The sequence below is a fragment of the Marmota monax genome, unplaced genomic scaffold (genome assembly GCF_021218885.2).
Source record: "Marmota monax isolate L192 unplaced genomic scaffold, Marmota_monax_Labrador192_F-V1.1 WCK01_AAM20220418_F8-fsc00051, whole genome shotgun sequence".
NCBI classification, from domain to species: domain Eukaryota; kingdom Metazoa; phylum Chordata; class Mammalia; order Rodentia; family Sciuridae; genus Marmota; species Marmota monax.
This window is the reverse complement of record NW_026695202.1, coordinates 10,681,979-10,810,135: the sequence shown is the minus strand read 5'-3', so window position 1 is coordinate 10,810,135 and position 128,157 is coordinate 10,681,979. Positions and strand designations below refer to the sequence as shown.

General features: G+C 51.2%; 3 protein-coding genes and 2 long non-coding RNA genes across 8 annotated transcripts; 3 read left to right on the top strand and 2 right to left on the bottom strand.

Annotated features, from left to right (window-relative positions):
• Nucleotides 1–36,086: 36,086 nt before the first annotated feature.
• LOC124082740 (uncharacterized) lies at nucleotides 36,087–39,931 on the bottom strand. Its single transcript, XR_006848455.2, has 3 exons — nucleotides 39,206–39,931; nucleotides 36,876–36,982; nucleotides 36,087–36,155 (listed from the first exon to the last, which is right to left on the bottom strand). It is a non-coding gene; the product is annotated as an uncharacterized LOC124082740 (long non-coding RNA).
• An 11,832-nt stretch (nucleotides 39,932–51,763) lies between these two features.
• Nucleotides 51,764–62,037, top strand: Cbx6 (chromobox 6). Of its 2 annotated transcripts, none has more exons than XM_046429351.1 (5): nucleotides 51,764–51,926; nucleotides 52,091–52,134; nucleotides 52,274–52,339; nucleotides 52,474–52,540; nucleotides 56,621–62,037. In XM_046429351.1, exons 1-5 carry the CDS (start codon nucleotides 51,858–51,860, stop codon nucleotides 57,560–57,562), a joined length of 1,188 nt encoding a protein of 395 aa, XP_046285307.1. In that variant the 5' UTR covers nucleotides 51,764–51,857; the 3' UTR covers nucleotides 57,563–62,037. The 2 variants fall into 2 exon arrangements, with proteins under 2 accessions (XP_046285307.1, XP_046285306.1); XM_046429350.1 differs by having other exon boundaries at nucleotides 56,567–62,037.
• Nucleotides 62,038–63,510: 1,473 nt separating this feature from the next.
• Nptxr (neuronal pentraxin receptor) lies at nucleotides 63,511–98,343 on the top strand. Its single transcript, XM_046429595.1, has 6 exons — nucleotides 63,511–63,675; nucleotides 78,153–79,022; nucleotides 90,331–90,556; nucleotides 91,510–91,757; nucleotides 93,931–94,110; nucleotides 94,746–98,343. The coding sequence occupies exons 1-6, from the start codon at nucleotides 63,511–63,513 to the stop codon at nucleotides 94,968–94,970; spliced, it is 1,914 nt and encodes a 637-aa protein (XP_046285551.1). The 3' UTR covers nucleotides 94,971–98,343.
• A 2,169-nt stretch (nucleotides 98,344–100,512) lies between these two features.
• LOC124082986 (uncharacterized) lies at nucleotides 100,513–110,742 on the bottom strand. The gene is made up of 2 exons (XR_006848581.2): nucleotides 110,493–110,742; nucleotides 100,513–101,684 (listed from the first exon to the last, which is right to left on the bottom strand). It is a non-coding gene; the product is annotated as an uncharacterized LOC124082986 (long non-coding RNA).
• A 135-nt stretch (nucleotides 110,743–110,877) lies between these two features.
• On the top strand, nucleotides 110,878–122,255 carry Dnal4 (dynein axonemal light chain 4). 3 transcript variants are annotated; one of them, XM_058574275.1, is made up of 6 exons: nucleotides 110,915–110,993; nucleotides 114,324–115,623; nucleotides 118,158–118,355; nucleotides 119,838–119,921; nucleotides 121,181–121,279; nucleotides 121,934–122,255. In XM_058574275.1, the coding sequence occupies exons 3-6, from the start codon at nucleotides 118,287–118,289 to the stop codon at nucleotides 121,940–121,942; spliced, it is 261 nt and encodes an 86-aa protein (XP_058430258.1). In that variant the 5' UTR covers nucleotides 110,915–110,993; nucleotides 114,324–115,623; nucleotides 118,158–118,286; the 3' UTR covers nucleotides 121,943–122,255. The 3 variants fall into 3 exon arrangements, with proteins under 3 accessions (XP_046285697.1, XP_058430258.1, XP_046285698.1); XM_046429742.2 differs by having other exon boundaries at nucleotides 110,925–110,993; nucleotides 121,181–122,255; XM_046429741.2 differs by lacking the exon at nucleotides 114,324–115,623 and having other exon boundaries at nucleotides 110,878–110,993; nucleotides 121,181–122,255.
• The last annotated feature ends 5,902 nt before the right edge of the window (nucleotides 122,256–128,157 follow it).

Genomic DNA, 128,157 nt, shown 5'->3' with positions numbered 1-128,157 from the left:
CTGCTTTAGCTCCTGGTAAAATGCCACCTGCTTATGAGACATGTAGGACAGTGCCCACTTCATTCCTGCAAGTATTAATTGATGAACAAATAATGCTTTTTCTTTCTTTCTTTATTTATTTTTTTTCAATTTGGGAGGCACATAGGATCATAAAAGTTTGCTGTCTGATTTTTTTTTCAAGCTCATATCAACATCAGATGATCTTTGGGTTGCCTAATTTTAATCAACAAAGTACAAACAGCAGTCCCACTATCTTAGGTGTGGGGTGAGGGGGACGCCAAGCAAGTGATTTACACTGCGCTACATTCCAAGTTCACACACTATTTGTTGTCTACGGTAGATTTGAAGGTTTTAGCCTGAATTTTTGGACTTATTCTCTTGATAAAAATAAATCTCTTCAGTTCTCTCCTCTCAGTCCACTGGGTTGAGCTGTAGAATGATGACTTGGGAGGCTGGGACAGGAGGATCGCCAGCCTCAGCAGCTAAGCACGGCTGTGAACAAGTCAGGGAGACCCTGTCTCAAAATAAAGAATAAAAAGGGCTGGGGAAGTGGCTCGGTGGCTAAGTGCCCCTGGGTTCAATCCCCAGTACAAAAAAAAAAAAAAATGAATAAGGACCACAAATTCCAAGTGTAATAACTAAATTCTGTTGCATTATACAACTAGAAAACTGGGGAATTCTGTAAGCTTCCTAGAATAAAGACAGCTGTCTGCTAAATGTCACTGGAAAGAAAGACCCAAGTGGCATTACCTAATCCAAATGACCTGAGACTATTTTATAGTAGATCATCTTTTAAGAGAGAGTTCCTCATACTACACATATTTTAAGTCAAATTAACACTGAGCATCTATAAAATAGGATCATGCATTATTTCCTCTAATAATACAATGTACAAGTGCTTGTGACAGCACTTCAGGTGTAAAAAGTCTCTTATGCAAAAATATTCCAGTTTTGTCATGGTGTGGACATTCCATTGAAAGACATTCAAGAGATTACTGAGGAAAAAAATATTGGTTTATTAGAGATGGATATAAAAGGTCAATTTGTGAGATTTAAAATGTTTTTTCTTTTTTTAAAAATAAAGCCTTTTAAAATTTATTTCTATTTTTATGTGGTGCTGGCAATCGAACACATTTCCTCACACATGCTAGGCAAGCGCTCTACCACTGAGCCACAACCCCAGCCCCATTAAAATATTTTATTTTTAAAAGACATCCAGAATATATAACTTTCTGTATGAGAAAATTAGCAAACTCTTGGGTGGCTAAAGTTGATCATGCTGCATGATTTAGAATGAAATTATTTCTTTGAACAAAAGGTAAATTTTAACCATTCTTTTGACAGCATTAATTTGTGCACCAAATATTATGTTTGTGCATAATATTCAGTTCAGCTGCATTAATGGCACAAGATCTCATTTTCAAAACAATAGCACTGGGGCTGGGGGTGTGGCTCAGTGGTACAGCATCTGCCTAGTATGTGAGAGGCACTGGGTTCAATCCTCAACAACACATAAAAATAAATAAATAAAATAAAGGTATTGTGTCCAACTACAACTAAAAAAAAATACTGAAAAACCAGTAGCACCAATTTTCATTATATGTAACAGCATTCAATTTTAATAGTAATTATATTTTTAGTGAATAAAATGTGTAGCATAGAATGTTTGAATTATATTTATTTTCTACATTATATCCATGATTTCCCAGTTATGGTTTGCAAAAATCTTAATTTACCCACAGAATGATCTTTCTTTCTCTCACCCCATATTTTACTCAAAGATTTTTCCTCCCCCCTTACTTTTTTTAAATAATTATTTTTAAATTTATATATGACAGCAGAATGCATTACAGTTCTTATTACACAGATAGAGCACAATTTTTTTTTATCTCTGGTTGTATACAAAGTATGTTCACACCAATTCGAGTCTTCATACATGTACTTTGGATAATAATGTCCATCATGTTCCATCATCATTTTCCCCCCTTACTTTTTTTTATAACTTTATTTTATTTATTTATGTGTGATGCTGAGGATTGAACCCAGGCCTCCTCTGTGCTAGGTGAGTGCTCTACCACTGAGCCACAACCCCTGCCCCTCTGCCCACTTACTTTTAACCTGGCAGAGCAAGTTTCAGGAAGGTTCTTGGCTATTTTAGATGGAATTCTCAATTTCAAGGAAACATGAAGGAAAATGTAAGAGGAGAAAAAAATTCTTACACCCAGGTATATTACAGTATCCCAGAGGGTCATCGTGGAAGAGATGGGACCTGTCAGGAATCTACAGAACATAGGCATTCCACGGCGTCTGGCAAGATGATTCACCTCTAAGAGTAGGACAGTAGGAAATGTCACTTACTCATACAAGTAGCACTGACTGGGCAAATTCAGGCAGTTTGCAAGATTAGATTCCATTCCTGTAGTCACCAATAGTCAGGTAACTTTAATTGAAAAGTTGTCACTAAATTAAAAAAAGAAAAACAAAACAGAAAATGCAGTTTTGAAAATTAACATGGAAGGAATTATGTTCCTAAGGTATTCTATGTAAAGAGAGATAATGGTTCAAGGGAGTTGGCAACTGAACACAGGAAATCAAATTTTGTGAATGCAGTTTCATAAGATGTATTCCCTACTTGCCATTTGTCAACACTATCTCCCTAGAAATCACCAGCTCCATGGAGTTATGCCTTGCATTAAAACTACTCTTGAGTTTCTAGGGGAAATGGTCACACCAGAAATGTGACTGGTGACAAAATACCAGCTGTGAAAACAGGCAAATGGAGAAAACAGACTCTTTCCCACTAAGACTGGGAACAAGGTAAGGATATCCCCCTTCATCCTCTTTCCCAACATTGTGTTGGAAGTCATAACTTATGCAATAAGACAAGAAAAGAAAGGTACACAGATTGGGAAGGAAGAAATAAAAGTGTTTCATTTGCAGATAAACAATTGCTGTCTTAGTCCATTTAGGCTGCTATAGCAAATATCTTATATTGGGTAATCTATAAACAAGAGCAGTTTATGTCTCACAGTTCTGGAGGATAGGAAGTCCAAGATCAAGATGCTGGAACTTCAGTATCTGGTAAGTGCCCATTCTCATGGATGGCACCCTCTATTTATTCCCTCATAGCGGAGGGATGATCAAGCTCCCCCAAATTTCTTTTATAAAGATGGAGCTCCGAGGACCTTATCACCTTCCATCACGACTGTGTACTATTGCACAGGAGGGGTTAGTTTTCAACATAAGAATTTAGAGGGTCACAAACATCCAGAACATAATGTTCATCAATGCAGAAATTCTGACAGAACTGACACAGGCACCAAAGGACTTTTGGAACTAGTAAATGATTATAACAAAGTTGCAGGATACAAGGTTAATAATCAAAGACCAATAGTTTCCCCACATATCCACAGTGAAAAAACAGAATTTGATATTTAAAACATGATGCCATTTACATTAACACTTAAAAGAATGAAATACTCTGGTATAAACATCACAAAATATATACCAGATCTCCATGAGGAAAACTACAAAACTCTGATGAAAGAACTCAAAGAACTAATAAGCAGAGAGGTAGTCCATGTTCATGGATAAGAATGTTGCCAATGTTGTCAAGGGCTCTCTGCTTCCCAAATTAATCTACGGAGTCAAGAAATCCCAGCAAGTTATTTTGTGGATATCAGCAAACTTTTTTTGAAGATTATATGGAGAGTCTAAAGACACAGACTAGCAACACACTATTGAAGAAGAAGAAAGTTGAAGGGCTGTCAGTGCCTGACTTTAATGCCCACTATAAAGCTGTAGTAATCTAGACAGTGTGGTATTGGTGAAATCATAGACAAAGAGATCAAAAGAGAGAACAGAGAGCCCAGAAATAGATTCACACAGTCAACTGATCTTTGAAAACTGGGCAAAGAATACAATGTAACAAAGATGATCTTTTCAACAAATGGTGCAACAACAATGGGACATTCATTAAAAACAAAACAAACAAACAAACAAAAACCCTAGATACAACCACAACTTTCACAAAAATTGACCCAATGGATCATAGACTTAAATGTAAAAGGGAAAACCATCAAAATCTTAGAAGAGGGCTGGGGTTGTGGCTCAGAGGTAGAGCGCTCTCCTAGCATGTGTGAGGCAATGGGTTCGATCCTCAGCACCATATAAAGTAAAATAAAGACATTGTGTCCACCTATAACTAAAAGATTTTTTAAAAATATTAGAAGATAAAATAGGAGAAAACCCAGATGACTTTGAGTAAGGCAATGACTTTTTAGATAGAATACCAAGGTCGTGATCCCTGAAAGAAATGGTTGATAAGCTGGACTTCATTAAAATTAAAAACTCTTAGCTGGATGCAGTGGTGCATGCCTGTGATCCCAGCCACTTGGGAGACTGAGGCCAGAGAATTCCAAGTTTGAGGCCAGCTTCTGCAAAGTAGTGAGACCCTGTCTCAAAATAAAAAAATAAAAAGGTGTGTGGATACAGCTCAATAGTTGCATGTCTCTGGGTTCAATCCCCAGTTCCAAGAATAGAATCAAAATTAAAACTCCTTCCCTGCAAAAGACTTTGTCAAAGGGATAAAAAGACAAGCATTGGAGTGGGGGAAAATATTTGCCAAAGGCACATCTGATAAAGAAATTTTATCCAAAAGTAAACAAAGAACTCTTAAAACTTAATAATAATAACAAAACAAAAAAATGAACCAAAGATTTTTAAAAAATATTTTTTATCTATGGATGGACACACTATCTATATTTTATTTATTTATTTTATGTGGTGCTGAGAATCGAACCCAATGCCTCACACATACTAGGCAAGTGCTCTATCACTGAGCCCCAGCCCCACCCCCATGAACTAATGATCTTAACAGATGCATCACCCAAGAAGATACTTGATGGTGAGGAAGCACGTGAAAAGATGTTCCACCCCATACATCATTAGGTAAAATTAAATTTAAGTTAAAATGAAATACCACTATACACCCATTAGAATGCCCAAAATTTGGAATACTGACAATACCTAATGCTGGTTGGTAAGCAGAAGCTGTAGTCAATTGCTGGTAGGAATTAACACTTTGGAAGACAGTTGGGCAGTTTCATACAAAATTTAAAATATTCTTTCTATTTACAATCTAGCAATTGCACTCTATGGTTATTTACCCAAAGGAGTTGAAAACATGCCCACACATAAACCCCACACAATTGCATATAGCAGCCTTATTCATAATTGTCAACACTTGGAAGAAGCAGTGCTCCATGGTATACACTTGACTACTCAGGAGGCTAAGGCAGGAGGATTGTAAATTTGAGGCCAGCCTCAGCAAAACCTTGTCTTAAAATGAAAAACAAAAAGGCATGGGAATGTGATAGAGCATCTTTGAGTTCTGTCTCCAGCAGGGAAAAATAAACAAACTGGGAAACAATTAAGTAAATGAATGGATAATTAAACCTGAATTAGGTTTAGATACATCCTAAAATGAAATATTATTCAGCATTAAAAAGAAATGAGCTCTCATATCATAAGAAAGAAAAGGAGGAAACTAAAATGCATATTACTAAGAGAAAGAAGATGATCTGAAAAGGCTTCATACTGCATGATCTCAACTGTAGGATATTTTGGAAAAGGCAAAACTAGGGGTTGGGAGGGATTGATTGAACACAGAGGATTTTAGGACAAGGACAACGTGTGTTTGATACGATAATGGTGACTATGTTTCACTATACATGTGGCCCTTCACCGAGACTGCGGACTCCGGGTACCGAAGGCGCAGTAATTAGGTTCATCAGTGTCAACAAATGTACCAGGGCTGTGAGATTCGGGCCGTGGGGGAGGATGCGTGTGGGGGGTGGGGAATCGCTGTACTTTCCTTTCAATCTTTCTGTGAGCCTAAAACGACTCTTAAAAAAAAAAAAATGAGGCAAATGAGTTGACAAGTTCCTGAAAAGGGCCAATGAAACCATTTGGAAAAATAGTTACAGAAAAATACAAAACTGTCTCAAATCTGAAATTCAAGAATTAAACCTGTGATCTATGAAGCCCGTTTTGGAGAGATGCAAAATTTCTCCATTTTCGCCCGCAGGAGTTGTCGCATCTGTTCCTGCCGTGAAGGGGAAAATGCCGCAGGAGTCACCGTATCTGACTTCTAGAAGCAACTACTACAAAATAGAACCACAGACCGATGTCGAGTGGACAAAAATGTGAATAATGGGGGGTGGGGGAGAATGTCAACCAAAAAGTACAAGGGAGGAGGGACACAGCTAAAATCGACACGTGACTTCCTTTTTTTTTTTTTTTTTTTTTTTTTAGGATTTCAAAGTATCTGGAAAATATGCGAATCGATATGCACGGCGAATTCAGATGCCAGGTCCTCGAGCCCACCTGGGCCCCCTCCGGCGGGTCGCGCGCGGAGCTGGCTTCCTCTCCCGGCCGGGGTCGCGGCGCTGCGCGGCCGGGGAGAGAACCGGCCCCCGTTTTCCGGGCCCCGCGGACGTGCAGGTTTCTGTCCCGGAGAGCTCTGCGTCTTGTACGTGGAGTCACTCCATCTCCCGCCCTCGGTCGCAGAATCTTCCCGGTCCAGTTAGTTCGGTGATGGTGGAGATGGAGCAGATGCGCCCGCGCGTTCGGTCCCGGTTCTCCGACCTCGGCCCCGGGGCCCCCTATGTTCCCTGGGCTCCGGCCGCTCCGTAAGCCCCCTCCCAGCGCACTTGAGGGGTCTGCGGCGCCTCGCTCCTCCCTCCCCTGGGCAATCGCGGGCCTGGGCGCTGGTGTGGCACGTCCCTCGGCTCCATCACGGGATTCGGCGCCGAGCCTGGCTCCTGCTGCAGCTGCAGCTCTGGCGGCCGCCCGATGGGGGCGCCCCAGCCCAGCCCAGCCCCGCCCCTGCCAGCACGACCTCCGCCCGCACCCCTCCCGACACCCGCCTCCAGGTACAGCGACTGGCGCCACGCGCCACTGTTGCGTGACTTGGAGCAGCGCCGCGCACCACAAATCTCCGAATAGTAAATAGATCTTGGTATTTTAATGACCACTGTGGACCTTAGACTCAATGCTAATCTTTAGTTTTGAAAGAATGCAATTAAGAGTATTTTTGCTTGTTAAACGTCCCTACCAATACTGAAAATGTTCCCAATTTGGGGTGTGCTGTTGGCAAAGGGAAAACGAAAGACTGGCAGTTAGCTTAACAAGAGCTTGAAGATACAGCTGATGAGGCTATGAGAGAGGGTCCTGGGGAGTGGAGAGCAGCTTCCCATGTGGGATGCTGCTTGGGACCAGGGGGTGCAGGCTTTCAGGAAGGGAACCTGGCAGATGGGTCAGTGCTCCTTTATGACTTGCGTTCCCACCCGTTTGGATCAGAGAAGGTTAGTGATGGGGTAGGAACCAACGAATCCCAAGACCTCAGTGGCTTTACCCATTATGCCCCATCAACCTTTATAGAAAACATCTATAAAAAGCTATTAAAATTTATAGGACACCTATAAAGCTGCTCGATTTGGGTAGGTGTCATATACATAGGCAGATGGGACACAATGGTTAAATCATTGCAGCCTGTGTGTGTGTGTGTGTGAGTGTGTGTACTCTGGCTCTGGAAGCTTCTACAAGGAAGTGGGGTCACCTTTCCTCACATTTCATTGGCCCGAGCAAATCACATGTTCACACCTCATCTCAGGATGTAAGAAAAATGTGACTCTGCCATGTGTCCAAAGAGGAAGAACAGGAATGTTGTCAAGTGGCCCTGAGGGGCAGCACATCATCCTGTCACCATGCTGGACTTTATGAAGGTCTGAGCTAAGGTAAAGGTAAAGGGAAAGAGGGGAGGGAAGAGGTCTGCCACATTGCCACTATTTCTAGGTCTCTTTTCTATCCTATCTCCACTTAAGCAGAACACAGCCTGTTAGGAGTCTGTGTCAGGGTCACAGCACTGCATGACCAGTTGCCAAGTGTCCTCATCTACCAGTCACCTCCTGGTCAATGAAAAAGCAAAAAGCTTCTAGAGAGACTTCAGAACTGGGGGAATGAGACTTAAGGCAAAGTGTTCAGGGTCTTGAGATATTTTGAGATTCCTGAGATGTTTTTCCAAAGAGTTGCTGTTGTAGCATATACTTCTACTCCTCCTTCCCGCAACAGACACCCCTAGAACTACCATTGGGAAACCTTAGAACACTGGAAGTAAAAATAAAATCTTAGAACCTACCAGTTAGAAGAGTTACATTGCCCAGAAAAGAACAGAAATCAGATTGACACTCCCAAGTTAGTGCTTATGTTTTATGGTGGTTTTGTGTGTGTGTGTGTGTGTGTGTGTGTTGGTCACTATTATATTGCATTAGAGAACTAATTCACAAAAATTGGATCAATGACTCCAAAGATGTTCTTCAAAATGTAAAATAATGAGAATGGTAGCATAAATGCTCCGAAGAGCAATGTAAACATAATGAATAAATAGTTCTCCAGTGGGACCATGGAAGCAAAGCTGCATTTTCTAAGACATACAATCCCGGGCTGGGGATGTGGCTCAAGCGGTAGCGCGCTCGCCTGGCATGCGTGCGGCCCAGGTTCGATCCTCAGCACCACATACAAACAAAGATGTGTCCGCCGAAAACTGAGAAATAAATATTAAAAATTAAAAAAAAAAGTTAAAAAAATAAGACATACAAATCCCTATATATTGACTTTACATGTAACAGTCATAAATTCAAATGGTGAGTGGAAATACAAAGAGGAATACTGGAAATTTTCATTATTTGACCAGCAATGCATTTGTCCCTAGTCTTCAATAAGTTACTGTCAAAATTAAAGCTTTGATAAATAGTAATCTGAGGCCATAAAAATGTTCTATTCTTTGCAAAGAAAAAAAAAAGCAACCAATCCAGTTTTTCCAGAACAAGCACAAAATAATGCTTTCTAATGTAACATTGAATATTCCTGTTTCTAAAGGTGCGGAGGTGGTTAAAGCTACAGAGCCATGAGGGTCAGTTACTGTCCCCCTTCACAAATGCACATAAAAGTGCTTCTTATCGTTGCCAAGATGCTCCTAGACCAGCTGTAAAGGTAAAGATAAAGCCTATGCTTGGGAAGAGAGCCAAGAGGACATTGACAAAGCTCTTTTATCAGATAGCACTGTTGGACATTGCACAATGCTAAGGGCACACAGTGTAGAAGAGCAATTATTAGTGCGTACACATGCGAGCTAATACTTTGCTTTTGAGCCAAAATTGCTCTTGTGCACAGCATAAAGCAGCCCTTGGCACATTTGGGGTTCAAACATGAAGGAAAAATGCTGCCTGGCTTGTCATCTTGTTTTTCCTGCCAAAGTATGATAAGAGGCTTTTCACTTATAGATTATTTGCTTTGTGAGTCATGGGCCAGAAATGGCGCTTTGGGATTCGCGCCAGGTTGAAGCAGCGATGGCTGCGAGAGGAGGGGCCCCGCTCTGCGAAAGCCAGAGGGGGTTCCTCCTGAGGCTTTAATCACCGCAGAGTTCATGGTCAACAAAATGCACCTGGACCTTGATTCGGGGCTAAAGGAAGTAATAATCTGAAAACTGGACGTGGGCTCACCGCAGCCCGGGTCCACGCACACCTTTACAGCAAGCGGCGAAAAAAACCGGGTACGCGCGGCTCAGTGCGTGGACCACGGAGCCCAGCTCCCTCTGGACTGAACGATAAATGGAACTAATTAGGGCATTTGTGATGTCAGGGCTCTGGCTCCGGCTCGCTGCAGGTGCCTTGGCTCGGTCCTCCTCCTCGCGTTGGCTTCTTTTCAGACCAGCGTCTCCGGGCACGGAAGAAAACGGCCCCAGCCGCGCAGAGCCGGATCGCACGCCCCTCCCCGCCGCCCAGACCAAAGGAGAGGCGCGTCCCAGAATTCCCAGAAGTCCGAGCTTCCCTCCGATTGGATCCGCACAGTCACGTGTCCGATTCTGAACGAATCACGGTGCGGCTAAGTGTGATGGCCCCGCCCCTGCCTTCGGGAGCAAGGGAGGGCTGAAGAAGGTCTTCTCGCTGACTCAAAACGATTATTAATGTTGTAAATGACGTTTCCAGCTACAAGGGAGGCTGAGGCAGGAGGATCGTATTTTCGTGGCCACCCTGGGCAACTTTAATCACCGGAGAGTTCATGGAAAACAGAAGAAAATGATGTTTCATCGTTCAAGGTAAACTTATTTGCTGGAACTCTACAGTTTAAAAAACTATAAATTGATGATTTGTGGCTGTGCCGGACATCCTTGAAGTGGTCTGTGGTGCGAACCCATTGAGAAACTGTGCCTTAAGAGGATGGGTTCAGACCCCAAACCTGACCTCTACCCCTTGCATATCCATGTTCTCCTAAGAAGCAAACATTTAAACAATTATTACAAAATAACACCCCCTAATAAAACTCTCCTTCGTCCGCTCCCCTCGTGGAGAATGGTGTCGGCGCTTGGCAGACTGTCCAATGCGGTGTTTCCTGGGGTCAGCCATCCCATCATCCTGACTCTGCTGACCGCACCAGTCAGATGCTATGGGACTGCAATGCAATGCGGTCAGCACCAGCCCCACGTGGTGTAGGAGGGATGATGAAGTAAAGGCACATGTCTCAAACCCTCTGGGAGACACAGTCTAAATGCACTCTGTGAAGACAGGTCATAAGGACACCTGGAGGAGGCCAACCATGGAGCACAGCAGCACCCAGGCAGATCAAGTGGAATTAGGGGAGGCACCGGCCGACTAGGAAACAGCCTCCACCTAGAGAAATGTGAGGAGAGAGCTGGCCTGCACCTCTGGATCCCGTTGGAAGTCTGGGTGGCCGCCAAGCTGATTCATCCAGGAGCCCAAGAAAACCACCTACCTGTGGCCTCCAAGCACAGCACCCGAGCTGTTTCTTGTTCCCCTGCCAGATCTATGGCATCTTTATTGGCTCTCCCAATGACTTCTCCTGTTGTCAGAAGTCATTTATTTCTTTTGCTGGTCTGAAACTTGATCATGAGGGAGGCACTGAAACAAGGAGGAACGCTGAGTGCTGATGGGGTTTCAGCCCCCCACTCCCCCAAGCCCTAGACTGAGCCCCTGGCTCCACACCCTGATCAGCATAGTTATCAGCACAAAGTCCATGTCTAACCTTTAAATGTGACCTCCAGATGCTAACCAAGGTCTTTCGGGATGGCAAGCTGCTTCACCTTTATGGAGTCTGCTTCTCTCTCGCACATAAAGGAAGTGTCCAGAGGGATATAGTAGATGATGAGGAAAACACCACCTTTGGGATCAGCATGACTGGGTTTGAGCCTCAGACTCACCTTGCCTCTCCCTAGGGGGCCTGGGGATGTAAGCCTGGTTCTTGCTTGGGAAAGGTGTGACAAATCTCCCATGGGGATTACATTAAAGAACCTAAGAACAAATGACTGACACATTGTTGGAACTCGCTCATTAGCCTTCCCGCTCTCCTTAGAGTCAGGAATGAAGTTAACCCAACATCCCATCAGTTCGATCAACATCATTGAACACCTACCATATACGCTGACAAAGTGATAGGAATCCAACATGGACCCTGAAGTTCAAGAATGGGCAGTCCTGGGGGCTGAGGCTGTAGCTCAGTGGTAAAGTGCTTGCCTCGCATGTGTGAGGCACTGGATTCAATCCCCACACCACATAAAAATGAATAAAGATAACTGTGTGTTCTTCTACAACTAAATAAATATATATAAAAAAAGTGCAGTCCTGGGTCTTGATACCCCCTAATTTTTTTTTTTTTGGTACCAGGGATTGAACTCAGGGACACTCAACCACTGAGCCCCATCCCCAGTCCTATTTTGTATTTTATTTAGAGACAGGCTCTCACTGAGTTGCTTAGTGCCTCACTGTTGCTGAGGCTGGCTTTGAACTCATGATCCTCCTGCCTCAGCCTCCTGAGATGCTGGGATTACAGATATGTGCCACCACACCCAGCCTTGATCCCTTTCTATGAACTTGTAGAAATGGTGTGGTGGGGGTGATGTGGTTCCCAACTTCTCAGAGGTCTTGGCAACTGTAAAATTTGGTAAATGGCAGCCAAAATAAAAGTCCCGTTTTCTCTCCCTGGAAGTGCCTCAGCAGCAGTATTCTCTGAAGAACTCTGCTTCCCGGTCTCCTAGCCACTCCTCACACCCTTGCTTACTTGATCTCTAGTCCTTGGGGGGGGGGGGGCGGGATGGAGTCCCCCTCAGTGGGAAGTGTAATGACAGTGTCCCGGAAACCAGCAGCGGCAGTTCAGGACCACGAACAGCACCAGGAAGGTCCCTTGTGGTTCCAGGTGGTGGGTCCTGTTAGCCCAGGATCTTGTTGTCCCTGTACCAGAGCCAGTCTGAGGGCAGAGACCCCTGCCTCGCGCAGGCTGGGCTCCAGCTGCCGGAGTGGCTGGATCTTCACCGGAGCTCGAGCTGTGGACTGTTACAACTCCAACCCCAACCTGGACTGGAGGACGAGTCTGAGAACCCAAGTACCCAGGTACACATTCCCTTCTGCCCCACAAGTGGAGAAAGGGAGCGCCAGCTGCGTCCTGGAGACAGCAGACACAAAGGAGTTGGGGTGTGAAGAGCTGCCGAAGCAGTTCCTAAACCCAGCCATAGAGTACGGTCAATGACGTTCAGGCACAGGCGTTGACAGGAGGGGTGCCCTAACAAGGGAAGCCCAGAGCCCTAAGTAGGGCTGACCCTTCTCTGCTGGACTGTCCTCACCACCTGGGACTGTTGGTCCTCCCTCCTCCAGACCCTGCTTTTATAGTGATCACAGCCATTCTCCATGCCAAAGCAAAACTCTTCAACTTTACCATCCCAGATTCCTACTCAAGAACATGATCTCGGAGCTGGGGATGTGGCTCAAGCGGTAGCGCGTTCGCCTGGCATGCGTGCGGTCCGGGTCTATCCTCAGCAGCACATACCAACAAAGATGTTGTGTCCGCCGAAAACTAAAAAAATATATATATATATTAAAAAATTATCTCTCTCTCTCTCTCTTAAAAAAAAGAAAAGAACATGTTCTCTAAGGAGAGAACTTTCCAGACAGCAGGAACGTGAAAGGAGGAGGTCTTCCAGCACCGGATGTGGTGTGTGCTCTGGATCTGCCACCCACGTGTGTTGCTTTCCCTCCCATCAATCAAGGGAGAGAAGACGGGCTGCTCCTCCCACCACGGCGCCCAGAAACCTGATTGCAGAATTTTTACTTCTCATTCCCACTACGCTGAGCTCAGCAGGTTTGGAGGTGGAGTTTCCAAAACAAGAGGGCGCAGCTTCGGCTCCATCGGATCAGATTTGGGGTTGCTGTCAGCCCTTGGGGTCTTCATGCCTTTGATTCAGGGGGGCTAAAAAGGGGGACTGGTCTTGATTACAAGGAGAAATTGAGTCACTACCACTCAGCAGAGGCTGTATATTGGCAGAGCTAGAAGGGGCCATGTATGAACCAGAGAGTGGGCTCTCCCAAGACACAGAGTCTGAGCCCTGATCTTGGGCTTCCCAGCCTCCAGAACAGAAAGCAAGAAATTTCTGCTGTTTTTAAGCTATCCAGTTTATGGTATTTTGTCATAGCAGCTCAAAGAAACTGAAAAAAATAATAAAGTAGAAATTAAAGAGAGAAAAAAATGAACATATCGTAGAGAAGATCTTTGTAGATATCTTTAAAGATATTAAAGACTTGGTAAACTTCCCCCTGAGACTGCTCAAGAGACAGAGGGGTGGTACAAATATGGAATGACACCAAGAATGAAAAAGCAGAGTGACACACTGCAGGTGTTGCAGGTATCAATAAGATAATGAGACACTATGACACATTTACATCAATATGTTTTGTTTTTTTTTTTTTTGTACTAGGGATTGAACCCAGGGGCACTTAACCACTGAGCTACACCCTAAGCCCTTTTTTATATTTTATTTAGAGACAAGAATCTTGCTGATTTGTTTAGGACCTCAATAAATTGCTGAGCTTGGCTTTGAACCCACAATCCTCCTGCCTCAGCCTCCCAAGCCCTGGAATTATGGGTCACTTGCCAATTTTAAAAGGGTACTAAGCCCATTTGTGAGGACTCAGCCTCTATGACCTACTCACCTTCTGAAGGCTACACCTGCTAACACCATCACCATCTGAATTTGGAGCAGGGACACAAACATTCAGACCATAGTGATTACTTGCCCTCTCTTTCTTTGAGTTTGTTTTGCTATAGTTGTTGTTGTTCTTCGTCTTCATCTGTCTTCATCTTCTGCCTCTCCCTCTCTGTGTTCACTTCTTGAGATGGTTGGTTCATTATTTTTAGTCTTACTTTCCACTTTTGCTGAGGCTGGCTTTGAACTCGAGATCCTCCTGCCTCAGCCTCCCAAGCCGCTGGGATTACAGGCATTCACCACCACTCTTGGCTTGTTTTTCAATATTATATCTTTATTTATAAATTTTATTACTCATTTTTAAAGAACTAACTTTCAGTTTTGTTGATCTTTCTCAATTGTCTGTTTTCTATTTCTGTAACTCCATTCTTCTCTTGATGATTTTCTTCCTTCTACATGTCTTGGGTTTAATTTGCTCTTCTTCTATATAATTAAAATGGAAGCTTAGAGTATTTGTAGTCAACCTTTTCCCTTTTCTAATAACAACATTTTTAAGCTATAAAATTTTATGTAAGTATTGCTTTAACTGCATCCCACAAATGTTGACAAAACTAAAAGGAAAATAGAAAAAAAATGTACACTTAGAATTGGAGATTTGAGGGGCTGGGGCTGTGGCTTGCCTGGCACCTGCAGGGCGCTGGGTTCGATCCTCAGCACCAGAAAAATAAATAAATAAAATAAAGGTATCGTGTCCAACTACAACTAAAAGAAAATTTAAAAAAAAAAAGAATTGGAGATTTGAACAATTTACTTTCAGTAATTGTTATAACCATAAGACAAAAAAATCCGTAAGAACGTAGTAGATTTGAACAATAAAAATATGAACTAACTCAATTTGATTGACATTTATATAATATTACACCTAAGGGGCTGAGGTTGTAGCTCAGTGGGAGAGCGCTTGCTTAGCATGAGGCCCTGGGTTCGATCCTCAGCACCACATAAACATAAATAAAATAAAGGTCTTGTGTCCAACTACACCTAAAAACTAAATATTAAAAAAAATTTAAGGGGCTGGGGATGTGGCTCAGTGGTAGAGCGCTCGCCTAGCATGTGTGAGGCACTGGGTTTGATTCTCAGCACCACATAAAAATAAAATGAAGATATTGTGTCCACCTAAAACTAAAAAGCAAATATTTTTAAAATTTTTAAAAAGAATATTACACCTAAAAACTATAAGTATGCTTTTTTCAAGGTCACATGAAACATTGCCAAGGTAAACACATATTGGAGCATAAGGCACGTCAATAAATTTAAAATAATTAAGATCAGATGGTGTGTGTCCTCTTATTCAAATGGCATTAAACTAGAAATCGATAAGAAAAGGACACCTAGAAAATATCTAAATTTGGAAATTAAACAACACACTCCTATACTTCTCAGGTCAAAGCAGTTAAAAAAAAATTAGAAAATGTTTTTAACTGAGTGTTTCCCAGAGTCCAGCTTCGTGGATCCCCTGATCAGTGGAAGACCCGCCCACGAGGCGGTGGCTCTGGGGCGAGGCTGTGGCAGCTCTGGCCGCAGGTGAAGGACTCCTTCTCTGTGATCTCTTCATCCGGCTTCCTGGACCCCATTGCGCTTTGCTAGTCCTGTTTTATAAAACGTGTTTTTTATTCTGTTCAGGGTTTCTTTGGCTATTTTTTTTAATACTAGAATAAAAGTCTTTCTTATTTTTGCTCTCCTACATCTTAACCTGATAGTCTCTAAGTTGCTGAGGCTGGCTTTGAATTTGCCATCCTCCTGCCTCAGCCTCCCCAGCCGCTGGGATTACAGGCGTGGGCCATGGCGCCCGGGCTCATCTCTTTTTCTTCAGTTCTGAAAAATGTACTTCTCTTACCTCCTCCAGTGCTTCTTCTCCTTGGCACCCTCTGGTCTTTTTAGAGATGCTGGGAGCCATTAGCCAAGTAGGTATGACAATTTCCTTGCCAGCGTACCCCATGTTGCAGTGACATTGAATGTACGTGACCTTGCTCAAGGACCAAGGCAGATTAGGGTGTTCCCGGTTTTAAGGTAATCGTGTTTAGGGCGTTCCCAGTTTAGGTTCCAGGTTTAAGGTTTAAGATTATTCCTGCTGGGAATAGGGCGTATCCTGCTGCCTGAGTTCCCCTTGAGTTCTCACGGGATTCAGACAGTATATTTTGGAGATAGAAGCCCAGTGGAGGTGGATTTGGGCAGAGAACGTTGGATTTCCCCAGAACGTGATTGTAGACGGCTGGTGTGAGTTCGGGAATAAAGAGTTGCTGTTTGAATCTACAAGCTGTGTGGTGGCTCGTGATTTTGTGCCCAGCCAGACTGCGGCATAGAGACAGAAAGACCTTTCTGTTGCCTCCACATCTCTTAAATTTTCTTCCACATTATGGACACCTTTGTCTTTCTGTGCTTTATTGTGGGGAAACTTCTTCAGACGCAACTCTCAATTCACCAATTCTCTCTGTAGTTATTTCTAATCTACTGCTTAATCCATTCTGTTCCACTGGTATGTTTTTATCTTTTAAAGTCTCATCTGCTTATTTTGTTCAAACACACCTGCTTGTTGCTGCTAGTCTCTTGGTGCTCATCCCTGGTTTTGGTGTTGATGTCTTTTATTTCCTCAAACCCTTTACAACATAGTTTCATCTAGAACCCTAAACTGAGATCACCCCTCAGTTCCCTTACCTACAGTCCCTGCGGTCCACACGTTCTTGTTCTTGCCGTTCTCCAAGCTCTTACTCAGGCTAGCTTGGCTTCTTGTGTGCTTGGTAAGTTCTCTGCTTGACCTTAATTCAGAAATCCTATAGACCAACCTAAGCTTTCACTCTGGGCCACACTGTTGTACTTTATGTCTCACCTGTGCCCACGACAGTCTCCAGACATGTTTAAATGCAACTTAGAAACAGGTCACCCACAAGAGAATAGGGATGGCTGGTTCTCAGCAGCAAACCAGTAGCTATAAGACACCTGCAAAATGATAAAAAGAGAAAAATACTCAACCTGGACTTTAATACCCAGTGACACTATCTTTCAAGATGGAGGCAAAATGAGGACACCTCCCCACAAAAATTAATTCTCATTATAGAACTTCTTCAAAATGCTTATTATAATATCTGTGATCAGCCGGGTGCTGTGGTGCACACCTGTAATCTCAGAGGCTCAGGAGGCTGAGGCAGGAGGATAGTGAATTCAAAGCCAGCCTCAGCATCTTCGCAAGGCACTTAGCAACTCAGCAAGAACTTATCTCTAAATAAAAACTTAAAAAGGAAAAAAGTGGGGGTGCTGGCGATGTGGCTCAGTGGTTAAGCACCCCTGAGTTCAATCTGCAGTACCAAAAAAAAAAATCTGTGATCACTTTAAAATATTTCATCATGGATGGTGTGTCTGTCATGGACTATGGGGGTGGTTGGGATCATATTAGAAGGCAGATCCAAAGGCAGGAACCACCTGGGCTATCCATACCTAGACCACACTTCAGGCTTGCTAATTGGTAAATTGAATGTCAAAAAATGAAATTAACATTAATTGGCATGATGACTCTTAGTAAAAGGCTCTAATGATTACATCAAAGATCTGTCAATTTACTTGAGCAACACTCCCTACCCTTGTATAAACAGGGTAGAGAAATCTAGCAAGTCCTGTAGGCTGCACACTTAGTGATGTGGCTGGATGCCCAAGCCCTGAAAGGTCTCCTGTCTAAACAATGGTGAGGACAGTTGCTGTTTGCTTAATGCCAGCCTCAGGAGCACCAGACTGGTCTGGGGTGGTGTCACAACCACCTTCTCCAACCCTCTGTATAAGATGATGGCTGGAGCACCTAACAGGACAAAGACCTGGGCTCCACTGCATACAGAACCATCTGGTACCTACTTGCTCACAACTGTTTGGTTTTTTGTGGGGGAGGGGTACCAGGGATAGAACTCAGCTTAACCACTGAGTCACATCCCCAGCCCTTTATCTTTTTATTTAGAGACAGGGATTTGCTAAGTTGCTTAGGGCCTCACTAAGTTGCTGAGGCCGACCTTGAACTCAAGATCCTCCTGCTTCAGCCTCCCCAGCTGCTGGGATTATAGGCGAGCACCCCCTTGCCAGCAACTATTTGCTTCTTAAGTGTCTAGTCACATGGCACAAGTTGTGAGCGAAGGAAACAAGTAGCACATCTTTACCCATTTTGAACTTTTAACTGTTACCTGCTGAGCTAAGAGCTGGCTTGGCCTGTTGAGAGGAAGAGACCTACTGAGATTACAGAAACTAGCAGAGAATGAAAAAAGTTCACTTGAGATGATCTTGCAAAGAGCAGGCTGAAGCAGGCTACTCCAGGCCCACCCTGCGGCCTGGGGGAGAGAGGCTGGAAGGACGTGTATCTCAGAGATACAGGGGAGGGGAGGGAGGGTGCGGTATGTGCCCTGCCCGGGCCAGGCCATGAGAACAGTGGAGAAGGAAACTACTATGATGCCGCAGTCCTGCTGGGCCAAATAACCCGGAGGTGACAAGCAACTTGAAGGTTGAAGCGGGAACTGCTTTATTGCGGGGAACTGAGGGGGGGCTCAAGGTAGCGGGAGCCGCTTTATTGCGGAACAGAGGAGGTATATATACCTAACTGGTTACACACAGCTTGACTCAATTAGCATCATCTAGATACAGCACTCAGCCAATAAGGAACCCCCACCATCTTAATGGCTTGGTGGCGTTGCCTCACAAACCACTCCTCCTGGCAAACTGCCAGGCGCCATCTTGACTTGATTTGCGGTCCCCAGCACTATGACAAACTTACAGATGAACTTGAAAGACAAAAGTGGTTTTGTGAGCTGAGTTTGTGAATGGAATGAAATGTGAAGCAAATCCCTAGTAAGAGCTTGTTAAAATTTGTTCCACTTAGAATGACAGTGTAAACTGAACCTGACATTTAAGAAATAATTAGCATGGTGCACGCCTGTAATCCTAGCCACTTGGTGTTGAGAGCCACAGCCGAAGGGGCCCCAGCAAACTTCCAGCTGCCAGCAAACTTCCAGCTGCCGGCTGATGATTGGCTCACAGCGGCCCCAGCAACATCTAGCTGATTGGCTCCTCGGCCCCAGCAACATCTAGCTGATTGGCTCCTCTGCGGTGATGCTCATTGGGCTGTTTCCCTGCCCTTTCAGACCACGGAGCTGCTCATTGGGGGACTTTTTTGGCTCCGCCCACGTGACCCAGCCAATCGGCCTCAAGAGCAGGAGGATTGTGGGAGGTGGAGAGAAGCTTGTGTGGGAGAGAGAGGCTTGTGGAAAGCCGGTGGTGGCAGTTGAGGCTCTGAGGGTTTTTCCTGAGAGGCTGTTTTGTTTGGCGTGTGTGGTTCTAAAAATAAAGTTAGTTTCTTTTGACAAGTGGCTCCTGATTGTGCCCAGCCAGACTGCGGCATTTGGTGGCCCGCACGGGGAGCGACTGAGGGTAAGTGAAACTGCTCGCCCCTGAGGGCAGGGCGAGAGGATGGGTAGCCATTTTAAGATTCCTCTTTTATTTTGCTTCACTTTTGTTTTAAGTTGCCTGTCCCTGGAGATGAGTGAAAAACCGCTCACATCTGAGGAAAAACTATTTACGTCTGAGGAACAGATAGGGAGAAAGGACGGATGCACATGTCAGGAGGATAGAAAGGCCATAATGACTTTTTGTTGTTCCCTTTTTATTTCATTCTGTCTCGGTTTTGTTTGGCGTCATCTTGTTGGGTTGTATTATAGTAGAAGTACGGGATCAGAAATTAGCAAAAAACAAACTGAAAGAGTGTTAAGTAAATTGTTAGAGGAAGGAGGCATCTCAGTAAAATCAAGAACAGTCAGGGCATACGTTGATACAATACAAAAATGTAGCCCATGGCTTTTTAAGGAGGAGTTGTTAAATATATCACAATGGAACCATCATGGTGAAGATTTAAAAAGAATAGAAAAGAAAAGCCCAGGGACTCTGCCAGTTGGCACATTGCCATTGTGGACGTTCATATCTTGTTTGCTTAGTCCAAAGCCTTCAGTTCAGACAATGGTAGAGGAAGGAGAAGACATATTGATTCAAGTAAAAGAGAAGGTCTCTCAAGTTAGTCAGACAGAGGAAATGATTCAAGTAAAAGAGAAGGTCTCTCAAGTTAGTCAGACAGAGGAAAAGATTCAACTAAAAGAGAAGGCCTCTCAAGCTAGTCAGACAGAGAAAGAAAGTGTAAAACAGAAAAAGCCATCAGGGGGAAAGTTACAACAGGAGACTGCTACTAACACCTTTCTATCACCAGAGGACGTAAGTGTCCAACTAACAAGGCCACCTCCATATGCTGGGAGGTCCCCAAGCCCCGCAGTTGATAGTTGGGATCCTGAGACAAGATCTCAAATATTAACATGCCCTGTATTTGAGGCAGGAGGGCAGCGATTTTACCAAGTTTTAAATTTCAAAACAGTGAAGCAGCTAAAAGAGGCTGTAACAACCTATGGTCCTCAAGCACCCTTCACTGTAAGCATGGTCGAATCCATTAACAACTTGAACATGACGCCAGCAGATTGGGCTAATATGTGTAAAGCTGTGCTAAATGGAGGACAATACCTGTTATGCAAGGTTGCCAATGAGGAATTTTGCAAGGAGACGGCTAGGCGAAATGCAGCAGCTGGTTATCCTCAGAGAAATCTAGATATGTTGTTAGGAAAGGGACCTTATGAGGATCAGCAGCAATAAATTGCATATGATCCTGGCGTATACGCACAAATTGCTGCAGATGCAATTAAGGCATGGAAGACTTTACAAGGACATGGAGGTTTACAAGGTCAATTATCTAAGGTAATACAAGGAGCTAATGAACCTTATGCTGAATTTGTAGATAGGCTTATTCAAACAGCTACCAGAGTTTTTGGGAATACAGAACAAGCAATGCCATTACTAAAACACCTGGCTTATGAGCAAGCGAATCGTTGGTGCAGAGATATCATTAGACCATGGAAACATGAAGATTTAAACACATATATTAAATTATGTAGAGACATTAATGAACAAGAGCAAGTCGTGGCAGCTGCAGTAAAACAGGCTTTAGATGCCAGAGACATTAATGAACAAGGGCAAATTGTGGCAGCTGCAGTAAAACAGGCTTTAGATGCCAGGCCAAGAACATGCTACAATTGTGAACAAACAGGACATTTTAAAAGGAATTGCCCCATTGGAGGAGGGTTTAACAAAACTAGGTATCAAAGGAGTAGAATACCAGGTATTTGCCCACGATGCCGTAGAGGGAGACATTGGGCTAATGAATGCCGTTCTCAAACCACCATAGAGGGTACTCCATTATCAAAAAACGAACAAGGACCAGGTGTTTATCCACGATATCGTGGAGAAAGGCATCGGGCTCCATTGCCAAAAAATGGACAGGGGGGCCCAATGCTCCGGGGCCCAAAACCACAAATATACGGAGCACTGGAGGAACCCAGCAACCCCATCAGGGTAGTGCCCAGGACACATTGTCCATCAGATCCCTCATCAGACAAACCAGAGGGAGCGCAGGGTTGGACATCTGCGCCTCCGCCAGAGCAGTACTAACTCCAGAGATGGGAGTTCAAATCATTCCCACAGGGGTGAAAGGACCTCTTCCCAAAGGAACAGTAGGCTTATTATTGGGACACAGCTCTTCTACTCTAAAAGGACTTATGATAAGTCCTGGGGTAATTGATCCCGATTATGAAGGTGAAATAAAAATTATAGCCAGTTCTCCAAAGGGTATATCAGTAATTTCACCAGGAGATAGAATAGCACAGTTACTAATAATACCCAGCCTACATGATAAATTTTCCAGTCATACTGTAGAAAGAGGTTCCAAGGGATTAGGCTCCACAGGTGTAGATTGGGCTATGCTTTCTTTAAATTTAGATTCTCGCCCCATGCTAAAACTAAATATTCAAGGACATGAATTTAATGGGCTACTGGATACAGGTGCAGACCTTAGCATCATCTCTCGTCAAGAATGGCCAAAACATTGGCCATTACAACAAGCCACTCAAACGCTTCGAGGCCTAGGAGTGGCGACTAATCCCCATAGAAGTGCAATGGTATTAGATTGGAAGGATCCTGAAGGATGTGAAGGAACTATACAGCCATATGTATTGGATCATCTTCCCGTAAATTTATGGGGACGAGATGTCCTAGATCAATTAGGTTTGACATTAACAAATAACATCAACCAAAATGCACCCACTATTATGACTAGACAAGGTTTTAGGAAAGGAAAAAGATTAGAAAAACAAGAACAAGGTATAGCAGCACCAATACAAATAGATCAAGGAACAGAAAGACATGGGTTGGATTTTCAGAAAGGGCCACTGAGACAATAAAAATTACTTGGAAATCAGAAAGACCAGTATGGGTTCCTCAGTGGCCCCTGACTAAAGAAAAGATACAAGCAGCCCATGACCTGATCAAACAACAATTAGCGGAAGGACATATACAACCTTCTGTATCTCCCCATAATACTCCCATTTTTGTCATCAAAAAGAAATCTGGTAAATGGAGATTATTGCAAGATTTAAGAGCCATTAATAATGAGATGGTTATTATGGGACCTGCTCAATCAGGGATTCCTCAGTTGTCTGCTTTGCCAAAAACCTGGTATGTTTTAGTTATAGATATTAAAGATTGTTTTTTTTCAATTCCAATTCATCCTGAGGATAGTCCATGTTTTGCATTTACTATCCCTGCACTGAATCATGAAGGTCCTGATCAGAGATATGAATGGAAAGTACTCCCTCAAGGGATGGCTAACAGCCCAACTATGTGTCAAATTTATGTTAACAAAGTAATCCAGCCACTTAGAAATCAAAATCCTGAACTACAAATATTTCACTATATGGATGATGTATTATTAGCACACAAAGATAAAAACACATTGCTAGAATGTTATGCCACACTTACAAACTTATTAAAAAATTATAATCTAGAGATAGCAATAGATAAAGTACAATTAAATTTTCCAATTAATTATTTAGGAGTTCTATTATCCTCAACCATGGTCCGTCCACCAAAAATTCAAATACGAGTAGATCAACTCAAATCACTTAATGACTTTCAAAAGTTATTAGGAGACATAAATTGGATAAGGCCTTATTTAGGTATACCAACAGGAGAGTTGGGACCTTTATTTGATATCCTAAAAGGTCCATCAGATCCAAATTCACCCCGAATGTTAACGCCTGAAGCAAGAAAGGCATTAAAAATCATTGAAACATATGGAAAATATGCATTTGGATAGAATTGATATAAGTTTGCCTTTATTATTTATTGTACTACCAACAAAAAATATTCCTACAGGAGTATTTTGGCAAGAAGGTCCATTATTATGGATACATTTATCTTATTCTCCTAACACTATTCTTACTAGGTATCCTGAGGCTGTAGGACAATTAATACTCAAAGGAATAAAAGCAGCAAAGGGAGTGTTTGGAATTTCTCCCAATAAAATTATTACTCCATATACTATGAATCAAATTGATGAGTTAGCTAATGAGTTAAATACTTGGGCAATAATCATGTGCAAATCTAATGTTTCATTTGATAACCACTTACCATCTAATCCTTTATTGTCTTTTTGGTCATTGCATCCTGTAATTTTTCCAAAAATGACAAGAAAAACACCTATCATGAATGTTCCAAATATATTCACTGATGGGTCAAATAATGGTACAGCAGCAGTAGTTACCCCTGATCAAACTTTTACATTTTTAGTACCCAAACAATCAGCTCAAAAGGTAGAGCTTAATGCAGTTTTACAAGCTTTTGTGATGTTTAAAGATTCTGTATTTAATTTATTTTCTGATAGTCAGTATGTAGTTAATGCTATCGTATCTCTTGAAGATGCTGGTAGGATTTCCCCTTCTTCTACTGTTTTCTCTTTGCTTTCCACTATACAAAGTCTAATCTGGGACAGAAAAGATCCATTCTTTATAGGACATATCAGGGCACATACAGGATTGCCTGGAGCCCTTAGTTTGGGCAATGATTTAGCAGATAAAACTACACATGACATACATATTTTCTCTACACTAGAAGAAGCTATAAATTTTCATAAAAAGTTCCATGTCAATGCTAATACTTTACAAAAGCGTTTTAAAATAACTAAGGAACAAGCTAGACAAATAATAAAACAATGTCAAAATTGTGTGACCTTTTTACCACAAGTTAATCTTGGAGTCAATCCTAGAGGATTGATACCTAACCATATTTGGCAGATGGACGTCACACACTTGCCAGAATTTGGAAAATTAAAATATTTGCATGTTACAGTTGATACTTCTTCTGGATTTTTGATGGGCTCCCTTCATGCCGGAGAAAAAACTAAAGATGTTATAGCTCATTGCTTACAAAATTTTGCCACTGTGGGTGTTCCAAAACAGTTAAAAACAGATAATGCCCCTGGTTATACTTCTACCTCTTTTAAACAATTTTGCTCAACATTTGGCATTACTCATATAACAGGAATCCCATACAATCCACAGGGACAAGGCATAGTTGAAAGAGCTCATCAAACTATTAAAATGTACTTATTAAAGCAAAAAGAAGGAATTGGGAAGGGGTATATATTCCCCAAAGATAAACTTAAAATAACCCTTTTTACTCTAAACTTTTTAAATTTGGATTCATCAGGACTTAGTGCTGCGGAAAGGCATATGTGTCCCAAAAATGTACATAAGCCCAAGGTACTTTGGAAGGATATTCTAACAGGACAATGGAAAGGTCCTGACCCAGTAATTGTCTGGAGTCGGGGGTCTGTTTGTGTGTTTCCACAGGGAGAACAGCAGCCGATTTGGATTCCAGAGAGATTAACCAAGGTCCTGACCCAGTGATTGTCTGGAGTCGGGGGTCTGTTTATGTGTTTCCACAGGGAGAACAGCAGCCGATTTGGATTCCAGAAAGATTAACTAAAGCGATTTCTACAGACCAAAAAGAAGATGATTTGGCTCAAATCCATAACAACTGATATCCAAAACTCCAGTTTGGCTATTCTTACATCTGCAACAGAACCAGGATGCTTTTTTCAATATCTATTTTATTATTGCCCTTTGCCATATCATGAAGTTCTATTTTGTTTTTTGAGCTCATACAGACCTAGGTTAATGTTTTGCTGATCAGTTCTATTTTTTGACTATAGAGTTTTTAAACATTGCAATGGAGATTTCACCTGTAAAAAGTTATAAGGCCTTTACTATAATGTTATGTGTTGTATGTATTATATTATGTGTGCACACTTGTGTTTTGTGTTATATGTTTGAATGTATGTATGTCCATATATCATATATGATGAGCGCTCATGATAAAATGGATCCAAATATTTTTTTTTCACGTGATTTATATGGTTTAATTTAAATTGGGTAAACAACTGTTGAGGATTGTTTTAATATGTAAACAAAAAAGAAGGTTAACAGATCTGTTTGTTTACTTTCACCTTTCCTTTTCATTATATTTAATAATTCTCTTAAAGATAATGTAAATTGTTAAGAAAATTGTTTTCTTTTAGTGCCTTCTGTAATGTTACATAATTTTTTCTTTAGCCATTATTGCCAGAATTCCTATCTTCATCCCAGTGCTGGTGAAGTCAAAGATAAAACCAATCTACAGCTTCTACAATAGCCATCACTGAACTGCTTGCAGAACTTGCCTGGACACATTGTGAGCTCACCTGTATGCATTGTGAACTATCTGTTGGTGCAGCGACTTGTGGTAGTGTTGGGGTATTTTTGCTGATGATGTCATTGGTGGTACAATTTTTCCAAAAGGAGCCGTCAATTGGCTTGGTGTATCTTCCTCCCTTCTGCTTGTCATGATCGTCCAGCTAAAATTTGGGGGCCAACAGAGGTGAGGCAAAGAACCTCACCCCCCCCCCCCCGCTGGTACAAAGACCTCTCCACAGGTGTGGCTGTATACTGGACCGGTAGTCAGTGACGGGTAAGATCCAATTGCAATGGTACCAACCTAAGGACCATATGTACTATTGGACAACCTAAGGCAGGCACGGTCCCTAAGCCACATGCTTGTTGTTTAAACAGAGAGGGGGAGATGTTGAGAGCCACAGCTGAAGGGGCCCCAGCAAACTTCCAGCTGCCAGCAAACTTCCAGCTGCCGGCTGATGATTGGCTCACAGCGGCCCCAGCAACATCTAGCTGATTGGCTCCTCTGCGGTGATGCTCATTGGGCTGTTTCCCTGCCCTTTCAGACCACGGAGCTGCTCATTGGGGGACTTTTTTGGCTCCGCCCACGTGACCCAGCCAATCGGCCTCAAGAGCAGGAGGATTGTGGGAGGTGGAGAGAAGCTTGTGTGGGAGAGAGAGGCTTGTGGAAAGCCGGTGGTGGCAGTTGAGGCTCTGAGGGTTTTTCCTGAGAGGCTGTTTTGTTTGGCGTGTGTGGTTCTAAAAATAAAGTTAGTTTCTTTTGACAAGTGGCTCCTGATTGTGCCCAGCCAGACTGCGGCACTTGGGAAGCTGAGGCAGGATAGAAAGTTCAAGGCCAGCACTCAGCAAGGCCCTTAGCCACTCAGTGAGGCTCTGTCTTTAAATAAAATGTAAAAAAAAAAAAAAAGGTCTGGGATTGCTGCTCAGTGGTTAAGCACTCTGGGTTCAATCCCCTGTAACAGAAAGAAAGAGAGAGAGAGAGAGAGAGAGAATATTAGCATTTAATAAATATGATACAAAAAATAAAAAGAAACCTAGTCTCCCAGTCAGAAATAGAAGCATTTTTTTTAAAGTGGAACATCTGAAAAATCAAAAAATAAATCAAAATGAGTATTTCTCTCCTTAAACTCAGAATATTATAGCCAAAATTAGAGAAAAGCTTATCGAATTTCCAATAAAGAATTCTAGTCTATCAAGAGACATGAATATACACTAAAGTTTAACTTGGATTTGTACACTGAAAACTATAAAACATTGCTAAAAGAAATTGAAGAAAAACTGAAGAAATGGAAAATCCATGTTCATGGGTTGGAATATTTAATATTATTAAGTGGCAATATGACTCACGGTGACCTATGGATTCAATGTTATCCTTATCGAAATTCCAAGGGTCTTCTCTGCAAACACAGAAAAGCTTATTATGAAATTTTAAGAAGCCCCACGTAGCCAAAACATAACCAAAGAGCAAATTTGAAGGACTCACATTTCCTGACTTTGAAACTTATTACAAGCGGGCACGGTGGCACACACCTGAAATCCCAGCGGCTCGGAAGCCTGAAGCAGGAGAATTGTGGGTTCAAAGCCATCCTCAGCAAAAGCGAGGTGCTGAGCAACTCAGTGACCCTGTCTTTAAATAAAATACAATCTAGGGCTGAGGATGTGGCTCAATGACTGAGTGCCTCTGTTCAATCCCCAGTACCAAAACAACAACAACCTTATTACAAAGCTAATAATCAAAAAAGTTGGTAGTGGCTTAACTATAGGTATAGACCAACAAAATAGACTTGAGAGTAATACCCATTTATGTATAGTCAATTAATATAGAATTGAGAGTAATAAACCCATATGTGTATAGTCAATTAATTTTCCAAAAACGTGTCATGACCAGTCAATGGAGGAAATATTAGACTCTTTAACAAGTGGTGCTAGACCAACTGGATATCCACATGCAAAGAAATGAAATCAGACTTCCCAACACCATGTACAAAAATTAACTGAATATTGATCAACAACCTAGATAGAAGTTAAAACCATAAAATTTTTAGAAGAAAACAGGAATAAATCTTGGACCTTGAATTGGGCAAGGGATTTCTATTTACAAAAACAACAAGAAAGTAACAAAATTAAGTCAGGTGTAGTGGCCCTCACCTGTGATCCTAGCAGTTTGGGAGGCTGAGGCAGGAGGGTCACAAGTTCAAAGCCAACCTCAGTGACTTAGAGACTCTGTCTCAAAATGAAAAATAAAAAGGACTGGAGATGTAGCTCAGTGGCAAAGTGCCTGGGTTCAAATCCCAGTGCCCCACGACACATACCAAGGTTAATCTTAAGTAATGCAAATTTCACATCAGTAAAAAAGAAAGGGGTTTGACAAGGTTTGATATAAAAACTAAACTTAAGTTTGAAAATAAATGGAGATACACACAAACACACTGGGAAAATCAGAAGGAGCCACAAATAAAAGCAGACAAAGGCGCTGACAGGGTCCTTTCAACCCTCTTCCCATCTAGTCCTTCACTCAACAACTATTTCCTGAGGGCCTACTGTGCGCCAGGCCCCACTCTCCGAGGTTTCTCCATAGGAGACAGTAATCACTTTATCTGTAAATAATGGCAGTTTTGTTTCTTCTGGTCTGAGAGTATACTGATGATTTTTCCTGGCCCTACTAGACTTTAATGCTGAAATGAGAGGATGGAAGCAGCCATCCTGGCCTTGTCTCTGATCGAAACATTTCAGGGTTTCCTAAGGTTCTCACTCTAGGTCCTGAATGAGGTTAATATTTTCCTTTTTTTTTTTTTTTGGTACTGAGCATCGAACCCAAGGACGCTTTACCACATCCCCAGCACTTTTTTATTTTTTATTTTGAGACAGGGTCTCACTAACAGCCTCCCTAAGTTACTGAGGCTGGCTTTGAACTTGTGGTCCTCCTGCCTCAGCCTCCGGAGCTGCTGGGATTACAGGCAGGTTAAGAGGTTTTCTTTATATCTTAGTTTGCTTAGCTTTCTTTTTCTTTTTGGAAACAGGATCTTGTTATGCTGCCGAGGCTGGTCTTGAACTTAAACAATCCTCCTGCCTAGGCCTCCCAAGCAGCTGGGATGACAGGTGCACACCACTGCATCTGGCTTGGAAACTTTAAACTTTGACTCTTGTCCAACACTTTTTCTGTATCTATTGAGATGATCATATGATTTTCTCTTTTTATCTATTAATGTAGTTGATAACATTACTCGATTTTCTAATGTATTTTAAAATCTCCTATACAACTGGGTCATATGGTGTTATCTTTTCTATTGTTGGATTCTATTTACTGACAGCTTGTTTATGGAAAAGATAACACCACATTTTTCTTCCTTGAGCAGTTTTTGGTTTAGATATCAAGATTTCCCAGCTTCATAAAAACAATGAAGGAGCACTCATATTTTTTTCTACTCTCTGGAAAAGTTTGTGTTCAATTGAGTGAATCATCCCTAAATATTTGGTAAAACTCCCCTGATTAAGGGGAAAAAAATCTTATCCAGGATTTTCTTGGATATGAATTTTTTTTTTTTTGGTATCATGGGTTGTATCCAGGGGCTCTTGACCACTGAGCCATATCCCCAGACCTTTTTATTTTTTTATTTAGAGACAGCATCTCACTAAGTTTCTTAGGGCCCTGCTAAGTTGCTGAGGCTGGCCTTGAACTTGGGATCCTCCTGCCTCAGCCTCCTGAGTTGCTAAGATAACAGGTGTGCACCACCACACCCTGTGGATATAAAGATTTTTGATCACCAATTTAATTTTTTAAATGGCTAAAACATTGTTTACATTTTAAAATTTCTTCTGGGGCCAAATTTCATTATTTTTAAATGTAAAATTTGTGTGTTTGATTTAAATTTTTAAAGTTATCAGCATAAAATTGCTCATAATACCCTATTATATTTTTGTAATATTCATTGTCCAAGGGCATGTTGCCTCTTGATTTCTGTGATAGCCTCTGGCTTCCTTCTGTTCCTTCAATAATCTTGCCAGAGGTTTGCTAGTATTATCAGATATATATTTTAAGCAGAATTGGGCTTGGTTAAGTCATCTGTCTTATCATGGCTACTTTCTATTTCACTTATTTCTGCTCTTTAACATTTCCTTTCTCTACATCTTAAGAGTTTATTCAGCTGTTTTTTTACATTTATTTATTTTTATGTGGTGCTGAGGATCAAACCCAGTGCCTCACATGTACTAGGCAAGTGCTCTGCCACTGAGCCCCAGCCCAGCCCTGTCCTGCTGACTTCTTGTATTAAATGTTGTATTTATTTTCAATCCTTTTCTCCCATGAAAGTGGCTGATATCTTCTGACAGGTGAAGTTTTCTTCCTGGTTTACTTCTAAACACATCTTAAAGCCCATCTCACTTTCTTTTTTGGCTCTTTAATAAAAGAGTCTTTAATTTTTTCTATACTTCTTTGTTATTGATTTCATACCTGGTGGTCATAAAATGTTTTTTGTTCAAGTCAACCTTTTGACATGACAGGAGATAGCTTTTTGAAGCAGGCATGGCGACATGCTGGTAATCCCAGCTACTTGAGAGGCTGAGGCAGGAGGATTGCAAGTTTGAGGTCAGCCTCAGCAACTCAGCAAGACCCTGACTCAAAACAAAAAAGACTAGGAATGTAGCTTAGTGGTAGAGCACCCCTGGGTTTCACCTCCAATGTGCCACACAGGAGCGCACACGTGTGCACACACACACACACACACATACACACACTGCTTTTTTTGGGGGGTGGTATCAGGAATTGAACTCAGGGACCACTGGACTACTGAGCCACATCCCCAGCCCTATTTTGTATTTGACCAGACAGGGTCTCACTGACTTGCTTAGTGCCTTGCCATTGAGGAGGCTGGCTTTGAACTCATGATTCTCCTGTCTCAGCCCCAGAGCCACTGGGATAACAGGCATGTGCCACGGCGCCCAGCTCAGATTACTTTTTTTTTTTATTATTTATGTTTTAGTTTTCGGTGGACACAACATCTTTATTTTATTTTTATGTGGTGCTGAGGATCGAACCCAGTGCCCCGCGCATGCCAGGCGAGTGCGCTACTGCTTGAGCCACATCCCCAGCCCTTAGATTACTTTTTCATGAGAAAAATAGTCAACTTTTTTTTTAACATCTATTTTTTAGATGTGGTGGACACAATACCCTTATTTTATTTTTATGTGGTGCTGAGGATCGAACCCAGTGGCTCACGCGTGCCAGGAGAGAGCTCTACCGCTGTAAACGCTCTAGGTGTTCCTGAAAAGAATGTCACGACTGCAATTCTCGGCAAAATGTTCCAGAAATCCCCATGAAGTGCAGGTTGTGATTGCATAATTCCCATCTCCTCTGCCCCCGCTGTTTGTTTTGGGCTGTTTTCTCCTTTTGTGTTATAGGTGTAGACTGATAGACACAGGAGAGGCAGGTGACAACAGGACCTGCTAAAACTCACGGTAGAGAACCAGTCCGTAAAAGCCAGAAGGCAGAACGGGCTCTAGGACAGTAGCTTAGTCCCTTAAATCCACGCTATGAAATAGGGAGAGCTGTCAATGAAAAGAGATTTACAGGTGTAAGCAGATGGGGGTCCTGCATCCTGACTCTGAAAAACCACATGTAAAGGGGAAAATTGATTTGGGGCTCTCTAGAGCATAGGATCCCCCTTGCCTGGGTCCAGGGGGGCATCCTGGTGCCTTCCCTTTCCAAACAGCCTGTGCTTTGGTCCTGCCAGAGGAAGGTGACATCACTGTCAACCTAGTCCAGTGCTGATAAAAGCTCCACTTCCTCCAATAACAAATGTCAATTCCACCACCAAAGAAGTGTCTGGCGCATGGAGACCTTGAAAATCCTATTGCGAGTGACTTAACCGTGGACTTGAAAAACAGCCTATGGGGCTGGTCTTGCTGAAAAGACATTGCCGAAGTCTGTGGTGCTAAAGTGGCCTCTCCCTGTGCCCAACACTGCCTTCCTGGTCCCACAGGGGTTCTTGACCTCTGAGCCATGTCTCCAGCCCTATTTTGTATTTTATTTAGAGACAGGGTCTCACTGAGTTGCTTAGCGCCTTGCTTTTGCAGAGACTGGCTTTGAACTCTCCATCCTCCTGCCTCAGCCTCCCAAGCCGCTGGGATGACAGGTGCAGGTTGTGATTGCGTAATTCCCATTTCCTCTGCCCTCACCCCGTGCCCTGGTGAGTGCCTGGTTTTGGTCTACTTTTCCTACTATCATGAGGCAGCACCTCAGATCAGAGCCTGCATCTCATTCCTCTGGGCCTCCCCAGGAGAGAGCCTGGGTTGGTGGGTAAATCTAAGAAGTCAGCAGAACACCAAGCCCCACCTCTGTGTTGACACAGCCTCCGTGGGTTCTGTTTGCAGAATTCTGGGCCGAGGCCCATGACCTCCCTCACCCTTTTCAGAAGGGAATACTCAAGCCTGTCGCGGGAGAAAGATGCGTACACGCCTGGCCCAGACCCACAGGAGGGAAGCAGACGCAGAGGTTGCTTTTTCTTTTTTTCTCTTTTTCAGGGAATCAGCCTCGGGTCTCGTGCCTGCCAATCAAGTGCCGCACCACAGAACACTCCCAGCTCTCAGGTGCACAAATTCTTGTGGCCAAATTATTTGCAATGTGCAAACAGGGCAATTTCAGGATTTGGAAAATTCCCTAGCTGAGGGGAGGCCCCGGCCAGTCACCCCAGCAGCAGCCAGCGAGGGTGGCTTCCTCTCAGGTGTGCTGTCCTGAAGACCCAGCAGAATGAGGAGCCGGAAGCCCCTGGGTTTGTAAAGAGCCATGACGGGGCAGCAGTGTCCCCTCCCCCTGAAGTTTGTGATGTTTTTTTGACCTCTGACCACTAGATGGATTCTAAGGAGAGAACTGAGACAGGCACTTCAAGATTGTCATCGTAGCCCGTGTGTGACTTCAAAACACGGGGAGTATGGTGGCCTAGCAGCTTAGGACTGTATAAGTGAACAATGGCACATCAACCAGCGGGTCCCCCGCAGCCACTAACGGGGTGACTTATTGACGTGGAGATGGGGGATGGACAGACAGGTCAAGATAGAGGTATAGTTGATGGGGTACTGGAACCCCAGCTCTGCCTCTGTCTCTGCTTCCCCGTCCACCACGCGATCCCCCTTATACACTGTGGTACCACAGCCTGAGCAGCAGGGCCAAGGCCATGGGCTGGGACCTCTGAAACTGCAAACCAAAACAAACCTTTTTTCTTATAAGTTATTTATCTCAGGTGTTTTGTCACAGCAATGGAGAGCTAACACAGAGAGACAGATAGACACACATACATGCAGGCACAGTCATGGATGTATGTGTGTATCTTTGCATGAAGAGGTATCTAGAAGGTCATTTGCCAAACAGTACCAAAGGTTACCACTGGGTAATGGAAATTAGCATGAATTTTACCCTCTACTTTGGATTTTGTGAAGTGTTTAAATTGTCTCTCTCTCTCTCTCTCTCTCTCTCTATATATATATATATATATATATATATATATATATATATAGCTTTTATAATCAGGAAAAATAAAATCATTCAGATTTTGGGATAAATACAATTTGCTGTTTGCGTTGCAAAATGTCTTACATTATTCAACATGGATATGATTCTCTATTCTAAAAATAATACAATTTTAGCACACTTTCCCCCCTTTTCTCCCTCCCTTCACATAAGTTTCATTAAAATCACCTTGAGAGCTGGGGAAATAGCTTGGTTGGTAGAGAGCTTGCCTTGCATGCACAAAGCCCTGGGTTCAATCCTCAGCACTATAAAAAAAAAATCACCTTGAACTTACATCTGGGTTATTATTATTTTAATTATACCACTTCCATTTTGGGAACCCTTTGTTAACAATTGTGCGTGGGCTCTCTCGTCCAGTGAGGAGGTCCACAGAACAGGGTGGAGGAGAGTGAGGCTGCGGAGTCGCTAATCAAGACCTCCGGAGACCAAGCAGGAAGCAGGTCTGATTTCACAGCGCGGTTACCATGTGTATATACTCAGGCAGCAGCTAAGCAGATTACAGGCAGCCACCAATGCAATGTCTGCTAACTGTCCTTGCAGCCACCAATTGAGGAGTGGGCCGTGGAGCAAGCTCAGGGACTGCCACACATGGCCCCACGCCCAGGGCTGTGCCCACAGGGTAAGTGACCTGCCGCTCACATGCCCAGCACAGGGGAGTGGCCTGCCACTCAGATGCCCTTAACATATGCCATGTAGGCGGTACTCCATGCACTTTCCCCACGCAATTGCATTACACTGTAGAGGTTAAAAGCCAGGTTTTAGAGACAGACAATCATCCACTGGCTCCATGACTCTGGGTAGGTCCTTTACCTGCCCTTTGAGTCACAGTTAGACCCAAGGACAATTGGATGACCGAGGACAAGTACGCCCTGTAGATATCAAAATCCCTGGGTACCCCAGCCTCTCATGTAACATGGCGTAGTATCTCTATGTGCCTATGCACACCCTCACTGGCCCTTGAAATCATTTCTAGGTTATTTGCAATACTTAATACCATGTGAATGATGTTAATAGTGTCTATACTTATTGTTTAGGGAACAATAACAAGAGACAGACCTGTACATATTCAGTACTGTTAGGGTCTGGATGTGAGGTGTCCCCAAAAGCTCCGGTGTGAGACAATGCAAGAAGGTCAGAGGAGAAATGGTTGGGTGGAGACAGCCTTAACCCAATCAGTGGATTAATCCCCTGATGGGATTAAGGGAAGGCAGGTGGGTGTGGCTGGAGGAGGTGGGTCTTGGGGGCGTGGCTACGGGGGTTGTATTTTGTATCTGGTGAGTGTGCACTGGTCTCTCTCTCTCTCTCTCTCTCTCTCTCTCTCTCTCTCTCTCTGATCACCATTGAGCTGCTTCCCTCTGCCACACTCTTCTGCCATGATGTCCTGTCTCACCTTGATCCCCAAGGTATGGAGCCTGCCATATATGGATTGAGACCTCTGAAACTCTGAGCCCCTAAATAAACCTTTCCTGCTCTACAATTGTGCTGGTCGGGTCTTTGAGTCGCAGCAGTGTAAAAGCTGACTATAACAATTTCCCCCCAGTTTTCAGCCTACTGTTGGTTAAATCCACAGATTCGGAACCCAGGGATATGGAGGGCGGACTGTATACATTTTATTATACATCGAATCTAACTCAATAAACTGCTTTGTAGAAAGAATAAGTGGTGGCTGTTGAAGCCACTGAGTTTTGGGGTGGTTTGTTACACTGCAAAAGCTTACTGATGTGTCCCCATTGTTAATGGTTGACTGAAACTTTTGACTGAGATGCAAGGCCGTTTCCAGAGCATAGACGTCAGCTCCTGAGGGCTAACTCGGAGTGGATATCTACCCGGCACTCTGAAGAGCAGACCTCAGGCCAGGTGACTGTGCGAAGTCACAAGGCACAGGTCAGACTGAGCCCCGAGAGAGCCAGGGTTGTCCTAACAGCGATGAGAGTTAAGTGGTTCCATCAATGTTTAAAAAATCGTTGGGGCTGGGGTTGTGGCTCAGTGGTACAGCACTTGCCTCTCACGCATGAGGCACTGAGTTCGATCCTCAGCACCACACAAAAATAAATAAATAAAATGAAGATATTGTGTCCATCTACAATTAAAAAAGAATAAATCGAGGTCCCAGGTAAGAGTAGGGGCTCTGGCCATGTGACCTTGGACAAGTCACCAAATTCTGTGCTTCACTTCTTTTATCTGCAAAAGGGGGGAAGTAGCAGGACCTACCTTAAGTTGATGGAATTGACCGAATGAACAAATGAAGAACTCTGGGAACTCTGCCTGGAACACAGTCGGCCTTAAATAAACACTAGCTGTCACTGTTATGGAGTTCAAAGGTCTTTAGACATTTTTATACTTTAAGAGGCAAAGAAATAAAAAAAATCCAAGCACTGGGTTGGGGTTGTAGCTCAGTAAGACAGTGCTTGCTTCGCACGTTGTGAGGCCCAGGTTCGATCCTCACACCACATCAAAATAAAATAAAGGTATTGGGTCCATGTCCAACTAAAAAAAAATTTTTTTTTAAATAATCCAAGCACTGATGGAGAAACTAAGGTAGAAGTTAACAGGTTCCTATGAACATAAGGAAGAGTTAGGCAACACTCAGAAAGAAACCCGGGTTGAAGACGAAGCTGTCCCCAGGACCCTGAGTGACCCTGAGAAAGTCCTCTGAGAGGAGCATTTATAAACGGCCTCTGACGGGGCCTTCAGGGTCTCTCACAAGAATCCCCACCGACAGCTCCCAAGCCATTCTGCAGCATCAGCAGCTCAAAACTTTTGTGAAGTGACACAATTTTTAGAAACTACTTTTTAGGGCTAGGGATGTGGCTCAAGCGGTAGCGTGCTCACCTGGCATGCGTGCGGCCCGGGTTCGATCCTCAGCACCACATACAAACAAAGATGTTGTGTCCGCCGAAAACTAAAATAAATAAATAAATATTAAAAAAAAAAGAAACTACTTTTTACCTCTAGGGAGATTTGCAGTAAGTACAGACATGCAAAAACCTAAAACTAAAGGGTCGCTGTGTCTGTGAGAAGGAGTCTTTCTGTTTTGAACCCTCACAACTTTGAGAGAACTTGGTTGATTAGAATAGATTGTTTCACGACTCCGATTTTAAATATGTCATTGAGTAATGGCTCTGAGCTTGGGACTGAGCCTTCCACAGAGCTTGCGGCGGCTGATCAAGCTGCAGGGTCGCCATATTTATAACCTAACACAGTGGGTTTGTAAGAATCACTTGAGTGTTTCAGGCTTGTGAGCCAATTATACTTAACAACTTAAGCAGATATAGATCACGCCGTATAAAATGTTTGATAGAGTTGAAGTTCATTAGCGAGGCCATAATTCATCAAAACCTCCTTAATGATTGCTGAAAATTTCCAGACCCATAATTAAACTAATAAGTTATTTAAGGATGAACTAGGCATTTTATGTATAACTTAATCAGTTTAAGATTAATTTTAAGATAATATTATTTAACTATTAAAATAATAAATTGAATACTAATCTTTAAAAACCTAAGCAAAACCCTGAAATACCTTTTCTGCACACAAAAACCATCTTTAAAGGCATCAGTAAAAATTCACCTTACTGTGTATGTGGGGGGGAGGGTGAGCGTATTTGAGACAATCCTGTCACCTTTTATTTCTGTTCATCTCTGGCCAAGATGGGCAAATTCTCAGCAGGCTCCTTGAAACTGGGCTTGGGCCACAATTCCTCCTCTCTACACACTGACGGCACAGGACCTGGAGGACAGATGTTCCCACTCATATCAGGCTGCAGTTGTGGGCCACCCTGTCCCCTAGCGGGATGTCCGATCTCTATGGGAGAGACACTGCTGTGGCTCAGAGCTGCCCCCGCGTCTGAGGATGGGGCACCCCAGGGCTCCCCGAGGCTCCAAGTGTGTCTATCGCGTGCAGTTCCCTCCAGCAAAGTCCCCTGGGCAGCTCAGGGTGAAGGTCTGTACTGGTGAGTCCCCTGAGGTGGAGGCAAGGATGTCCCCAGTCAGTGGAGACACAGGACAAGAGTGACGCTACCCCAGTGTCAGGTCCTCCTCCTCCAGCCAGGATGGCCTGCCTCAGGAGACACTTGTCCCTGCTGTAAGCAGGATCAGGGCCCCAGAGCCAGGATGCTGGGGACAGCAGGTGCAGCCAGCCTTCTGCAGCCCTCACGCTGGTCACTGCAGGGTCCGCGCGCTGCTTGGCTGAGCTGCAGAGGGAACCCCGGGGGGTTGGCCTCCCGGTGCCCAGGCGAGGCTGCCCCAGCATTTCCCTGAAGTGAAGAAGAACCCGGAGAAGCGAGCACCCCCCGCCCCCCGCCCCGGAAAGGTGGCTGGAAAAAAGTCTCCCAGCAAAGCGGGAAGAGCAGGGACAAGGGCACACAGAACTGCAAGACCAAGGCCACAGAGGAGACTGCGCTCTTGGCGCAGCTGTGCGCTCTCTGTAAGAGGAGGTGGGGGGCCAGGGCCAGCAGGAGCCGGGTCCTGGGTTCTCCCGCCCGTGGCCCTGACACCCCTTCAGTCCTGCTGGCCTCACGGGGCCTCCGACCTCCACAGCCCGATGGTGGTGGAGGACGGGAACGGGCTTCTTGGGTCACTGTAGTATTGGGGTGTCTCGGTGCGAGGCTTCACTTTTGCCCTAACTAACCAGCACCTTCCCAGACCACCTCTGTGACAGGCGCCCCAGCCTGGAGTTTTAGGGACAGCTCTTTCCGCGGTTAGGCACAGGCTTCTGCCTCCTGCTGTGCGTGGGGCAGCCCTGGCTGGGCACTCAGAGCCTCGCTGGCAGCCGGGGCTCCCTCTGCCTGAGTGGGCCGTGCCAGCCTCCCTTTCTCTCTCTCTCTCTCCCTCTCTCTCTCTCTCTCTCCCTCTCTGTCTCTCTCTCCCTCTCTCTCTCCCTCTCCCTCTCTCCCTCTCTCTCTCTCTCTCTCTCTCTCCCCCCGACTTCTCTTCCAGAGCCTCCTGACTGCACTTGGAACAAGACCCAAGCTCTCCTCCAGCCGACAAGGCTCTGCACATGGGACTCCTGCCTCCTTTGCCTCCGGTCTCCCGTCCCCTCTGCTCCAGTCCCCGGGCTCCCTTTGGTCCCTCAGAGATGCCAAATGTGTCCTGGCCCCAGGGCTTTCGCATCACCGCTCCTTCTGCTTGGGAAGCTCTTCCCCAAGCCTCTGCAGCCTCTTTCTTTTCCTCTCGGGGGTCTCATCTAAGATGTGGCTCCTCAGAAGGCCGTCCTTGTCCCGCCCAGCTGAGGACCCGACACGTGCACTCTGTTCCTCCACGACACATCCAACCAAAGCCAGCCCCTCCCTGGGTGTCACTGTCTGTTGCTCTCTAAGAATCTGGGCTGGGACTTTGTCTTGCTCTAGGCCATGTCCCCGGAACCTGGGCACCCAGTGTCAGTTGCCTGGCTGCCCACCGTCAGGCCCTGTCCAGGCCACAGGGGGTCCCGGGTCCCTGCCTCAGGAGTTCATGCTTCACAGGAGAAAATGACGACAAGCACGTGGAACTCTGCCCTGTCCCTGGAGCACGGAGAACATCCAAATGGGGCAAGAGACTCCTGGCCAGCTCTGTCCAGGGAACCTGGAGCTATAAGCAGAAGCAGGGCCCCAGAGCCAGATGCTGGGGACAGCAGGTGCTGGGGACAGCAGGTGCTGGGGACAGCAGGTGCTGGGGACAGCAGGTGCTGGGGACAGCAGGTGCTGGGGACAGCAGGTGGAGCAGCATGGGCAGCCAGCCTTCTGCAGCTCCCACGCTGGTCACTGCTCCAGGGCAGGGTCCACACTGCTTGACAGAGCTGCAGAGGGAACCCGGGGCACCCTGGCCTTCCAGCACCCCCTGTGAGGCTCCTCCAACCTTTCCTTAAAGTGAAAAAGAACTCAGAGAAACTAGCACCCCGCTTCCCACCAGCCCACTGAGTAGATTTGAAAGACGCTCCTCTTGGGTGACCAGGGCAAGCCTTTGAGGACCTTACCTGAAATGAGATCCTGTGAGAAGAAGGAGGCAGCTGCAGAGACCTGGGTTTGGCAGGTGTGCTTTTTAAGCAGGGGCCATCAGTGCAAAGGTCCTGAGACAGGGACCATTCAGTAAACAGGTGTCTCAGTGACACCCAAAGAAGGATGTACAGGACAGCCTTCCTCCAGAGGCAGGAGGAGCTACCATCATTATCTTGGCCGCTTTGGTGTTAAAGAGTCTTAAACAGAAGAACAACTGGATCAGAGCCCTCCATCAAAACTGGCATTTCCCGTATGCCTTGCCCAATTATGACCATATTCAGGAATATTTCCAAACAATTCCTCTGCCTTCTTGCTATAAATAGTGAGACTTTCTTTAGAAGCACATAATTTCACAACGCGGTATTTCAGAAGTCGCTACACATTTCTACTGTTTGTGACTTGCATCTGTTACCCAAACTCATGTCTTCAGCTTTTTGTCCACAGTTTCATGGGTCAAATCACAACATGTGGCAGGAGATGAAGGGCTCTAGGTGACTACAGAATTTAGGTTTCAGCTTTTGTTGTTTGTTGAAGGTGCTGGGGATGGAACCCCGGGGTCCTTAACCACTGAGCCATGTCCCCAGCCCTTTCATATTTTATTTAGAGACAGGGTCTTGCTAAGTTGCTGAGGCTGACTTTGAACTGTGATCCTCCTGCCTCAGCCTCCTGAGCTGCTGGGATGACAGGCCACCGTGCCCCGCCCACCTCAGCCCATTTAATTTTTAATTTCCAGACAGGCTCTACGTTGCTGGCGATCCTCCTGCCTCAGCCTTAGAATCTAACTACTGTTCTCCTCTGCGCCTTCCACCCTGGGGTGAGCACAAACCCTGTGTCCTCAACAGTGAGATGGAATCACAACACCTCCCTGCAGGACAGTTTCAAGGACTGAATTAGTTAATGTCACCTGCAAACCACACAGGAATCCTTGGAAGGTCACAGTGTTGCACAAAGTGTTAGCCTTTGATATTTTTCACCAATATAATTTCAATTTCCAGAACTGATCTGAGAACTGACTTTCAATGGAAGAAAATGTGTCTGTCCTGTACGCGGGTGTTCGTCCATCTCTCTGGAGATCCAGCGGGCCTGGGGGGTATGCATGCACCCCTCCACCCCGTGGACCTACTGTGTCCCCGACAGTTCCAGGTGCCTATAATGCTATCGTATGATATGTTATTATGCTCACAATTCTGGAAGATAGGAAGGACTCCAGTTTACACATGAAGAAAGTTAGGGCTCAGAGAGGTGGACAATGAAAAGTTGCCCAGCTCTGATGCAGCTGTTTGCACCCTCAATTCCCATGAACCCCAGGTGCTCAAGGGCAGGAATCTCATCTTTCCTTCTCCTTCTCCTTCTCCTCCTCCTCTTCCTCCTACATCCTCCTTTGTACTGAGGATTGAACTCAGGGGCACTTGACCACTGAGCCACATTCCTAGCTCTATTTTGTATTTTATTTATTTTTTTATTTTTAAATATATTTTACTTGTAGATGAATACAATACCATTATTTTATTTGTTTATTTTTATGTGGTGCCAGGGATGGAACCCAGTGCTTTCCAGGGGCTGACGTATGCTAGGCAAGCACTCTAGCACTGAGCCACATCCCCAGCCCTATTTTGTATTTTATTTAGAGACAGGGTCTCACTGACTGGCTTAGTGCCTCCCTCTTGCTGAGGCTGACTTTGAACTCATGATCCTCCTGCCTCAGCCTCCCAAGCTTCTGGGATTATAGGAGTGTGCCACTGTGGAAGGAGTATCTGGCTCCCAAATCAGGGACCCACTTGTGATATTGTTACCGCTGTTGACCGGTGACGAGTTCTTGCTTCCCCAATGTTGAAGAATAACACCAAAGAAGCACGCCGAGGCAAGGTCAGAGTAGAAATTAGAAGTTTATTAAAGGACAGCAGAAAAGACTTCTCCCGGAGGAAGAAGGGGACCCAAGAGGTGGAATCCATGGAAGGGATGTTGTCTCCCCTTTTTATAGTTCTTTCAGTAATGGAATGTAGGTGGGAAGGACCGAGGGGTGGGACACAGGTGGGCCAAAGAAGTAATCTGGTCAGGAAGGACTGAGTCAGCACCTTTTTGCTGGGGGCTGTTCATTAACATTTCTTTGAGGTGGACTTTGGCCTAGGGCCTTTTCGGACTTCATTAACATTCCTTGAGTTGTCCTGCGTTTCCCGGAATCATTGCCAGCATGGCCTCCATTTTAGATTTCACTCGGTATTAGACCCGATTTACCTAACTACACTGACTACCTAACTTTAAATCTGGCTTCATTCCCCCCTCTAAGTTGGGAACTCCTTACTGCTGTAAGGAAGGGGGGCGAAGAGAATCTCTCTGGCTTCTTCAGGCTGAAAAGGGACGGTGTGGGGCAAGCAGTTTGGAGTCCCCCTTTAAAAATCGGGTCTATCGAGTGGTCCATGATATACATCTGATTGAGAAGTAATAGGCTGGAGGGCCATTTGAGTGATGGATGGTCTATAAGAGAAACAAGAATTCATTAGTACTGGAACCATATCGATGCAGCAGCAATAAATGCCATACCACAGGAATATGCCAATGAGTATGATGGCAAAGACAAAGATTAACAATGTTTTCCACCAGGAAGTACCAAGAACTAGGAGCTAAGATATTGTTTCCATGACAAAGTTGCTGAGGACATGGCTTCTATCTGAGCATGTAAATCTTTAAGGATATTTGTCACATTGCGAGAAATGTCAGGGATGTAAACACAACATTTAACTTTTAGGGTTACAGACGTTCTTTCCCTTAAGATATAGTTTAATAATTTAATGTCATCTGGTCTTGCAAAATCCTTTTACTAGTATGACCTCTGTGTCTAATAGAGAAATCTTTAATTCTGTTACTGAGGGCTGGATAACCATACTTGCAAACACTAAGCCTACCTGTGTAAGTTAGAAATAAAGGCCTTAAACTAAAAACTACTCTGGCAGTTCCTTTTGATAGTTATCAGGCATTCCTGTCTGAGAATCTCTTTTGTAGCCTCCAGATTACTTATTTTTGGAAGTTACATTTAACTATTATTATTATTTAAAATGTCCAGGAACAGCTGTGCTTTGGCTTTGACTGTTTTTGCTAAGTGTTTAAGATGAAGCAAGTCAAACTGACTTTTGTTTTTATCTATTGTTAACAGTCAGCTGAGTTTCCCTGGGAGTCCTCGGGGAACTTCACAGCAGCTTCTCAGTTCTGCTAGTGCCATTGCTCTAGGATGGGTCCAGGCCTTGCTTGACCATGTGGCTTCCCTTGGAAGCATCAGGGATGTCTCCCTTTTGTGATGACCCTCCTCTTCACAGCAAATGCACTGATTGGCTTTCTGTCCTCCACTGGTCTCATTAATCTCCCTGATCGGGAGGTTATGTGGCCTAGAGTTGCAAAGCTCTTTGGAGAAGTCCCCTATTCCCTGATTCAGACTGACTCAGAGGGCAAGAGCCAAATATTGGTTTTCTTGGCCCTTTTAATTTAACTAACTTTAAAACTTAATCTTAAACATCCAGCAAATAAGTTAACAGCCTTATATTAAGAGCACTGGGCTTTAATGTCTATCTCTATCCTGTAGGTGATAACTCCTTATGTTGACTCAGGTTGTGTGTTCTTAAAGCAGTACCTCTTTAAAACATTAACAGGCAATCATAAATCATTTATAAGAAAACTACAAAATAAAATTATCAAGAGTAAAAACATTTAGCTTATATAATAGCTACCTTGAATTCTGGCAGGGTTATACATCATAATTCCCTGTTTGAGATCCTGGTAATCGTGACAAAAACCAACTTTTGGACACAACTTTAACTGTACTGAAATCTGGCCTACTTCTTCCATAGTCACTTTCACATGTAGTGAGATGGGACAGAGCCTTATCTCAAGTAAGGCAGGGCTCTTCATAAATCTTAAGTACTGTAGTTCTGAAACTGATCTTTGCTTTTTAAACATCATTTTACAAAGCCTACATAAATTGTTGTGAACTTGAGCAAACACAACATAATATCACACCTAAAACATGAATTAAAGAAAAGCTGAAAGCTTTTAACCTTTTGTAGAAAAGTAGCAAAGTACTTGTGTTTTGCAATAAAACCTTCACACAGATTAGGCTCTCATTAACTTAAAAATACATTTAAATTGTATCTCAGTGTAAAAAGTAACATAGAACTTTACATATCTTATTGATAATAAGTCCAGTTATAGGACACAAATGATATAAATAAATCTCCAACATGTTTTTCTTTTTAAGCCTAAAATTACCATACAACTTTAGAACACCAGCTTGATATAATGCTCTTTTTAAAACTTCTACCTTATAGACTTGTATACCTGGAAGATATGGACACATTAACACCACAATTACATTGATGTTTTTATATTAACCAAGTTTAGCTTTTAAAGAAATAACATAGCACAATTCTCTAAAACAACAGCACTTGTTTGACCAGCTGTTTAATTTCTTTAAGATTACTTGCTCAAAATCCTACACTTATAAGCAACTTACACAGACCTTTTTTATATCATTTACTTAAACCCTCTTAATTACTTAATCATATACTCTTATCCAGAAACACATTTTCCCTCTATTAAATCCATATCTAGAACCTTCTAGTTTCTTTTATCTGTTAACCTTCTGTTCACATTTTGAATACTTGTAAATTTTTTGAATTTAAGCAGATTTAACATTTTATTAGGGCCTTTTTGAACATCTAGAAAAACTTATAAGCTTAATTTTAAAGACATCTGTACTTTCATCTATTTACCCAATTTAAATTGAACCATTTGAATCACGTGAATCAAAGATATGTGGATCCATTTTTTTTAAATTTTTCATGAGCGCTCCTCATCTGTCAATTGTCATATCACTGCACGATATATGGACATACACACAGACACACCGACATACAACACGTAACACAAGTGTAACACAACACAATAGTAAAGGCCTTGTAGCTTTCTCAGGTGAAATCTCATTGCAATGTTTTAAAAAAAACTCCAGTTGATCAAAAATAGAACTTATCAGAAAAACATTAACTTGTCTGTAGGATCAAAATCATGAGCTCAAAAAAAATACAGAATCTAAGAAAAAAGCAAAAAGTCCTAGAAAAAATTGACCAGCCAGTAATTAGTAAATGCCATACAACTTACTCTTTGGTTTAATCTAGTTTAAGTTCCCATAAAAAGACACTTTACTCTTTTTTCTTGGGCCTCAGATCTGTCTCATACTGAGTGCTCTAGTCTTCTTCTATTTGCATATCAACTTAAGTCCTGGCTGAGGTCTGGAAGGAACTGGGAAAACTGGAATTCTGAGCAGAAACCTCATGCCTAAGGCATTTTAACCATAAGTCACAATTTTCAGGTTTGGATGTTGAAAATTATGATACAAGTTTAAGATACAATTTACAAAATTTCATACCTTTACATTTTCCTACACTAGAAAAACTTGCTCACACAAAACTGAAAATAGGATCTCTACCATCAGAAGAAATTTCTTTAGGATCATTAAGTCACTTCCTTTGTTCTGAAGTTCCTAAAGTAGTATTAAGTTACATTAAATCACCTGAAAAAATCTTAAAAGAGAACCACACACTACCATGTATATCCAAAATTAAGCTTTAAAAATTTAAGACTGTTGCTATTCAATGTTATTTCAATAAGCCAGACCAACGTTCCAATTCAACATTTTTTTCCTAAATCTTACACACTGGAGGGGGAACAGATACCATATCATAATTTACTATCCTTGCCCAAGTTAATGCACTGGTACACCTAGTGAAATCTTCTCAGGCTACCCAGTTCAAAATAAAACTAAATGATTGGGAGTTACTTGCCAACTTGGATTTAAGTTCTCCGGCATGAATTATCTGGAATCACAAACTAAACAATTACCTAACCCCAACTTTTAACTGCAAGATTATGCAATGCTTCAAACTCATTTAGATACCAGATGTTACAATAAAAAAATCATCTTTTAGACACACATTTAGCCAAAATCATCCCCAAGAAACAATCTATAATAACCTTTAAAACAGACCAGATAAGAAAAAAATCTCTCCAGGTTTTGAACTTCCATTTAATTATGACTTCCTATCAGTGGCACCTTAGATTTCCCATGAGTGGACCAGATGTTTTCACAGAGGGTCAACTATAGGTGTAAAATCAAGGGTCTCAGTGTGACTGACTTTACTGCATTCAGTGTCCCTTCTTTTTAAGTGGACAGAGATGGAGCAATCCTTACAGTGCAGGGAAGAATGAGGAAATTCCCCAAAGCGAAAATGGCTCTGGCAGCTGCTGGGAATCCTCAGTTTCCCTTTTACTTACAGGATTAGCTCCTTTGGATAGATCCAATCCCAGGCAATCTGGCATATCTCCTAACTTTCCAGTAGAGTCAGTTTTTATCTGCCTTAGGTCTTGAAGGGGGAAGGGGGGAATGTACTTTGATCGGCCCAAATTTTTCTCTTGATTCTTTTTCCTCAGTGAGTCCCCAAGATTTTTTCTCTTCATGGCAGATATCATAGCTAAGTCTACTTTACACTGTTGGCATAATTTAGGATTTTCCCTTAGAGCAAAGAAAATCTGAACATACAGCACCTCACACCATTTCCTTTTTTGTAAATTTTATCAAACTGTTAAATTGTATTAAAATTGATATTTCCCTCTGGTGGCCAGGTTTCTTCATCAGAGAGTTTGTATTGAGGCCAGGCCAAGAAAATAAGGTGCTTTTTCTTGAGCGTCTGAGGTTCAAATTTATCCCATTTTTTCAATACGCAGGCTAGTGGTGCACCTGGCGTATTGGAGAGGGAGAAGCTCCCGTCTGAGTGAGAAGAACAGGACTCAGGCGCCCACGCTGCACCAGAGAAAATTGTTCTCATTAGGGACGTCTCCCTAAGTTTGAGCTTCCTAAACGGTCCAGAAAACCCGTCTCTCACCTTGCTTTGCCAAGGGGTTTCTGGTCCCCTTTAGCAAAGTGCTAGGGTCTCAGTTTGCCCTGTGCCAGAGACCCTGGGAGGATTCAGACTTAAGGGCATTACTGCTTATCCTCCCGGCCACTAAAAACCCATTGCAAAAGAGAATCCTGTGCTCTTTTGTTGCCTTTGCTCTGTAGACTGAAGGAGCCGCCTAAGTGTTAAGGGATATCTACTGGTTGTAAGGTAGCAGATTACCGGAGGAGTTGATTCTAAAAATGCCGCTCTAGCAGCTTAAGGAACACAACACATTTTAAACATTGGGGCGGTAAAACAGACTAGTTAAAGTTACCTATGCATCTTAGGGAACCTGGGCAGATTTTGCTAATTATCCCATGCCTTTCTCTCAGTCCTACAACCTGAATTGCTAACATTTCTGACCTGCGAAGGAAGGGGAGCATCCAGGAGGAATGGATGCGGGGTTGGGAGTGTTGCATGGCCCATACGGAGGCAAATGTGATTGGGGCTTTCCCTCAGTGCCATTCATCTACCGATCACCCTAGATACCCCTGAGGGCTGTCAGGAGGGGGCTCAAGAGAAAGGAACCTTAGGAATCGTCTGAGTGTAGCCCAGACCGGAATTCCGCAGTTGTTCCAAACTCCTTCCTCCACCTCCACGCATCCGAGGCAGATCGGGATTCGGGACACTGTGTACTCACGCCAATTGCTCTCCAGGCCCAGACAGAAAAGTTGGAAGCGGCTTTGGCAGAACCCAACATGCCTGCTCTGTATTGAACAGGTGATTGAGAGCTGCCTAGGCCGGGAAACCTCTCACCCGAGTCTTGAAGAGTGGCGGCTGCACTAATTGCGTTTAAGTAGCCGTCGGGTGCCCACCTTACCCTCCAGAAAGAAATAGAGAGAAAGATGCACCTCAAACAGACATGGGGTGTGTGCACTTACCTCGGTGTAGAATCTCGGTCTGGGACCTCCAATATGTTACCGCTGTTGACCGGTGACGAGTTCTTGCTTCCCCAATGTTGAAGAATAACACCAAAGAAGCACGCGAGGCAAGGTCAGAGTAGAAATTAGAAGTTTATTAAAGGACAGCAGAAAAGACTTCTCCCGGAGGAAGAAGGGGACCCAAGAGGTGGAATCCATGGAAGGGATGTTGTCTCCCCTTTTTATAGTTCTTTCAGTAATGGAATGTAGGTGGGAAGGACCGAGGGGTGGGACACAGGTGGGCCAAAGAAGTAATCTGGTCAGGAAGGACTGAGTCAGCACCTTTTTGCTGGGGGCTGTTCATTAACATTTCTTTGAGGTGGACTTTGGCCTAGGGCCTTTTCGGACTTCATTAACATTCCTTGAGTTGTCCTGCGTTTCCCAGAATCATTGCCAGCATGGCCTCCATTTTAGATTTCACTCGGTATTAGACCCGATTTACCTAACTACACTGACTACCTAACTTTAAATCTGGCTTCAATATTGTATAATAGACCTAAGCCCCCTTTGCCATGTGACCTTGTCAATCCTTTATCTAGGGGTGGAGTCTACTTCCCATCCCTGAATCTGGGCCATTATTTATTAGTTTTTAAGTGCGTGATGCTGAGTCACCACCACTCAGTGGCTCAGAGCAACAACACCCATGTATTCCCACAGTGTCCATCAGTCAGGAGCAGCTTACCTGGAGACTGCTTGTGGCTCCCAGGCTGTGGCCAAGGTGTCATCCAGGGGCGGCACTCACCTGAAAGCTCAGGGTCCTTCTGTGAGCTCAAAGGTTGTGACAGAAATCAGATCCTTGTGACTGCAGGACTGAGGTGCTCAGCTCTGAGAAGCAACCTACGGCTCCTGCCACATGACCTGCTCCACAGTGTGGCAGTTTGCTTCTTCAAGGACAAAAAAGGAGAGCAATTCTGCTGCCCCAAATCACTGCCCTCAGGGAAGGTCTGGCCCCTCTTTCCCAGAGCCCCCCTCCCCCAGCTGGGTCACACCAGGACAAACTCCCTTTGGTGCAATTCAGAGTCAACTGATTAGGACCTTAATTGCATCCGCAAGAATCTCTTTACATTTTCCATACAACCTAACCATGGTGGGAAAATCCCAGTCTATTCACTGGTGCTGAAGGGGGAGCTCACATAAGACTCGAACACCAGGCAGGACTAGGGCGGGGACCTTGGGAACCTGGAACTAGGCTCCCCACACCTGTGACTTGGGGGAGCACAGCTGTGTAACTTCAAGGCCAGGCCTTCAGAGACCTGTGGCTTTCCACCTTGGATGTGGCTTCTGCAGCTGTCACCAGAGTCCTAGGCTAAAGGCCTGACTCCAGGGTCCACCAAGTCAGGTCCAGGTGCCCGCTGCCAAGCCCACAGGTCCTGCTGAAAACCATGAAAGGAACCTTAGTCAGAGCAGCTGCACCAGGAAGACCAGGGGACCCTGTCCTTGGCCCTGCCTTCCAGGGGCTGACGATGACTCTGAGGGTTTACAGAAAGGGGAACAAGAGCAAGGGTTGGAGGGAGAATCACTTCTTGGTGTTTTGTGCTGTGGGTTTGCTCCGTGGCGAGTGCTGACTGAAATGCCCTCTCTGGGCAGCAACTCACGCAGGGGATGGGATCCATCTTTCCCCCTGTGGCCGTGGACCAAATATCAGAACCACACACAGAGGTGAGGGGACTTCTGTTCGTAGAATAGAGAAGATCTCCATGGCTTCACAGCATAGGGTGTGCTTAGGGGTGGGCACAGACCTCTCAGAAACGGAGTAGCTGGGACAGAACAATTCTCAAAAAAGTCACAGGCCAAACATGTTGTGAGCCACTAAAACTGGCCACTCCGCCTGCTATGCTGTAATTGAAACACGAAGGCGCAGAGAGGGGAAAGGATCTCCACAACCAGAGGGACACAGACCTGAACATCCTCAGCCCCCGTCACCTCATCTGAGCACTCAGCTGAAGAGTCCCTGGTGGCTGCACTGCCGGTGACAAAGTCCAAGCTCAAGCAGCACCCAAGGTCCTTCCCTGTGAGGCCACCCATCCTCCCAGTGTCATTCCTTGCTGCGTCCCCCAGGCCCAAGCCACAGCAGGCTGCGTGTTGGGTCCCCAAAGCAGACATCTTCATGCCTCAAGGTACGTGCCCTGGATGACACCTCTACTTGGGATGCCCTTCCCATTTGTCACTAACAGGCAGATTCCATTCCCCCCCCCCCAGAAGCCCTCCTGGCCCCTCCTCCAGGCCTCCCCCAAGGCGCCCTGTACTTACCTTCTGTGGTAGGCTGAATAATCCCCCCACCCAGGACACCTACATCCTGATCCCCAGAACCCATGAATATGATTCCTAACTCATCATATAAAGGGACTCTGCTGGCATAATTGAGTCAAGGATGCTGAAAGGGAGAGATTGTCCTCAATTATTTGGGTGGACGCAAGGTGACCACAGGGTGCTTGTGAGATGGAGGCAGGAAGTCAGCCAGCAGAAGGCAGAAACAGATTTGAGTGATGAAGCCCTCCATGCACCCAGGAATGCCAACAGGTTCTACAAGCTGAACAAGGCAAAGAACAGATTCTCTATTGCAGCCTTCAAAAGCAAACAGGCAGGAGGATACCTTGACTCAGTGACACTGATTCAGGACCTCTGACCCCCAGAACCCTAGTATAATAAACTTGTGTCATCCAAGCCACTAAGTTTGCTGTATTTTGTTACAGCAGCAACAGGAAACTAATACACCCTTCTTGCAGCACTAGTCACATTGCATGGTAGGTGCCTTTCAACATGAAGGGGCCAGACCTTAGCCTACTGAGCCTAAGGCATCTTTGTTTCCTGATGGTTTAATAAAAACCTGATCCTTAACAAGGGCTCACAAATGCTGGTGAATGAATTGTCCAGTGGATTGATAACTATCTGTGTCATTTGCTGCCTTCTTCTCAGCCTACATGCAAGCGCGCGCGCGCGCACACACACACACACACACACACACACACTCACAAAAATTACACTTCCCGCACCCTGGCTGCCCCTGCCCCCAGAGCACAGCGCTGTTTTAACCTGGATGCTCACTTGGGGCTTGCCAGTGAATAGCTGTTGCTCTGGCGCATTAGGATTTATGGGGGAGGGGTTCTCTCAAGGTAGTACTTGAACACATTTGCAGGGATACAGGGATGAAATGCTAGTTTTTTGATGTGGTTGATTTGAAACAGCAAGCAATGGTAATGCAGCACAGAAATGTAAAAATCTTTCCTGATGAACAAGTCGTGCTAACAAGAGAAAATTCTGACCACCCCCAACCCATCTCAGTTTCCCCCCCACCACTAAAATGATGGCGATATCAGTATTTAAGGTCTAATTGATGTCAGTAAGGGAGAAAAGGCAGATTTCAGAACAGTGTAAACAGTACTACCCTATTTTGTTAAAAATTATACATGCGTACATATACACATATATACCCGCAATGAATATCCATGTGATGTATATATAGTATTCATGTGCTTACATAAGCAGTGAACAGAGGCTGGAAGATTTTTGAAGATGTCAACGGTTTTATGGAGGTTACAGGGTTTTCCCCCCTTGTCTGTATGTTTTTTAAATATTTGTTTTGCAAAGAACAAGACTATTGTCCTAACGAAAAAAAAAAACCCCTTAAATAACTTCAAAACAAAAGGTTTTTGTGTGGCTAGGGCTACTTTCTGTCTATTTGGGGACCGTTCCAGATCCCGCAGCCCCTCCCCAAATGGGAAGTTGGGGTCTGGTGTCCCCGAGAGCAATGGCGGAACCATGAGAGGAACTGCGGGCAGGCCAGTGACGTGGCAAAGCGGCCTGGGATGAGAAAACATTGATATGACTGCGGGGGAGGATTCTGACAAGTGACCCAAGGATGACCCGCTCTGGACCTAATCTGAGGTGCGGGACCTTCTCGCCCTGCAGCTTCTCCCTCCTCCTGCCACAGCCGCATGGTCCTCTCCTCGTCTTCACGGCCCCCTGGGTGAATGAAGGCAGGTGCTGCCCAAGACTGCAGCTCGAGAACGGATGCCCAGGATCACCTCGGCCTCCCTCGACCTGCCTCGGCCGGGTCCACCGCACCCCCTTTCCTGCGGTGGCGTTTTTGTTTTAACTCATCTGAACTGGTTACAAAACCACACACCCACGAATACATAAATAATGGATAACGGAGCGGGTGGGGTGTGGAGTAGAGAAATTCCCGCAAGGCCTGGCAAGGCAACAGCAAATGCATTTCTGCTGTATCATATTTAACTGTTTGCAAACTTCTACAGGAGGATGCGCCGCGGCTGCAGACGCCAAGGCTCACTCGCACTTACAGGTCTGCGGCCTGGCAAGACGTGCAAGGGGGGTTGAATGGAGGGGAGAAGGTGATAGCGACCGAGGCCTGGAAGATGAAGTGGAGGGGAGTGGAAGACTGCACTGCGCCTCACCGGGCTTGTCACAAGCCAAACATCCACTGGTCTCCAGCCCGGGTTCCCGCCGCCAGGCGAGGCCCCTTTAAGAGCCAACACGAGCCCCCGCCTCGCGAGCGCAAACTTTCCCTAGCAACCGCCCCGGGGAGGGGGAGGTCCTGGCAACGGCGCGCTAGCCGGGCGGGTCACGTGACGGCCCGCAGCTGGAACGCGAGCGCGCGCCCCGCCGCGCGCCCGCCCGCCGGGGCCTGTGCGCTGCGGCGCGTGCGCGAGCGGTGCAGCACCGGCCGCGGGAGCAGGGAGTATTATGGGCTGTGGGTGCCGCTGAGCAAGATGGAGCTGTCTGCAGTGGGCGAGCGGGTCTTCGCGGCCGAGTCTATCATCAAACGGCGGATCCGAAAGGTGAGCTTTCGCCCGCCGCCGGCCTCCGCTCCCCGGGGCCGGAGCCCTCGGGGCGAAGCGATCCCGCTAACCCGGCTCCCTCGGCCACCCCCGCGTCGCCGCCTCCCTGCGTCCCCGCATCCTCCCCACCCCCACACCCCTCCTTTTCCCTTTCTGTTTTTCAGGGACGCATCGAGTACCTGGTGAAATGGAAGGGGTGGGCGATCAAGTGAGTGTGGCGGGGCCCGGGGCGTGGGGGAGGGGCGGCAGCGGGCACCCGGCCTTGGGAGGAGGGTGTCGCGGAGCTCCTCGCGGCGTGCCCTGCCTCTGTGGTTTCATTTGGATTTTGTGCATGCGTGACTCGGCAGGTACAGCACTTGGGAGCCCGAGGAGAACATCCTGGACTCGCGGCTCATTGCCGCCTTCGAGCAGAAGTGAGTTGGGAAGCTGGCAGGGGCGGCGGGGCCGAGGCTCGTGGGGCGCCGCGCGGGGAGGCGCGAGAGCCGGGCTGGTCGCGGAGGGGGCCCGCCAAGGGGCTCTTTCTAACAATTGGCGTTTCTCGACGCAGGGAGAGGGAGCGCGAGCTGTATGGACCCAAGAAGAGGGGACCCAAACCTAAAACTTTCCTCCTGAAGGTAACCTGGCCCAGCCCCAGCAGCCCCCGCTCGGGCCCCCAGCCCCGGCACAGCGCGGGGCCGGGAGGGGAGGGACCGATCTGCGACCGCCCAGGCGGGCGGGCCTTTCCTGAGGGGCCCCAGCTGGGCAGGGGGTAGTTGCGAACCCCAGACAAGCCCCTGGCAGCATGCCGGGGTCAGTTCCAGCAAGGGGCCTGGGAGTAGGGATAATCCCAGATGACGAAGCCGGGGTCTGGGGTGCCTGCGGGGCTCCTGGAAGGAACTGGATGTGGCAGGTGGCAGGAGGGGGTGGTAGGGAGGCTATTTTGCCAGAAGATCCCTCACCTCCGCCAGCCTGGGGAGCTTGGGGGAGGTAGAGCCCAGGGGGAGAGTGAGCAGGGGCCACATTCTGGCAGGGCACCTGGAGGGGCACTTTGGAAGCCACCTGCCTACCGCCCCCTCCCCACCTCTCAGGATTTACTTTGCCTCTCTCCCTTCCTCACTTTTGGGCTCGATTTGAACTTGACCTTAAATCACTTGGCTTGAGTGTTATCAAGCTGGGCCACTGACTGGGGTGGGCGAGGTGCTGAACCTCAGATGCCCCCAACCTATTTATTCGGGTTCTTAGAGGATGGGGTGGGGCGTGGTGAAGCCTATCCCGCTGGCCCTGGCAGGGAAGGGATGAACTTCCAGAGGAAGCCTTCCTGGGGATGGGGCTTTTGTATTATTTGGTGAGGAAGAAGAGTCTGGGAGAAGGAGGGTAAGACGACCTGAGGTGGCCAGGTGGCCTGCAGAGCTGCAGGTGGAACCCACCGGGGCACTGCAGTCTCCCTGTGGGGCTGAGGATATCTCAAGGCCTCTTCCCACCTCGGAGCCAGTTATTTTGTGACGTTTGGCACCAAAAGGATAGGGAGGCCTTTTTTCAGAGAAGGGGCTGCAGAATCTCAGAGTCTCCAGTTTGTCCAAAAGGCTCAAAGCCCAGAGAGGGTGGGATGGTCTTGTCCAGCCCACTCCTCCCCCCACGTACGCCCAGCCAAAGGACTGCGTGTGTAAGGGTTTGTTTTGAACTTAAAGCAGAAGTGGAAAAAATGTTGGTTTCCAAAATTCCATATTTCTGTAACCCCCGCCCCCCGCTGCAGCGTATCTTAGGGGATCCCTGGAGCAGCCTTAACCCTGATGCTTCTCGGTGGGAGGGATGGGGCGGAGCAGCTGGAAGACTGGTGGGCTGACAGCCTCTCAGCGCGGTCGGAGCGCCCTCTAGCGGCGAAGCGAGTCATGGCCCTGAGCAGGGTTCACAAAGTGCCTTTTAACTTCAGGTTCTTTTTCCCTGAGCTGCCTATGGGCCTAACAGTGCTGAACCCCGTGCATGAATTGTTTTAATTCTTTCAACAACCTTGTGAAGTGGGGAGTATTTTTATCCGCATTTACAGATGAAAAAGTCAAGGCCCAGAGAGGGGGATCAACCCACCTGAGATCCAAGTAGTCAGCTGGCTGACCTCATCCTTTTCCTTCCTTGAGTACATGTCAGATTAAAGGGAGCAGGCGGACGCACACTGGGTGCAGAGGCAGACAGTAGCACTTTGATCTAGATCTTACAAAACAGGTAGCACAAGAGTGATAAAGATACCTGTGAGGGGCTGTGGAGGCACCTGGAACCGGGCCCATTGCTGGGATGTGCTGAGAGCCTTGGCAGTCATCAGATTACACCCAAATAGCACTTTCTGCCAGGAACCACTGTGTAGGGAGCAGGAGCCTGCAAGGTAGGTTCCATTGTCCCCATTTCATACCTGAGAAGACAGACCGAAGAGGTTAAGTTAAATAACACATTAGAGAGTTTCTAACCCCTCAGCCAGGGCTCCACCCCCCCCCCCCACCCCCCAGGGCCAGAAGCATGTTGGCAGTGGTCACTTTTAACTCACCAGGCAGATAGACTTGTATTCAGTATTTCATAAAGATAGTTAAAAATTATAAAGTAAGAAATGTTTCTGGTAGAAAATTTGGAAAGCATGCATTAGAAGGAGATGCTTGCTCACTGACTCAACACCCATGGACAAATGAATTGAGTGCTTGCTGCATCCAGACCTGTGCCGAGCAGGCGCTATACACCATGAGGTATCCCAGGAGTGCCCCTGGGGTGGGGCCTGTCATGATTGTACAGACAGGAAAAATGAGACTCCGGGGTTCCTCCTGCATCTGCAGTTTACCCATGCTCTGTCACTCCCCTGCGTCACTGCTGGACTCAGGTCTGGGATCAGTCTGGATACAGAGGGAGAAGCACCCGTCCCCTGAGAGTGAGAAAGAGCGGAGATCCCCTAAGCTCCTTGGGGATGTTCTTGCAGCTAAGACCCTGTTTGCCAGCAGAAAGCTTCGCTTTTCTCTGCCTTTGTCTGGGAAGGGGTGTGAGTGGTCGGATCCCTGGGGAGCTCAGCTGGCTGGGAGCAGTGGGAGCTGGTGGCATTGGCCTTGTGTGCTGCCACCTAGTGTCCAGAGGAATTGTTGAGCAGGCAGCCGCAGGAGGCCCCAAATTGGGTGGGGAGACCAGATAGAGCTGAAGTGTACTTCTCCGCCCCGGGGTGTGAGGGTCATGTTCTGAGCCTCCCTTGGTCAGCTGGAAGGTCAGGCAACATCGCTTCTGGGGGTCATGGTTAGTCAAGTCCTGTCAGGACACACGGGTTACCTCCCTGGGAGGCTGGGCCTCCAGCGCCTGGGGAGTGGGAGGTGGCAAGACCCTGGAACACAGCCCCACCTTAGGGTCATCCTGATTGTGGAGATGTGACCTCCCTATCTGCTCCCACCCGGATCCAGGCAGTCATTGCCTAAGTTCTCTGTCCCCATCCATGGCTGCCAGCCCTGGTACACTCTGAATTCTGTCACTCCCTGGAGTGGGCCCACAGCCTCTCTGCCTCTACCCTGTGTCCCTGTCTTCTCGGGCCACCCTCACTGTGGAACTGCCTGGGCACCCTGGGTACTCATTAAGGATCATGGTGCTTTCCTCTTAGGCTTCAGGGCCCGGCTTGATGATACCTCCTTCACGTGGGGGGGGTTGTCTTCTCACCTGCCCTCCCGCTGCCCCACCCCCTGTGCTGCCCTGCCCCCTGCGCTGCCCCGCCCCCTGCCCTCTGCCTGTTGTGCGCCCCATCCTCATTGAGAGGATGCTGCCCCGTTTTTTGTCACTGCAGACCTGAGAAGCTGGCCTTGACTCTTTTTTTCTTTTTTTTTTAATATTTTTTCAGTTATTAATGGACCTTTATTTTATTCATTTATTTATGTGCGGTGTTGAGAACTGAACCCATGCTAGGCAAATGCTCTACCACTGAGCCACGACCCCAGTCCCTGGCCTTGACTCTTTAGTATCTTTCTTAGCAAAGGAAGGACAGGCCACCAGGGACAGCTTATATGGCTTTGGGAGTCCCTTGCTCACTCTCCATTTGGTGTCCTCTGACAGTAGATTGGTTGGACTGAGAGCTGGGTTTCTCAAGGGTCCTATTGGACCTCCCTTGAGGTGGCAGATGAGCCACTGCAGAGCCCTGGGGCTTTTGAGAGATTCCATACCTGGAAGGACAGCTGGGTCCAGGAGCCTGGGAGTTCTCCTGGCTGCCCACAGTCCTCTGCCGCACTCCAGCTCATTCTAAGCCAGGCCTGGGGGGGTGGGGGTGGGGCTGGAGTTGGCCAATCAAAGGCAAGAGAATGGGAACCTGGGGACACTACAAATGCATCAGCAGGACTGAGGTGCCAGGGGAGCAGGGAGGACCTGCCCCTCCTTCATGTCACTGAGAATTGTAAGAACTGCCCCCCAGTGAAGGCTCCTGATTGTTGACAGGGTGGCCCTCAGCTGAGCCATGAAGGCGGGGCCATCAAGACTGTAGGTCACCTTAGGCAAGTGGAGTCCCCTCCTGGACTTGTCTACTGTTCTCAGTAAGGGTCATAAGTACCAGTGTTCTCTTGCCTGCTCTCAGCTGGTTTCCTGAGACCGTGCTCAGGGCTGGCTGTGCAGGGTGTGGGAGGTCAGCGAGCCCTGAGGTCCCATCCACGCCCCTCTGCCCGCAGGCCCGGGCGCAGGCAGAGGCCCTCCGCATCAGTGATGTGCATTTCTCTGTCAAGCCGAGCGCCAGTGCCTCCTCGCCCAAGCTGCACTCCAGCGCAGCAGTGCACCGGCTCAAGAAGGACATCCGCCGCTGCCACCGCATGTCCCGCCGCCCCCTGCCCCGCCCAGACCCCCAAGGAGGCAGCCCTGGCCTGCGCCCACCCATCTCGCCCTTCTCCGAGACCGTGCGGATCATCAATCGCAAGGTGAAGCCCCGCGAGCCCAAACGGAATCGCATCATCCTCAATCTGAAGGTGATCGACAAAGGCCCTGGCGCAGGGGCTGCCACGCAGGGCGCGGGGGCACTTGCCCGTCCCAAAGTCCCATCGAGGAACCGCGTCATCGGCAAGAGTAAGAAGTTCAGCGAGAGCGTCCTGCGCACCCAGATCCGCCACATGAAGTTCAGCACCTTCTCACTGTACAAGCCCCCGCCTGCCCCTCTGTCCCCCCCGCCTGCCGGCAAAGCCGACGTCCCCGCCGCCCCCGGCCAGGGGCTGCTCCTGGCCAACCCTGCTGCCCCCTACGATGCCCGCAGCTCCAGCTCCTCGGGCTGCCCCTCGCCCACACTGCAGTCCTCTGACCCTGATGATACGCCCCCCAAGCTGCTCCCTGAGACCATGAGCTCCCCCGCCCCCACCTGGCCCGAGCCAGAGGTGCTCGACCTGTCCATTCCCCCGGAGTCGGCGGCCACCAGCAAGCGGGCACCTCCTGATGTCACTGCTGCCGCCACCCAGGCACTTCCAGTGGCCCCAGAGCCTTCCAGTGCTGCCTCCGAGCCTGAGGCTGGGGATTGGCGTCCTGAGATGTCACCCTGCTCCAATGTGGTTGTCACCGATGTCACCAGCAACCTCCTGACGGTCACTATCAAGGAATTCTGCAACCCTGAGGATTTCGAGAAGGTGGCTGCTGGGGTAGCAGGCGCTGTGGCCGGAGGTGGCAGCAGTGTGGTGAGCAAGTGAAGGGCTCCCCAAGGAGGAGGGCAGGGGGGCCTCCTGCCTGAAGTCACACCTGTGCTCCTGCCCTGCCCCTGCCCTCAGATCCGTCTGCCTGTGCTTTGCTTGTTTCAAATGGCTCCGTGCTGACCCAGGGATGGGGTTGGGCAGTTGGCCTCCCAGAGGCCAGTGGGCGGGGCAGTCTAGGTTAGGTCAAGTCTGGGACAGGGCACACGCTTGTCTCTTGGTACTGCCCCTACCTGTGTGCAGTGGGCCTGCTGGGCTTCTAGGGAGCCCCAGGCCTGGCCACCTGCCCTATCTACATCCCACTCCATCTCCCCTCTGCTTGCTTCTTGCTCGTGTACAGCGTCTGACCTCGGTGCTAACCCAGCAGCTGCAGGTCCTTAGGAGACCCCCACCCAGGGTGGGCATGGTCCCTTTTCTTCCTGCAGATGCCTAGCAAGAGGGGGCAGGGATGGCTTCCTGCCCATTTGGCAAAGCCCCAGACAGTGAAGGAGGAGACCAGATGGTCTCCTCCCGCTCCACCAGTGAGGGCACAGCAGCTGGGCCAGAGGTCGGGCCTCACTGCCTGCTTCTGGACCAGGCCCAAGCAGACCCCTTGTGCCCCACCGTGTCTGCTTCCGATCCCCGTCTTGAAGGCGGGAGGAGCTGGTAGAGTGCACCCTGCCACAGCCTCCTGGCATCTAAAGGCCCCTTCAGTTCTTGACCAAAGGTGCTACAAGAACCTGCTGTGGAAGCTTCCGGTTGAGTGTGCATCTGCCCGTTGGCGTGTGTGTACGAGGGTCCATGTGGGCATCGGGTGCTGGGCCATGGGCCCTCCCTGCAGCACCCTTTGCAGCTCCTCAGAACAGGGTCCCTGAAGGCCTGGCCCTTCCCTTTCTTCAGGCCTGGAATAGTCGTGTCTGGGCAGTTTATTGTGCCCTTGCCCGGCTTCTCCCTGCCCAGTGTGTTAGGGTCACCGAACCCCCAGACACTTATCTTTGGGGTGGTTAGCCGGGCCTTCACTGCAGACCTGGCATGGTGGGAACTGTGAACGAGCGTGGGGAGCCCCACTTCAGCCTCACCCTCCTCCAGGGTATTGGGGGAGGAGGGGGCAGGCCTGGAGAGCTCCCGAGGGCCTCCAGCTTCTCCCCACCCTCTCGTCTGCTTCTGATGCTGAGGCTTTCTCTCAGCCCAGCCTGCTTGGAGCAGTGGGAGGCCTCGGGGGTCCTAGGCAGCTTCTGTTGCCCCTGCTGCCAGGGAGCCGAGGCACCTATGCCAGTGGCAGAGACCAAAGCCCCAGCTTTAGGCCAGGCACTGGGAGAGTGGGCTGTAGGGACCGGAGACTGCAGAGGAGCCTGTGTTCCGGAGAACAAGGGTATTGTCCCCTGGGGTGAGGCTGGGGGCCCCTGGCAGCCCACTCTTGGCCACTGCCAGGGACGCAGGTGGATGTGGATGGCAATTTCTGCATGTGGCTTAAACTGGGTCCCTATATGTGCCGCCCTTGGTACCTTGCTCGGAAGCAAGATGGCAAGAGGCAGGAGGGGAGCCCGTCAGATACTGAGCAAGCACCTTGGTCCCTTGGGAGGACACTCTTCTTAATCTCCCTGCTGGGGGCTGCAGCATGGCCCCCCCAGCGCACCCTTGGGGTGCCGAACAGGGGCTCCCACAGGGTCTGAGGTGGCAGCACTCCAAGTCTCTCCCCACCCCGCCCTTTGGGCTCTGTGACCGTCCAAGTGCCAATTGGCTTTTCCCCAAAATAAGGGCTGGTATTTCTCCTCTGCCTTTAGAGGTGACTCCCCCAGCCCTTCCCCAGGTGAGCCACCACCTGGGCCAGTTACAGGTGTTTCCAGAGACCATGGAAATGTGTTTTCCTGAGAATCTGTGTAATTCGTGACCTTTTTTGTAAAGAAGTTGTGTTTTCAGAGGTGATTTTATGACAGGAAAGTGAAAGAATTAGTTTTTCAAAAAATGAAGAAAAAAGAAAAAAAAAGAGGAAAAAAAAGAAATAGAAAAAACTATCATGGGGTTCCTAAGGGAGTGGGGTGGGGGGAGAAAGATATTTAAAGAGAACGTAGTGATGCGGCATTGCACAGACGAGGTGGCCATGAGAAGCTGGTGGTCCCTGGGGCTGGCCATCCTCCTCCACCCCAGGAGGGTGAGCCTTTCTGCTGTGGCCCACTTCCACACCCGTCCTTACTAAAGGGAAGGAAGACAGCTGCCCCCAGGGAGCGAGCCAGAAGCCTGGGCCCAGGCTGCCCGGCTGATGGAGACCAGGGCTGCTGAGGTTTTGGAGAGATGGGGTCCTGGTGCTCTGTGGCTGTGGCTCGTTAGCAGTTTTCTCCTGGAAGGCTTGTGGCTTCTCCTCTTCATTCCTTTGCCAGCTTACAGGGCCAGGCAGTTCCTAGTACAACCACCCTGTGGGGACCTTCTTATCACCCCTGAGACCGGAACTTCCTGAGCTCCCCTGGCCAGGAAGAGTCTCTTCCCTGCGAGATGTAGGCAGTGACTATGACAGGGGTAACTGGGGAGATGGGAATGCCCATCTCTTTCCACGGGCAGGCTATTGCCCCAGCTCCAAGCCACGCGCAGCTTGTCCCCACCTCGGGCGTGCCCACACACTGCCTCTGGGAGGGTGCCCTCCAGGGCCTGAGGGGGCATGGGGTCTGAGGCCTCCTTCCCTCTCCCAGGAGGCCCAGTCAGCCTGCCCACTCCTGACCGCACACTTGGACGGATCGGCCTCCCGTGGGCCCCTCCTCCACCCCTTGCTGCTTTTCCATTTGCCTAATTACCTAGCAAAAGTTGCAATCTGGTTTGCTTTATTTTTGTATGTGAAGTAACTCCCAGAGCCCACTGTCCTCTATGTTCACTAGAGGGTGGCCATTGGTCATCTCCTCTTGAATGCACCCCTTCCCTCCTACGCGTCATAGGAAACAGATGAGATCCGGTGTCTGGTTTGAGTTGGACAGTGGGCACCTGTCCCTGTCTCACTTCCCCTCTGACCCTCAGCATGCCCACGTGTGAAAGGCATCTGGGCATAAGGCACTGGTGGTGTGTAAGGACGTGAGGTGCTCATGGCTGCTGGCACTGGGACTTCCAGCCACCCACAGTCCCATTTATTCTCACTCTGCAAAGGGGTCAAGGTCAAAATGAGCTTCCTTCCTGTGATCAAGGAGGAGGTGATGACCAAGTTCCCAGCTGCAGGAGAGGTGGCAGGGTGGGAGGAATCTCCCCATTCCAAAGGAGGCCAAGCTGCTTCGTTGGGGTGGGGAACCCACTCCAGGACAAGGTCCGCGGCTGATCCCAGAGCTGAGTGGTCTTGGGATTACCAGGCCAGTGGACCTGCCCAGAGCTGGAGGATCAGCCTGCGGGAAAAACAGCTAAGGGGGTCTGGGCTGCTGCCAGCCTTTGTGGCCCCTTCTGAGAGGATGCACCCCCCTTCCCCCACTTTTCTGTTTTTGGGGGGGTTGCTTTTTTTTTTTTTTTTTTTTGCACTTCGTCCGTGCTGGACAGTGGAGCCCCACCTGGTCAGCTGGTCAGTTCCACTCCTGGGCTCCCACGCACTAGCCCAAGGTGGCCTCTTTGGGGCTTATATGGTTTGAGGAATCACTTTTTTTTTTTTTAAAGAAAAAAGGAAGAAGTTTAAGCGTTTTAGTTTTTTCTGTCTGCATCTCCTCCCAATTTAGCCCAGTTAAGGACTCAAACTGCAGGAGAGGGGCTCCCTGGCCCCCCCTTGTGGACAGTCCCCAAGATGCAGAAGCAGGGAGACTGTTGGGTGAGGGCCGGGGACCCTTCCTCTCAACCTGCCCGTCCTCTCAAAGCCTCAAAGGAGTCAGTGCTCCAGCAGTGAGTGCCTACTGTATGCAGAGCATCAGTTAGGCGAACGGGAGGGTGGGGGGCCTCCCCCAGAGGCCAGGTGAGAGGAGCGAGGTGCCCCGGCCTGCCCTTGCTGGGCACAGAGAGATGCAGATTGCTTTTCGTTGGTTTTAATTTAAAAACACAAAGGCCTAAATAAATATGTATCTTATAAGTTTTTTAATTTTTGAAAAGCTCATTTAATGAATCGTGCACGAAGGAATTCTATATATATAAAGTATACGTATATAGCTCTATATTTGGGGAGGGGCACTGTCTCTTTTTCTCGCGCTCATTTTTAAAATGAAGTGGTGTTGCCTTGTCTGTGGTCCAACCATCCAGCTCCCAGCTGGCTAAACGTCGCCTCCAGCGGTCAAGACGGGAACGTAGTAGGGCTGGCAGGAGCCGGAAGTCGGGCGGCCCCTGCCCCCTCCTCCCCGCCAGGACTTCCGGCGGGGAAGGGCTGGTTTTCGGTGTGGGTTGGTCTTGTCGTTCCGGTTCCCTGGATTCCGGGCGGGGGAGGGTGGGTTCGGCTGGTGACTGTCGTGTGTGTTTGTTCTGCTGCTCTTCAGTATTGTATCGATGCCAGGAAATGGGAGTGAAAAGCCTCTTTTACCCCCAAATAAATTGTCACATTCCGAAGCCGAGGCCCAGCCCCCGGTGGGTGCGTCTGTCTCTTTCTTTGAAGCAGCGTCGGGCGGTGGGTAGCCCCGCGGGCCGGGCATCCCAAGGCCCCGGCGCCGCCTCTGTCCTGCCTGGGCACGCGGCAGGCCGGTGCCCTCCCTCCCACCATGGCCCCAGCCTCCGAAGGGCCACAGCCGCCTGCCCTTGCAGCCTTGGGGATAGTAGGCGGCACGTGGGAGGGTGGGGTCCTTCACTGGCCCCCCAGGTGCAGTCACAGCACCCAGGAGAGGAAGGGGCCTGCAGAGTGCTAGCCCAGAGCTCAGAGAGGGCATGTCGACCTTGCCAGTGGTCTGCACGGTACGTCCCTGTTTGGTAGCGAGGAGCTGCCCCACGGCTCAGGGAATGGGGGTCCTTTGCACTTGCTCTGGGTGCTGTGTGTCCCCCCGATGACACAGCTCTCTGCTCGGTGTGAGCTCAGAGCAGCAGCCCCAGGCACCCCACTTGCAAACTCCTGAGGTGCATCCCGTGGCTACCTGCTGCCAGGCCCTGCACAGGTGTCACTTTGCCCTCCCTCCTCCCTCCGCCCTCCTCCTGCTCCCAGGTGGTGAAATCCCATGTCTGGCCTCTCCTGGGTCTCCCACCCTGCACCCCGGCAGTCCAGAACCTCCCCTTTGGCAGTGCACCCTGCCAGTCTCCAGTCTTGCCTGCACCTTGCCACGACTTCCACACCAGGCCCCAGAGGCCTAGAGGCCTCCCTCAAACAGGGAGTCCACAGCTCTCAGGATCCCGTGCAAAGTCCTCAGCCTGCAGGGTTCTCCACTCCACCCCCGACCCACACACCCACACGTGCTCTCCTAGGACTGCTCCCATGCCAGGTGCCCTCCCCAGGCTCTGCCCTGGCTTCTTCCTTGTGGTCTGGCCCAGCCCCTGCCACTCCAAGGGCAGAACTGTCTTAGCCCCTCTGCTGTAGTCAGAGCTCAGCACCTGGCACAGAACCTGCCTTTGAGTCATCTCTGTCACTAAACTGGGAGCAGCTGAGAGATAGGTAGGGGACTCTAGCAGCCTGTCCAGCTATCTTGACATGCCAGTAGCCCTGTCCCCAGGCCAGCAAGCCAAATGGAAGCATGTCCCTCCAGAGATTGCTCCCAGATACAGGGGATCACAGAGCAGGGCAGACAGGTGGCAAGGGACTCAGAGGGGTGCTGACAGGGCAGGAGAGAGGAGCAGAGTCCAGCCGTGGTCAGAGCTGGTCCTCCAAGGCACCTGCTCCTCCTTGCCACTACACCTCCTCCTCCAAGCATCTGCTCCCAGGAAGCCCTCCGTGGGGACTTCACCACAAAATACCCTCACACCTCGCACCTTGCAGGTACTGTGAGCCCCTGACTGTCTTAGCACACATTCCTCCCCAGTGCCCAGCCAGCCCATGCGTCATGAACAGAGGTCACAGCTGGAGGAGGGCAGAGAGGCGAAGTGATCGGTTAGTTCCTTTGCCCCAAATGGCCCACCTCTTCACAGTGGGAAAGCCTTGCTCGCTCCATGCTGGTCTGTTTGCCCTGAGCCCCAAGCTCTGGGAGATTGAGGACATAGGACTGTCCCCAGAGGCAGGTACAGCCCAACGTGAGTCACTACTGCGCTATCACAGGTCTTGCCTCTACTCAGCGGTGAGTCTGTTCATTGGTTGAGAGTTAATGAGTGTGTCCATGGCAACTTCTCAGAGGAGCCGGAAGCTGTGATGAGGACCAGCGCCCACTGAGGAGAGCAAGGGGGGAGGTGTAGAGAGCTGGACGCAGCTCCCAGGATGAGGCAGGTGGGCTGTGCACGGGGTGCGCTTGCCAGGCTGTGCCCAACCTGGCCCCACCCTGGCTGTGTCCTCTTCCTGGCCTTGTGCTGGGGTGAGGGTCTGTGATGGGTGGAGCTTAGGTTTGGGGCAAGGTGAAGAGTGGGATCTGGATGAAATGAAGATGACTAATTTTGCAAAATCTACTTTGTCATTCTCTAAAAGCTGAAACATACTGGGTTTTCAGTCCTGATCCAGCTCTCCCTGGAGTGAAGAGGGGTTCAGAGAGGCTGGGACAAAACTCTCCCCTTCCGAGCCACATCATGAGCCGGTTCTGCACCCTCTTTGTTCCAGCTGCTGGCCTCTGAGCAGAGACACTTCAAAAGGCCTTGTAGCACACACAGGCCAGGCACAAGGACATCTGAGCCACAGCGGTTTGCAAAGACAGCCACAAGGGAGAGGCGTGGACCTGGCCTCCTGACTGGCGCTCTGTGCATCTGTAAGCTGTGAGCTTAGGAGAGGCCTAGGGGGAGACAAAGGCTGCTCAGGGCTGAGGTTTGAAATGATCCTAATGAGGGAAATGAGGCCCAGACACTGACAGAGGCAGTGGGGACAACAGGGAATCGTTAGAGTCAAGGGACGTTGGGAAATTTTAGGATTTGGTGATCAATTGCCTGTAGAGTTCTCTAGTTTTCAAACACAGCTGAGTATCAGGTTAGGCAAGGAAGCAGGTGTTGGCACTAATGGATGGGTTCACCTCAGCTGTGAGATGACAGGTCCCCAGCCAGCCAAGAAGGGCCACCAAGGACTTAGATATTGAGCTCTCAAGGCCACTGGGAAACTCTAGGAGCTGATATCCAGCCCCCACATGCCCAAGTCATGGTCTTCATCACACTGAACGGAGGGTAAACTGAGGCAGGGCTAGAGGACAGTTAACCACATCAGACAAGTGAGGACGCAGGGTCTGGGGGATGGGGGATGGGGGATGGAGGCTCAGCCAGGTCTACAGCATGAGGGAGGAACCTTCTGTCATGCTGTGCTATATTAAAGACACCGGATAAAATTAAATGAGCTGAGTTTCCAAGACCATTAAAAAGTACTCCCCAGGGACCACCAACCGACAAGTCAAACCTCAGAGTGACGAACAGATGCTATTCTTTGGGTACCCTGGTGGGTCAGTGGGGAGCATTGGGGTGGGGGTCATAGTAGAGGGAGGGTTTTGGCTTCTGCTGATGTGACCATCTGTGGAGATGGGGACACGGCCAAGGGTCCTCATCAACAGGTTCAGAACCAGGATACCTGGATAAAACTGGACCCGGCCCTGGTGAGAATGCAAAAGGTGGGCAGGGAATCACCCTTTAGCAAAAGGTGATGTCACATAAATTGCCTGTCTCACCTCTGGCTCTGTTGGAAGCATAAAAAAGAATTTTCTTGTGGATGTGTAACCGATGTGATTCTGCAATCTGTATTTGGGGTAAAAATGGGAGTTCATAACCCACTTGAATCTAATGTATGAAATATGATATGTCAAGAGCTTTGTAATGTTTTGAACAACCAATAAAAAAAAAGAATTTTCTTTTGAGGAATTGTAACTCTAGACCTTCCCTGACAAATTTGAAGTGTAGATTTTTATTTTTCAGGTGGTCCCAGAACAACTTAATCTAGAAATTAATATAAAACCAACCTGGAATGGGCTACACTGTACAGTTTCAAGGACCCTACCTCCCAGCCTGCACGCCCACCCATAGCAGGCTACATGGGACTCTCATGGATAAAACCCTAGTAAACATAAGCTCAGAATCCAATATCACAAAGCACCCAAAAAACAAGCCATCAAGACAAACTCAGAAAAACAAACCACGTATATAGGGTTCAGCATCAACACATTATTTCCAAGCATGCATCTAATACTTCCAAAAATTATCATGAATATCATGTAGTAGTACATAAAACAAATCTCAAATGTCAAGAAATTGGCATCACAGATCATGTGTAATTGGATTAAAAAAATTCAGTAGCAATACATTGCTGGTGGGACTGCAAATTGGTGCAACCATTCTGAAAGCACTGTGAAGATTCCTCAGGAAACATGAAACAGAACAACCATTTGACCCAGTTATCCCACTCCTTGGCATATACCCAAAGGACTTACAATTAGCCTAGCATAGTGACACAGCCACATTAATGTTTACAACACCTCGATTCACAATAGCCAAGCTGTGGAACCAACATAGGTGCCTTCAACAGATGAATGGATAAAGAAAGTGAGGTACATATACACGATGAAATATTATTCAGCCATAAAGAAGAATGAAATGATAGCATTTGCCAGCAAACGGACAGAACTGGAGAGTGTCATGCTAAGTGAAATAAGCCAATCCCTGAAAACCAAAGGCTGAATGTTCTCTCTGATATGCGGATGCTAATTCACAGTAAGTGGTGGGGGTGGGGGAGGGAAGAATAGAAGTTCAGTGGATTAGACAAAGGGGAATGAAGGGAAGAGAGGGGGTATGGGAATAGGAAAGACAGTAGAATGAACTGGACATAACTTTCCTATGTTCTTTTATGGATACACGACCAGTGTGAACTCCACCGCACGTACAACCCAACCAACGGGGAAGTTACTGCAGGTATGTGTGATATGTCAAAACACATCCTATGTCATGAAGGACTAAAAAGAAAAAATCTAAAAAATCAATAGCAAGCAATAATCAAAACAATGTTGCTCTGACATAAAGACAGACATCTGGACCAATGGACATGGACAGGGTCCAGAATTTAACTTTCACACACATGTCGAGTGATTTGGGGCAAGGAAGAGTTGCAGGACTATCTGAAGGCAGAAGGACAGTCCACCCATACTGCTGGGAAAACGATATCCATGAGGGAAAGAATGAAGCTGGGTGCTCCTCACCTAGCAGTGGCCCCTTGGGATCCAGGGGGGTTGGCTCCAGCCCGTCGCCAACATTCCACAGCCTCCCGGTGCTCAAGTTCCTTATATAAAGTGACATAGTATTTGCATATAACCTGCACTCACACTTTCATCGTTTGTCACCTCTAGATTATTTATAATACCAAAGGCAACGTAAATGCCGTGTAATACTATCATACTGTGTTGTCTAGGGGATAATAACAAGCGAAATGTCAGCACAGGTGCAGGGTTCGGTTTTTTTTTTTTTTTTTGTGTGTGTGTGTGTTTGTTTGTTTTGTTGGTTTGTTTGGTTTTTGCAGTTCTGTGGATGGAACCCAGGGCCTCTACCACGAGGCCACACCCCCCAGCCCTGTTTTTAGTATTTTTTAAAAAGTATTTTCTTTTTAGTTGTAGATGGACACAATACCTTTATTTATTGATATGCGGTGCTGAGGATGGAACCCAGTGCCTCACACATGCCAGGCAAGCACCCTACCACTGAGCCACAACCCCAGCCCCTGTTTTTAATATTTTTGATCAGTAATTGCATGAATCCGGGGTCACGGAACTCACAGACACTGAAGGCCAACTGGGTCAGAATGAACTCGGAATGGATCAAAGATCCAAATGTAAGACCTAGAACTAAAGACTTAAGACAGTGCAGAAGCTTCATGACATCAGGTTTGGCAATGATTTCTTGATGTAACATCGAAGGTATAGGCCCCCAAAAGAACTAAACAGGAAAAATTGGGCCTGGTGTGGTGGCGCACGTCTGTAATCCCAGAAGCTCAAGAGGCGGAGGCAGGAGGATCAAGAGTTCAAAGCCAGCCTCAGCAACTTAGTGAGACCCTAACAACTCACTGAGACCCTGTCTCTAAATAAAATACCAAAAAAGGGCTGGGGATATGGCTCAGGGGTTGAGTGCTCCTGGGTTCAATCCCCAATCAAAAAAAAACAAAAAAAAACCCAGGCATATTGGGCTGCATGAAAATTTAAAAATTTCCTGCATCCAAGGACATTACCAACCGTAACAGGGCAGAACAGGAAAAAATACTTGCGAGTCATATATCTGTTATATCCAGCGTACGTAGAGAACTCCAAAAGCTCAACAACACCAAAAGACTCAAAAATAGGGAAAGGACTTGATTAGACATTTGTCCAGAGGATACCTAAATGGCGGATAAGCAGAGTGACAGCAGGGGACTGCCGGTGGTGGGGAGGCAGCAAGGGGCGGTGGTGTTTAACTGGTGCAGAGTCTGAGTGCTACAGGATGAGAGTTCTGGAGATGGGGGAGGTGGTGCGGGCAGCAGTGTGCCAATAATGTACATTGAAAAATGGTTAGGGTGGGGGCTGGGGCTGGGGCTGGGGCTCAGCGGTAGAGTGCTGGCCTAGCACGTGCGAGGCCCTGGGTGCGAAGCCCTGGGTTCGATCCTCAGCACCACATAAAAGTAAATACATTAAATAAAGGTATTGTGGGGCTGGGGATGTGGCTCAAGCGGTAGCGCGCTCGCCTGGTGTGCCTGCGGCCCGGGTTCGATCCTCAGCACCACATACAAACAAAGATGTTGTGTCCGCCAAAAACTAAAATAAATAAATAAATATTAAAAAAAAAAATAAATAAATAAAAAATAAATAAATAAAGGTATTGTGTTCAACTACACCTAAAAATAAATATTTTTTAAAAATGGTTAGGGTGGTGAAGTTTATGTTGCATGCTTTACTATAATAAAAAATGGGGGGGGGACAAAACAGAATCAAGAGTAAAAAGATAGCTAGAAAACAAAACTGTCACCCCACTCCCTCTCCTCTGCCATCCCCCTGCATCATGTTCCCTCCCCAAACTTCTGAAAACTCTAGAAGAGTGAGATCCGAGGATGGATGTGAAAATGTGAAACCGTGAGAGGAGAGATACCTGCGGGGCACACCGCCAATCAGAGTTGAGACTGGATAGGGACAGGTCCCCCTCTGGTCCCTGAGACGGGATGTGGCCTTCATTAGAGCAACTTGGTACCAAAGTCTTCCCTGCTGTTTCCAAAGCGGAGTGAGCTCAGAGCATGACAGAGACACGCGTTCCTTTTAAACGGCAGCCATCAGCCTTTGTGAGTAAGCGGGTCTGGGGTTGGAGCAGGCGGCGCAGAGCCAGGAGGAGCCCAGGGAAGCCCAACAAAGCCGGGCTGGGGTGGGGGCGGTTCTGCGGAGCAGACAAGGCCCCGCCGCCGCTGTGTCCACTTTATGCCTCGTGGTCTGCAGACCGCAGGGATCAGCAGGCTCTGGGCTGGGTTTGGGGGCCCTGGAGCCCAAGGCCCAGAGACGCCCTGCGTGAGCAAGGAGACGGGACACACTTTGGAAAAGAGAAGCTGGACCCTGGTCCCCCAAGGCGGCTCGTGAACGTGATCCCCTGGTGATCCCCTCTGGCACCCAGGCCTGGACGCTGGGCAGTGGCCACCCAGCGCTGTCTCCCTGCCTTGAGGTCTCAGAGGTCTTCCCAGAGCTCCTCCTGCCGCCCACACTTGTCCAGGACTCGGGAGGCCTGGTTTGTAGGCCAGGCTTTGGTGCCCCTGTGTCCCATGAAGGAGGACCGGATGCTCCTTACCTAGCAGTGTCATTTGAAAGGAGTGAAGGAGCTGAAGGGGAGGAAGAGGCACCAGCCACAGCTGGGTGTGGCCTGACCACTGCTCTGGCCTCCTGTCGGGTGGTCAGCTCTGCTACCACTCAGTCTTTTTTCCCCCTGTACTGGGAGTTGGACTTAGGGCACTCTGCCACCGAGCTATATCCCTAGCCCTTTTTATTTGTTATTTTGTGACAGGATCTCACTGAGTTGCCTATGCTGACCTCAAACTTGTGATCCTCCTGCCTCAGCCTCCCAAGTACTTGGGACCTACAGTGTGTGCCAGCAGGCCTGGCTCTCTTGCTAACTCTTTCCTTCCTCCCTCCCTCTCTCCCTCCCTGCCTGCCTCTCTCTCTCTCTTTCTGTTTTCTTTTGTACCAGGGATTGGACCCAGGGGTGTTTAACCACTGAGCCACATCCCAGCCCTTTTTATTTTTTATCTTGAGACAGGGTCTACACGAGGTTGCTCATAGCCTTGCTAAGTGGCTGAGGCTGACTTTGACCTTGCCATCCTCCTGTCTCAGCCTCCCAAGCCGCTGAGATTACAGCGTGCACCACCACTCCCAGCTAGATCCAGGGGTTGACCCCTCGCTGTCATGACTGACCACTGCCCTGACATGTTATGTTCATAGCAGTGGGTAAGGGAACAGTGGTAAGCTGGGTCCTGGGCGAATCCCTTACCTGCTCCGAGCTTGGCTTTGCCATCTGTACCAGGGGACAGCAGGGAGCTTTGCAGGCTGGTCCATGAGCCGGGCCCCGAGCTGCCTGTTCAAGCTCCACTTCTCTTGATCCTGCCATGGTGCAGTCAGGGAAACTGAGGGGGAGGCTGAGTCACTCACTCCGGGTGACATTGTTAGCACGGCCCGCAGCTGGGACAGAAACCCACAGGCTCCAACTTCAAGGTCCACCCCTCGGACCGCTCTGCCCTACCTCAACAGGACACCTCATAGCTCCACATCTGAAACACACCTCCTGACTGAAAACCACCGCCCGGCTGCCTGACTCCCCCTCCAGCTTGTGGGAGCCTGTGCCTTGTCCCTGAGTCATTCCTTTCCAGCCAGCCACCAGCGGTGGTGACTAACTGACCCCTGAATGGAAACGCCACTAGATCTATCCCTCCCTCTCCAGCCCTGCAGGTCCCCCCCAGTCCAAAGCTGAGAACAATGGCCCCCATGTCCCCACTTGTCTGGCCCATGGCCCAGCTGTGCCCGGGCAGCAGGAAAGATCGCTGAGAGGCCAAAGAAGACACCTGAAGGCGGCGGGCAAGACGGGGGCTACTGAAAAATGCTCCCGGGAAGTCCCAGGGGCGCCAGGCTGGACAGGAGCGCCTCGGTGCACAAGGTGCCTCCCCAGGACATAACCACTGTCCCCCTCAGTGCTTCGTCCCTCAGTCACCCCGGGTTCTGACATCCTGGGTTCTGCCCCAGTGGTCAAAGGGAGAAGGGTTTATACGTTAGGCCACAGAAGCAGTGACATCATTTGTTGGCTCAGTTTGCTTAGTCCCTCCTGTGACCAGCATCCCAAGGAGCAGCTGTCCTGCTATGTGCAAGGCACCTGCTCCCCCAGAGGACTCCAGCCCCCCATCTGCAGTGGGTGAGAGAGTCAGGGCCCTCTGGGGTGGTGTGTACCTGACCACTCTGGTCTGGCCTCTTCTTACCATTCTCCTACTTGGCTAGATTCTTGGGGATGCCAAGGGGCATACTGGGGTGCTTAAACTCAGGGGTGCTCTACCACTGAGCTACATCGCCAGCCCCTTTCTATTTTTAATTTTGAGGCAGGGTCTAAGTTGCCCAGGCCAGCCTAGAATTTGCCAGTCTCCTGCCCCAGCCCCCAGAGTCCCTGGGATTACAGGCCTCTGTCTCTCAACTGGCTCAGTCCTCCCTTTTTTAAGGAGGACCTCTCAGACCCCCAGGCTCAGACCTGCCAGAAGAGCCTTCCCAGGGCTGGGCCTCCATCTGGAGATATGGTGGGTCCCAGAGGCCGTGGGCTTAAAGGTCTGGGTTTGAATCCCAGCATCTCGACTTCGTCACTGAGTGACCTCAGGCAATTTGCTCCACCTCTCTGTTTCAGCATCACTGCAAGCCACCTGGGTATGGTGACCATGGCACTCTCCACGAGAGAAGACTTCCTGAGGTTTAAGTGTGCTGTCACCTGTCCAGCCGTGCCTGGGAAGCCAGCGCCTCCTCAGCGGGAGGGCTCCTCCTTCTCACGAGCCTCCCCCTAGCTGCACACTCTCGGCCCCCTCACTTCTCACTTTCTATATCTGAAAAATAAATTGTGTGTGGGTACAACCCGCTAGTTACTGCCACCGTTGCTGGTGGCAGGCCGACAAGAGATGAGAGAGACCCAAGCCTGGGCCCATCCCGAGGTGCCCCTAGGGGCTGGCAAGCTCAGGGCGTGGGAGCAAGGAGGGTCCAGCCCGTGGGTCATTTCCCCACGTGCATTGTCCCCTCGCCCAGCCTGAGGGTCTCCCCAGCCTGCTCCCCACTCTTAGGACTCAACCTGGGTACTCTGACCTAGATCAGGAAACAGATGGCATTGGAGGAGTTGCTGCCAGGGACACATGAATAGCCACCCAGGCAAGGTCCCAGCCGGCTCTTGCCATCGGTAGCTCAGTGTTGTGCACACCCATTTTACAGACTAGAAAAGGGCATTTCCCAGAACCCGAAAACTCTAAATGCAGTGGCTTAAGAATCCTGGGGACATTGGAAAACTGCCATTTTTTTGGAGATGTGGCCGTCAACCCCGGGATTCCATTGTGCATGAAGCGGATACACCCTGGACGCTCCCAGGTGCCAATGGCCCTCGAATGAGGAGACAAGGTGGCAGGACTTGGGCAGTCTGTGGACTCGTTGGGGAAATGCGAGCTGCAGACCACTGGGCCGGAGCAGGAAGGGCTGCAGCCGCCAGTGGGGACCAGGGATGAGTACAGGCAGGAGGGACCCTTCCCGGGACACCCTGGTGCCTCCTTTCCGGGTGGGGCCTTTTTTTGTCACCTCTCTGAGGCCTGTGAAGTCTGATAAGTTCTGCCTTCAAAGGCCAGTGTGTCCTCACTGGCTGTGGGACCCTGGGCTGAGGCTGGGCCTCTCTGAATTTCCATTTTCTTATCTGTGAAACGGAGACCACTGCAATATGGAGCTGCCACATTCCATAGGGGAGACCCAGTACAGGACGGGACCAGCCACCAGGGCTGTCACATGCCCTGGGACAGGCAGCCCCCATGCAGCACAGAAAGAGGAGGCAGCCATACTAGCTGGCCACTCTTTCTGGCCTTTCTTCTCTGGGCCTGGACTCTGGCAGGCGCTTCCCAGCCAACACCCAGGCCCCCCACGGGGAGGACACATGTTTCCTCCAGTTCCAGTTCCCTCCTGAGCCTGTGTGGGAGCAGATGTCCTCCTTCCTGCCCAAGCCTGTGAGCCGGGTTGGCTTCCAGGGAGGCAGAACTCTGGATGGCACTCTCTGGGCTTCCCCGAGAGGGAAGCTCTCTCGCCTGGCTCTGGCCTCCTCCCTGGTGTGGACTCCTTGTTCCAGCTCAGGCTAGGAGGGCAAAGGCTTCTGGGTCCCAGCTGAGCCTCTCTCTTGGGAAGCCCCAACCGGGGTGTATGGACTAGAAACATGAATGGGCCTCAGTCTGAACGATCCCCTGACTCTGCTTAGGAAGGGGACCGGAGGGGACCCAAGAAAAGGCTTTGTGGGAGAAGGCGTTGTAGGCGCTGGGAGTTCAAAGCAAAGAAGTAAAACGGGAAATTAATATTTACAAGAACTGGGAGTAAATAAGGAGGGGGCAGCATGTACGGGACACCTACTAAGTGCCAGGGGTAGTGTTGGGCCCCTGGGAGAGTCCACACACCGCCTCTCACCTGGCCTTCTTTAAATCCACCCCACAGATGAGAAGACCAAGGCAGCTCAGGGCCCGAGACCAGACCTCAAGGAGACCAGACCCAGACCTTTGGGATGGAAATGTCCAGAATGGACACGGATGGCTCTATGTGTCCCCAACCCCTGTTCCCCACATCCTGGGGGGGCAGTACCCACCCATTGTGCACCAGCACCGAGGGATGCAGCCGAAAGGCAGGGCCATCTGAAACTGCCATGGTGTGACCCAGTGTCACAGTTTGTCACAGTTTGTCAGGGACTGAGGTTTCCGAGGATGCAGGACTCTCAATGATGAAACTGTTCCAAAGAGCCCAGGCCAACTGGCCCAAGTTGGTCACCTTGAGCGCCATGTTCAAATTCTACCCTTGCTTGTGGCAGAGGTGACCAGTTGTCTAATCGGAAGCTGGTGACTGGCGAGGTGTTACCCAACCTCCATCTTTTAGAAATCACCCGGTGATATTTCCCTGCCCAGTCCTGCTTTCTCCACACCCCACCTTGTTACGATTAATCTCAGTTTAGTGAGCACTAACTAAGCAGATGCCTTCCCACGGATGTGACTGGACCCAGGGAATGAGAGACTATCCTTCCCCCTGTTGGTCAGTGGAGGCCATGGTGGAGGGCAAGACCAGATGGCGGCTGGGGGAGGAAGCAGGCAGGGAGCACTGCTCATGCCAGAGCCCAGAGCAGCAGTGGGAGCTCCGTTCACCCCACTTCCAAGTGTCTCCTCCAGAGCAGGGGCCCCCTGGGACCATGAGGAAATGCTCCCTTCCTCCACATGGAGAAGCAGGTCTTGAGAGTGCAGGGGTAGATGGTGGCCCTGTAGGGGGCGCACTCTGCACTCCCTTCAAGAACACATTTGCTGCTCAGTTGCCTGTGGTGTGGTGAGCAGACACCTCCAACTTCATGATGCACCCCACATTTTGAGCTAAAGCCACGCCCTTCTGGAGCAGTTCACAGCCAATGACTGACTTGGTCCAGGAGCTCACTACTGGGTTGGCCAAGACTTTGCCAGATTTGCATTGAGGTCTGAGGCTCTTCCTGCCTCCTTCTGCCTCTTCCCCTTTTATCCTTCACATAACACCATTGCTATAAGGAAATGCCTGAGGCCCCCAGCTTATAAAGAAAAAAAAAAGGTGTACTTAGCTAATAGTTTGGGAGGTTTCCAAGATCACATTGTGGGAAGGGACATTGGTTTGGCTTCTGGAGAAGGCAGTGGATGGTGGCAAATCATGGGAGGAGTATGGGTAGGAGCAAATGGTCACAACTCAGAACAGAGCAGAGAGAGACCAGAGCCCCACAATCCCCTTGAGGGCATGCCCCCCAGGACAACACTGAAAACTTGATAACACTTAGCACTGGGGACCAACCCTTTACACACAGACCTTGGAGGACACACAGTACCCAAACCAATAAATCACTCGCACATCTAACGCCACCTCGGTGCCTGTTTCTGGAAGACCCAACTGACCAAGGTTATCGCTAAATAAATCTACAGTCCATCCTGATCTTCAGCATCAGGGCTTCAAGGGCCCCAGGGCTCCAACCAATCTCCCTGTTTCCTCTCCCATCCTTTTGTGACCCAGTCTCCACACAAGGATCAAAGGAATTTTTTAAAAACCACAGACCTTGTGATATCACTTCCACACTTGAGTCCCTCCAGTTGGACTTGGAATCAAACCCATTCCCCGCCCCCAGGTGGGAAAGCCCTGGCTCTACCTCCTTCCCCAGCCTCTGCTCTCAGGTGGTACTCACTCTGCCCAGCCCCACTGGCCTTCTTTCTGTTCTAGGAACACACCAAGCTCATTTCTGCCCCAGGGCCTTTGCACTAGTTGCTCCCTCTGCCTAGAACACTCCATCTTTCTCCAGATTTCTGCATGGCTGGTTTCTTAGGTCATTCAGGTCTCAGCGCAAATGCAGGCCTTCTCTGAAAATTATGAATGACGTCCATCTCCCAACTTCCCAAGTCCCAGGCGTCCTATAACTATCACATCACTTTAAAATTTCTCTTTGTAGTTCTCACCACTATTGTAAATTGACTTGCTTATTTAATTATTCATTTGTTTACTGTCCGCCTCCCACTAGAATATGAACTCTGAGATTTCTGGTCCCACCCCACTGCCGGGCATATGCCCTAAGAACGGAATGAAAATAAAGAAACCTAAAACTCAGGAGACAGGAGTTAAGAAGGAAAGTGTGGGAATGATCCCAGCCTTATGGAGGGTTCCCTGAGAATTCTGACCAGGCTTTGAAGAATTCTAGGTTAGGATTGAGGAAGGTCCAACAAAAAGCCCCAGAGAAACAGGCTCCCAGACCTCAGTGTCCTCACTGAGGACACCTCCCCACATTGTCCCCAGCAGCAGCACTGCCTGGGGGGAGCCAGTCCAGCCAGAATTCATCTAGAGGAAATTGGGAGGCTCCAGCTGGGGCTGGAGAAGAATCCAGGAGGTGTGAAATTCCAGGCTGGGGGGGGGGTCACTTGAGCAAAGGCAGGGAGGAGCAGTCTGGTGGCCTGGGGGCATTGACACAGGTGGTATTGCTGCAGGTAGAGGGACTGGAGATGGGCTGGAAGAGGAGGGTGTTCTGATTACCAACCATCTTGCAATCCCAGAAGCTAACACCATAAGATTTTTTTTAATATTTATTTTTTAGTATTGGGAGGACACAACATCTTTGTCTGTATGTGGTGCTGAGGATCCAACCCGGGCCGCATGCATGCCAGGTGAGTGCATGCCAGGCGAGCGCGCTACCGCTTGAGCCACATCCCCAGCCCCCCCATAAGATATTTACCCAAGGCTGCCCTTGGACTCCCATGATTCCCATCTTAGAGATCAAAACACTGAGGCACAGAGAGTGTGTCAAGAACTGGGAAAGGCCTGAGATCTGATCTTACCTGCAAGTTACCGTGGCTGCTGATGCTGGCAGAAGACTGGAGACAACCCTGGGTCAGAGACAAAAGACTTTGTTACTCAGGCAGCATGAATATCCCCAGGGGACACAGGCCACCCTAGGTAGGTGCTGCTCACATCACCAGTCTGAGTCACAGCCAAGCAACCATGGGTTTAGGCATCTCCAATCTTCTATGAGAGGCTGTGAGCTCTTCTGCCCTACTTTTAGCCCAGAGACACGAACTTTATTATTCTGATCAGGGAACATGGTACCTGCTCTCGGGTCCAGAGGGAGATACTTCCTCGGTTTTCCACGGCTGCTCATCAGCCTTGAAATGATGATCCAGAACAAGGATGGAAGCCACTCACAGGTTTTTAAGCAGCAGAGTGACATGTTCCTATCACAAGTTTAAAACCCATGCTAAGGGGTGAACACACAGGTTGAAATAAGATTCACCTCCAGCCCTGAGACCCACTTATCCAATTGCCCCAAACTCTCTCAGGGCAGCTTACGTAAAGGTGGTACCATTTGATGCCCAAGTCACCGTGGCTCTGCTGTTCCTGCAGCGGCTCCCTGTCATGGCCTCCCCTGTCCTTCCCTCAAACTCCCACGACAGTTTCTCCTGGGGATGTTGTCTGTTTGTGTCTGTCTTCACAGGACGCGTGAAGATGCACCCAGGGTCCGAATGCTTCATAAGTCTCCAGGGCTTTAGGGGGCCCTGCCACCTGCCCCTGCCTCCACAGAGCCCAGTCACCTCTGTCTGGAGATGCTACCTCCCAGCTGCGCTGTTGGGCTGGGTTTTCAGGTCACCGCTTCAGTGAGCACCAGCTCACACCCATGCACACTCGGCTCTGGTTCTGGCTGGAGCTAGAGCTTGCCCGAGCCTTGCCCCCAGGTGAAGGCTCAGATCTGGACAAGAGTCTGTGACTCCCAGAGAAGGGGTGGGCAGGGAGGACATCATCCCCATGGCGGGGAGGAGCTAGATGGAGCACATGCCCAAGGACTCCAGAATCCTGCAGGACTGCTGCCTCCTCAGAAATGTTCTGGTGACCCCTCACCCCCAGCACTATGCAGACACCAGTCAAGACTACAATGCAGCCCTGGTGACCCCGCGACCCTGATGTGGGCTTCCCTTCAAGTCGGGAATGCAGGCCTGGAAGGAGTCAGGCCTGGGGCGGGGGAGTGAGCCACAGGCTGCCCCGGAGACTTCCACATCCTTCCCATGCCGCACTGGTCAGGGGAGGATTTGTGCAAAAATGCAGCTGGAGCTGGAGTGAGAAGGATGGTAGGATTTTTTTTTTAAGTTTTTAATTGCAAAGTTAATTTTCTGCAGCATATATTTAGACATTTTGACAGGATGAAGTAAGATGCTTCCCCAGCTCACCTCCCCACACACTGGCTGATCCCATTGCTGCTTGTTCCTTCCCTGCCCCATTCTCCTGCCCTACTGTAGACTGTGATGGGTGCGGGGCACAGGCAGGATTCAGAGGAGGGGGTTTCTGCTATCCCCTGAGATCACAGAAATACTTATTAATGGGGGTGGAGGGAAGTGAACTCCTTTAGGAGATTAGAGGTGGCAGGCCACAAGTAAGTGGCCATGGTACAAACAGTGGTTCGGTCAACACCCCCACCCCACCCAACACTGGCCTCTCTCATCCTCTCCATCTCCCACCCCAGCTTTATACAATAGTCTGGTCCAGTCGGAAGAAACGAGGCACAAATGCTGCTCCAACTCATACTGGCTGTGCGACCTTGGCCAGCGCCTTGACCACAGTGGGCCTCAGTTTCCTCATTTGTATTGTGCACCTGTCCCCAGCGAGACTTAATTGAGACCCGGCTTGTAGGGCGCTCAGCACAGAGCTGCACAGGAGGAAAGCTCGCTGCAAGGTGGCTGTCGGCATTACGGGTACCCGGGTGAGGCCAGAGGGCGCGAGGGGAGGGCTGGGGGTCGCCCAGGATCCCGCCGCGCGACCAAGGGGTCTCCGCCCTCTGCGCCGCGCCGGCGGTGACATAAAAGTCCTGGGCGCGGCCCCGGCCCACGCGGCATCCTCGGGCGACCGCACCTGGGCGCCCGGCACAGAACGGGTGCGGGGCTGGGCCAGGGCCGCCGGGGGAGCGAGTGGGGCGGGGCCGCGGCGCCCGCTCCCTCCCCGCCGCCCGCCGCCTTCTCCGCCTCCCGCCGCTCGGGCTCAGAGCGGCGGCAGCAGCGGCCGCGGCGACAGCTCCGGCTCCCGCTCCCGATCGGCCCTGCGCTCCCGGGCCCCGCGCCCCGACCCCGCCGCCGCGCCTGCCGGGGGCCTCGGGCGCCCCCGCCGCCCGCCTCACGCTGAAGTTCCTGGCCGTGCTGCTGGCCGCGGGCATGCTGGCGTTCCTCGGTGCCGTCATCTGCATCATCGCCAGCGTGCCCCTGGCGGCCAGCCCCGCACGGGCGCTGCCCGGCGGCACCGACAACGCCTCGGCCGCCGCGGGCGCCGCCGCCTCCCCGGGCCCGCAGCGCAGCCTGAGCGCGCTGCACGGCGCGAGCGCCTCGGCCGGGCCCTCGGCGCTGCCCGGGGCGCCGGCGGCCAGCGCCTACCCGCTGCCACCCGGGCCGCTCTTCAGCCGCTTCCTGTGCACGCCGCTGGCGGCCGCCTGCCCGTCGGGGACCGAGCAAGGGGACGCGGCGGGCGCGGCGCCGGGCGAGCGCGAAGAGCTGCTGCTGCTGCAGAGCACGGCGGAGCAGCTGCGCCAGACGGCGCTGCAGCAGGAGGCGCGCATCCGCGCCGACCAGGACACCATCCGCGAGCTCACCGGCAAGCTGGGCCGCTGCGAGAGCGGCCTGCCGCGCGGCCTCCAGGACGCCGGGCCCCGCCGCGACACCATGGCCGATGGGGCCTGGGACTCGCCCGCGCTCATCCTGGAGCTGGAGGAAGCCGTGCGCGCCCTCCGGGACCGCATAGACCGCATCGAGGTGAGCGCCGCGCGCCGTCGGGGAGCCGCTGGGGTGGGAGGGGCCGCCGCCCGCGTGCAAGGGTGCCCGATGCCCGCGCCACACCCGCGGATCTCCGAGCCTCGGGTCTCCTGTCTGTGTAACCGGGAGGATCTTTCCTTGCGGGCGAGGCGGGAGGGTTGCTGTCAGGAGCAAGCAGGTGTCTGGAACGGTGACAGCCGCACCTGGAGCGCGCCAGAAAGGCTCAGTCCTGATCCCTTTTCTCTCCATGCACCTCCCTGAGTCTCAGTTTCCGCGACTGTAAAATGGGTATAACGGCGTCCCCTTGTAGTGGAAATTGAACGTGTGTGGAAATGCTTGGCACATATGAAGATCTCATTAAATGTCCGTTTCCTTCCCCACGAACCCCCAAACAGCTCCAGTCCCACTCCTCGGTCAGGTGAGAAGAGGCACTGTCCAAGACTCAGAGTTCTCCTCGCATGCCAACGAGCCGAGAACAGAGTGCCCATAAGACAAACCTGGGTGCCCCTCACCCCCTCTCACTCTTGAATGGGCTGGGGCTGTGGACCTGGCGGAAGCAGCTCAGAGGCCAGGTCCAGCCTCAGATACTTGGAAGGCCACAGCTATTGGGTGGGGAATGGATGGCGATGGGGGACCCACCCTCCTCCTCCTCCTCCTAACCCTCACCTTTTCTAGATTTTCCCGGCTCAAGTTCTGGGTCAGGCATGGGTGGTCAGAGGCAGCAGCCTGCTTCTGTTGGGTGTGATCCTGGGCCAGTCACTTCTCCTGTGGAGTCCTGCGACCTCCTTCCTTCCTGTAAGAACAAATTTGTGGTCTCCAGAAGTGTAGGTCAGACAATCAAACAGGGCCGAACAAACAGAAGGAAGACCCTGGCCATCCCCAGGCATGGAGGTGGACCACAGGAAGGGGGTAGCCTTGTGGAAAAGGGGGAGAAGGTTACAGCACCTCCTCTTTCCATTCTGAGTGCCACCAGGCCAGGCGAGGACGGAGAGGGGAAGGAAGTAAATGTGGGGCCCCCAAGCTCCTTCAGTGAAATCCCCGGGCAAGCAGCACAGGGGATGCCCACCAGAGGGTTGGCGATGCCCCTGACCAGCAGTCCTCTAGCCGGCTAAGGGCAGTACCCACCCCAGGGTGTCAGAGTCATGGCTCACAGCACTGCAGCCGCCCTCTGATCCCCTTACAGGTGGGAAAACCCAGCTCAAAGACCTCCTCAAGGGAGGAGAAGAGAAGGAGGAAAGCCAGTCCAGTACCTCTCCCCTGACTCACCTGGGCAGTGCAAGGAAATTACCAGGGATAAGCTTAAACTCCAAAGCGAAAGGGAGCCTTGGTTTTTTCACCTGTGAAATGGGCATAACAGTAGCATGTGCCCCACCAGGTGGCGGAGGATTGAGTTAGTCTACCGAATGTGAAAGGACCCAGAACCCTTTCTGGCACAGAGGCACGCTCAGGCAATTTGAGTGATTGCTATTCTGATCATTGTGCTATAATATTATCAATTTAAAAAAAGCAACCAAAAATAAAAATGGAAACAAACTCTTCTTTAAGGAAAACAGATTTTATTCATGTTAAATAATTAATGTCCAGTCAACCTCCTTTGGCCTCTCTTCGCCCCCACCCCCATGCCCAGATGGCACGGGCATCTCCTCCCATGTGTGGGCTGGCAGGCTGGGCTGGCCTGGATCTGTTCCCCAGCACCCGCAGCTCTTGGCAGGGGTGGGCTCCCCTCGGGAGAACCCACTGAGGCCGGGGGATCCTGGCGGCTGGGATCTGGCGGCAGGTTGGCCTTCCAGGCAGGGGGCCCGGCTTCCCCACATACACCTTCTCATTTTTTCTGTGTGGTGGAGAGGAAGAAAGAAAGGCGGGTGGCCGCCTGGCCGCCGGGGCTGTCTTCTGAGCCTGGCGGGGGCCACAGCCAGTCTCGGGGGGCCTTTGGCAGGGGCCGCAGTCTGGAGCCCATGGATATGGGGCCAGGCTCCGGCTCTCAGGTGGGACCATGAAGCCAGCGTCTAATTTCTCACTTCTCTTCCCATTCAGTATCTTCAGGAAGCCCCCAGATTTTTCAGGGTCTACCTCCTCTGCCACCAATGTCCTGAAAGTGCTCTTGCTAATGTCCCCAGAGTTGATAAGCAGCATAGAGACTTTCCTTTTCTTGCTGGGCCTGACATCTGCCTCTCCCCCTGCCCTCTGCCTGCTCTGCCCGGCTCCTGTCTCCTGGCAGGGTCCACCTCCTGTGTGGTGTGTGCCCCTCTTGGCTGGCCTGTCCCTTTCCCTGCGTGAACCCAGCCACATCTGGAAGCTTCCAGCACCCTTTCCACAATGGGCCAAACCAAATCTCAGTTCTGGCCCCAACTTCCTTCCCAGCTCCAGACCCGGGGGTGTGGACACCACCTGAGCTCCTGCCCCTGGCCTCCCCCTCCTGACCGCCCCTGTTCTCCCTGCTCCGAGGGCCTTCTCGCTCTGGACTCATCTCCCGTGCACCTTGCAGCAGCAGCCTCTTTGCTGGTGTCCTACCTCCAGGTCCCCCGTTCTCCAGGCAGCCCCAGGGGTCCCCCTTATGTCGCTAGAGGGGCTCCCCTGGGGTGCAGACTCCAGGCTGCAGTTTGGGGCTCGGCTGTGCTTCCAGCCTTACCTCCAGCTCTTCCTACCTCTGCCTGGGTTACCCCAGCACTTCCTGCTCCCCATCTAAGAGTTCGTCCTGAGGTCACCTCCTCCCGGAGGCCTCCCCAATCATGCCCACTCCACACCATGCCGTCCCTGCCCACCATCACCCATGCCTCTTGGACTCCCTCTCCCCTCCCAGCCACACGCGACTAGAACCTTCTCCCCATAGACCTCAGGTGGCAGCCACATTCGAAAACTCAGGCGAAACCATCTTTTTGTGTATTATGTACACATGTATTTATTTATTGTTGTTCATTGAAAAAAAAAGTCAAAGGTTTGGGGGGATTTTATTTAATTCCATTTTCTCCCCTTCTGCAGCCCCCCTAAGTCCCAAACATGCGCAGTGAGCTGCTGTGCAATTAACATGCTAATGACTGACAGTTCCCTGGGACTCACCTTCCAGTGCTTTCTCTCCTTGGTCACTTGACCGGCTCCTGTTGCTGGGCTGTTGCCATGGGCTGTGTCTACTTGCTTTTCTTCTAGATTCTCATTGTCACATCAACTTGATGCACAGTTGTTTCCTTTTTAAGTCTGTTGAATCATTTCTCTCACTGAATTCCCAGGAGTCGCATTACTGGGTCAGAAGATATCGGCTTTGATCCTGGGGTTGGAACCCAGGACCTCACAGGCGCTAGGCAGGTGCTCACCACTGAGCTACAACCCCAGTCCCTTTCTTTTTTCTTTTTTTCCTTTGTGGGGCTGGGGATTGAACCCAGGGCCTTGTACATGCGAGGCAAGCACTCAACCAACTGACCTATATCCCCAGCCCTGGAGTCAAACTTTCGATCCTCCTGCCTCAGCCTCCAAAGTAGTTTTTCAGCCTCCGATTATAGGTGTGTGATTTTTTTTTTAAATTTTTTTTATGGCTCTGGCCAAGAACTACTTTCTAAGAGAGTTAGACCATTTACGGGGCAACTCACTGTGAATGCATGTCCCAGTATTTAATTTTTATGCTAATTTATGTGCACAATGAAACTTCAAGGCTGATTTAGCGTTTCTTTGACATAAGCCCACCCTTAACCTAGCCTGGCAAGATGATTGCCTTCCCCCATCCTGAAGTAGGAGCCATAGCAAGGAATATCCAGCTGCTGATCATAGGAGACGTTGGATTCAGGGAAGCCACAATTTCTGCTGTATCAAAAATCAGTGCTAGTGCCAGGGGTGATGGTGCACACCTGTAATCCCAGCAAGCTCAGGTGGCTGAGACAGGAGGATCATGAGTTCAAACCCAGCCTCAGAAAAATGAGGCACTAAGCAACTCAGTGAGACCCTGTCTCTACATAAAATACAAAATGGGGCTGGGGATGTGGCTCAGTGGGTGAGTGCCCCTGAGATCAATCCCTGGTACCTGCCAAAAAAACTCAATGATAGCAATTATAAGTCACAGTTACTGAGCACTTACCCTGCATCAGGAACTATGCATTATCTCATTTAATCCTTCTAAAATCTCTATGGGGAAGTACTATTCTATCCTCCTTTTACAAAGAAACAGCTCTTTAGAGAGGTTAAAAAATTTGCCCCAGGTCCCACAGCAGTGGAGCCTGGATTTGATCCATGCAGTGTCTGGCTCCAGAGCCCCAATTCTTTGATTAATGCCAGACTCATCTGCAGGAGTCAGATGCAAGAAAGAAAGACAAGTGAGGGCAGTGCCCATTGCTGGATACTGTGCTAGACCATGTTGGCCTTAGAACACTCAGAACAAGAGAGGGCCAGGCCAGAGCTCAAAGGCACGTCCTCCAGCCGTTGAAATAATCCGGGGCCTCACTGTGCTGTTTATGATAATGGCAACTTAATGAGGCACTTGCAACATACTATTAGCTTGTCCAGTCTTCAGTCCTATGAAATAGGCCACACGCAATCCCATCTTACACAGGGGGCCTGGAGGCTCCGAGTCTGGGGGGCACCTAGCAGGCACGTCCCTGCCCCACACCCACACCGGGGCCAGATGCTCCCTGACCCCCTTCCAGCTCCAGATAACTTCTGCTGTGGGAAGGCTGCTGGGCAGGGCTGAGTCCTTGCTTGTGACTCTCCTTTTCCGGGCCTCCAGTGTCCTTGCCTGTAAGATGAGAGGAGGGGGCTAGGTGAGGCCCACATTGGAGTCCCTGAACCTCCCACTCCAGTTGATGGCGGCCCTTCACTCTAGGAAGAAGCCTGGACTCTAAGTTTCTGCATTTGTTTTTTGTGGTCCTGGGGGTTTAACCCAGGGGAGCTCTACCACTGGGCCACATCCCTGGCCCTTATTTTTTCAAGATTGCATCTCACTAATTGTCCAGGATGGCTTAGAATTTGCCATCCTCCTGCCTCAGCCTCCTGAGCCACTGGGATTACAGGCCACGGCACCTGCTGAAGCCTGGCTTCTTAAATCCCACCTCTCCCACCTGCTTGCTGTGACCTCAGAAAACTCCTTCTCCTCTCTGACCCCCAGTCTCCCATCTGTCAAATGGGAAGGGCCATCCTGTGTCCTTATAGTTCATCCCTGCCAGGCTCTCCTCTGGGAGGGTAAACCCTTCCCTGCTGTTTCAAGCTGGCAGGAACCACTTGGGCAGAAGGCAGAGTGTCCCCTGTGGATATCTTAGATCCAAAACATGGAAAAGCTCGCCCATGGTGCTTACGAAGGACACAAATCCTATGTGGACAGCTCCTGGAGATGGTGCACGGGTACATCCCTGAAAGCACCCCCAGATCAAAGCTAAGACCCCCCCCCCGGCTCCCCAGAAGGCTCCCTCCTGCCCCTCAAAGTCAACACCTCCCCACAGGCCCTTCCTAGTCCTCCCTTTGACCCTGGGGGTCCATTTTGCTTGTACTTGAACTCGGGCCTCCTTTGTGCCTGGGTTTTCCATTCTACATCACACCTGGGACATCAGTCACCAGGCATGTGCCCGGGGCTCGTGGGTGTTCACTGCCGGGTGGTGTCCCGTAGCAAGGACGCGCTTTAATTCACTCACCTCTTCTTCTGCCAGTGGGCATTCAGGTTGTTCCTAATGTCACAAATAAAGCTACTTTGGACATGTTGGTGACATCTTTTGGTGGCTGTCAGCCCTGGTTCTCCTGCATTCATCTATCCCTAGAAGTGGGACGTCTGGGTGGCAGGAGCGGGTATATTTAGCGCCGGGGGTACTGCCAAATGTGTTCCCAAAGTGGCAGTGAGAGTTTACACGCCCACCTGCATTTGAGCCTCGCCAGCCTGGGCCTGGTCATTTTCAGACACCCCTGTCGTGGTGGGCGTGGAGTGGGCCCACGTGGTTCTAATCTGGGTCGTCCTGGTGACTCCTGCTTAGCCGTGCATTGCCCGTGGGAGGTGGGGTGAGGTCAGAGGTCAGTGCTCCTCACCGAGGGAGGCATATGTTGGGGTCTTTCCTGGACAGCCTTGGGTGCACCAGCCCCGTGGAACTCCGGGGACCAGGAGTGAGGTGCTCAACCCAAAGTGGAAGCTTCTGGAGATGGTGTCCCCACAGCCCTGGTTTAACTCCAGGAGAAACTGAGGTTCCCAAAGGCACAGGGACTTGCCAGGGCCACCCAGCGTGGCAGAGGTTGAGCCAGGGCCACCCCAGGTCTGGATGTGGGGTTTGGTCTGGGTCCCAGAAGGTGTGTGGGCAGGCAGGACCTGGGAGGAAGTTCTATCGCCTTCTGGAAGCAATAGCTTGATTTGGAGTCCTTAGAGGGGACAGATGACAGGCTGGGGAGGCTGGGTCCTAACCACACTCTGGGGACTCTGGGCCCACAGGGACACATGCACCCCTTCTGCAGCTCCAGAGAGAGTCTTGTCCCCTTTCTTGTCCTCTTTGCCCATTTGTCTTCTCACGACAGCTCCAAGCTGGCACTGGGGACCAGGATGACAGAACCCAGTCTGGCCCCTGCCCCTGGCTCTCCTGGCTGGGCTGGGGGAGTCAGGAAGCTTCTGGGTATGTTCCTGAGGAGGAAGGTGGGACAGCAGGGTGGGCGCATGGCTCCCACTGGGCTCTTTGAGAGGCTTCCACAGGCCCCGCCCTGGTGCTCGTGGTGCTGTCACCCTGTGCTCTGGCCACACGTGCAACAGCTGCCTCTGTGCCACGGGGCTGTGCCACATGAGCACCCGGGGCAGGCATGGGGTCTTCCTCTCCTTAGGGACACAGCAAGCAGCAGCAGGGATGAGATGCCCCTGTGCCCAAGCCTTCCAGCCACTACTGCCCTCCCTTTCACAGACAGTGACACAAAGGAGGCTCAGAGACATCCAGACGCTTGTCTACTTGTTCTGCTGGCACTTTGATCCATTAACCCAGGTCCAGGACCCAGACTCCTGCCCCTCAATAATAGCAAAGAATAATAAGAATAGTTATGACCATTTGCCAGTCACTTATGTGCCGGGCTGTCCATCTATCCTCTCGTTTTATCATTACTTATGTTCCCAAAGGTAGGTATTGTTAGAACCCACATCTTACAGATGAGGAGACTGAGGGTCAGAGTGTTTGAACAACTTGCCCAAGGTCACAGATCTAGTATCAAGGAGCCTAGAAATAATGCAGACCTGTGTGGTGTCCATAACAGGAACACAGTTGACAGATGGATGAATGAGTGAATAAAATGAATGAGCGTTCTGCAGCTCTGCCAGAGAAGCCCTCAGGGTCGCTTCTCTCCCTTCGGAGCATCTTAGCTCAGGCATCAGGGAAACTGCCATCTGGAGGGGGGCAGGCACTGGGCAGGGTGGGGGGCGGGGAGAGTGTTCTTGGAAGAAGGAACAGCATGTGCGGAGGCCTTAGGAGGGAGCTCAGTTGGGGGAGTTGGGGCAGCTGGGGACTTTGGGTGGGCGTGATAGACAGCCTGCTGGGTATGAGTGTGGTCCTGTAGTGGGGTCAGAGACCAGAGAGGGACTTTATTATGGGGAAGGGGCTACTGAAGGATTTTAGGCAGGAGACCAGCGCGGCTGGACTGAGTTTAGGTGGCGGCCTCTGGCTGCTTTGCGAAGGGACACAGCCACAGCGGGATCCCAGCCCAGGGGACCCGGCCTGCGCTGGAGAGAGACGAAGGGCTGGGCGACGCCGCGGAAGACACCAGACGCGGGGCTGGATTCTGCCATCAGGCGCTCTGCTTCGGGATTTTGTTTTCTGTTTTTTAATCATTGGAGATGATTTCAGATAAGGGGTGTAAGTGTGGCCAGCCCCTGGGGGCCCGGAGCAGAGGTCCCAGAGCCCCCGCGCCAGCCCCGCGCCGGCCCCGCCCCCTGGGGACCCGCCGCCCTGATTGGCTGGTGTCAGCCCCGCCTTTCCAGGCGGCCGCCTCAGTCCCGCGTCCTGGCGGCGCGCTAGGAACAGGTCTGGAGTTGGAGACGGACAGTGGCCCCTGCAAGGGAGAGTTGAGTGGTGTTGGCCAGTAACGGGCCGGCCTTCCTGCAGCCCTTCGGTGCCAGTTGTACCCTACCCTCCTCCAGTCGCCCGTCCAACCGTCACGATGCCATGAGACAGTAGTGTCATTGCGTCCTTTCTGCCTGGGGGAGACTGAGGCCCCGCACCCCCCCACGGCAAGGGCGTTCAGTGGTGGAGCCAGGGCGGATGCCGGGCAGGACTCACATAGGACGTGGGGTGCTTGGTTGGGAAGGTGGGGGAGTGACCCACCCTGCCCTGCTGCCTCCAGAGCCCGCCCTGTTCTCAGCAAGCAGGGGTGGCCTGTGCCTTCAAGGCAGCCGAGGCAACCAGCGCAGTGCCCACTGGGCCAATCAGCCATCTGAGACCCACACCATCAGGGCAGCACTGAGGAGTGGGCACAGTTCCCTGGGTTGTGGAGGCCTTGGCCGAGTGTGTGCTCAGAGCTTCCCTAGAGCAGGACTCGGCATGCCGGGAAGGCGCCCTCTTAGCCTTCCTGGTACCGAGTGCCCAGGAGCCCCGCACACTAGCGGCTGAGCTGGACTCTCCTGGGCTCTGCTCCAGGCCCAGGAAACTTCCCCTAAACTCCACCTGCACTCCCAGCAGGACAGCCACGGCTCCAAGCCCCACTTTCCTGCCTCATCAGGAGCTGAGTGGGGCGGTGGCGTGGTCATCACCCGCTCTCTCCCACACCACCTCAGGCCAGGGGCCCACTTGGCAGCTGGCCGGGAGCCCACGCAGCACAGCGAACACCCGCAGCAGATGGCAAGGGGGGTGGGGGAGTCGTGTTCTGATTCACATGCTGGGGTGGGGAGGGGCTGTGCGTGATGGGGAGCCCACCTCCTCCCTGGAACACGTGGCCACCCCCCAGCTGGCATGCGTCCTGAGGGGGCAGTGGATCAGCATTAGTGTAAATAGTCAGTGTCCCCCCTGTCCTGACACCCAGCTAGAGAGGCATTGGCTCCAGTGGCACCAGGCAATGCAGAAGCACTCCTGCTTCCGTGTCCCCAGCCGTGCAAAGGGGTCCTGAGAGTGCCACCTTCGGTGAAAGCGTGAAGATTTATGAACCGCACGGGAAGTGTCAGGCCTGGCCCGGCCTACTGTCTCCTGGGTGCGCACTCTTTCCAAGTGTGGCACGGAGGCTGGCGGGGAACTGGGAGCAGATCAGAGGGTCAGAGCCGGGGGCGGGGGTCCCTGCCATGGCCTTCTCAGCTCTGAGGAGGAGCACCCCTGTGAACTCGTCACCACGGCCAAGCCGGACATACTGAGAGGCCCACCTGCCCATCCCCACTTCCCCCCAGCCCAGGGACCACGAGGGCATTTGGAAGGGTGGGCAGCTGTGATGGGCTGTGGCGGAGGATAAAGGTGGCTGGGGTCTCCCTGCCCCACTGCTTCATGGGGTCTCCTGGACCTTTTCAGAGGCTGGAACAGGGAGGTCAAGCCTCAGTCCCTCCCCCCACCACCAGATGGAGCGGGGCTGAATTTGCACTGGTACAGACCCCAAGGCCACCTCACCTTTCCCACAGGAACCTCTCAGCAGAACTTGGGGACAGACAGGACAGAGCAGTGGCAGGACAAGTGTCCAGAACAGCCAGGTGACAAATGATGCCTAGTGAAGATAGCGGAGTGGGGCTGCCAGGGGACTCCTCTGCTGCCTGCTCCCGAAGTGACAGTGGGTGACTCTTCCCGGTTTCCCTGCCCACAAAATGGGGACACTGATGGTACCTTCATCACAGACGTGTTACATGGATCAGTGGGTGACTGTTGGCGAGAGGCCTGTTGGGCCTGAGCCAGAGAGACAGCACCGTCCCACCTGGCCCAAGCCGCACGCCATGCCCCAGCACCCACTCTGGCCAGGCTCTGGGTGGGACCCTCCCGGGTGGGACCCTCCCTGCGAGACCCCCCACACACAGGCCATCACTCACCCTGCACAGCCTGCAGCGGGTGTGCCAAGGCCCCATCCTGCAGACAGGAGCAGTGATCCCAGGTAGTCGGCCGCCTGCTCCTGCTCTCTGGGCACAGTGCCAGGGAGCTGGTCCCTCCAGTTCCTTGACATGAGGCCACCCCAGCATTCACGGGGTCAGCTCCCATATCCCCCAGCACTTTGAAACATGGGACACACTTATCCTCCTGCCACGTGGCTAAAAACAGGGACACGCCTGTCACCCAGTAAATGACCAGCAAGGCTGGGGCTGGGCTGATGAGGCTGAGAGGGTCATCTCTGCTTGTCCCAAGCTCCAGAGGCAGCCCCTGGCAGCTCGGGGCACTCACGAGATGGCAGGTCCTGGGCTTTCTGTGTCGCTGTGTCTCTAGCACCCTAAATGAGGGCCCAGTATGTAGCAGGTGCTCAGTGAGTGAACTGTGAGGATTTGATGAACTCAAGTCTGGGTCCCAGGCCTGGGGACAGGGCCATGACCAGGCAGAGCGGGAACTGCCCAGGAGCATGGAGGAGACAGGAAACCCCTGGGAGGGCGGATGTTCAGTTTGCTCCTAGAAGCTGTTAGGAATTACTAATCTCTGACTGATTTCCTGTGGCGTGTCTGCCAGAGACTGTCCCCCAAGAGTCTGAACCCGCAGCCTTACCCATCTCCCTCCACCAGGAGAGGGCAAGGAGAGCTCCTTGCTCCCTGCCCCAGTTCTCCTTCCGGCCGGGACCTTATGGCAGGACAGGAGGGGCTCTGAGCACTCGGTCCCCATCCTGGGCTGGGTGATGTGAGTTCCCCACCCCGAACACCGTGTCCCAGACAGTAATCGCAACAGCAGGCTGCCTGTTGGCATTGGCCCTCAGTGCCCCACAGCCCTGCCAACTGGGTGCCATTGTCTCGGGAGAAAGTAAGTTCAGAGAGCTCGGGATTTCCTAGGGCCACGGGGCAGGCTGCCTCCAAGCTGGACTTCAGTCCGGGGCCATCAAACTCCAGTCTGGGATCTTCTGCCTGCAAAGGCTGTGCCCCAGAGTCCTGTTCCAGAAGACCCTGGCTTATGCCTCTGGGTCTGCCTTGATGGCAGTGCCACGTGCAGAGAGCCAACACCCCTGGGGGCAGTGGACACGGCCCAGCAGGCTGACCCCGACTGGTGCCTGGGTTTGAGCAGTAAGTAGAGGGGGCCCGGCCCCAGCACCTCCCAGGCCTTGGCAGAGCTGTGCCAGCCCCCGTGGCTCTAGTGACAGGCCACCCAGGCCTTGTTAGCTAGAAGGCCGACAGGCCCGCAGAGGCTCGCCCGCTGGCTTCTCTAAGACAGTGGGCGTCCAGGTGCCCGAGGCTTCCCCCTCCCTCCCGCGGCCTCACCTTCCCTCCTTCTCTCCCTCCGAGCAGCAGGAGCTCCCAGCCCACGTGAACCTCTCGGCCGCCCCGGCCCCCGCCCCCGTGGTGCCCACCGCCCTGCACTCCAAGATGGACGAGCTGGAGGGGCAGCTGCTGGCCAAGGTGCTGGCGCTGGAGAAGGAACGCGTGGCCCTCAGTCACAGCAGCCACCGGCAGCGGCAGGAGGTGGAGAAGGAGCTGGACGCCCTGCAGGACCGCGTGGCTGAGCTGGAGCACGGTGGGTCCTGGGCCCCGCGAGGCCCTGAGGTGCCAGGTCCACCCTGAGCTCGTGCTTTCCAGAGGCTAAAGCTGGATGGGATGGTGGGGAGGAGGCTGGGAGTACAGAATAAGTGGGGGACAGTTTCATCAGACCTAAGTTATCATTGACAGTTACCACTTCCTGGTACTACTGAACCCGAGGAGTGGGCTAAGCGCACGACAGGTCAGCTGTCAGTCCTCACAAACTGCACAGGGATTTTCAGAGGTGAGGAAATTGAGGTTCAGAGGTCAAGTGACTTGCCCAAGGTCACACAGCCAAAAAGTGGAGGACTGAGACCTCTGTCCAGTTCTGTTCGACTCCACAGTCATGCATTTAAACACCCACAAATAACACTTGCAGCAACTACCAGTCAGGGTTTTGTCATTTGCTTAACACCCAGGCCTGGCCCTGCTGGGGAGGCAGAGCAGCCTAATAGATGGTGTCAGGTGTGGGCATCAGGAGAGCTCGCTCCAGGCTCCACATCTGTCACTGGCTTGCTCTGTGACCTGGGAAGGTCACTTCTTTCCCCAGGCATGTTTTTCTCATCCAAGAAATGGGGGTTTAGGACTCCTGAGATCTCATGGGCCTTTTAGCCTTGAAACCTTGTGGAAACAAGTTGGGGAGCAGGAGAAACCATTGGCTGAAGGAACTGAGGCCCAGAGAGGCCAAGTTGAACTTGTTGATGGTCTCACAGCCTGGAAATGGCAGAGGGAGGATTTGAACTCAGGACATCTAGGTCCAGACTGGGGGCAGGGGCGGGGGGGGGGGGCTTTCATCACGTATATCGCTTAGCCAGAGGCAGAGTAGAGAAGACTGGGTGGGAATGACCCACTCGACGCCTGTGGGTGGCCGGGCGCCGCTAGCCCTCTTTCTGGAGTGCCTGTGCACCCAGCCCTTGCTGGCTGCTCTGACCCCGCCATGCCACCTCCCAGGGTCCTCGGCCTACAGCCCCCCGGACGCCTTCAAGATCAGCATCCCCATCCGCAACAACTACATGTATGGGCGGGTGCGCAAGGCGCTGCCCGAGCTCTACGCGTTCACCGCCTGCATGTGGCTGCGGTCCAAGTCGGGCGGCACCGGCCAGGGCACCCCCTTCTCCTACTCGGTGCCTGGGCAGGCCAATGAGATCGTGCTGCTGGAGGCTGGCCACGAGCCCATGGAGCTGCTGATCAACGACAAGGTAGGCAGGAGGGACCCTGCAGCGCCGCCTTGCGACGGGTCAGTGCTGGAGCTCTGCTGGGCCGATTCAGCACACATTAAATGCCTCCTGTGTGCCAGGCAGGTGCTGAGAAGGCAAAGGCAATCGAGAGGTGGGCTGGCCAGGCCGGGTCGCTCCCCGTTGTCTAGAGGAGCAGGGGAGGTCACAGACTCGCGGTGACTTCCCCAGTGGCCCAGCTGTGGGGGCGGGGTTGGAGATGCCCATGCCCAGGGCCTGCTCTGTTCTCCCAGAGAGAGAGAAAGAAGGAAGGGAGGCGCATGGACCGGCCTGGGGGGGGGGGGAAGGCTGAGGACCTCCCCCTCTGCCAGTTCCTTTGCCCTCCACTCTGTGGGGGAGACACGGCTGGGGCCATTCTGGGACCCAAGTGCCGGGTGGAAGCAAGTGCATCGCGCCCACTGAGTGAGGTGGCCATTCGCCTGCCTGGGCCTTGATTTCCCACCTGTGAGCAGGGAGGACAATAGTCCCTGCCACTCAGGTTGTCATAGGAAGCAAGTGGCTTAACCTCACATAGAGGGTCTGAGCAGAGCCTGGCATTTAGCACGCCTTGACAATGTGAGCTCCACTGTCACCCAAGGCGCAGCGCTAAAAAGCTCTATCCTGCTGCCACCCCAGCCTGCCCCACAGCCTGGGAGTCAGGTCCCTTCGTCGTCCCCATCCTGCAGGGAGAGCAGCGAGACTCAGAGGGGAAGCCAGGCTTCCTGGCCACAATGCTGGTGGAGGGCGAAGGTGTGATTTGGGGTTTTGGGCTCCAGAAATCACCTTTTACCCCCTCCCGTGTTCTGCCTCCTCACACCCAGGCTCCCGTCCCCATGTCCCTTCCCCCGGCCTGGCTGGAAGACAGGGAAGGAGGAGTGATTGGCGGGGCAGGTGATGGAGGGGCAAGAAGAGGAACCTCTCATCACCCCTGTTCCCGCCAAAGTTCCTCCTCCTGCCTGACACACTGCTTTGGCCTTGCTGGTACAGTGATCCCTTAAGGTCCCCTGGAAATGCAGGCATCACATGTCACACCCACCTTTGACCAGCTCACAGCCACACAGAGTCAGGAGATGCCTCTCCTGGGTGTCCTGGGAGAAAAGGAAGGAGATGGGCCCAGGATATAGTGAATTTCTCTTGTGGCCCCAGAAGCTCAAAGACCAGCCAGGTGGCTGGGCTCCATCTAGACCCTGCCACCTTGCTCCTACCACCACCGGCTGGCTGCCGTCCCTGGCCCTGCCCAGGACAGCCCAGGAGTTCAGCACCCTGGACAAGGCACCAGGCCTCTCACTTTCCTACTGGGCAGTGCGTGGTTTGCCTGGCACAGAGTGGCCAGATACCACTGACCTTCCAGGTGTCCTCTCTTCCCATCTCCCCCTTCCTCTGGCCTTCACAGCCACTGTGTCTCCCTGTGGCCTCTGTACTACTTTGGCAGTGTTGTCCCTGAAGTCCTGCCCTCCTGGGCAGGCACAGCTCACTTGAGGCCATGACCAGACCCATCTCCCCAGTGTCCAGAATCAGGCCTGGCACCAAGTAGGCCCCAGAGAGCGCATGGGATGAGGGAGCCCTTTAGGAGTGCCATGTCCACATACTGCAAGTGCCGTCACCTCACAGGCCAAGCCCAGCCCCTCAGCAGAGGCCCCAGAGCTCGGTGATGAGTCTGAGGCTCGTGGTGAACTAACCGTGCTTCCTGGCTGGAGGGAAAGACAGGGCTGCTGTTTGCCCTCCTTGGCCACTTCGCTTTACAGACAAGGAAACTGAGGTCCAAGGCGGGAAGAACAGCCTCCCTGCTCACGCAGAGCCAGATACTGGCACCTGGCCTCGGGTCCATGGCCTCTTTTTTGCTGCCAGTGCCCCGGCCCTGGCTGTGTGTGGACATGGGGTGCTGCATGCAGGGGGAGCGGGCCATGGGACACTGCCTCCACCCGCATGACCTTGTGGGCCTAGAAGCAGTGGAAGACCCGAACTGGACCGTAACTCGTGACCTGAGGGAAGCTGCTTGGTTAGGCTGTGAGGGAAGGGAGAGGGGTCAGCGGAACCCTGGGACGGGAGGGAGGCAGGTTCAGGACTTGGGCCAGTCTCTGGGTCTCCCAGCCCCACCCCCCTGCTCCAGCTTTGGGCCTGTGGCTCCCCTGACCTGGGTTGGGGGACCTGTGTCCAGGTAGCCCAGCTGCCCCTGAGCCTGAAGGACAACAGCTGGCACCACATCTGCATCGCCTGGACCACAAGGGATGGCCTGTGGTCTGCCTACCAGGACGGGGAGCTGCGAGGCTCTGGGGAGAACCTGGCGGCCTGGCACCCCATCAAGCCCCATGGGATCCTCATCCTGGGCCAGGAGCAGGTAAGGGTTGGACTGGTGTCAGGCTGGAGGCCCAAGAGCCTGCCCAGGGGCCCTGAGGGGAGAGGCAGGCATAGGGGACCTGAGAACACAGCAGTGACCATTCAGGCAGCTCTCCCATTCTACAAATGGGCAGACTGAGGGCCAGAGACAGTAGGGACTGGCCAAAGGGACTGGGACCTTAGGGAGGACTAGAACCTCAAGATGGGGCTATGTCTTTGGAGTGGGGGCTAGAACCTTGGAGGTGGAGGTAGAGCTTGGAGGTAAAGGGAGAACCTGGGGGTGGGGCTGGAATCTGGATGTGGGGCTGGAACCTTGAAGATGGTGCTAGAACCTTAGGGATGGAGCTAGAACCTTGTAAGTGGAGCTAGATCTGGAGGTGGGGCTAGGACCTTAGAGTGGAGCTTGGATGAAGCAGAGCTAGGACCCTGGAGGCGGGGCTAGGACCTAGAGGTGGGGCTAGTACCTGGAGGCGGGGCTAGGACCTAGAGGTGGGGCTAGTACCTGGAGGCGGGGCTAGGACCCGGAGGCGGGGCTAGGACCTTGGGCAGGGCCTCCCGGGGAAGGGGCCTGGCTGCTGTCCTTTCTGCTCCCTCACGCCACACCTCTTTCTTCTCCCTGCTGCTCTCTTGGCCTAGGACACCCTCGGGGGCCGATTTGATGCCACCCAGGCCTTCGTTGGGGACATCGCCCAGTTTAACCTGTGGGACCATGCCCTGACACCTGCCCAGGTCCTGGGCATTGCCAACTGTACTGGGCCACTGCTGGGCAACGTCCTCCCCTGGGAGGACAAGCTGGTTGAGGCCTTCGGGGGTGCAACGAAGTCCTCCTTCGACGTGTGCAAGGGGCGAGCCAAGGCATAGGGGGCCACCTCACCTGCCACCTGGGGGACCCTGGGGCGGTACTTCCCTCCTCAGCCTGCCCACACTCTGGCCTCCTTCCTGCCCCTCCTGGCCATGTCTCCCATCCCTCTCACCTGTACACACACCTCCAGAATCCCTGCCCTTCGATGGGTCCCCTTGACCTCCTGGGTGGGCACAAGCATCTCAAGTCAACAGGCCAAGCCCGGGGACTCCAGGCCCCGCCCACCCTCCTGGCGTTACGCGGGGTGGCCTGGCCTGCCCGCCCTCTCCCATGGAACACACGGATTCCACCCACCTCAGCAGCAACCCCTCGGGTCGTGTATGGCGGTGGCCTTCAGTACCTTTGTCCCCCAGGCTGCAGGTGGCCCCTTTCTCTCGGGCCGCAGCAGGAGGCGGAAGGGGCTGACGCAGGCATTGGAGAGCAGACTGCCTCTCCCTCCTCTCCCGCTGCCCATGGAGGGCGGGGTCTGGACAAGCCGCCAGCCCTTACCCCTCCTCCCTCCTGTGTGTGTGCAGTGGTGTGAATGTCGGTCCCACGCCCAGGCTCACCCACCTCAGTTTCCAGGACATTCCCTGCCCAGCCCCACCTGCAGGGCTGGGGTCCCATGGACCAGAGGCCACAGGACTATGGTCACTTCTTGTGCCCAGGGCTTGGGCCACTTTCTCTGGTCTGGGAGCAGCTTAAAGCAGAAGCGTCATGGCCCAGGACACTCCTTCTGCATGGCCCTGGGGAGGGAGGAAGATGCTGAGAGGGCCCCACCTGCTCTGTGGTCTTCTATAAGTGCCTGCCCTCTCTGGGCCTAGTTTTCTCTTTGTGAGTTGAGGCTGTTGGTTTGGCCATATCCGAGAGCTCTCCAGATGGACAGTGAGATGACGCCCCCACCTGACCAGGTGGACAGTGCAGAGAAAACCTGAGAACCCAGGGGCTCGGTGGGTGCAGGTCCTGGGACTGGGCAGCAGATGGATCAGGCTGGGCATGTGTCTCCAAGGGTCAAGGTTCAGGGTAAGGTTCAAGACAGAACAGACTCACACATGGATCCTAAGTATCAGCTCCTTCTGGGTCCTGCCAGCCTGGCACTCTTGCCTAAAAGTGTCACAAAGACCTTGAGTCCTCACCAGCTCCCCCAAGAGAGTGGAAGAATGTCAGAGCTGAGAAAAGCCATCCAGCCTCACCTCTTGCTGTGAGAAATGGGGAAGAACTCAGAGAGGGCAAGTATCTTGCACAGGATCACACAGCACAATGGGGCAGAGTCAGAACTAGAATCCAGAGCTTTTGACTTCCTTTTCAGTGCTCCTCCCTCCACACCACACTTTCTTTGGGTCCAGTCCACACCTGAGAGGGTGGACATTTGAGAGGGCAGGATGCTTTCTAGATGCCACTGGAACGTCTCCCTTCAGGCAACACCCAGACATCTTGGCACCCCAGGACAGGGAGCATGACCCCTGGGCACTGTGGCAGAAGGGACAGCTAGGGATGCATGTGTCCCTCCCAGGCATCCGAGCAGTGGCACTGGTGCCTCTCACCCCACCTCTTGTTTCCTGCTCCGCTCCCCATGGCCGCTCAGCCTGAGCCGTGACGCGAGAGCCACAGGATGTGGGGCTCAGTGCCCTGGAAGTGTGTCCATGTCCTGGACTTGTGGCCTCCGCCCCCAGGTCCTCGTTTCCATTTTGAGAGCACAGACGATTGCTCAGCACCTCGGTCCCAGGGCCCTGGAAGACGAGCACTCGGGCTTCAGCCAGGACCACTGAGATCTCGGTTGCCCCGGTAACAGCCAATGACATCAGCCCAAGTGCTGGGTCAAGTGTCTCATCGTGATGACACGGGCTGTTGCTGGGGCAATGGCAGGGTTCGGAACTTAGGTGCTGGGGACGTGACCTTGTTGGGTTTCTGCTACTATTTTGAGACCTTAGAAGGATCAGGCCTTGGGAGGGAGGTGACAGAAACTGCTTGGCCACTTGAGCCCACCCAGACACGTCATCCCCAGTCCTTTATGCTTTGTCACAGTGAGGACTCGACATTGACACCTGAGCCTCGTTTCTATGCCAATCACCTTGGTCAGCCCCAAGAGGGAAGGGAACAAACTGGCGATGTTGGGGTGTGCCTCTGAGTGTGTCCCCACCCCTCCCTCATCTGTTCAGTCTTCTGCAGACCCAGGGCACCTGCTCTTGGGACAGTTGGGTAACTTGAGCTGCTCCTGGACATGTCCAAGAGACAGGGAGAGAGGGGCTGGGCTGGCCACCAAGGAGGATGGAGCTCGCCATGTTGGGCCTCTTTAGGTACCTGGCACTCGCTGAGCCCTGCGCAGGCATCGGATCGTCCTCACAGCACAGTCACAGGTTAGGACTGCTCTTGGCCCCGCGTACAGGGAGGTCACTGGGGCTCAGAGGTGAAGCGCCCTGCCTGTGTCCATCAGCCTCCCAGGGGTGAAGTACAGATTTCTACCCAAAGGCCACACACAGGGCCAGCCTCAGCCCAGGGCCAGAGAACCCCAAAGGCACAGACGAGCTCAGGTGCGCCGCTGCTGGTGTGGTTCCGCCTGAAGGGACGGCCCACCTGGCTCAGAGGGACAGGAGAGACAGGTGTTTCTGGAGGGACCTTCCCCAGGGCCAAGGTCCCTTTGGTGAGGCCGTGAGAAGGGTCCCTGCCCTGAGGGATCTTGTCCCGGGGACCAGGCAGGGAGGGGACGCATCTGCTCCTCTTCAGACTCCGCTGTGGGCCACGCCCTGGGCAGGTGCTCCACAGCTGCGCTCTGCCAGATTTGCCCACCTTGAGGCATGTGGCAGCACCCCTCCCAGAGTCCCAAGGGGGCGTCCACCCTTGCCACAGTCATGCATGACCCGGGACCACAGATGGGGCACGGAAGTTCTCGGAGGAGGACGAAGCCCTCACTTTACAGATGAGGAAGCTGAGGCTGGGGAGGGCGAGTGACCCCCCAAAGCCACCCTGCTGAGACTGGGGCGCTGTGAGCCCCGCTTGCAGGCCGCGCCTCATTCTCTTCAGGACCCAGGCCCCTTTCCACAGCATCCTAGGTGTCCCAGACCCTGGCCTGAGGGGACTGGGGAGGGGCCCTGCCAGAGATGGGATCACTCTTCACCCCTATTTCAGATGCCTGCCACCCCGGACCCCACCCCGACACCCTGACCCTGGGAAGGGGCCCGTGTGGCCCAGGCTGAGCAGCCGGCAAGCATGTCACGTTGTCTATGAAGTCAGTGCCCCCACTGCCCGCCCTCCGCGGCCGCCCCCCGGGTCCCTCCTCCCTGTTTGTACACAGTGGCCTGCGATGCAACGTGTGCGCGTGTGTGACCTGTGTCATGGTTTTTGTTACTTTTTCGTTTTTGTAAATTTGAATGTTCAAAATAAACTTTCGGTTTACTCGAAGGCTCTTCTTTGGGGGTGGGGGGTGCTGTCCCCGGGGCACCTGCCCTGGACTGCCCCAGAGCTTCCCCACCAGAGCCGCCCTGGGCCTGGCTGGTTCTGCCAGCGGCGCTCAGTCACACCTCTCTTCCAGCGTTCATGCTGCAAGCTGTGGGAACCAGGTCCCTCATGGAAAGTGCCCCAGTTCTGGGAACTGGGCTTTGGCCTCGTTCCGAACACCCCTTCCCCACCATGTGCCCCAGTTCCAGGATCCGGGCCCCCGACTTGTTCCCTAGGATCCAGTCTGAGTCACCTGCTTGGACCCTTGGGGTCCTGGAGATGGAGTTGGGCAGGTGGAAGGACCCTGTCATATTCCAACCCCTCCCCCAAGGTGGCTGGACTCCTCTGGCACCTGCGGCCTGGAGCCTGGGCCCTGGGAGCAGCATTAGGGTCTGCTCCCGACCCCACCCTTCTACCACCCACCCCCAGTCCTGCGGGGTCTCCATATTTCCCGGGACCTCCCTGCGCACACGGTCACGGGGGCATTTTACCAATGTGACCACTGTTCGGGGCTGGACTTTGTCTACAAATGACCCCTGTGAAGTCAGGGGCTAGGCAGGGTCACACGAGCAGAAGGGACTCCGCAGGCTGTCCCCAAAGCCTCCCAACCTTCCAGGAATTCCAAGAGTGAATTCCAGGTAGGGCTGGCTGGAAGTGGCCTGTCCAGCGGGAAGGCCCGAGGGAAGTCGGCTACGGTAGCTGAGAAGCCCACGTGCTGCGTTGACTCCAGGCCAGAGCCCCAGATTTGTTTTAGGACAAGGATGTTTTCAGTGACTTCCCACCAACGGGAAGACACACCTTGAAGGCCCAGCTGCACAGATGCGGCCTGTTTATCCTCTCCTGCAGGATTCACCTGCAGACGCCCCCTCTCCCTCTGTCCCCCAGGCTGGCTGCCCAGCCCGGTGCCATCCCACCTCCCCGTCTGCTTCCCAGCTCTGCACAGCTGAGTCCTGTGTGGGGAGGCTCGGCTCTGGCACCCCCTGATTCCTATTGAACTTCAGGCCCAAGGTCCCCAGGGCCGCGTCACCCTGCCCCTCGACCTAAGCACTCTCTAAGGCTACGTTATACTGTCCCTGTCCTCGACTCTGCAACCCCGCATCCCAGCCCTGCGCCTCACATCAATTGTACCTCCTCGTTCCTGGAGGGGACAAGGCCATCGCGCGGTCCCTCCCTCCTCACGGCCTCCAGGTGCCCGTGAACCAGCGCGAGCCCACTCCTCAGCTTCCTCCTGTCACCCTGACCTGTCCCTGCTTCTCTCAGAGGCGCTGTGAACTAGAGCCCTTCCCCTCGACCATCTCCAAAACGTGTCCCGCAAGTGACCAACTCATCCCCCACTGCTTTGTCACCCCAGCGGGCGCGCACTTCCCCCCAGTGTCTCCTCCCTTAAACAAAATCCCTGCTTTGGTTACTGGAAGGGCTTGGAGAGGGGCCTTGCTCAGGATGACCGTGTCCTTGACGCGCCAGCTGCAGAAGACAGCAAGGGTCAGAAGAGCAACGCGGGAGGGCAGCACAGGCACCAGGAGAGGGACCGCATTTTCAGGGTCTCAGGTTGTTCTGTCAAAGAGGATTTGGTGGGGGTGGGGGTGGGGAAGTGCGTGGGGATGGCATCGGCATGGTGACCACAGGACAGTTTAAGGTGGCCTAAGGATTCTCAGGATCCCAGGTGGACGTTGTCTCCTCTGCTTGATCCTTGGACAAGGCTGGGAACGCTGCCTGTATTACAGGTTTCTTAAAATATCATATGTCCTTTTGTTAAATCTATTCTAAAAATATGCGTTCATAACTCACTGTGTGCAGTTCTCATGAGCGAGTGAACCCACAGGAGCTTCAAGGTCCACAGATTTCCCAAGAATTTGCGAATGGCAGGCCTGGGAATGGAACCCAGGGCCTCACACATATGAGGCCAGTACACTACCACCGAGCTACATCCCAGCCCTTTCTATTTATTATTTTGAAAGAAGATCTTGCTCAAATGCCCAGGCTGATTTTGAACTTGCAATCTTCCCTCAGCCTCCTGAGTAGCCGGGATGCTGGCTCACACTGGAATTTGAATTCAGTCTGACTCTGGAAAAAGCCTGCTATGCGAGCCACCTTCTGACACTGTAGCAAAATACTGGAGACAGTCAGTTCACAAAGAAAATATTTATTTGGGCTCACAGTTTGGGAGGTTCCAGTCAGTGGTCAACTGCTCTGTTGTTCTGGGCCTGTAGCTGGGCAGCACGTCATGGGGGGCATGTGGCAGAGCCAAGCCACCCACCTCATGGCCAGGAAGCAAAGAGAAAGAGCCTGGGGTCTCACAGTCCCCTTCAAGCACACTCCTAATGACCTAAGGACCTCCCATAGCCCCCTCCATCAACACTGCCACCCTCTCCCAGTAGAGTCCCTCTGGGGACCGAGCTTTTAACACAGGGCTGTTCAACATCCAGGCTGTGGCACACAGATGCCACACTAGGTGTCTGTGATTGGGTTCCCTGTCCTTTCAGGGTATCAAAACAACAGCTGGTGGAGGAGTTTTCTGTTGTACACCGACTCCCCGCCGAGAAGCCCAGGAGAAAACGAAGGGCATGTTTAAGACGTCCGAGGAGCACTGAGGCTGCAGCTCAGTGGTCAAGTGTTGCCTCTCATATGTGAGGCACTGGGTTCAATCCTGAGCACCACATAAAAGTAAATAAGGGTACTGAGTGCTCATCTACAACTAATAAATATTAAAAAAAAAAAAGGCGTCTAAGGAAGGCACCAGGGAGGAGCCGACCACAGGCGGTTTGAGGGACACCAATGTGAAGGATGAGAAGTGCAGAGGGTGAGTCTGACCTCAGGGCAGAGGCCGCCTTTGCAGGCACCTCCCACAAATGGCTGTGTCCAGCAGCTGGCCAACTGTCCTAGAAGTCAGATACCAAAGAGGTGTAGAGCATCCAGCTGAGAAGAACTCCAGGTTCAGGAGGAGGCACTCTGGCAAATGACCCAGACTTTCAGGGTCATACTGCCCCAAAGCGTTAGTTTATTATTATTTTGTGTACCAGGTATTGAACCTGGGGGCACTTTACCACTGAGCTGCATCCACAGTCCTATTTTTTATGTTGAGACACAGTCTTTCTTGTTAAGTTGTTGAGGCTGGTCTCCAACTTGCAATCCTCCTGCCTCAGCCTCCCGAGTCACTGAGATGATAGATGTGCCACTGACCCAGCCAGGGTCACAGCTTCACAGTAGGTACCCTGCAAACATCCAGCCTTCCATGGATTACCAGCTTCCATTTCATTCATCAACTGAATTACAGTATCAGCCAGTTCACCGGCAGCTTTCTAGAAACAAGAAAGAAAGAAAGAAGCAAGAAAGAAAATATTATTTTACTTTTTTTCCCCCCTAAGGTGAGGTCTCACTACATTGCCTGCTGGGAGCCATTAGCCAAGTAGGTATGACAATTTCCTTGCCAGCGTACCCCATGTTGCAGTGACATTGAATGTACGTGACCTTGCTCAAGGACCAAGGCAGATTAGGGTGTTCCCGGTTTTAAGATAATCGTGTTTAGGGCGTTCCCAGTTTAGGTTCCAGGTTTAAGGTTTAAGACTATTCCTGCTGGGAATAGGGCGTATCCTGCTGCCTGAGTTCCCCTTGAGTTCTCACGGGATTCAGACAATATATTTTGGAGATAGAAGCCCAGTGGAGGTGAATTTGGGCAGAGAACGTGGATTTGGGAAGAGAACGTGGATTTCCCCAGAACGTGATTGTAGACGGCTGGTGTGAGTTCGGGAATAAAGAGTTGCTGTTTGAATCTACAAGCTGTGTGGTGGCTCGTGATTGTGTGCCCAGCCAGACTGCGGCAATTGCCCAGGCTGGTCTGGAATTCCTGGGCTCAAATGACCCTCCTACTCTGGCTTCCTGAGTAGCTGGAACTACAGCATTGCCAAGCTTGTAAGATATTTGCTATACATGATTTGGCATTCAATAGAAAACTATCACATACCCAGAAACAAACTGAATGGCTGAATTTCCATAGGGGGGAACAAAATTTAAAGTCATCTGATAAAACTGCATAGAAATAAACACACACACGGGTAAAAGTGGAGGGAATCTGGATATGATCGCATCTGTGTCCATACCTTGGTGATGTTTTACTCAGGTAAGAACACAAGAGATCTCACTTTGATACACACACACATACACACACACACACACACACACACCCCAGAATAGAATCTACAATTATCTCAAAGTAAAAAATAAAAAATTAAGAAATACAAAAATAAGAGATCCAAATAGTGGAGTTATAAGACCCTTGAAAGCAATTATGAAGTCACTTTCATAATTGAAACACTGGAAGGCTATTATATTTGGGACATTAGAGAACAAATTGGAGAATTTCAACAGAGAATTATAGACTATGAAAAAAGAATCAAATGGAAATCTGAGAACTGAAAAATATACTACCCAAATTTATGAACTTAATAGATTTAACAACAGGCCAGATGCAGGGAGGAATTTCTGTATTCAAGAAATCAAACGAAACGAGGGGAACATGGAGTGCCGAGAAGGGTTAAGCAAACATCAGGGCACCGCGCAAAAGCCTGACACACAGGGAGCCCCGAGGAAATGGGAAGTGGGATCAGGGCAGAAATGATATTAGAACACATAGTGTCTAGGAATCTTCCTCAAACTAGTGTCTAGGAATCTTCCTCAAACCATCGAAATACATTGAGCCACAGGTTCAAGAACCTCAGGAACTCCAAACATGGGAAATGCAAAGAACACCACAAAGAGGGCCTGAAAGTGAAAAAACCTTAAATCAAAGACAAGAGGAAGATCTTAAAAGCACCCAGAGAAGGATGTTCTATTTTCCAAGAAGCAACAGCAAGAAGGATAGCTTCCTGCTGTGACTTGAATGTGTCCCCTCAGCTCACGTGTTAGAAATGCAACCCCAGTGCAGCCAACCCAAGGTGGCTCCCTCTAATTCTGATGCTCTTCCCCTTCCCTCCCTGTTCAGCCATGGGATGCACAGTCAGATCGCCTTCACCAACTGCAGGTGCCGTGCTGTTGGCCTCCCCAGCCTTAGAACTGTGAGAAATAAACTCCTGTTCCTTATAAATCACTCGGTCTTGCAGAGTGCAGTGCTGCATGCCTGTAATCTCAGTTACTCTGGAGGCTGAGGCAGTGTTGGCAACAGGTCCACCTTGGCCCCTGGAGCCCTACCTCCACTAGTTTGTTCTGCATGCCAGTGTGGCCAGCTCACAAGGCCATGGCGAACTTGCGGTTTTTCTGTTCCTGCTTATCCGTCTGAGATATATGTATCCCACGGGAATGCCTTGACCTTTTCTGGTCTGATGGACTTATTGTTAAGGGAGGTTTCGGTACCTGACAATAATAGATGTTAAAACTAAATTTCTCCCCCCTCCCTCCTGCTTTTGGGTAGTTTTCCACTTCTGCTGCTTGGGGTATAAAAAAAGGTGTGTTAGCAATAAAGATTATTATTGACTCCTGGATGAAGAACCTTGGTGTCCTGTGTGTCTTTTAACCTCGCCGTCCCTCGCCGGACTCGGCTCCCTTGGCCGGACGCGGCAAGGCAGGAGGATTGCAAGTTCGAGACTAGCCTCAGAAACTTAGCAAGATCCTGTCTCAAACTTAAAAAATGAAAGGGCTGGGGATGTGGCTCAATACTAAGATGTCCCTGTGTTCAATCCCCAGTACCAAAAAACTAAAAACTAACAACTCAGTCTCAGTTAAAACTCAGCACAAAATGGAGTAAGACAATAACTTTTCAATAAAAGGAAGGGAGAAAGGAAGAAATCTCCCAAGTGCTGGAAGGAAATAACTGGCTCCACAGAATTCTACATTCACTGAAAACATCCTTTAGAAATCAAGAGAGAGGACCCTGAGCCAGGCATGGTGGTGCACTTCCATAACCAGCTTGGGAAGTGAAGGCAGGAGGAGTGAGAGTTCGAGGCCGGCCTCACCAGCAGAGCTTCCCTGAAGGAAATATTAAAGAAAGTGCATTAGGGGGAGAGAAAGTAATCCCTGGGGCGAGCATGGAGATTCCAATGGAGACCACCAAAAAGGATGGCTGTGTACCAAGCTAAGTAAATATTGATGGAAAAAAAACAAAAGCGATTACATCTTGTGAGGTTTCAAACCCATGACACCAACAGGAACAAAAGGTGGGGGAGAGACACACACAGGTAAAGTAGTTCAATGTCCTTCCTTTGTCCTGAAAGTAGCAAAAATATGAATTTACATTAAACTTTAACATGCCTAGGAGCACTGTTATTTGTCCTATGGTAACACTAAAAGATCTGTGTATTAACATGGGACTCACAAGTTATTAAAAAAAAAATGGAATGATAAAAATTCAAAAGAAGACCAAAAAGTGAGAGAAAAGGTGGGACAACAGAAAACAAATGGCAAATTTGCTGATTTAATCATGAATTTAGAGAAGACTATCAGACAATGCACAGATCACACACCCTAGCCCTGGAGGATAAGGAACTGCCTCCAACGCCCATCTCAGATGACATCTCCCTGGCCATCGTTTTTTGGAGGTGTCAATCTTTTGTCACTGAGTTTAAAGAGCCAGGTATTAGGAATAAGATTATGCATAAAAGTTTCCTAAAAATTCCCAGATGGTTGCAGATACAGATAAAGTATGTGATATTTTAGAAACTTAGCGGGGGGGAAAAGTAAAGTGGTATTTTTTATGTAAAGCCTTGACCTAATGTTTAAAAGCCTAACCCTATTTAGATCTTGTTACTGCTCGAGTACATAGGAGATGTCTAAAGTGTTACAGCAGTTGTTTATGTTTAAATTGTGGGTGTCAAAGATCAGGAAAAATAGAGTGGTTATTTTTCCTAAGTGAAATAATTCTTTTCTCCACCCAAATTTTTTCTCTGAAGTTGCTGGCATTTGGGTCAAGGTTTTAGTAAAAGCTACATTTAATGACAGTAGCACAAAAAAGGTCAAAGTAAATAAAATAAATGTAACGTACATGAGTGATTACTTTAAATATAAAAAGATAAATATTCCAATGAAAAATTAATATGTCAATCTGAATTTAAAATTGTCATTTGAAAGATTCAAATTAAAAGGATAAAAAATATATACTGTGAAAATATTGACTAAAAGTTGGTATACTTAGTGTAAAGTACACTTTAATACAAAAAGCACTGATAGGGATAAAAGGGACATTTCATGATGATAAAGAGTCAGTTTTGGGGGTGGGGGTCTAGCTCAGCAGTAGAGCACTTGCCCAGCATATATGAGGCCCTGGATTTGATCCCCAACACTGCAGGGAAAAAAACAGTCAACCTCTTAGGAAGATATAACTATTATAAATTTGAATGCACATATGAACATAGCTCCATATATATAAAATAAAAAGTGAAAGAACCAAAAGGAAAAATCTAGAAATCCAAAATCATAGTGAAGTAGTTTAACACACCTCTTTCTTTTTTTTTTTTTTTTTTTTTAAATATTTATTTTTTAGTATTTGGCGGACACAACATCTTTGTTTGTATGTGGTGCTGAGGATCGAACCCGGGCCGCACGCATGCCAGGCGAGCGCGCTACCGCTTGAGCCACATCCCCAGCCCAACACACCTCTTTCAATAACTTGTAGAACAGACAAAAATACAGTGTGGGTACAGAAAATTTAAACAAAATGATCAACAATTTTGACCCAACAAAGTGACTACCGAGTAGACATCCTTTGCAATTTCACATGGAAAATTTACTGATTATGACAGGGCAAAATCATACCTCCTCCCAGAAGAGGACCACACCCTAATCCCCAGAGACTGTCACTATGTCACAAGGCATCTGGGTTGGATATTAATCGTCCCACCAAAGGCTGATGTGTTGAAGACTTGATCCCCAACTCAGGGTACTGTTGGGAGCTGGGGGTGAGGTGGAGGAAGGAGGGCATTGGGGGCGCATCCTTGAAGGGTGCTTCTTGTCCCCAATCCCTTCTGCAGCTCTCTCTGTTTCCTGGCCACCCTGAGGTGAGCAGTTCTGCCATGTTGCTTCTGCCTCACCACAGACCTAAAAGCAATGGAGTCAGATGACCATGGACTGAAACTTCTGAAACCAAAATAAAGCTTTCTCTTTACATAATTTTTCTCAGAAATTTTGTCACAGAATGGAAAGCTTAGTGACAGGCAGTGGCAAAAGAAATTAAGGCTGCAGATAGAATTACTGTGGCTGATCAGAGGAAACAGGACCCTGGATTATCCAGATGGACCCAATGTCATCACGCGTGTACTTAGATACGGAGGAGGAAGGCGGAAGAGCCCGTGTCACAGAGAGGCAATTGGAGACTCAACCAATGGTTGCTGGCTTTGAGATGGATGGGGCCATGGCCCAAGAAGGAACCCCTGGAAGCTGGAAAAGCAAGGAAACAAGAGTCTCTCTTAGGAAGGGATGCAGCCCTGGGGACACCGACTGTGGCTCAACAAGACCTATTTCAGACATCTGACCTCCAGGACCATCACAGACAACAAGCTTGTGTTGAGTCACTAAGTCTGCTATAATTTGTGTGGTAGCAGCAGGAAGCTAATGCACAGCTGATCGTTTGCCGGATGAAAGCACGTTTCAATAAACTCTAGAGAATGAAAGTGTTGGGAAAAGTATAAACGGCAGCCATACCCCAGAGAAAAAACCCCAACATGGCGCCTAAGCACCTCTTCTTCCTACCTTCTTCTTTTCTGCAGTGGCGCGAAAAGTTCCCGCCCGTGTGAACTCTCCCGCCAGCGCCAATTTCAAATCTCGCTGGCGGGGAACCTTAGCCCCAATGAGAACTAATTCCTGGGGTCCGGAGCTGATATCTGAAAGAACTTGCCAATAAACGGGTGGCCTGCCATTTATCTAAGCCCTACCATCTCCCCCTTAGTTCTATATAAGCACACTGCTTTTTGCAATAAAATTGGAATTCTCCCGGCGAAGTGTCTTTGCATGGGGAATTCTTTCAGAAAGCACATGGGGTGTGAAGCCAGATATCAATAATAGAAGAAGCTACATAACGCCCAGATGTTCACAAACGAAGCAAAACACCAATGACTCATGGATCCATGAATGTGGATCAAGGAAGGGACCTCCTTGATTAGACCATTTGAGCCAGATGACAACGAAAATATGGAATACCAAAACGTGTGAGATGCAGAGGGAAATTTGTATGCTGAGAGGGAAATTTTTAGCCTAGAAAGTGTATGCTGGGAAAGAGGAAAAAAACAAACAAACAAAAAGAAGGAAATAATAAAGATAATAGCAGAAACTAATAAAATAGGAATTGAAAAATACTACAAAGAGAATAACATCATAAGTTGGCTCTTTAGAAACAAGGAATCAGAATGGTTAAATTTCAGTGAACAGGGAAGGAGGAAAAGGCAGGGAGAAAGTTCTGGAATCATGAAGTAGGCTACTTGGGGGCCGAGCCAGGTCGGGAGCCACCAAGAATGAGCCCCAGGGAGTTGTGACACAGATTTGTCACAGCTAGCATGGAGCCAGCTCTGCTCTGGGAAAGGACACAAGCCATGAGCTGAGTCCCACGTCCCACCATGAAGCATAAAGGGGCCTCGAGAGCCTGCTCTCTGTTGGGTCCTGTGAGGAACACAGGGTGGAAAGAGGAAGAGGGCCAGGTCCTGCTCTTCTGAGGAGGAGACAGGATTAAACCACAGGGAACAGAGGGGAAGACAGTGACAGAAACATGCACCACACCAGACGGGAACACAAAGGGCTCTTCTGGTTACACATGATGGGATCCCAATGTGGCAAGTTTAGGCCAAAAGCCTATAAACTCCTCTAACAAAAAGGAGGGTGAAGGAGGAGTAGGGGCAGGGTGTAAGCAGGGAGGTGAGAACAGCCTGGAGGGTGGGGAGAGGAGGGAGAGTCGGCGTCTGGGGCATAAAGCTCACAGGACGGAGCAGCAAGAGGAGATACAGCAACTAAAAGAATGAGAAGGTAAACTCCATTTCGTATGCTGTGTCGAGACGCATTCCACTGTCTTGTATGACTAATTAGAACAAAGGAAAAAGAGAGAGATGTGGGTACCACGGCCCACACGAGGGGCCTTGACTGCCAGGTCATGGCACGTGGATGTCACCTGGCAAGCGCTGGGGCTCCGTGGAGGAGGGAAGTTGTTAAACAGGTGGGACTGGTATGGAGAATGATTAGACAGAGCAAGACTGCCGTCGGGGAGTCCCGCCAGAAAGCTGGGCAGCAACACAGCCAGGATCGTGGTGTGGTGCACGTGGGGAGGGCCCCGGGCGTGGCCAGGAGGGCCTGTACTGGGAGCCAGGAGTCAGACCTGGCAGATGTGACTGGCCAGAGGTGGGCTCTGTTCGTCAGCTTTGGGCTGTGACAAAATACCTGACAAGAAGAGCTTAGAAGAGGAAAAGTTCATTTTGGCTCATGGTTTCAGAGGTTCGATCTGTGGTCAATCGATTCCATTGCTCTGGGCCCAGCTGAGGTGGACATCAAGGAGGAAGGGTGTGGCCTAGGTGCACTGCCCACCGCTTGGTGGCCAGGAAGCAGGGATGCAGGGGAAAGGACCAGAGGAAAGACTCACCCTTCCAGGGCACACCCCTAGTGACCCACCTCCTCCAGCTAAATCCCACCTGCTTACAGGTACCACTCAATCTGTCCATTCAAATCAGGATGACTGGGGAATGAGATGGAAGGAAACCCTGCTACTGAGGAATAAGTAGGTGATTCAAGGTAGCAAGAAATTTGAGAGCGCTGGTGAAGCACAGAGGGCAAAGGAAGAAAAGCCCAAGAAAGGGGCCAAAGACGGAGGGAGGTCTGTGGAGATGCAGGAGAGGGTGTCAGGATGGAGCAGCAACTATCAACCGTGGGTGTGCACCCATGTGCCTGGGAAGGTCCATGTTCCTGCCCCTCACCATTCTGGTGCAGTGGCAATCTGCACTGTAGAGTTCTACAGGCGCTGCCTCCATGCTAGAGCCTGAGGAGGGTCATGGAGAGCAGATTCCAGCCTACAGGCCGATGGAGGCAGGAACGTAAAGCTGGAAAGTGGGGCTTTCAGATCCCATGGCTCAGGAGGTCACTGGCAACTGTGAAAGAGGCAATCTGGGTGGTGTTGTGGGAGTGGAAGCCAGATTGCAACAGGCTGAAGACTGAAGGGGAGGTGAGAAAGAAGACAGCAGATGTGGACCCCCTGCCGGAGGAGTCTGGGTGAGAGGCGGAAGTGAGAGCATCATCTCACTCAAAGGCCACCTTCCATCTCCCAGAGCGAGCTGGCAAAGAGGACTAAGGAAGACTGGAGGCTGAGTGACACATTCCATGGACCCTCACAACGTGCCAAGGCTGCAAGCTGGGAACGGCAGGGACCTAGTGCACTTCAAGCTGCCAAGTCTCAAAACCAAAATCATTGTAGCTGCCTTCTGTCTACACACTCCAAATCCAGCCCACTGTCCTCACCACCTAAGTGATCTTCTTGGATCTTAAATAAGACTTGTTACTGCCCTGCCTGAAATCCTCCAACAGCCACTCTCCCCCGTTCCTACCTCACTTGGGGGAGGACTGGAGTTCCTGAACCCAGCATCTGAACACCTTCTGTCTACTCCTACTTCCTTCTGGATCCTCACTCCCCCGGCCTCCCACCTGCACTACATTTGCTCTACATCCAAGCTTCACAGGAGCCTCCAATAGTCCCCCATAGAACTATTCTGTCTCTTGGGCTGGGGATATGGCTCAGTTGGTAGAGTGCTAGCTTCACATGCACAAGGCCCTGGGTTCAATCCCCAGCCCCACACTAGCAAAAGAAAGAATTGTTCTGTCCCTACTGATCTGTGCCTTTGGTGGAATCAAGGTGCTCATCTTGCTCCTCTCTGAATCACTAACACCTGGCCATGGCTGAGCTCCCAGTAACTGCCAGGGACAATAGAGGTTCAACCCTAAAGTAAGCATGAAGTAAATGTTTAAAATTATGGAGTTCCTCAAGCACCCTTTGATCCACCCAATGTAATCTGCAATGTAATCTTCTGGCTCTTTCCCCTCCCCTTCTCCTAATTTTCGTTAATTGTCCTCCCGAGAGAGCGACCAGGACTGGGCGACCTTGGAGGAGCTTGTGGCGCGATGGAAAGAGCACCTGGGTTCTTCTCCAGCGTCATTACCTTGTTTCCTTTAAGTGGTTCCTTAGCTTCACTTTAGTTCGGGAGGGAACGTGGATCCTACCAACTAAAAGTACTGAGGTGAGAACTGAGTGGGCTTCTGAGAGCCTAATAAAGTAGCAGCTCAGTGTCACGACGCCAATAAAATTTGCATTTGTTATTTCAAATGTCGAAAAAAACCCAAGGTAATACCGCTTCTCCAAGTTCCTCCAAACCGAGAACTTCTGTCTGTCCCTGGCTCCTCGGGCACACTTAAGACGACTATAAGCGAAGCCCCGCCTCCCTAGCCTGTAAGTCACGCCCCCTTCCGTGCAAACCCGTGCGTCGTAGGTCCCTTCCACATGATTGACACTTTTATACACCAATAAAAAGTGAAATTCCTGTCAACGTCCGGTGAGGGGGCAGGACTTCCTTGCTGGTTGCTAAGACACTCTTGTTTGCTCCTTGACAACCCTGGCGGGGGTGCGCTGGCTGCGGCCCCGGCTCCGGCCCCCGCGGGAGCAGGTGAGGCCCCGGGGCGCGGCGGGCAGCCAGGCGGGGAGGGCTGGCCTGGAGGGAGGGCGGGAGGCAACGCGGGGCGGACGAGGCCTCGCCCACCGCCGAGGCCCCACCTCAGTCTCCTGCCTGCTGTTCCCCAGCCCCAGGACCTCCCCCCCTTCCCTCCGCAAACCCACCAGGGGGACCTGCGTGCTGGGTCGCGACAGATTCGCCGTCGCGACTGTGCAGGCCGCCTCTCCCCACTACCCGGCGCCCCGTCCAGCTTTGGGCTCGCTCAGCCTCTCTGATCCGACTCCCCCAGCACCGCGATTCCCCAACCTTTCGCGAAGTAATCCACCTTCCGCATCTGGGCTGATGGTCACCTTCGCCTCGGCCCAAGACTGCTTGGCTTGGAGAGTTGGCAACTAGTGGGACTCTGGACTGGTCATTACCCTTTTGGGGACGCAGTCTCCCCATCTGTAAATGAGAACTCGGTTTGAATGATCTCGAAAGGCCTCTTGGACTTGGCGTCCAAGGATATTATTCTTAGACCCCACTGTAGGTTTTCCTGAGGATGCTTTCTCCGCGGGAGGAAGTGTGTGTGATGCGGAGAACTGGCCAACCTACTTTAGATTCCTACTTGCAGGACCCTTGCAAGTTACCTAACCTCCCTGGGCACCAGTCTGTGCATATATAAAGCCAGCGCATCTCCTTTGGGAATTCTGAGGATATGAATTGAAGTACAGAGTTCCGCCCAATGTAGAGTCAGTATTTGTTTCTCTTCCCTCCCCACATTCCCCCCCCCCCCCCCCGCTCGGGGAAGTATGAACCAATTTCCAACAGCATCAGCTGTCATTTCTCCAGTTGATTCTCAGATCCGCATCTCCAGTTTTGATCGTTTGCCTGTGCTTTGTGGTTAGGGATACGGATGAGGAGGCAGGAAGCAATCAATACAGTGCTGCACCGGGTGGGACTCAATGGCTTCCCTTCTGCCTCTGGTCATCCACGATTCAGCGATTTCCTACTCGTGACTAGATTCTGCCATTTGCACATCTTGTCAGCGACTTAAACCTAATAGTTCTAAAATCAAGCTGGCCTGCTCTCTTACCCCTCTGCTGGTTTCCCTGGTGTCTGTCAGTAGTGTACTCATCCTTCTAGGGCATCCGCAGTCACTCTACTGTGCCCATGCCACTTGGGCAATTGTCAGGTTATTCTGAACCTGTCATCCTCTCCATTCCTTAAGCCACCATCCTGGCTCACATCTTTAATGTCTGTCACCTGGGCTTCCTGACTGCTGTCACTATCTCCTCTCTCCACAGATGAGATGATGACAGCAACACACAACCCACCAAAACACACAGCCCTGACACCAACCACCAAGGACACTCTAAAGGGCTTCCCATTCCCCGCCCCCCCCACCCCCCCCAAAAAAAAAGCCACTTCTTGAGCCTGGGTTTTAGGGTCTTTTACATTTCCACAACCCAACCCTAGCCTATTTCTTTCTTTTTGGCCAAATTCTATACTGCAGTCAAATTGGACTATTGCATTTCCCCAGAAAATGCTTTGCACTTTCTGCCTAAGTGCCACTGTTCGGTCATCTCACTGCCTGGAAGGCTTCTCACCTGCCCACCTGTCAGGATCCCACTTACCTTTGAAGGCCTGATTCCAGTGCTGCCACTGCCCCCATCCCCAAGCTTTTCTTGCTGTCCTCTCTTAGCCTCCTTCTCCCCCTCCAGAATTTTCTTCCCTCTTCTCTACATCTGTCTTGTGACCCTTTCTGGAACGGTGAACCATAACTCCTTGAGGCATGCATGTTGGTCTGTTCGACTGTAAACTCCTTGAAGGCAGGGGCTCTCTTGCTTAAAGTAGTTGAAGTCTTATATACCTGGGTTGGAATCCCAGCTCCTCCATTTATCAGCTGGGTAAAGGATCTCCTTTACTCAGACTCTGTGCTCCTCAGTAGAATAGGAATAATGGTGAGGGAAGGGACATCTTAAATGTCCCTTAAATGTGATTGGATAGCTTTGATAGGTCCTCTCCCTTCTCAGAGGCTAATGAAATATAATTTTTGTGTGTGTGTGATGCTAGGGATTGAATCCAGGCCCTTTTGCAAGCGAGGCAAGCACTCTACCAACTGAGCTATGTCTCCAGCTCCTGAAATATAATGTAATTACAATGTTCATATTTCTTGGACTTCTGCCATGTGGTCTTTGTGCTCCGGGACATCTAGAAGAGACCAGATGAAGTCCCTCAGCCTCAGGGAACTGTCTGGACTCTCAAGGCTTGGCCAAGTCGTGATCGGTTGTGAGATGTCACCGGCAATTAGCAATTGTGAATGAGTTTTTAAGAAATAAATCAGTGCTGGCTGAGTCCAATTTCTTTCTGTGATAATGTCATTCTTAGTCCCTGCGTTCAAATCTGTTCCACCAAGTGGGAAAGACGAGGGGTGGGGGAACTGCCGCCTGCACGCAGCTGCTCTCGCTCGGCGCTGGTGGCTGCACGGCCGTGACTTTCTGTATCTTGACAAAAGTGTTTGGGATTTCATCCAAATTTGGGTATGTCCACGAGGAGGTACCACCCTAGTCAGTGTCATTTATCACATGGTGTTAGACACAGATAGCTGTGGGAACTGCCAATCTCTACTAGTCGACAGATGTCCCTCCCTCCCCCACCTCTCACCCCGCTTCTTTCCCTTATTTTCTTCCTCCTCCCTCTCATGTCTAAGGCACATGCAGTTTTCACTGGACCTCAGTAAAGTGAGAAAATTGAAGGACAGTGTTAACGAAACAAAACAGAACAGCCTGTGTGTGTGTGTGAAAGGTGGCGTCTTTCCTCGAGGAGCTGACCTTCCTTCTGCAGTCGTCTCCTTCTTCCCATCACATCTCCCTCTTGTACGGCAGGCGACGTGTTTAATGTTCTTACTTAGCAAAATGAAGACTGGCCCCCTGGGTTTGCCCCCGACTCAGCTGGTCTGAGAGCCCAGGCCTCTGGGAAGCCCAGCCTTCCACCCTGACCTGCTGTGGCCCTTCCTCCTCACCTCCCAGCTGTGTTCGTTTGTTTGCTAGAAGGCGGAGCACAGGCGAGTCAGGAAAAGGATGTGCGTGACCAAGGTGCACATGCGTGCATCCAGGCCGAGGCTGGGAGCAGGAGGCAGGCCTACACAGATGGCAGCACCCGTGGCTGCCGATACCGGAGTGACAAGGGAGAAAACAGAAGGAAGTAGTCAGAAAATAGATCTGGGCTCGGGTCCTGGCTCGGCCCTTGCTGACCGTGCACCTTGGGCCAGCCATAGCCTCCGAGCTCAGGTGCCTGGTCTGAGAGTCGGGTGCTCATACTTTGCTCGTACTTTCCTCGTAGGCCTCACCAGGTGGAAGGGAGAAAATGCGTGTAAAGGCACAAAGTGACCACACCCTGCCACCTGGGCCTGCACCTTGTGACCTTCCTCCTCCAACATTAACGCGGTGGTTTGCACACAGTAGGAACTTGGGAAATGTTGGTTTGCTGGGCTGAATGTTTCGAAGTGTGAGTGCTAGTCTATGAGGAAGGATATGGAAGGTTCCCATCAGTGACGGAGCTGATCCCTCTGGGAGGGAGAGGCCCCTCTTACTCCTGGTCCCAGCTGAGAGAACCAAGGCCGGGAGCAGTGGGCAGTTGTCTGACCTTCCTTCTGCAGAACTGAGATGTGAATCAGACCTGCCGTGGAGGCTGCTCTCGGAACCACCATGACAAGCTGGTGGCCTGCGGTCTCTCAGATGCATTGTAGGCCTTAGATCGTGGAAAGCTATGATTAAGGCTGTGAGTGACTGGGCTCCCCCACCCATCGAGCCGGCAGATACATTTGGCCTATTTCCCAGAGTCCACTCATTTCCCCACCCCTCCCACGCACCCTGCCCCTCTTATGTGTTCTCCATAACGGCTTCAGAAGCAAAATAAAAAATGGTGACTGAGGTCAGTGCCACACAAGAACAGGCTTGGCGACATGGGGGAGCCCTGCCTGTGCCTCTAGGCAAGGCCGTGAGAGGAACCTGGGAGGGGGATGGTAAAGGGCACCTGGGAGAGCAAGGCTGTCCCTGGCTTTGTGTGTCACTTGGGGCCAGGTGGCAAGGGGCCAGGCTTCAGCACCTAGCACATTCGAGTCCCCTGGCGTGGACACACTTACATTATTAAAAGGCTCTTTCCAGCCTGACATGACTTCTCTCAGGCACGTGCTCATTCACAGGGGAGATTGATAAGGTCATTAGAATGCCTAGTCCTGCTATTTTGGGTAGCATCCTTTCAGCAGGGTTCTCCAACCATAGCTGAATGACTGCATCTGGACTATAATAATACAGTGTCATAAAAAATCCTCGTGCCTTTCTGTACTTGAAAACACACCATCTCCAACCACACATTTTAACCCTGTAAGTCCCATCCCTTGTACACAATAGAAGTATATGTAGTATAGCAAAGGCTATTTACAGTAATAAATCACAGTCCTTAATAAAGTTGAGCGAGACTTGGCCAATAATAAGGTGGTGGTCACAGAGAACAGGCCAAGAGCAGCGCAGAGACCTTGAACATCTGTAATCTCCTGCACACGAGGTGGACCTGCATCAGCTTTCTGAACATGAGAAGATGGGAATCAGTTTCCTGTTTCACGGAGCAGACCAAGGCCTAGGTAAATTACTTGCCGAAGGTCAGAGAGCCAGGAAGTGGGAAGAATTGGACTTCCTGGGCTGGGGATACAGCTCAGTTGGTAGAGGACTTGCCTAACATGCACAAGGCCCTGGGTTCAATCCCCAGCACCACAGGAGAAAAAAAAAAAAAAAGAATTGGACTTCCCTTCTGGAACCAGCTTTCAGACGTACATGTTCTGACTTGAGGGCCAAAGCAGTCCTCTCCTCTGGGCCGGGCCCCATACCTGTCCTGGGGCCTTTCCCTCTTTGGTTCCTAAAGAATAGGCTCAGGTAGGCCCCTGAGGTCCCGTGGGCTTCCGCAGGACTCTGTAGGTAGAACAGGATGTGAGCAGCTGCCCAGACCCTGCCCACCTGGGTTGTCGCGCACAGTGGCTCTCAAGTCCCTTCTGGCCTCCTGCTTCTGGCACTTTTAGCTCCAAGGATGAATTGAACTGAATTGAAATGTTTAGGTGGAAGATGCCTCAGCAGCTGCTTCCACATTTGAAATCATTCCCACTTGAACTTCCCAGAGAGCCCTGGGACACTTTCATTATCAAGGTAGCCACCGGCTCTGTCACCCCTTGAGGAGGGTGGAGGAGGGGGCAATACAGTGGCCATCCTAAAACTGCCAGGACAGGGCGGGACTGGAGAAGGGCCTTAGCGGGATGAGCAAAGGTAAACCTGACCAGAAAGTCCAGCCAGATGGAGCTGGTGATCTGCCAGCACATGCAGAGACAAACAAAAACTGCAATATCAGAGTGGCTCAAATGCCCAGAATCATGAGATAAGAGGAGCCATCTGTCCCCTGGGAAATCAGAAAATACCAGCGTAGTGGGGCGGCAGAAACTGGTGCCAGGCTGCCAGCCCCGCCCAGGAAAGCCAAGGGAGTGCTGTGGGCTTCGGAGGCATCAGAGCCCAGCCCAGACGGGAAAGCATGCTCAGGGAACTGTGCTTGGCACCCAAGGTCACAGTCACCTTAGAACACTGGACACTGAAAGGGAAGATCAGAAACTCACATCACTGTGGGACACCTGAGCTACACTAGTGGCCAGGCGCGAGCGTGCTGTGAATGCCACCGCGGGTGAAGCCAGGAGGCCCAAAGAATAAAGCTGCAGAGTGCTCGTGTCAGGGTAGCACCTGGATGCCATCCTGCCTCTGCTGCTGCCTGGCTGGCTGGCCTCGGGCCGGCGTGTGAGGCCTCCTGCCTCCATTCACCCAGGCCCTGACTTGCAGGTCATCATCATGATGAGCTGCATAAGTGCATGTGGAGCGCTTGGCATGGTGGCTGGAACACAGCACGTCACCTGTGACTATCTACCTGTTAGCCAGGCATAATAGCACCCACCTACAGTCCCAGCTACTCAGGAGGCTGAGGCAGGAGGTCCCTTGAGCCCAGGAGTCTAGGGCCAACCTGAGCAAGATGAGGCCCTGCCTTAAAAAAATGTTTTTTAATAAAATATTTACACCTACCAGTTAGTTCCTGTGGCAGGCATCCTGAGTTGAGTAGTGGTGCAGTAAAAGTAAATTTATTTGGGAAAGTGAGACATGCTGTAATGTTGTTTGGCTGGATTTGTTCAATATAGATTATTAAAATAGTTCCACTGTCGCAGTGATCTGTGCTCGTGTGTCGGTACTGCTTCTGGGATTACAAAGCCCTTTGAATTGATACATTGATAAGGATAAATCAAAACATCCAGACATCCAGCAGTGCGCCCTGTCATTTCGGACCCAGGCCCATCTCTTTAGGAAAGGCCCCTTCTGTTGTTGATACTAGATTTGGCGGGGGCCCTGCGTGGGTATAAGTTTTATAACTTCCGGTCATTCCCAGTCTCTCTCTTGGTCTCCCTGGGAAGCAGGTGGAGAGAATGACACGTACCGCCACGTGCCTGGTGTTGCTTTCCGTGCCTTGTCTCATTGAGTTCTCGTGGTGGCCCCTTTCTCATTGTGAGAGAGACGTGACTGTCCCTGGGTTGCTGATGGGGAATCTGAAGCCCAGGCTACTCTGCTGGTCACTGCAAACCATCACCAGCACCCAGTCTGCCCAATTCTGGGCCAGCCAGAGAGGACTCAGTGACCTGAGAGGGACAGCCAGGGACAGCAATGGACCTGGTGTGCCAGGGAAGGTACTGCGTGGCACTGTCCAGGTCCTCACAGATCAGGTCCTGCAGGGAGGACCCCTCACTTGGCAGTAATCCTAGATTGACAGTTGTCACCTGAACATTTAACTTCCTGCCCACGTCTGCTGGAAAGTAAAGCCAGTGCGTCGTGGGCACAAGGAGAAGCCGCATTTGTTGATTGCTAGCATGAGGCTCCATCCTGGGCCTGGCCCGCAGTCAGCATCTATCTTGACAATGACAGTGTGTTCTTACAGCATCTCGCGTTGACTCACCCTCCGTCTGCAGACTTGCTGGCCATTTGGGAAAGGATGTGGGGGAGTTAAGATGGGGAGGTGTCAAATTGTTACTGAGACGTTTCTAATTTGTGATGTGTGGTTCTAAAGCCAAGTCTCCTCTCCTGGTTTTCCTGTTTTCTACAGCACCCCTTGGGGAAAGACATTCTCTGCTCCCACCAAGTTGGCAGGGCGTGCTTCCTGAGTCTCCTGGGCGTCCTTATTGCCAGTGCCGGCACCTTCTGAGAGCCCCACTCTCTCCTCCCGGGAAGGATCATGGGAGAAACAGAAGGGAAGAAGGATGAGGCGGACTATAAGCGCCTGCAGACCTTCCCTCTGGTCAGGGTAAGCCCTATGGGAGGGAGACACAGCCCAGGGCCCTTGCAGCCTGGAGAGAGGTGGGTGGAGCGCGTCCCCTGCAGGATGGTGGTGCCAAGAGGAGGAGGCTCTGCTGGCTCAGATCTAAACATCCAGGGGGCAACAGTGATTCATCCTTTCATTCATTCATTCATTTGCCAAGTATATATTTAGGCCTCTTGCTGTATGCCGGACATGGTTCTGGGCACTGTGGAGAGGGTGGTATGTGAGACAGATGTCCCTGGCCCACGTGAAAGGAATGTTTAAAGGACACGGTTGCAGACAGTAAGTGCTACAAAGCAACACAGAGCCGGTGTGCGGGGCGAGCAGGCAGAGGCCAGCATTTTTGGAGAAGCTCCTCAGATCGGAGACCAGAATGGAGTTAGAGAGTAGGCCTCGCAGAGTTGTGGGGGAGGACATTCCCAGCAGAGAAACAGCAGGCCCAGGAGGCCCAGGAGGCCCAGGTGGGATGGGCACAGAATCCTGGAGCAGCAGAGAAAAAGGCCCCATGGCTGGCCCAGCGGGCAGGACATCAGGACATGAGGGTCAGAGTGACGGAGGAGCAGACGGGACAGGCCTGGCGGGGCTGCAGGGAGGACTATGGCTAGGAATGCGGGTGCGTCCTGAGGTCAGGGAAGCAGGAGAGGGCCTAAACCGAGGTGTGATGGTTCTCTTTTTAAGATTACTCGAGCTGTTGCAAGAACATGGGCTTGGGACGCCAGGTGGCAGTGGGGAAAGCAGGGAGGCCCAGATGGAGCAGCGGCTGGGCAGGGCCTGGAGGAGGCCTGGAGGCAGCAGGGCTCATGGGGGAGGGGCCCGAGTGAGGGGAGGAGGGTTGAGGACTATTCCCAGAGTGACCAAGGAAGGGAAGATGTAGGAAGAGTAGGTGTGTGGGGAAAAGTGACTTTTCAGATATCTAAATGAGGTTGTCAAGGGGACAGTTGGACATGGGAATCCAGAGCCCAAGGAAGAGGTTAGTGCTGGGGAAGAAGGTGCGGAAAGCCTCTCCCTGTATAGAGGACACAGACAAAGTCCCCCGGAGCAGAGAGTGGGCACGGCTGGCCTTCCTGCAGCTGGGAGGAGGCCAGCAAGCTAATTAAGAGAGAGCAGCCGGAGAGGCGCGGGAGGCACAGGAGCCCTCGGAGTGGTGAGGCTGTGCCTTCTGGCTCTGAGAGGTCTAATTGGAAGCCACACCACCACTGCCCCCAAGCCCGGCCTGCCCTTCTCCCCTTGTCCTGGCTGGGCCTTGGCACCTCGCAGGGCACCTAGGCTCCAGAGCACCTGGACTCCACTCCGTGCCATACCCCTTGGCCTCAACTGCAGGCCTGTCAGGAGTTGAGTCCCCTGCCCGAGGCTGTGCCAGGGAAGTCACCTGGTGTCTGTGCCTTAAGCATGAAATGGAGAGGCCAGCCAGGGAGGCCAGGCCGTGGGCTAAGAAGCCTCTCTTTGTTTGTCCCCTGCCCTCTCTAGCACTCGGACATGCCAGAGGAGATGCGAGTGGAAACCATGGAGCTGTGTGTCACAGCCTGTGAGAAATTCTCCAACAACAACGAGGTACTGCCACCAGCACAGGCGGCCCCTCGTGTCTCTGCTGACCCTGCGTGTGAACAGAGTGGCCCCCGACCCCTGTAGCCAGCGCCAAAGAGTCCTGCTAAGACTAGGCCCAAGGCTTCCTGGGATTCAGTCAGTCTGGAGGCCAGGGAGAGAAGAGGCTGCTGCTGCCCGGGCACCGAGGGTCACGCCCAGCCTAGAGGGAGAGAAGCCCGAGGGTCTCTGCAGCCCTGCCCCAGACCCTCAGGTGGGCTGCTGGCCCGGGCAGTCCCCAGGGCTCCATCTCAGTGGCGAGCAGAGGCCCGCCCAGGCATTCATCCACGCATCCATCATCCATCCAGAGGAGTGAGGGCCCTCTCCATGCCAGGACTGTCACCGTGGCCGGGATGTGGCCAGTGGGCTTGTTTCCAGGGGTGGTGGGAAGGAGCCCGTGTCGCACAGTGGTGGGAGGCAGATCCTGGGCACCTGACTCTGGCCGAGCAGGCCAAGTCCCTGTCCCATCTCGGCCCCTCCTGCTCCCAACTCTCAGGCTGGCCTTTCTCATCTCTGAGCCCAGCAACCTAGTCTGTTAGTTCAGGATGGTGGCCACAGCTCCTCACTGGGCAGCCTTGGTTTACTTACTGAGCCTATGGGGACAGAGGGCTCGGCGTGCGCCTGTCATGGTGGTGGGTGGTCCTGGTACACAGCGATGCCGGAGCATGGGCCGCACCCTGCAAGACGGGTGCTCTGCCCCTCACCAGACCTGCTCTTCCTGCTGGGGAAGCTTCTGGAGAGAGCCAGCACTGAAGGCAGTGGGCTGCCACCCTGACTAGGACAAACAGTCTGCCCTCTCCCTGAGCCCCGTTAGGACAAGGCCTTTCACCCAGGCGCCTGCGGGACAATGACAATCCCTTACAGTCTGCAAACTGCTCTCGTGTCTGCCATTTCATGTGGTCCCAAGATCAGCTTTGTGCCCCATCCTGTCAGCTCACAGCCGAGGACTTGGTGGCCTGGCCCAGGATCCAGCACTGAGCACAGAGGCCGACTCAGCCCGGGGGCTGCCCTCAGCCCGAGCCCTCCCGCCCGCCCTCGCGGGTTCCCTCCTGGCTGGTGAGGGAGTGTCTGGTTTTGCTGTGTGATGGCCCTGGCAGGAGGTGGCCTGTGGGGAGGCCCTTCCTGAAGGTTCTAGGAGCAGGAGAGCAACAGAAATGGTGCCCCAGGACCATGGTGCCAGCTGATGCCTGCCCCTCGCTGCCCCCTCACGAGCTCCCTCTCCCTTCCAGAGCGCCGCCAAGATGATCAAAGAGACCATGGACAAGAAGTTCGGCTCCTCCTGGCACGTGGTGATCGGCGAGGGCTTCGGGTTTGAGATCACTCACGAGGTGAAGAACCTCCTCTACCTGTACTTCGGGGGCACGCTGGCCGTGTGTGTCTGGAAGTGCTCCTGACACTCTGTCCCCTGCAGGGCTTTGTCCTGCCCCTGCTCTGGGATGGGGAGCAGCTCCAGGCAGGTCCTGGCTTTTCCAAGGAGTTTGGGGTCTTTTATTTTTGTCCTTGTGTACCAGTGTCTTGAGCCACGCCAGTGTGAGAATGAATTCGCCACTCCCGGCTCTCAGCCCTCCCACTGGGTCCCAAGCTACCGGTGGGGCTGAGGCAGCCCTCTCCCTGTAGGGAGGGTGGGAGTGACAGGGTAGGGAGTGGGTTTCTCCTGAGGACACGCCATCCTACCTTTCTCCAAGGGTGGCTGTCCCCTGGCATCCCTGGAGCCCGCTGCCTTCCATCCCTGTGCTGCTGGGAAATGCCCACTGTCCTTGTCATTAGTGGCTATATGAAAGTGGCCCCAAGAAGGAGCCTGTCCTCTCAAGGGACACGGGCAGCTTCTTGTCCTCTGGGGAAGTGGTGACCACCCCCCCTGAAGAAGCCCCTTCCCAGCTGGACCCCAGGTGCACAAGCCACCACATCCCACTGGACCTGCTCTCCCGGCCCGGCCTTGGCTGAGGACCAAGCAGTCCTCCCATCTCCCCTCCCCGCCCCAGGCTGCATGACCCTTGTATGCCGCCTCCACCAACCGCGCAGTCGCAGTCGAGAGCGGGGCCCTCGAGGTGTCACTGAGCCTCGGGTGAGACGCCTGGGCCAGGAGTGCTCTCACCGCAAGGCCGCTTCAGCAGGGAACCTGGCCTGCCGTGGCTTTCATCAGGGACCGCATGCCGATTTGTACTTCGTATCTCTGCTGGGTTTTCTATATTCTTTCTGAGTGTGGGGAGAAGGGTTTAGTAGAAGGGGACGAATCATATTTTACACAGCGGTCTTATTTATATGAATGTTTTGGTTTTTACAATTAAAATGACCAAAAACTGACCCTGGTCTGCAGCCTCTTAAGGTTAGATGGATCCGTGTCTTCAGGCTTGGCAGGTCCCCGGGGGCCTAGGAAGGTTCTGGCTAAATGCAAAGCCCTGTGCCACACACGGCCACTCACCCTGGCCCTGCCCTTCTCACCCATACTTCGTGGTCAGGGGTGGTCAGCGGCGAAGGCTGTTGGGTGGAGCCAGACCAAGCTCTGTAAGGACGTTTCCAGGCCACATAATGGTGCTCAGCTCAATGGTTGTGTATTCAAAAGCTGTGGGTGCCAGGCCCCGGGAGTTGGGGCTGCAAAGATGGAGACCCTCTGGCAGGGCGAGGCCTGAAGCCTACCCTGACTCCGCCACGGTGAGGGCTGCAGCGCGGTGGGGGACAGCGGAGTAAACTCACGGACAAGGAGCGGTTGTGAACGGGAGCCACATTTCAGAGCCAGGAAGCCCCTTCAGTCCAGGACCAGAGAACACCAGGCATGGCAGCCTGTCTTCCCCTTGCCCACAGGTGCTCCCGAGATGGTGCAGCCAAACACAGGCCCGGAGCCTGGGGCCTTGGCCGGGTCCTGCCCTTCTCGGGCCATGTGTCCAGTTGTCGCAAGATCTGTCACCAGATCTGGCAGCTGGCATTGCAAGGAAGACCAGTGGGGTGAGGAGGGACCTTGCGGCTGTGCTGGGTCCTGAGCTGAGTGCAGAGGGACGGCCGGGAGCAGGAAGGAGGAGCAGGAGTCGCTGCCTCAAGGCCAACCCTCCGGCCAGGGGCTTGCCATCCTGGGGGCTCGAGGACCTAACCTCAGCAGGCCCTGGCCCTCCAGACTTGGTGGCCAGGCAGCTCACTGGCAGGCTGGATCCCTGGGCCTCACCAGGTGCTGCTGGAGAGATGGGCTCGCGTGCAGATGGCAATAGAGGAGTGAGGCGGGGGTGGCGCCGGGGGTGGGAGGGGGCCGGGGCCTGGAATAGCCGCGGATCCACCGCCTGCTTTGCATCTGTTCTGCTGCATGTGGGAGCCCGCAAGTGAGGCTGGCTCAGCCTCGGCGGGGTGGCGGGTGGCGTGGTGGCCCCAGGAGTGTAGACCCAACCTCCCCAGGTCTGGCCGGGTTCAGCCTTGCTCCTAGGGCTTCCGCACCCCGGCTGTGGCCTGTGGAGTGGAACAGGAAGCGCCTGCCTCCCAAGCCCTAACCCGCAGTGGGGCTGTCGCTGCTGGGCACTCCTGCCAGCCCCCCAGGACTGGGCCGAGCTCACGAGATGGGCCTTGTGCAGTGCCCCTCCCTCATGACACAGAGCAGTGGTGCCACTGGTGGGAAGCCCCCCCCATCGCATCCCTCTGTGGCAGACCCTCCTGCTCCCAGGGTGGCATGGTCACTGTTACATAAGTGACCAGGGCCCGTGGCAGTTTCCCATGGAGGCCTGTGACAGCCAGTTGCCCTGGCCTCCCCACAGGCTGCTGGAAGAGGAGAGGGACATGACCACAGAAAGCAGCCATCCTGCTGGCCGATGGCCCACAGTCTAGTGAGGGAAGGGACCTAGGGATGGAAGAGCAGCGCACAGCCTCTCGGGAAAGTGAGGCAGGAGATGGCGAGTTCGAAGCCAGCCTCGGCAACTTAGTGAGACCCTTCTCAGAATAAGCAGAAAGGGCCTGGGGTGGGGGGTGACTCCGAGGCAGAGCGCCCCTGGAGGGGGGCGGGGAGCCCGCTGAAGTGTAACTTGCTAGTAGAGAGCAGGTGGGGTTCAGGGAGTCCTGGGCTCCAGGAAGGGAGGCTGATCATTAGAGGCTGGGGAGGCTTCCCCAGGGAAGTGGTGTGGAAAGAGGCCTCGGCATTTCCTGGGGCCGGTGAGCGGGGGGGTTCCCCACCACTGGAGGAGAGGGGCTCCCCTGGGGCTGGAGGAGGGGGGCAATCTGGCACAGGGTCCAGCTGAGAGGCACCTCCACAGCTGTCCACCTCGCAACAGCCGCTGCCTCTCTCAGAGCACAGGGCTGTCCTGGGTCTGCCTGACACCAGGTCCCCACGCCTGGTGCGCCCCGTCCACATGAGAGCCCCGGTGCCTGGGGTGAAACGCGGGTCCCTCCACCGGGGCCACAGCCCCACCAGCAGAGGCTCGCCTCCCTTGAGTAGCCGCGTGCGCCAGGACACTGAGGCCAGGACACTGAGGCCACCGGCGTGAGGAGGTGCAGGTCCAGGACTTGGCGACCAAGAGGTGGCCTGCTGCCTGCCCGGGGGTGGGGGCCACCTTTGAAGCTGGTGGGGCTGGTGGGGAATCTCGGGTAGACGTTTAATGTCGCCGTGGAAGTGTACAGAGCAACCTAGCATCTCATTTAACCCTCCTGCAGCTTCTCCAGAGGACTGGCCCTAGCAGGCAGGGGTGTCTGGGGGTTGTGGAGTCCCAGCCTGGCCACTGTCACCACCCTGCTCCCAGTCCTCCTCTGAGCAGACTCCTTCCCTAGCTCTGCGCCCTGGGTCTGGGAGGGGAGGGTGGCTTGGCCACAGCAGCACCCAGTCCCATTTTCCTTTGTTCTACTCAGTGTATTTAAGGCAGCCTCCTCCCACCGCCAGCTGCCACTTCAATCCCTGGAAAGGCGGCGGGGGTGGCGGGGGTGGCGGGGGCGGGAGATGGGGAGTATTAATCTGCGCCAGGCAGGCATTCATCGATCTGCTCTGTCGGGTTTACTTCTGTCCCTTTGGTGAGGATGCCACTCGTGTCCCCTCTTCAGGTGAGTGGAAGGGATTTGTTGGCAGAGCCGGGTTCACTGGGGGCTGGCACCTGAGCCCCCTTCAAAGCCTCTCAGTTGGCTGCCAGCTGGCTGGGACAGGCCACCTTGCTCCTCTGCGCCCAGAGTCCCACCTGCAAAGTAGGACCCACAGCTCCGCCTGCCTCCCCCCCGGGGTTGACTGTGGGCCCGGGGGACGGGCGGTGGCCATGAATGTGCCCGTGCCTTGAAGTTGCCAGGGCTGGTGGAAGACTGGGGTCAGGGCCAGGGTGCGAACCACCCCCTGCTCCTGGGATGAGGCGTGGGCTCTGGAAGGCTGGGCTGAGGGACAGGTAGGGCACGGCTTCCCGGCCCCTGGGCACCCCCCAGAGTCACAGCAGGGGAGCCGGCGGCCACACGGGCACACCCAGTGACCAGCACCCACACGGCTGGGATCAGATGATGTTCATCCTGAGCCAAGAGAGTCCCAACAGCAAGCGCACCCGGGGACCATGCTGTGACCAAGCAGTGGCCCCACTGTGTGTGCTTCCAGCCTCGACGTGGCCCAGAAGTGAGCCACGGAGGTTCCGTGAGGGTCCCCCACCTCACAGTGAGGAAATGGCTTCCCAAAGATCTCAGGCCATGCAGAGCGGGGCTGGCCCAGGCCGCGGTGCACCGGCAGCACAGGGCAGCCGGAGAGACCCCAGCCCCTCCAGGACACCAGCTCCATGGCACCCCAGACATGCATCCAGTCACTTGTGTCACTACTGGGCTGTGTGCAGTGTCCACCCCTGCTGCCCCTGAGTAACTCAGTAGCTAGGACTGTGACCTGTGCTTCCCCACGGCCTGGCACAAGGCCTGCCTGCAGCCAAAATGCATGTGGCCGGTCTCGGTGACGCACTTAACGCCAGCAGCTCGGGAGGCTGAGGCAGGAGGATCGCGAGTTCAAAGCCAGCCTCAGCAACTGGGAGGCACTAGGCAACTGAGTGAGACCCTGTCTCTAAATAAAATGCAAAGTAGGGCTGGGGGTGTGCCCCTGAGTTTAATCCCCGGTACCAAAAAAAAAAAAAAAAAAGAAAAAGAAATATATTTTGACGAGTGGGGGAGGGAAGGAAAGGATGAATGGACCAGTGGATGGGTGGGCGGTGGGGTGGATGGTGGGCGGTGGGGTGGGTGGTGGGTGGATGGATGGGTAGAAAAGATGGAAGAGACTTCTCCGGGAGGCTCGTGGTGGCAGGCACATCTGTAACCAGGAAAGCGCCTGATCCCTCTCCTTTGACTCCGATGCCCTCTGCCGAGCTCCCAGGCCTGCCACAACAAGCCCCGGGTGTCGGGTCTGACAGTACCGACACGGCTGGGCTTCGACCTGGTTCTTAGGATGAAACCCAGAAGCAGCGTGGGTGGATTCCCGCGGGGGAGCCCCTTTGCTCACAGGGAGCGCGCGGGGAGCACGTGGGTGTCACCATTAGACCTGGGTTCTAGCACAGTCTTGCCACTTGCCAGCCATGTGGCCTTTTGTGAGTCCCTCTGTCTCCTGAGCCCGTCCTCCGTGTGTATGGAGTGGGGAGAGGTCCTTGCTCCTGACCCCAGAGGGCCACTGGGAAGGCTGAGGCATGGTGGAGGGAAGGCCAGTGCAGCCTGGGTAGCTTCCGTGGCCAGGTGTTGCCCGGGGGCCTAGCCAGCAGCAAGCCAGAGGCCCTAGGCCTCGGCTGCCCACGACAGCAGCTTCCAGCCTCATTTGCAGACGGGGCCCGGCCTGCTGTCCTGGTCCTCCCAGCGGTCACTCAGCAGGTATCCCAGGAGCTCAGGTGAGTGCTGAGCCCACTCGGGACAAAGGGACCATCCTGGCCTGGGGGTGGGGACTTTAAAGAGGCTTCCTGGAGGAAGGCTAGCAGGGCTGGGGGTGCCTTCCCAACAGGAACCTCTTCAAGCCCTTTCTAGAGCCTTCCCTGACCACCGTGGGCTCAGAACCTCCCTGCTTTTGACTGCTCTGGAGGTCTGGGGCCTGTAGAAGCTGAGGGGCCTGGCAAGATCCTCCGTGGCACTTAGCACAGGGTTGCGTACACTTCTGGCGCTCAATAAATGGTTATTAAGTGAACATCCTTGTCATCCATTAATCAGAACTTCCTGCCAATTTTTTTTTTTTTTTTTTGCCAGATTCTGCTGGGACCAGGGACACATGACTGTTATCCTGTGTACTGCAGTCAGGCCTCTGGGGGAGCCAACAGGATCACGAATGTCCTGGGGGCAGGCACCAAAGAGGCACCTTTGAACTGCATCTATTTTATTTATTTTGGTGCTGGGGATTGAACTCAGAGATGTATCTACCGCTGAGATCCATCCCCAACCTTTTTTATCTTAAGACAGGGTCTCACTAAGTTGCTGAGGGTCTTGCTAAGTAGCTGAAGCTGGCCTCCAACTTGCAATCCCCCTGCCTCAGCCTCCCAAGTTGCTGGGATTACATCAAATGTGCCAATGAGGCAGGAGAAAGGCTTAAAACAGGCACAAAGGAAATTTGGGCCCCCTCTGGTTCAGGTCTCCGTGTAGCAGGGCTGAGAAACTACAGGCACAAGCCAGGCCATCAAGGTCAGGTAGAGCTGTGTAAGCAGAAAAACAGTGGGACATGTGTTGCCTTGTACCCAGACCCCCACCAAACAAAGGCACCGATCAGGTAACCTGATTGGACCAAAGGGCACGCCTCCGATGACTAATGACATCGAGCACCTTCTCACGTGTGAAGTGTGTGAAGAGCTCGTAGACACTGAGTGCCTCACCCAGCACTGGGTTGGGGGCTAGCTTCTTTAACCCTGTAGACTCACAAGAGCCCCTAGAGAGAGGCCACTCTCCGGGATCCCTGTCTTAGGGTCTTGGGACCTCCCACCGCCCCTTTGGGAGCTATGCTTTCTATTACTTTGTTTTTCTATTTTTTTTTCTTGTTTTTTAATTTTTAATTTTTTAATTTTTTTTTTTTTTTTTGGTACCAGGGATTGAACCCAAGGGTGCTTAAAAACGGAGCCATGTCCCCAGAACTTTTTATTTTTTATTTTTGATACCGGATCTCGCTAAGTTGCTCAGGCTCTCACTAAGTTGCTTAGGGCCTCTCTAAATTGCTGAGGCTGGCCTTGAACCTGTGATCCTCCTGCCTCAGCCTCCCAAGTCGCTGTGCCACCGCACCCGGCCTTTTCCTGTTATCTAATACATCCTGTTACTTTGCTGTCACCCTGTG

Bases quoted from the DNA above. Each gene is read 5' to 3' on its own strand.
- Cbx6 (XM_046429350.1), top strand. From the start codon at position 51,858: ATGGAGCTGTCTGCAGTGGGCGAGCGGGTCTTCGCGGCCGAGTCTATC. The intron at 52,135-52,273 runs GTGAGTGTGGCG...GTGACTCGGCAG, and splicing joins TGGAAGGGGTGGGCGATCAA to GTACAGCACTTGGGAGCCCG. The intron at 52,340-52,473 runs GTGAGTTGGGAA...TTCTCGACGCAG, and splicing joins ATTGCCGCCTTCGAGCAGAA to GGAGAGGGAGCGCGAGCTGT.
- Nptxr (XM_046429595.1), top strand. From the start codon at position 63,511: ATGGCCCACCTCTTCACAGTGGGAAAGCCTTGCTCGCTCCATGCTGGT. The intron at 63,676-78,152 runs GTGAGTCTGTTC...CGCCCGGCACAG, and splicing joins GGTCTTGCCTCTACTCAGCG to AACGGGTGCGGGGCTGGGCC. The intron at 91,758-93,930 runs GTAGGCAGGAGG...ACCTGTGTCCAG, and splicing joins AGCTGCTGATCAACGACAAG to GTAGCCCAGCTGCCCCTGAG.
- Dnal4 (XM_046429741.2), top strand. From the start codon at position 118,287: ATGGGAGAAACAGAAGGGAAGAAGGATGAGGCGGACTATAAGCGCCTG. The intron at 118,356-119,837 runs GTAAGCCCTATG...TGCCCTCTCTAG, and splicing joins AGACCTTCCCTCTGGTCAGG to CACTCGGACATGCCAGAGGA. The intron at 119,922-121,180 runs GTACTGCCACCA...TCTCCCTTCCAG, and splicing joins AATTCTCCAACAACAACGAG to AGCGCCGCCAAGATGATCAA.